Raw genomic sequence first — 121,538 nt, 5'->3', positions numbered from 1 at the left:
GGGGTTTGGGTCAATGAAATATTGGCAATGAGTTGATGTTTGGGGCAATAGGCTGGGGGCAATGAACTGTTGGCAATGAGTTTGGGTTTGGTGCAATGAGCTATTGGTGATGAATTGATGTTTGGGGCAATTACTTGGTGCAGGTGTCAATGGACTAATGGCACTAAGCTGGTTCTAGGGACCATAAGTTGGTGTCAATAACCGAGGGAAATAAGATGTTTCTGGTGACAATCAGCATCAACTGGTGGTAGAGAGCTGGTGCTGGTGGTACTATGCTGATTCTGATGGCAATGAGCTGATGCTTCTAACAAAATGATCATTTACAAAGATGATTGTTATGCCATTAGTAAAAAACATTTTTATGCATCCTCCTTAGATAGTCAATATTTTTGGGGTTTGTAAACCTTACAGTAGTGTTCAAAATAAGGTATAAAATATAATATTCCTGCACAAAAAGGTGGCATTAAAGTGTTAAACCCTTGTTCAAACACGAGTACAGCATGTAACACCCATGTTCAAAAATGCAAATAGGATACCATGTTTATAAATAGGAACATAGAATACCAAATAAGGATGTGACAGTAAAGTATTGCAGTATTGTGTCCAGTTCTGAATTTTTCATTTATTTTTCTGTGGGATGTGGTCATCATTGGCAATATCAGCTATTTTTGTCTATTCCTCAATTCAATTGAACTAAATGGCTTACTAGACCATTCCAGAGGTTAGTTTTATGTCAATCACATTGCTGTGGATCAGGAGTCTATTGTGGTCAGATCAGCAGATATTCTTCTCTAAGGGCATTATTAACCCGGATTTTCACTTTAACACAATAACTTTGTGATTTACATACTGAAGTGAGCTTTCATAGAACGTAGAACAATACAGCGCAGAACAGGCCCTTCAGCCCTTGATGTTGCGCCGACCTGTGAACTATTCTCAGCTCGTCCCCCTACACTATCCCAAAATCATCCATGTGCTTATCTAAGGATTGTTTAAATCTCCCTAATGAGTTGACTACATTAGCAAGTGGGGCATTCCATGCCCTTACCACTCTCTGCGTAAAGAACCTGTCTCTAACGTCTGTCTTAAATCTATCACCCCTCAATTTGTGGTTATGCCCCCTCGTACACGCTGACATCATCATCCTGGGAAAAAGAATTTAATTGTCTACCCTATCTAATCCTCTGATCATCTTGTATGTCTCTATCAAATCCCCTTTTAGCCTTCTTCTTGCCAATGAGAACAGGTTCAAGTCTCTCAGCCTTTCTTCATAAGACCTTCCCTCCAGACCAGACAACATCCAGGTAAATCTCCTCTGCACCTTTTCCAATGCTTCCACATCCTTCCTGAAATATAGGGACCAGAACTGTACACAATATTCCAAGTGCAGCCGCACCAGCGTTTTGTATAGTTGCAGCATGATATTGCAGCTCCGGAACTCAATTCCTCTACGAGTGAAGCCAAACACACCTTAACAGCACTATTTACTTGGGTGACAACTTTCAGGGATGTATGTACATGGACTCCAAGATCCCTCTGCACATCCACACTACCAAGAATCTTTCCATTGACCCAGTACTCTGCCTTCCTGTTATTCTTCCCAAAGTGCATCACCTCACATTTAGCTGCATTGAACTCCATTTGCCACCTCTCAGCCCAATTCTGCAGTTTATCCAAGTCCCCCGCGACCTGTAACAGTCTTCCACACCGTCCACTACTCCACCGATTTTAGTGTTGTCTGCAAATTTACTAATCCGTCCACCTATGCCTGTGTCTAAGTCATTTATAAAAATGACAAACAGCAGTGGTTCCAAAACAGATCCTTGTGGCTCACCACCAGTACCTGGACTCCAGGCTGAATATTTTCCATCAACCACCACTCGCTGCCTTCTTTCAGAAAGCCAATTTCTAATCCAAACCGCTAAATCATCCTCAATTCCATGCCTCTGTATTTTCTCCAACCATGTGGAACCTTATCAAAGGCTTTACTGAAGTCCATGTACACCAATCAACTGCCCTACCCTCATCCACATGCTTGGTCACCTTCCCAAAAAACTCAATGAGGTTTGTGAGACACAACCTGCCCTTGACAAAACCATTTTGACTATCTGAAATCAAATTGTTGCTTGATAGATGATTATAAATCTTATCTCTTACAATCCTTTCCAAAACCTTTCCTACAACAGAAGTAAGGCTCACTGGTCTATAATTACCTGGGCCATCTTTACTGCCCTTCTTGAACAAGGGCACAACATTTGCAATCCTCTAGTCCTCTGGTACCAAACCTGTAGACAATGGCAACTCAAATATCAAAGCGAAAGGCTCAGCTATCTGCTCCCTAGTTTCCCAGAGAATCCTCGGATAAATCCCATCTGGCCCAGGGGACATGTCTACTTTCACTCCTTCTAGAATTGATAACACCTGTTCGTAACTAACCTCTATCCTTTCTAGTCTAATATCTCGTACCTCACTCTTCTCTTCCACAACATTCTCCTTTTCCTGAGTGAAAACCGATGAGAAATGTCCGTTTGGCAACTCTCCAATCTCCACAGGGTCCACACTCAACTTCCCACTTCTGTCTTTGACTGGACCTATTCCTACCCGAGTCATCCCTTTATTCTTCACATACCTATAGAAAGTTATAGGGTTCTCCTTTATTCTATTTGCTAACGACTGCTTGCGTCCTCTCTTTGCTCTTCTTAACACTCTCTTTAAATCCTTCCTAGCCGATCTGTAACTATCCATTGCCTCATCTGTACCATCTTGCCTCATCAACACATAAGCCTCCTTCTTCTTCGCAACAAGAGATGTAATTTCTGTAGTAAACCACGGTTCCCTTACCTTATCACTTCCTCCCTGTCAGACAGGGACATACCTGTTAAGGACACACAATATCTGTTCCTTAAACCAACTCCACATTTCCATTGTCTGCATTCCCCCGTCTGCATCAATTGCAGAGATTTTATTCATTGAATTTAAGTTTCACGAGTTGCCCTGGTGGGATTTGAACTCTTGCTATGCAGGATTACTAGTCCAATGATAATACCATTACTACATCACCATGTACCATCCATGAATGGTATGAAAACAATATATCTTAAATAACATCGTCTAGTGAATAAAACATTAGGGAGGGAGCATTAGAATCACTTGGAACAGGAGGAAGCCCTTCAATCCTTCAGCCACAAAGATCTTAAGAAATAGGAGCAGGGGAAGGTAAGTTAGCCTCTCAAGCTTGCCCCGCCATTCTATAAGATCATGGGTGATCTACCCCAGGCAGAGGTAGAGAATTCAAGTGTTCACTACTCTCTAAGAGAAGGCATTCTTTTGCATATTATTTTAAAGTAGTCTCCCTTTATTCTGTAACTACATTCCCTAGTTCGAGATTTCTCCACAAGTGGAAACATCTTCTCAACATCTTCCCTGTCAGGCCCCCTCAGAATCTTGTACAGTATGTTTCAAAAGATCATCCTTCATTCTTTTAAATTCTAATGAATAAAAGCCTAACTTATTTAGCCATCCTTGATAAGTCAACCCCCTCAACCCTGGAATCAATTCAGTGAATTTTGTTTGAAATGCATCCAATACCATTATGCTTTTTCTTAAATACAGGGACCAAAACTGTACAGAGTTACCTAGGTGAGGCATCAACACCTTGTGCAATTATAACAAGACTTCTCTACTTTTAAACTCCAACAACCTACCAGTAAAGATCAGAATTCAATTTGCTTGCTTAATTACTTGCTGCATCTGCATGCCAACAGTTTGTAATTCATGAAGTAGAGCACACAGATCTCTCAATGCCGTACTTACTTTCATGTGGAGGTGCCGGTATTAGACTGGGGTAGACAAGGTCAGAAGTCACATGACAGCAAGTTATAATCAAACAGGTTTATTTCAAATCATAAGCTTTCGGAGTGCTGCTCCTTTGTCAGGTGAAGTGGTCGGAAGAACACCAGCACAGAATTTGGAAGCACAAATATCAAAAGATCATGCAAATGGTGTGCGTGGAGTGTCGCTGACAGGTTTTTGCAGGTGATCAAAAGTTTCAGTCGGTGCAAGTAAAGTATAAACAGCTGAATCACAAATAAAGGGTTGACCTATGGTCCGATTAATTGAAGCAGAGAGATAATTATGAAAAATAAAAAATAACATGGTGCTGGAGACAAACCAAATGGCTGGAATAACATGATAGGTATAAGAGTTGCATGAGAGAATCTAACCAAAATAACAAGTAATCCAAAAATCTCATCTACACTTGAAATGTTAGGTTGCTTTCTCTGCGTGGCTGCTGCCTGACCAGCTGCGATCTCCAGCATTTTTGATTATTGTGTGAGCACTCAGTTAAGGGATTTGCACTGAAGTGAAGCATTCATTGCTGAATAAAAATGAATAAGCTCTTACACATTGTGATAATGCTGCTCCTTTTACACGGTGGTGTTGTCCTTGGTTTTTTTTCAAAAGTGCTTTACAACACAGGTTCCAAAATGTCCAAATTTAAGTTTAAAAAAAAACACATGTGCAATGAAAGGGGAGTGGCCAGTTTTCCAGCTCAGTGTTTCTCTGGTTTGGATTTTAGCAGTCTGGCTGTTCACAGCAAGCGGTCAGTCAGCTTGAAGCTGCTGGTCAAAGAAACAGCTATGTGGAAGAAGGTGTTCCATGCTGAATCGCTCTGCCATCTCTCCTGTAAGACCCTGTGTTTGATTTTAATTTTTTTTGCCAAGGGGTGTTTATGGGGATTGTTGCAGTAATTTGGAACAGCATCATTAATTTGGGATAGACTGTTGGGTTTTCAGAGATGTTAAGTTATTCTATATTCTGTTCTCTTTTGTTTGTGTTTCATTTGGTAATCTTGCAAATAAATTATGTTTTGTTTAAAATTAAGTGGTTGGGCCAACTGCATCACTCCTGGAATATCCACCTTACATCTGCTTAAAACAACTCGCAAAGTTAAGCTCTGGGCAAATTTTTGAAATGCTTTGAGGGAGTCTGCCCTGGTCTCATAACAGCATCCAATCACTAACATCCCAGCTATGCTCTGTCGCCCATTAAACATTTAAAAGGAAGGCACCTGGGGGCAAGGGGACAATTATTCCACATCTCCGCATGGGAGATTCAAAGGCCCATTGTGGGAAAATCTCTGCTAATCCATGATAGGCCCACAAAAGCAAAATTGGCCAAACTGTACCAAAATCACCCAGAATTCCCAAGCAGGCTCACAAGCAAAATCAGACAGCCCACCCAGACAAGAGGATACAAGAGGTGTTGTGTTGCAGGAAGCAATGAAGATCATTGAGAGTCAAATTGTGTTAATTGTCACTTGTGTGGAAAGATCAAATAACTTTCAATCTGACACCATTGGGAGGATATTGGAGGATGCCCCTCAGCATGTCGAGGTGACTGTAGGCCAGGTTTTCACTCAAAATATGATAAGGGCCAGAGTAGATTGACCATATCAATGTTGAAAATGGAAGACCTGCATCTCATTCCTGATATCTCTTCATAGGTCAGTGCTCCCAACTCTGATATTTGCCCAAACAACCCAAGCTGCTGTATTATATTGATTACAGTTAAATGGGAAGAAAGAATGAACAATGTCAACAGAACCCCAGAGACAGGAGGCCCACAGGGGAAGGGGTCAGCTCTGGTCAAGCAAGAAGTGCATGAAGAGGTGAACCAGAGTCATCAGGTATTATACTAAGAGAGGACATTCTGAAAGCTCCCTGAAGATGAATGAAAGGTATGTTGGTGGTGTCTTTGCATAATTAGGTTGACCCCCAGCTACATCTGTCACCTCCTGCAGGCAGATCTGCAGCCACATTGACTTGGGACAAAACACTACCTGCTATGTTGCCAAAAATCACAGCAGCATTGAACTTCCTCCCCATGACTCCTTCCAAACCTTAACTGTGGCATCTCATTCATAAGTGCCCCAATATCCTTACAGGAAAGCAACAGATTTTGTCCAGTTCACCAAAGGACCAAGAGAGCCAAGGTGGCCGAGCTGTCACATTAGCATCATTGCTGAGTTCTCTTAGCTACAAGGGGACATCAGCTGCATGCACGTGGTGCTCAGGGCTCCAAGGCACCATCCAACCAGATTCCTGAACCAGAAGAGATTTCATTCCCTCAATGTCCACCTCATTTGTATCTGCAGAGAACAATTCCTTCAAGTCTCCACTTGCTTCCCAGAGAGCTGTCACAACACCTATATTCTGCGCAACTCCTGTGTTTCTGCAAATGAACCTCCTGCTTGCCCTCAAATTGTGTGTTTTATCCACACCTGAATATGCAATGACTGAGAACAATGCAATTGAGCAAGAAAACCCACTCAGCCCTTGAGTGGAAATACCACCCACTTTTCCGTCCAGTCTCAAAGAAATGAGACTTCGCCCAACATTTTTAACCAAACATGACTCATACTCAGTTCTGAAGAAGAGTCATACTTAAGTCAATATGCTAACTTTGTTTTTCTCTGCATCAAGGCCTGTTGCATTTCTCCAGTACTTTCTGTTTTTCTTTCAAAATTGCAGCAACTGTAGTACTTTGCTTTTGTTTTCGTTTAACTCAAGATTTTAATTTGGCTAACTCACTATTGTTCACCGCCTGTTGATATTTTTAAGATATATAATTAGTAACCAATGAACCAACTTCAATCTATTCTGAATTTTTTTACAGAAGAACATTTTCCTTTTTACATGTTGTGTCTCAAAATGACACAGGCTTCATTATCATTGTTTTTCTCTCTCGGACTTCCCTTCAGGAATTAGAAAGGCTGGGTTGGAGCCTCAGTCTAATAGTACGGTGTTGTTGTGTGAAATCAGTCAGCAAAATTACATTTTTTATTTTGGGCAGCATGGTGGCACAGTGGTTAGCACTGCTGCCTCACAGAACCAGAGACCCACGTTCAATTCCTGCCTTGGGCAACTGTATGTGTGGAGTTTGCACATTCTTCTCGTGTCTACATGGGTTTCCCCCAAGTGCTCTGGTTTCCTCCCACAGTCCAAAAATATGCAGGTTAGTTGAAATGGTCATACTAAATTGCCCATAGTGTTGGTGAAGGGGTAAATGTAGAGGAATGGGTCTGGGTGGGTTGCTCTTCGAAGGGTTGGTGTGGACTTGTTGGGCCGAAGAGCCTGTTTCCACACTGTAAGTAATATAATCTAATCTCCTTAATTCACAATCACTTTGCTTTTTCCTGTAAGTAATTAAATCTTAAATTTCAAAATCAGTGACAGCAACATTAGCTGACAAAATCTTAAAAAGTTTTCATATTGGTTTAACATTTAATGTGCATTCAGCTGTTAATATTGGCAACAATGAAATCTCCAATCACTAGTTCTTAATTTGTCTCATGTTTGGGTGGAATTAATATGGATGAAGGCTGTGGCTTGAGAACTTTGAGCTTACTGAAGTTGGTGAAGTGCTGGAAGTAAATAAGCTAGGAAGAGCAACATGAAACGAGTACCCAATATACCAAAATGGTGAATATTCTTGCCTGAGTGAGGATTTTAGCCTCCTCCCATAATATTAACACAGTGGCTTTTCCAGACTTCAGCTGAACCAGAATGGCAACATCTTAACTACAGTAGTCAAGGGACAATTGCAATATTCCTCTGCTATTTCTAAACCTCTGAGTGATTCCAGGTGAAGAAGGAAGTATGTTTAAAGTACAAATTTCTGAGACATGCAAATGATCCTGATTTCCTGAACTGACAGGTATTGGCTGACCATACTCCTCAAAGTGATCCCAAAGGTCATTACCTCTTTATGTCCATAAAACTGGGGGTATTAGACTAACCTATCACTCTCCCAGGCTATACAAAATCAGACTGTGTCAAGCTGTCCTCATGCTAGCCTTTCCAAAATGTGGATTCCTTAAGGTAGTGATTCTAGCTGAACAGGTCCCTGGGGTGTTCTGTCTGACCTCCAATGGCCCTGTGGACATGTCATGGCCCACCCAACCAACACAGTGATTGAAATATCTCCACAGAGGCCAGTTTTCCATCACCAAGTGCAGAGTCCTTGACACTGATCCAGCTCCCTCAGCCAGCTCTCACAGTGAACAGAACCCCTGACACATTTGTTCTTATCCATCAGCCAAGGTTCCTTATTTGAGCCAGGTAAACAGCCCTAATCTGTGAAGTCGTATTCCATGGCTGACCTCATTATTATCATTACATTGACACTCCACATTCTCATGCCAATTGGAAAGAGAAAACATTCCATTGTCCAATGCCATAATTGTTTAATGCCATAATCAATCAAACAGCTACTGTCTCCTATTTTTCACACTTCTATAACTAATAAGCAGAAATGTTCAAAGAAAATGAAAAGAAGTTCATGATGTTTTAGAAGTCAACAAAGTGCTGTTTAGTGGCTCAATGTTTTTTCTACTGGATTTCTTGCTGAAGGGTCCTGGAAATTGGTCTTCAGTTCTTGGAGACTGTCAGTCAGTTCTGGAGGCTTGATGTTCCACAGTGTTCCACTTTTCAAAGTTTATGTCCAAGCCACCAGTTATTGAGCCACAAGCAAGCTTAATTTCCTATTGGAAATTACCTTATCTAGAATACTTTTTCTGCAATGCAAAGTTATACTTATTGCACTAAGGTAACTGCTGCCACTAGAAATAAATAAAAATAGATTGGCTCGATGTTACAAAACGTGATAGAACTATCTGACAAAAAGCATACATCATAGACAGCACTATAACATTATGAGGTCTGACAGGGGACTTTCCAATCAAGATACACTCAGTATCACTTCAATGAGGTCTGAAATGGCTCATTAATATAGTGTCATGTACTATCAGTTCATATTTGACATTTGGTCTGTGACTGAAACTAATGACAGAACACTTCATCATCATGCATGAAGTCTGGAAAAATGATACATTCTCCAACCAGTGACTGAAGGGCTGAAGACATATGATGGGAAATGCAGACAATTATGTTTGACATTGTGGATTTTCCTTCCAATGATACTACGTTTTGTCCTCCCAACACATTGATGTGAAGGGATAATAAATATAAATTACCTGTCTGTCTGTATGTTCCAAGATATATCATAAACTGTCTAATATACGCTTTCTTATGATATTTATAAAATTGGGTTTTCAAGGATGACTCTGACTTTGAATTGGTTAATCATTATCAGTCACGTTGTGTACATAATAGTAAAAAGCTAATTACCTTTTATCACAATGTTTTGCAAAGTGATTTTTGTTTGATTTGTTAGATTAATGTTGAAATATTTCCACATTGGCTGTTCCTGGGAAGTTCTGACTTATTATTTTCTGTGCATTTGTTCAGGTGACATTAACTGATTTTATTACATAACATGTAATAATGCACCACTCTGTTTCATCCAAAGGCCAGAAAAGTCACTCAAGGAAGAACGTGAAATCCTCATTCAGACAAGAATATTCACCATTTCAGTGCAGTGAGTATTCATTTCACATTGTTGCTGCTAGCTTACTTACTTCTAGCATTTGGTGCTGCTGTAGAATACACTAAGTATTGACATACCGTGCTTGATCCTCAACTTCTCCCCGAAACGTGCACAAAGTAAATAACTCTTCACCATCTCACTGGCTGAAGAAGCCTGGTCCAAGTTGGCGCAGAGATCACGGGGAGGTTATCCTATGGAAGGATCTTGTGTCTATTTAAGGCTCAGATAGACTGATTCCTGATCAGTGGGGGAGTCAAAGATTACGGGGAAAGGGCAGGAAAGTGACTGTGGGGAGTTTTGGATCATACTGAATATCGAGGGGCCAAACAGCCTACTTCTGTTCCTATTTCTCGTTTTCTTCTGGACTATGTTTGGCTTGGCAGGGGTGACAGAGTTCTTCTGACGAATCAAAGAAGTGTTCTCTTTTTTTTGTTTGAGCAATCTTCGCAGTCCCTTGAAGGACAGCTGTGTGAGAGAGGTTGTAAACAAGTATACAAATGGGTTGAGTGCATACAGCTGGGTTACAACTGTCGTAGAACTCTGAATTGCGAATTTAAGTGGCATCCCAACAGAAACATTTATCGCAGTATTAATCATTAGCATTAACCCATGACCTAAGTTGAGTTCAAACTTGGATGAAGCCCATTTGTAATCATGAATGGAGGGACAAGTTAGACCGAAGGGTCTGTTTCCGTGCTGTCTGACTCAATGACTCTGTGATACAGGGAGCATGTAAACGCAGCAGGGTCCCTGGGCCATGTGAGACTAGCACCAATTAAAGCTAACCTGCACTTCTTAAAGGCAGCCTATACAAAGAAAGGACCACTATTCTATATTAGAGGCTCAAAAATAGATTGAGGGAAAAGACAAGCAGGAGCAATACAGACTTATATCAGAGAGAGTGCTCCCAGATTCTCTGTTCCATTTCTGGAAGCCTCAGTAAAACGTGGAAAGCAAGAGATACATCAAAAATGACTAGAAGATGTATCAAGTATAAACAGGAGAGAATTGCAGTAGATAGGTCCTGAGGTCAATCTCATGGACTCAACTTTAATGCTAAACCAAGTTCAATTATCTTGCATGGATGGTCAAAGCCAGTGAATGTATCTTCAAATAACATCATTTATCACTTGTATTTATGCTGTGTGAATATTTCCATGTGAGCCAGTGTCCGATGAGATGCTCATGAACAATCCATCTAGAACAATAGTGTTCTGGATGCTTCCTACTCCCCCCTACTTTCTCTTTTCCCCTCCTCCAGGCTTGAAGCAAGAGCTGCAAGCTAATGATGCTGAGTTATGAGAACATAGCAGACATGTTCCAGCAAATATTGTAGCTTGCTAGGTATTGGAATCTTTATTCCAACAAGACATAGATCTACACCAATCAAATTGTGGGTAATGTTATAGAAATTCTATCCTTGAATAGTTCTGTGGGGAAGAGCCATTAGCTCCTAGTAGAATTGGTAGCTCTTGTGGCTTCACAGTCACTCATTGATTTGATTGTGTTGTCTTAGAAATGGGAAGAATGGCTAATGCTGCAAAATAAATGCATTAAGATTGGGATAATAGGCATTCATCAATATGATAAGTTTATGCATTGTTATATGTCAACTAGATAGTCAAGGAATCAAATGGTCTTTGTTCCATTAGACCTGCCTGTTGAGATCTGGCACATATAGAGTCATATATGTACAAGTGATGGCTCCCTATACAATTAGAAATCACTGTATTTTGGAGGAGTCACATATGGTATGTGAGTGAAAATTGTTTAACAACGGAGGAAGAGAGAAAAAAAAAGAACTACAAATCTGTCAGTTCGGGATTTGAAGTAAGGGACGTATTAATGCTCCATTTAATATGCTAGTGTAGACTGAGAATTGTTTAATTGATAGAAAACAGAGATAGGAATAAATGGTTTGTTCTCAGGGTGGCAGGCTGCTAACAGTGGGGTACTGCAAAGATCACTGCTCACAAGCTATATAAAAGATTTGAATGTGTGGACCAAATGCAATATTGCTAGATCTGCTGATAACACAAATCTTGGTAGGAATATAAGTCGTGGTGAAAATATCAAGAAGTTTTGAGGAGATTTAGATAGGCTAAGGCAGGTGAAATGTAATGTAAATAATTTAAATTTATCACATAGGGTGAAAAAAAGGCATTTCTCAAATTGGAAAATGTTAATGCCCACAGGGTCTGTTTACGAATCACTGAAAGCTGGAAGTAGGTGCAGCAAGCACTTAGGAAGGCAAGTAGTGGCAATGAGATTTGAGTACAGGAGTAAATATGTATTATAAAGCAAAGATAAAATAAAGAACTGCAGATGCTGACGATCTGAAACAAAAAATATTCTGGAGAATCCAACAGGTCTGGCAGCATCTGTGAAGAGAAAGCAAAGCTCACATTTTGAGTCCAGTAACCTTTCTTCAGAACTAAAGATGTATTGACACATTTGTAAACAGCCTTTCTGAGAGTGCATCTGGAATATTGTGTGCAGTTTCAGTGTTCTTAACTCAGAAAGGATTTACTTGCATTGTGAGAACACAACAAGGTTCATTCGGTTAATCCCTAGAATGGCAGGCTGTTTAATGAAGAGAGATTGAAGCATCTAAGGCAATTGTTATGAATCATTCAATGAATCATTCAATTAATTTTATAAAATGGATTATTCATTTGCAACACATAATTCTCGACACATTGTTAAGAATTACTTTCATAAGTAAGCATTAGCCATTTTTTTGTCTGCAGTATATCCAGATGGGCCTCATGGGAGTATTTTTGTTCTGGTAGACTTTATTGTTTGACAAAGTATTTAATTTCCTTGGTTTATTAGTTTGTCTGAAAATAACATACATCAAAATCAGCACTGTGGTTTGCTAAAGTGTGTATCAGCCCAAGCTGATAACAAAAAATGCTAGAGATCACAGTGTGCCAGGCAGCATCCATGGAGAAAAAACAAACTAACGTTTTGAGTCTAGAACACTCTTCATTAGAGCGGAAGTGAAGTGTGGAGGGGGGGGGGGGGGGGGCAGCCTTTATGCAATGATGTTGAAGTGCTGGGGGAGAAATGATGTTGATAGTTCGGGTTAAGTGATCGAAATATGCCAAATTTCACTGTTGGTGTTCAACAAGGTGTTCGCCAAAAGTTTCATGGATAATGCCTGACCTGTTGTGATCTCCAGCACTTTTTGTTTTTCAATTCAGATTCCAGCATCTGCAGTAATTTGCTCCTACATTTTGCATCAGCCCAGACTTGCAAAAGAAATTTTAATTTTAACATCCTGAATGAATAAAACTTTTGACAGTAATTTCTTTACAAATCACAATTTAGAATGTAAAACTTAAACACACTGTGTAGAGTTTAAGAGCAACTGAAAACCTTCAGAGAAAAAGAAATATGAGTGATAACAAAGAAGTGTGATCAGATGTATACTGATTATTAATTATTATTTATCCATGAAACCTAAAGCAACAAAATCAATCATTTTAGAAATGAATTATCTTATTAAAGTGATCTTGAAAATCATAATCGAAAGAAATAATAATACTTTGAAGCAGAAATGATTAAATGGATGCTGGCATGAATTTGATAGGTGACTGGGCTCCTCCTATGTTAATGTATAATTTTAATCCTAACGTTGTCAGTTATCATGATAATTTGTCATTTTTTTTTGTAGATTGTGAACCGTTCATATGACAAATGAATGTACATCACTCTTAAACAAAAACAAATTGCTGAGAAACTCAACAGGTCTGGCAGCAACTATGGAGGCAGAAGCAGAGTTAACGTTTTGAGTCCAGAACCCAAAATTAGGGCTACTGATGTCACGTTAAAACAATTCTCAATGAACAGGTTGAGTGCAGTTAAGAGGCTCTGAAGATGGTCCACAGGACTTGAAAGTTAATTGTTTTGTCTCTCCTCAGATGCTAACAGACCTACTGAGTTTCCCTAGCAGTTTTTAATTTGCTTGTTTCAGATATTCAGCATTTGCAGTTCTTTCTTTTATTTCAGTGCACCTCTCTCTCCATGGTATGTCACACCATCTTACATGAGCATTTGACTTGGCATCGACTCTGCAAGACATCTATTACGTCAATCTAATTTGAAGCAATCAATAGCCAACATGCTTAGTTTGTCATCGTGACGCCAGGCTTAATTTTTCATATGACTCGATGCATTGTTCTTATTTCTCGTCTTGACGCATCTCGACTCTGATTCAGTCATAAATTTGTCTCAATGTTCACCTCCCTCACTTTGACTTACTGGTGAGCTCACAACGCATTTGTGACTGACAGTTTATTTGCCACATGAGCTGGCGTTCTCCAGTTCCTCGCAGTGAGCTATCCGGGGGTGCTGATTTAGGCTCGTCTTACGTTGCATCCCATGTCAACAGCTCAAACTCATTTAGCTCAGCAATATTTCTTTTTGATGCCTTGCTCATATTTCTTGCGCGAAATGCATTCAGTTTCAGACAGAGATGAAACGGCATCCTTACATTCCTCAAAGTGACTCATACCATCACGATCTCGTTTTTCAAAACTGCTCGACTGAGAACTGGCAAAGCACATTGAACAACACGAAAGCTATACTGGAAAATGAAATTCGCGAAGAGAAATTCTTAGTGCTTTATCGGCACACTGTGAATTTAAAACCAAGATTATACAAATTATACCAAGCAAACTTGATTTTCGTGTGCATTTTGCATCGAAACAATGAAGCTTTCATCTTAAAAATGATTTCATTAGATACATATGGGTGTATCCCATAGAGTCAGAGAGGTCTATGACATGGAAACAGGCCTTTCGACCCAACTTGTTCAAGCCAACCAATTTTCACAATTAATCTAGTCCCATTTGCTTGTGTTTGGTCCCTATCCCCCCACACCTATCCCATCTATATAACTTTCTAAATGTTTCTTAAATTTCAAAATTGTACTTGCTGATATTTCTACCTCTGGCAGCCTGTTCCAGACACTCCCCATAAGACCATAAGATCAAAAGACATAGGAGTGGAAGTAAGGCCATTCGGCCCATCGAGTCCACTCCACCATTCAATCATGGCTGATGGGCATTTCAACTCCACTTGCCAGCATTCTCCCCGTAGCCCTTAATTCCTCGTGACATCAAGAATTTATCAATCTCTGCCTTGAAGACATTTAGCGTCCCGGCCTCCACTGCACTCTGTGGCAATGAATTCCACAGGCCCACCACTCTCTGACTGAAGAAATGTCTCCGCATTTCTGTTCTGAATTTACCCCCTCTAATTCTAAGGCTGTGTCCACGGGTCCTAGTCTCCTCACCTAACGGAAACAATTTCCTAGCGTCCACCCTTTCCAAGCCATGTATTATTTTGTAAGTTTCTATTAAGTCTCCCCTTAATCTTCTAAACTCCAATGAATACAATCCCAGGATCCTCAGCTGTTCCTCATATGTTAGACCAACCATTCCAAGGATCATCCATGTGAATCTCCACTGGACACATTCCCAGTATGTCCTTCCTGAGGTGTGGGGACCAAAACTGGACACAGTACTCCAAATGGGGCCTAACCAGAGCTTTATAAAGTTTCAGTAGCACAACAGTGCGTTTATATTCCAACCCTCTTGTACTGTGTGGGAAAAAAAAATGCCCCTCTTGTATTTCTCCTCTCTCAACTTAAATCTATGCCTTCTCATTTTACAATCCCCTATTATGGGGAAAAACTTTTGGCTATCCACCTTATCTATGCCACTTATAATTTTATAGAACACTATAAGGTCAGTGGTCAGTCTCCTACATTCCAGGGAAAAAAGTGTCAACCAATCTAACCACTCCTTATAGCTCAAACCTTCCAATTCAGGTGGAATCCGAGTAAATCTTTGCTGCACTCTTTCTAATTTAATAATATCCTTTCTCTAGCAGGGAAACCAGAGCCAAATACAGTACTCCCAATTTGGGCTCACCAAAATTTCTATGATAGCTGATTAAATTGCAAACATAAGTTCTTGACAACCCTACGAGAGAGATAGGGGGTGGGAATGGCAGCTTAAATGAACGTTTGGAGGTGGGAATGGGTGCTCCAGTGGGGATTGGGAATGGTAAATCTGTTTCAGTGGGGGTTGGGTTGACCTTGTGGGAAATGGGTGCTCTCCTGGGATATTGGGGTTGACCTTGTGAGGAATGGATGCTCCACTGGGAGATTGACATTGGCCTTGTTGGGAGTGTGTGCTCCGCTGGGAGATTGGGGTTGACCTTGTGGGGAATGGGTGTTCCAGTGGGAGATTGGGGTTGACCTTGTGGGGAAATGGGTGTTCCAGTGGGAGATTGGGGTTGACCTTGTTGGGAATGGGTGCTCCAGTGGGAAATTGGGTTGACCTTGTGGGGAATGGGTGCTCCATGGGAAGATTGGGGTTAACCTGATGTGGAATGGGTGCTCCATGGGGAGGTTGGTGTTGACCTTGTGGGGATCGGGTGCTCTGGCGGGGAGATTGGAGATGCTCCAGGTGGAGAGATTGGGTTTGGCCTTGTCGGGAATTGGTGCTCCACTAGGAAATTAGGATTGACCTTCTGGGGAATGGGTACTCCAGTGGTAGGATTGGCATTGATCTTGTGGGGAATAGGTGCTCCTTGGGGACATTGGGGTTGACTTTGTGGGGAATGTGCACTCCACTGGGAGATTGGGTTGGGGGAATGAGTTGATTGACAGCTCGACAGACCAATGGGCAGCGTGCCGCGCTCTGCACCAATGAGGAGAGTGGCTGTGTCCCGGAGTGGGCGGGCTTTGTGCCGGCCCCGGGTAGTGGGGGGATGGGAGGTTCCCGCCCGCCGCCCGTTAAACCGTCACTCCGTGTCCCCGACAGAAAACAACAAACACCGGGTGAGCGAAACTTTTCCCTCTACCGTCTTCCTCCGTCCCATTCCCAATCGGAGCGGTTTGATTAATGCTGTATTGCCGTGCCTCCCGGCGGGTGCCGGGCCTCGCGGGGAGCTGTCCAAGGTGAAGAGAAGATGCTGGAAGCTTCTCTGGCGGCGCCATCCCCTGGTTCCCGCCCTGTCAAGGAGCATCCTGGAGCCTGTCTCCACTCACTCACGATGTGGAGATGCCGGTGATGGACTGCGGTGTACAACGTTAAAAATCACACAACCAGCTAATGTGCTTCCAATATAACCTGGTGTTGTGTGATTTTTAACTTCACTCACTCACTTACTCACTCTCCTCATGGTGACCTACTGTATTGTCTTACTGTGTTTGTTGTTTTATTTTGTTGCTGTTTACTGTGTTTGTTGTTGAATTTGTTTTATTCGTTATTGTTTGCTTATTTTGTTGTTAATATTTATTTTGTTTTGTTGTTGAATTTGCTGTTTTTGTTGCTGTTTACTGTGTTTTGTTGTTGAATTTGTTTTATTCGTTATTGTTTGCTTATTTTGTTGTTAATATTTATTTTGTTTTGTTGTTGAATTTGCTGTTTTTGTTGCTGTTTACTGTGTTTTGTTGTTGAATTTGTTTTATTCGTTATTGTTTGCTTATTTTGTTGTTAATATTTATTTTGTTTTGTTGTTGAATTTGCTGTTTTTGTTGCTGTTTACTGTGTTTTGTTGTTGAATTTATTGTATTCATTATTGTTTATTTATTTTGTTGAATTTATTGTATTCATTATTGTTCAATTTTGTATTTATTTACATTATTTTTGTTGAATTTGTTTTTGTTGCTGTTTATTGTGTTTTGTTGTATTTGTTTATTCATTATTGTTTATTGTATTTTGTTGAATTTGTTGTTTTGTTGTTGTTTACTATTTTGTTGTTTTTGTTATTGTTGCTTTTATTGTGTTTTGTTTTTGAATTTATTGTTTTCGTTGCTGTTTATTGTGTTTTGTTGTTGTTCTTGTTAAACCATTAGGAATAGGGGTAGGCCATTTGGCCCATCAACCCTGCTCCTCCATTCTGTATGATTATGGCTCATCCAATATTCTTCATGTCCACTTTCCTACCCTTTCCCTGTAACCCTTGATTCTCCTAATGGAATAGGAATCCATCTATCTCAGCCTTAAACATACACAAGGACTCTGCCCCCGCAGCTCTCTCTCTTTCTGGGGCAAGAAGATGCACAACCCTCTGAGAAAAGAAATTCCTCAGTCTTAAATTGGTGCCCTTTTATTCTGAGACTGCACCCTCTGGTCCTAGATGCTCCCACAGGGGAAACATCCTCTCAGCATTTGTCAAGCCCCTCAAGAATCCTATATGTTTCAACGAGATCACATCTCATTCTTAAATTCCAACAAAAAGTTCCAATCTGTTCACCCTTTGCTCATAAGATAATCCCTCTGAAATAACTGTACAAATGCCAGTATCTTATCAACAAGTCACCCTTCATTTCCTAGTATACAATACATTAACTGTGGGCAGCCAGCTCAGTCTGAATCCTCAACTGAGGAGGTTCCTGGCTTTTTTTATTTTTGTTTTAAACCCCCACATCACTACCTAACAGCAGGAGTGCTTATTTATTCCCCAGCATCTATGTTGTGTATATGTGAAAGTGTCAGACACAGTGAAAAACCAATGAGCGGGTCCTGCTTAAATTGGTCAGCCAAGGCTGTCCTGACCTGGGCCAATCAAGAACCTCGTAGTCAACAAGGTTCCAATCACTAGTCTCCATACTAGGGATCATCTTGGTGAACCTTCTCTGAACTACCTCCAATTAAATTATATTTAACATAAAAGAAATTGCTCAGAAGTACACCAGATGTGGTTTCGTAAACATGGCGTACAGTTGCAGTTGTTGTTGTTAACTTTTGGTGTTTATTTTTATTCATTTTTTTTCTACCTCTTGTCTCAGTCACTTCACTTGCCATCCCGAGCCCCACCTGGCACGTGCAGATTGGTCATGGGGTTGTGGGGTTAGAGGGGCTGCTCTGACTCTGAGCATAGGTGAGAATGGGTGAAGATTACTTTTGCTTGCCATGATACTTTGACTATAGGGCAAATTGGTCATGATGTGGTAGTATTCCTACCCATGTAGCAAGAGGCCTGGGTTCTAAATGCCTGAGATGTGACGTAATACATCTGAATAGAAATCTACCTCACCTGACATGCAAATTACTATGTGTTGGTGCCATCTCCTCCAAAGGTTGACTACCACAGACCTCCATTTGTGTCTGTCCTGATGTTTTACAATATTCAACTTGATTCATCATTCACTTTCTGCTTTGCTTCCATGTTTTCCATTAATCTTCCCCTGCAATAGCTGTTTCTTTCCATGTTAACTCTAATGATGTGTTTGAAGTGCTTTATCTTGCTCTCCTTAATGTTGTGTATTAATTTCCTGTTCAGCCATTTCAATTCCTTCCTCATTTGTCTTTCTATCTATGTAGAATATCTTTCTATCCATTCAGTTTATCAATAGACTCTTTGCTTGCTGTTCATGTCTCTAAGACATTTCATGCAGATGACAAATTATATAATCTCAATACTATTTCCAAAAGATTCAAGTTCTCTTTCTTTGATGTTAATACTGCCTTCATTCTGACAAATTTGTTTAAAAAGAGCATGTAACAAAAAGATAAATGTTCAGAATCTGCTACCTTCAACATCTAGGATTTCTTTTGTTTAAATTGTGCAATGAACAGCTGCTCCAAAGGCTGGTGCTAAGCAGCTTTTCCTGTAGTTCAGTGGTTTGCGCTCTTGCCTCTGAATTGTAAAATTTGGAGTATAAGTCACACTTCACCACTGAAAGTACTCTTCCAATGTGGAAATATAATCTGAGGCCCTTTCGGTGTTTATAAATAACACAGTCCTAGAAAGGTAGCTATTCCTAATGCCCCAGCTAATATTTACCCCTCAATCAACATTACAGTAAAGCAGTTTACCTTCTCATTATCTTATGGATGTTCGTGGGAGTTCCTGGACATAAATTAGCTGCTGTGTTTCCTTCATTTTAATAGCTATTTAAAACTATTTAATTAACTGAAGTATTTTGAGATGTCTGGGAGCTAAGAAAATGCTATGTAAATGCAAGGTTTTTCTAGTCTATATCAAAAATATTTGCATAACCTTTCAGTCTATAATCAACAGTTTATTCTGACCTAGTGAAGGACGCTTTAAAGCATTGTGAAGTAATGAATGAGTTAGAGTATAATCTAGTAACGGTTGGGTTAACTCATGAGCTAGTTAAGTTTGAATTCTCGTGTGATCCAGTAAAGGATGAGTTACATTTAGTAAAGGACAGGATGAGTCATGGTTCAGTAGAAAATGAGTTAGTGTGTCAGTATGATTTTTTGTTATCAAATATATAATTAGATTGATGTGAGTGATAGTTCTAATTCTGCAGTCATTTTAGTCTTTATTTCAATAACAAATTTACTTAATACATTTCTTGCTATTATAATCTACAATAATCTGATTAGACAGCAATATATTCAATGTTTTGCTGTCTAGCAAGTAAATAAGTCAGGAATCAATTTTGGCACAATAACATCCCTGCCTTTTTCGGAATATTTTTACACTGCCTTTCTTATTTTAAAAAAAAAGTATTTTCATTGATTGGGTACAACATCCACCACTGTTTAACTTCAAAATAGAATTTGCCTCAAATTATATGTGCCTAAAATTGAACTCATCCTACATGTTCAGTTTTTCATCAAGTTTTGTAACATTCATGCAATTTAGTTCTAGTCCTGTGTCATCAATTTAAATACAGAGAACTTTCATTTATTTGATTTAACAGTCATTTTTGACTTTTTCCATGCACAGTACTTTCAGGTCATCACTGAGTCAAAATGGTGGAGAGTTTGACCAGTATTTGCTGCTACACAACGCTTCCTTCCGCTATATTTTTCTACGTGGTGTCACCAATTCATTGGAAGGAAGATGTAAGGCAAACATTCCTTTGTAAGATTTAAGACTTAGACCGAATTATTGGAGCACTATACTGGCATGGCGTATTCATTTGACTCTGCAAGAAGGGAGATGACTGATGCTATACACACCAGCAATCATGTTGGTGGTGCAAACACTGCAACAAAGTACCTGCTGAAGAAACAACACAAGCAGATGAATGGACACACTCGAGAAACCCGATCTACCTCACCAATGGGCAGGGTGATCCTTATTACTGGTACTTCTCCAGTTGAAGGTAAGTGATCATAATGAAATCACAATAATTGAAAATTATCCAGTTTACAATTACTTTTAATTTGGATCAGGTTGCAGAGATGATAAGCAGGTTGACTGCTGTCAAAGCTTTCAACAATAGTGCAATAAATTAGAGTTGTCCTTTATCTCTAGATTCTGAAAATTATACTCTTGAAAATATGTTCCCTTTCCCAAATAAACTACTATCGATGCTGACAATCTGAAATAAACACAAAACATTTTAGGAATAACCAATAGACCTGGCTGTTCTGTGTAGTTGAAATAGCAGCCTACATTTTACATAGAACAACATAGCACAGCACAGCACAGGTGCTTCAGCCCTCTATGTTGTGCCGACCTTTTATTCTACTCCAAGATCAAACTAACCACACATACATTTTAGTATCATCCATGTGCCTATCCAAGAGTCTCTTTAATGTCCCTAATGTATCTGACTCTACTACCACCGCTGGCAGTGCATTCCATGCACCCACCACTCTCTGTGTAAAGAACCTACCTGACATCTCCCCAAAACCTTCCTCCGGTCACCATAAAATTATGCCCCTCATGATAGCCATTTCCACTCTGGGAAAAATTCTCTGGCTATGCACTCTATCTATGTCTCTCATCATCTTGTACACCTCTAACAAGTCATCTCTCATCCTTCTTCACTCCAGTGAGAAAAGCCCTAGCTCCCTCAATCTTTCTTCATAAGACATACCCTTTTATCAGAAATCTGCTAAATGTAAAATTTGATAAGTTTCATGAAAGGTATCTCTTTCTGAGTCTTAATGATCTTTGTCACACTATTCTCCACAACTCACCTCCATGCACCTCAAGGGTGGGAGAAAGTGAGTTCTGCAGATGCTGGAGATCAGAGTTGAGAGTGCGGTGCTGGAAAAGCACAGCAGGTCAGGCAGCATCCGAGGAGCCGGAGAATCGACATTTCGGGCATAAGCCCTTCATCAGGAATTCACTTCCTGATGCCTGCTTGTTTAATCACTCCTCCTTCAGAGGTGGAAGCACTCGCCATTACCAGGGTCCCCAAAATTCCAGATGCTGGCACCATTTTTAAAACCAGCCAATGTTGCCCATCACCCTGAATGTAATGATAGGAAACTACAAGGTGATGCTTCTCAGGGCACTTGATTGGACGCTTGACACTTTATGTCCAATATAAGGACACAGTTAAGAATCAAACCGGACGGGCTACCCATCCTTAACATCATCCTATCACAGAAGTCTGTCTAAAGGAGTGCTACTGTTTTCCTAATACTCAGTGTAACTGAACGTCTTCTCATTGTTTACTTTTATATTCATATACTGGAAAGCCTTGAGCTTTTTATACACTTTCACTTTTATTCAGCAACTGCAAAAGTACAGAAAAAATAAGTAAGCAAAACTGCACATTTTGTTCTGGGAGCAGACAGAGACTGCTTGTGTTTTGAGCTACACCAAATTGATAATGATAGCCACATCCAGCTAACTGGATTCATTGGAACTGGGTGTCAATTAAATCTTGCCTGGCTTTTTGCATGTAACCCTGAAGCACCCTATCATGCTGAAGATTATGTTTCTCATACTCAATGTCCTTAAGTTACTCCTCAGAAGACTGCAGCTTTGTATCTACACTTCCCCTCAGTCAGGATGTTGCTTAAGAGTCATCAGCTCTGGTTTCAGAAAGTAGCCCTTGTCTTCCAGTAACTATCCTTATAAGGCTTATGGCTCTTGACAACTTAGTATATTTCTTCATACAATGGGACATGGAGAAGAGGGTCAAGGAATGCCTCTAAATGGACCTCTGATATAAGGATTTTGTCCAGATGAATTCAGCACAAGCCATGCCACACCAAATACAGTGAAGATTGTAGGTGCTGTAGGTACCCCATCCATCCCCAGTGGCTCCCAAGAAAGGCTGCATTACTTGTAAGATCATGTAGGTAAATAACAATAGTTCAAAGTGAGAGATCAGTTCTGTGTCCTTATGCAGTTTGAGATCCTGGACTGTTTTTGTGAATAGTGGCCCCCAAGTGCCACTTTTAAGATTGCTTGTCATTACATATGTTTCACAGCATTGATTATCTTCAATCTGCAAAGACCAGTAACATGGTCGAGATTGTTCGTGGCGAGGAGTGTTCGACGACGCTCTCCACCCATCTCCTCCATTTCCCGCACCTCCGCCCGTGAACCCTGCCCCTCCAATCGCCACCAGGACAGAACCCCACTGGTCCTCACCTTCCACCCCACTAACCTCCGGATCCATCGTGTCATCCTCTGTCACTCCTGGCACCTTCCCCAGCATCCGCAAGAAGTGCAAAACTTATGCCCACACCTTCCCTCTCACCTCCCTCCAAGGCCCCAATGGACCCAACCGCACCGTGGCTGAACACTTTAGCTCTTCCTCCCACTCCGCCAATGACATGCAGGTCCTTGGACTCCTCCATCGTCAGACCCTGGCCACATGACGCCTGGAGGAAGAATGCCTCATCTTCTGCCTAGGAACCCTCCAACCACACAGGGTGAATGTAGATTTCTCCAGCTTCCTCATTTCCCCTCCCGCCAACCTTATCTCAGTCCCAACCCTCGGATTCAGCACCGCCCTCTTAACCTGCAATCTTCTTCCCGACCTCTCCGCCCCCACCCCCTCTCCAGCCTATCACCCTCACCCTCACTTCCTTCCACCTATCGTATTCCCAGCGCCCCTCCCCCAAATTCCCTCCCCTACCTTTTATCTCAGCCCGCTTGGCACATCAACCTCATATCTGAAGAAGGGCTTATGCCCGAAACGTCAATTCTCCTGCTCCTCGGATGCTGCCTGGCTATTAAGGTGAGATTTGAACCCATGACCCCAGAGTAATAGCTTTTGGATTCTAGATCACAAGTGTAGTGACATTACTACTACACCAATTTAAAGTTATAGAGTAATAGAGATGTACAAAATGGAAAGAAACACTTCAATCCAACTTGTCCATGCCAACCAGATATCTGAAATTAATCCAGTCCCATTTGGCCCATATCCCTCTGAACTCTTTCCATTCATATATCCATCCAGACACCTTTTAAATGTTGTAATTGTACCAGTCTCCATCACTTCCTCTGGCAGTTCATTCCACACACCCACCACCCTTTGTGTGAAAACGTTGCCTCTTATGTCCCTTTTAAATCTTTCTCCTACACCTTAAACCTATGTCTATTAGTTCTAAACTCCCCTACCCTGGAGAGTAGGTGCTCTTGTAGGTACCTTGTCTATTCAACCCATCCATGCCCCTCATGATGTAATACCACCCCTCAGCCTCCAACACTCAACAAAAAATAGCCCCAGCCTATGCAGCCTTTAGCTGAAACCCTTCAACCTTTGCAACATCATTGTACAGTATATCTTTTCTGAACTCTTTCAATTTTCCCAGGAACGAAAGGCCTAACATATGAGGACTGTTTGAGGATTCTGGGACTATCCTCGATGGAGTTTAGAAGTATGAGAGGGGATCTGATTGAAACTTCAAGAATACTGAATGGCCTAGACAGAGTGGAAGTTGGGAAGATGTTTCCATTGGTAGGAGAAATGAGGACCTAAGGGGACATCCTTAGAGTAAGGGAAGACTATTTAAAATAGATTTGATTTCCTACAGTGTGGAAACAGGCCCTTCAGCCCAAATGAACCTCCAAAGAGTAGACCCATTTCCCTCTGACTAAAGCACCTAACACTATGGGCAATTTACCGTGGTCAATTCACCTGGCCTGCGGGAGGAAACTCACGCAGACATGGGGAGAATGTGTAAACTCAACACAGACAGTTGCCTGAGGCTGGAATCGAACCTGGGATCCTGTTGCTGTGAGGCAGCAGTGCTAACCACTGAGCCACCATGCCACCCTAATAGAGATAAGGAGAAACTTCTTCAGCCAGAGGATGGCTGAATTGCCACTGAACGCTGTGGAGGCCAGGTCATTGAATATATTTAAAACAGATAGATATGTTCTTGATTGCCAAGGAGATCAAAGGTTATGGGAAAGAGCGGGTCAAACCTATCAACCATGACTGAATAGTGGAGCAGACTCAATGGGCTGAAGGGCCTCATTTCTGCTGTTATGTCTTATGTTTTAACATCTTTCCTACAGTAGGGAGACCAGAATTGAAGGGTAAAAAATGAGGTCCGCAGATGCTGGAGATCACAGTTGAACATGTGTTGCTGGTTAAAGCACAGCAAGTCAGGCAGCATCCAAGGAATAGGATGCCCGAAACGTCGAATTTCCTATTCCTTGGATGCTGCCTGACCAAACCAGAATTGAATGCAATATTTCAAAAGTGGCCTAATCAGTCCTGTACAGCCACAACAGGACCTCACAACTCCTTTACTCAGTGCACTGACCAGTAAAGGCAAATGTGCCACTAAAGAAGCATTACACTTGATACGCTGACTTCCCCACCTCCTGATGCTGCCTGACTTGCTGTGTTCTTCCAGCCCCCTGCTTGCCTACCTTGGATTCCAGCATCTGCAGGTTTTTTTTCTCTTCTTCACTACCCTGTCAACCTGCGACTCCACTTTCAAGGAACTATCCAACGTCTCTTTGTTCAGCAACACTTCCCCAGGACATTGCCATTAAGTGTCTAGGTCTTGCCTTGATCTGCCCTACCAAAATGTAACACCTCATTTATCTAGATTGGACTCCATCTGCCACTCCTCAGCCCATTGACACTTCTGATCAATGACCCATTGTATGCTGAGACAACCTTCTTGGCTGTCCACTGCACCACCAATTTTGGTGTCATCTGCAAACCTACTCACACTTTCCCCTTATTCACATCCAAATCATTCATATAAATGACAAAATGCAGTAGATCCAGCACTGATCTTTGTAGCATGCCACTGGTCACAGGCCTCTGGTCTCCCCTTAAACTGTCACAGATTGGTGGAGTGGGGAGGGTTGTGGTTCCTTGATTAAGAAAGAAGGAAGACTTATTTGAAGTGTCATTGTGGAAGCTTACATGCCAGAACAAATATGGCAGAAAAACCAATGTGGAAGAATGGAGTACTTACATGACACAGGATATGAGAAAATGGAGTCAACGTAACTGTCGAAGTTGGTGGGCTCATTTGAATGTTAGTAGACGATTTTAATTCACTACCCTGCCATTATGCTTACAGATGGCAAATCTCCTGTGCTAGATCGAAGGTTGCCATGCAAAAGGAACAGGATCATAGTGAGGTATAAGAAATTTGACGGTCCATTGTGTCTGCGTGGTCATCAAGTATTCATCTATTCTCATCCCATTGTCCAGCACTTGGCCTGGAGCCTTGTGGTGTTTCAGATGCACATCTAAATAGTTCTTAAATGTCTGTGACACCTTGCTCTACTTCTCAGGTACTCACAAGGGGAAACAGTTTTAAAGTAAGGAGCAGGAAGGTAGAGAAGGTTCCTGTCTCTACCTTCCTGCTCCTTACTTTAAAACTGTTTCCCCTCGTGAGTAGGTTAGGCAGCATCCAAGGAACAGGAAATTCGACGTTTCGGGCCAGAGCCCTTCATCAGGAATCCTGATGAAGGGCTCTGGCCCGAAACGTCGAATTTCCTGTTCCTTGGATGCTGCCTAACCTGCTGTGCTTTAACCAGCAACACGTTTTCAGCTCTGATCTCCAGCATCTGCAGACCTCACTTTTTACTCCCCTTGTGAGTACCTGAGAAGTAGAGCAAGGTGTCACAGAGGGAATAAGTCCCCTCATAATACTGAAAGGGGGGGGGGAGAAAGCAAGATAGGTTTAGTGATGGCATCGTGCTGGAGGTTGTGGGAATGATTTGTCGAATATAGAGACCAGTGGAGTGGAACACAAAACAAGGGGAACCCTATCATGGTTTTCAGAGGGACAGTAAGGCATAAGAGCAGAAGTGTGGAAAATGTGGCAGACACAGTTCATTCCCTCAGTCAGCCTAAAGTTTATGCTCAGATGCCAGGAAATTGTTTCTGTTAGGTGAGGAGACTAGGACCTGTGGACACAGCCTTAGAATTAGAGGGGCTAAATTCAGAACAGAAATGCGGAGACATTTCTTCAGCCAGAGGGTGGTGGGCCTGTGGAATTCATTGCCACAGAGTGCAGTGGAGGCCGGAACGCTAAATGTCTTCAAGGCAGAGATTGATAAATTCTTGATGTCACAAGGAATTAAGGGTTACAGGGAGAATGTTGGTAAGTGGAGTTGAAATGTCCATCAGCCATGATTGAATGGCAGAGTGGACTCGATGGGCCGAATGGCCTTACTTCCACTCTTATGTCTTATGGTCTTATGGTCTTGGGATGTGGCTGGAACTCACAATCTTCTGACACAGTTGTGATACGATTCAAAAAAATAAGCTGAGCTGGCACTTTGGTAATTAAATTAATATTCAAGTTTGGAGCATCTCTCATGCTGATTTGAAGGACATTATACCATGATTTCAGAATTTCAATCTAATCATTATCCGTGCACTCGTTCACAGCAGGAATGTAAAGTAGTTTTCCCTACTTTTAAGTTAATGTAAGAACTGTAAGAGAGGTTAATTCGTTTACAGCTTTTTCTCATTTGATTTCTTTTCACTCACTTCAGAGAGGTACCTGACCTTCAGCTGTTATCTTGAGATTCAAATAGAGATCAAATTAATGCAATTAAACATATTGAGTTCTGCTAACATTTCCCCAGCTGGTACTGAAGAATACAATTCAGCTGAGGCGATCCACACCATCACAGTGGGGAAAAGTCTTGATGGGAAGTTGGGATTCAGTGTCCGTGGGGGTTCTGAACATGGTCTTGGAATATTTGTGAGCAGAATAGAAGAAGGAAGTGCAGCTGGTAAGTCATGACTTTAACATATTTAAACAAGAATTCCAAACTTATTTTCCATTAATTTAAAAGTATTTTTGGCTTGAAACTGAAGGACAAAAGTTGTACATTGTACATCTTGTCCTTTAAAAGTATTACCATTCCTTTATCTCATCCTTCTTTCCAAGATCTGCTTGTATCTGAAAGAGAGAAATTGATGTTGTAAGCAAATATTATAATACAATTACGAGCAGTGAAACTTTTACAACTTATCAATTATTTTATTTTTGCTTTGTTTATCTGCTTAGAGCAAAGTGGGCTCTGCGTAGGTGATAAAATTATGGAAGTTAATGGAATTAGTTTAGAGAATATCACCATGGGAAGTGCTGTCACTGTGCTCACTGGAAGCCATCACCTACATTTGGTAGTAAGACGCTTGGGGAAAGTTCCAGGGATCAAGTTTTCTCGAGAACTAACCACATGGTAAGTAAGTAGTGTGAGTGAACAACAGGAAGTTAAACACTTTTTTTTATTGGTGCTCTGAGCTTGAACATTTGTGACTGACACTTTTGGAGTACTTAGAGAAAATTCTAGCACAACTGGAAATTTTAATATGTTAAAGGTGGGAGAGGCAGATATCATATGATGTATACTTGATGCTGTCACTTGAATTCTAAAAGGTCCTATGGTCAAATTTCTCTTGCTGTAATGGTCTAAGCTGATATTACTACTGGACTAGTCAGATCCCAGACTGATTGATATGGCTTGATAGATTATCGTTTGTTTCCTTTTAGTTAACATGGTGATCTTTCATTGAAACACAAGTGCATAATATTGAGATTTGGTTTTAGCAACAAAATAGAAGTTTATTAATCCAAAGAAATGAGGATGGAATAGAACAAACCAAGCTGTTTGCATATAACACCATTTGTAAGATTTCAACACACATAACAAATTAAAATTCAATCAATCAGAATGCCATCACTTTAAAGTATTTAAGCACCAAAAAGAATTCCCTTCTCTAATGTATCTATAAGTTTGACTTGAATGTTTCTTCCAATTCTCAGTTTTAAGAATTTAATAGCCTTTTCCTTGATTATTCACACAACTGAGCTTAATCTTTCTTACCTTCAAATAACCCCTTCAGGTTTCTAACCAAACAACTCCGGTCTTGAATTTTCAAACTAAATCCTTACACTGTGGTAATCTATTTCCTAATTGTACTGAACTTACTCCTTTCTCCAGGGAAAAATGTTGTTGCATCAAACTTCAGACTTTTCAGGAATGTCACAAAAATAAAACGCATAATTTTTTAATTCTCCTAAACCAAAGGCAAGCATCAGCAGAAACAGAAATTGCTGGTAGAGAAACTTGGCAGATCTGGTAGTATCTGTGGAGAGAAAGCAGAGTTAACATTTTGGATCCAGTGATCCTTCTTTAGAACAAAGATTGTGTGAGCATTAGCCCTCATACTGGCTACAATGACACATAGGGCTGACCATGACTTACTTCTCAGATACAGAGGCAAAGATTGGCCTGGACTGAGAGCACCCTGACCGTGGCCAAGCCGCTGGATTGATCTCAGAGGCTGCCCTTGACTTACTGTGTTGGCATCTCCTGAGTGTGGAATTGTTGGGTCGAAGGGCCTATTTCCACACTGGAGGAATTCTATGGATAAAAAGGAACTCTATACATCCTGTGAACAAACTTTAAAAAAGTTGCTCCAGATATCTCTTTCTGTGGTGTAACTTTGCATAAAATTGGTGTCACATCCAAATATTTCAATGTATTTACTGCTTATGAAATTATGTTAATGCATCACTGCCCATGTATATCTAAAAAGTCTGCTTTCTTTTATTAGGGTTGACACTGTAACAAGAAGGATAATAGCAGAAAAAAATCAGATATCTGCAGACAGTGTATCTGAGGATGGAGCCAGGAGAATCATCCATCTTTACACGAGTTCAGATGATGTGTGTCTAGGTTTTAATATCAGAGGTGGAAAGGAATTTGGTTTGGGAATATATGTGTCCAGGTAAGGTCCAAGTTTCTAATGACAGCATAGATACAAAATTAATCAGCATGGTAATCTTGCTGGGTATTGAAGTGTGACGAGTGAAGTCTCATGGTCTTTATTCTATATTTTGAAAAAAACGAACACCTAGCTGATAAATTGCGAAGGGTCATGATATTGAGATATATCGTGATCTATGCCTTTTTTTTGTTGCATACAAAATCCATTGATTTTAAATTTTTTGATGCCTGTTTTAAAAAAATGCAAGAAATAATTTACACAACCACATATAACTTTCAACAGAATAATGTATTGTTGGAAGTATACCCTTATGTGCTTTCAAGAGGTTAATTGTGCAAAAAATCAACAGAGCGATAGATAAGCAAATAGTAAACTAATTTCAAAAAGGCTTTTCAGTGAGGCCAACAAAAATATTTGCAGGTTCTAATTAATCATGTTGAAAATATGTACATAGACTTCTTGTGAAGAGGGAAATGCTGTAAATCTGGTCATGCAAATGACTGCACAAAATTAGAACAACATGAGACTGTTTGCAATGAAATTTGCTTGTCACAAAGAGAGTACTTTTATGCTTCACACAATTTCATATTTTTTCAGAGGATGAGCATAATTTTGCTTTGATATTTGAATGTAAATAAATAATAGTGCTTTTTTTCTTCAATGTTACACAGAGATTAAATTGATTGACAGCCTAAGTCTACAATAGAGTCAAGATTAGAGTGGTGCTGGAAAAACATAGCAGGTCAGGCAGCGTCTGAGGAACAGGAAAATCGACACTTCGGGCAAAAGCCATTCATCTGTAGTGAGGCTGGGAGCCTTGGGGGTGGAGAGATAAATGGGAGGTAGGAGGGGCTGGGGGGAAGGTAGCTGAGAATGCAATAGGTGGATGGAGGTGGGGGTGAGGGTGATAGGTCGGAGAGGAGGGTGGAGCAAATAGATGGGAAGGAAAATGGACACATGTTCTACAAACCCATCGACTCCCATAGCTACCTGGATTACACCTCCTCCCATACTGCCTGCTGCAAAAATGCTATCCCTTATTCCCAATTCCTCTGTCTCTATGCTCAGATTATCTCCTCCTTCAAAGACCGCAATTTTCCCTCCCAAGTGGTTGATGATGTCCTCCAGCGCATCTCATCCAAATGCCGTCCCTCTGCCCTCTAACCCCACCCCTCCTGCAACAATACCTTCTACCTCTGCATACATTGCATCGTTCTCCACTATTTCTGCCACCTACAAATGGACTCCACCACCAGAAATATATTTCCCTCACCACTTCTATCCACCTTCCGTAAAGACTGTTCACTCTGTGACTACCTGGTCAGGTCCATGCCCCAATAACCCACCCGCCCGAGCACCTTCCCCTGCTACCACAGGAATTGCAAAACCTGCGCCCACACCTCCACCACCACCACCCCCCCCACCTCCATCCAAGGCCCTAAAGGAGCCTTCCAAATCCATCAAAGTTTCACCTGCACTTGCACACATCATTTACATATCCGTTGCTCCCGATGCAGTTTCCAATACACTAGGGAGACTGGACGCCTACTTGCAGAGCACTTCAGAGAACATCTCCGGGACACATGCACCAACCAACCCCACTGCCCCATGGCTGAACATCTCAACTCCACCGCTCACTCTGCCGAGGACGTGCAGGTCCTGGGCCTCCTCCATCGCCACTCCCTTATCACCCGATGCCTGGAGGAAGAATGTCTCATCTTCCATCTCGGGACCCTCCAACCCCATGGCATCAATGTGGACTTCACCAGTCTTCTCATTTCCCCTCCCCCCCCCCCCCCCCCCCCCCCTTACCCCAGTTCCAACCTTTGTTGTGGGGAAAATACAGAGAACCACCAGGAGAGGCAGAGAGTTCTTCAAGAAGTAGGTCTTTTATTTGCAAAAAAAAACCATGACACTGAGAAAGCAGATTCTCGAATGCCCATGAACCTCAGGGTCTGTGGAGTTTTATATTTTTTTTATCATGTTTCTGTTAGCTTATCAACATGTCCAACTATATTAATCAAAGTACTTCACTCTAGCTACACAATAAACCAGTGATGTTAATTCCCATTATCTCTTTAGTTGTACATTCTACTTAATGTTATTCTAATGTCACAGTTAGATATTTTTTGCTAGCTGTGCTACAGTGGCTTTTCCATTCCAGACTAACCTGTCATGATAGATATTTAGCTATTCCATCTGTTACAATAGTCTCCTGACTCAAGCTGACTCTACTAACTATTAATTAGATATTTTAATGTCATGTTCCAAATATTTATTGTCCCAATCCTGTCATAAAACACAACAGAGAAACTTGCTTTATTATTTGTGTTGTCTCATCTCGCCATAGTGACCTTTCAGCCTTAACTTTGCTAATTGGTGTAAGAATGTTCCACTATGGTTATCTCATTCTGCCTTCCACAGAACACAGGTTGCCAGTGGTCTTCATGCTTTGACCCTTCCCATGCTTTCATGTTTTTCATTTTCCATACCTTCCAGCTCAGCACCATCCTCATGACCTGTACCATCTGTCAATTTTCCTTCCCACCTATCCGCTCCACCCTCCTCTCTGACCTATCACCTTCACCCCCACTTCCATTCACCTATTGCACTTTCAGCTCCCTCCTCACCCCCCCGCCCCCAACCATCCCCCTGCCAGCCCTACCCCCCCTCCCATTTATCTCTCCACCCCAAAGCTCCCAGCCACATTCCTGATGAAGGGCTTTTGCCTGAAACGACAATTTTACCTCTTCTCGGATGCTGCCTGACCTGCTGTGCTTTTCCTACACCACTCTACTCTAGACTCTGATCTCCAGCATCTGCAGTCCTCACTTTCGCCTAAGTCTACAGCAGGCTGATAGTGAATCGGCGGTCCATTTTACATTGACTTCAACCTAAAAATAAGTCTTATGCAATGAAAAATAAATTAGATATGGTTTGCCACCAGCCTGCTTTGCGCTATGTGTTTTAACCAGTTTCAATTGCCCCCTCCATCTACCGCCCTTGTCTCTCAAAGCTGCATGGTGCGCAACTGAGCAACATTCTTAAAAGGACTGCTTGTGAATCAAATGGGCTGCGAATGAGAAATTTCAAAGGGGACATTGTCATCACGACTCTTTTTTTTTCTGCTTGAAAAATTATGTGGAGCACCTTTAAGTCTGGGGCCAGTTAACTACGTGAATGCTTCAAAAATATTTTTATTTCCTACAAACCTTTAACCTCCCTTTACCTCCTCTTGAAACTTATAACTTCTTTCCAGGCTGTCGTCCCGTTGGTACAGGAACTTTTTATTTGTCTTTATCTGTGAACTGAGATGGTGGGTGTCACAGGCCGTTCAAATGTAAGGTACAATACTCCTGATTTCAATTCCCACCCAATTTTATCATTGATGATAGCAAGAAATATACATTAATGTGTATTTCCAGCAGCAATTGCTGGATAACTATCAGAATTTTGTCTGTTTTTTCCTTCATGATCTAAAGGTATCACAGGCACTTGTAGTTATTCACTATTGCCAGACCAACAATCATAAATTGAGTACATCCAGACTTTGTGTAGTAAATTATCAGCTAAACATCGCAAATGCTCCAATTGCTTGAGTCTCTTTGTTTCCTGTTTTATTGAATGCCTTTGTATTAAGGATAATTATTTATTGGTAGATGTTGTGGTTCTGTTCGCCGAGCTGGGAGTTTTTGTTGCAAATGTTTCGTCCCCTTTCTAGGTGACATCTTAAGTGCTTGGGAGCCTCCTGTGAAGCGCTTCTGTGCTGATTCCTCCGGCATTTATACAGCAGCGCTTCACAGGAGGCTCCCAAGCACTGAAGATGTCACCTAGAAAGGGGACGAAACATTTGCAACAAAAACTCCCAGCTCGGCGAACAGAACCACAACAATGAGCACCCGAGCTACAAATCTTCTCACAAACTTTGAATTTATTGGTAGAGTTGATCCTGGGGGACTAGCAGAACAGAATGGCATTAAAGTTGGTGACCAGATACTGGCAGCCAATGGAATAAGCTTTGAGAAAATTACCCACAGTAAGGCCGTAGAAATCCTGAAGAGTTACACACATGTGATGCTGACAGTTAAGGTAATCATAAATATATCACTGTATCTGCAATGCATAGCAATATTGTCATGCAGAATTGAATTTTAATTTCCAGAACATCATCTTAAACATTTCTAAAGTGTAAATAGATTTCTGTAGAAAATATTTTCTTTTCATGTTATCATTGGGATTTGGCAAGTTGCATTAGCTTCACTAAATTCTCGTGTTCATCAGATAATGAGGTATTAAACAGATCTGTTTGTATACAATAGACTAACATCTGGAAAAGAAAGAAGTGTGACAGTAATTTACTGATTAAGAGTACTCTTTGTATATAGTTTACGTTTAAATAATTGTTAGAATTTATACTGTGTAGTGAATACTCTAACAATATAGTGCAAATCACAAAATGAGTACACTATTTCATAAATCATGTAGCTGTATCATTTTACTGTTAAAGAGTTACAGAAGGTAATTATACCCTTGAGAGCACAACAATTGACAGTACTTTCATCTGATAATGTATCAGTGAAAATAACAGATGGTAAAATGCAGAAGACTTCACAAATCTGGAAGCTTTGATTCGCTGTGCTGAATGTCTTCCAAATCTACTTAATAATCTGATATACAACAATGAAACCAAAATATGAACTGTCTGGGAAACAGAAAGGAACATGAAACATAAAGGATTGGAGCAGGAATATTCAGTCAGATCATTGAACCTGCTGTGCCATTCAGTGGCTGTATTCCCAGTCCTTACCCTTTTCAATGGTGGTGGTTGTGTGTTTGGAGGGTGCTGTCAAAGGAGGATTAGTGAATTTCAGTGTATCTTGTAGATAGTAAATACTGCTGCTCCTAAGCAATCGCTGGTGGAGGGAGTGGGTGCTTGTGCATGGTTTGCCAGTCATGCAGGCTGCTTTGTTCTGGATGATGACAAGTTGAGTGTTCCAGAGTGTTGTTGGAGCTGCCCTCACTCAGGCAAGTGAGGAGTATTCCATCACACTCCTGATATGTGCCTTGTAAATGGTGGACAGGCTTTGGGGAGTCAGAAGGTGAGTTACTCACTGTAGAATTCCTAGCATCTGATCTGCTCTTGTAGCCACTGTATTTATATGGTGCGTCCAGTTGAGTTTCTGGTCAATGGTGACCCCAGAATGTTGATAATGGGAGATTTAATAATGGCAATGGAATTTAGTATCAAGGGGCAATAGTCAGATTATGGCTGATATGTGGTAAACATCTGCAAACTTACCAACCATGCTTCCTCTATTTTTATTCAAATTGTTTATAAAATTGACAAACAACGATGAACCCAAATCCAGTCCCTGTGGAACATCACTGGTCACAGGCCTCCAGTCTGAACAACAACCCTCCATTCTGAACAACAACCCTTCACTACTACTGTCTGTCTCCTACTGTCAAACCAATTTTGTATTCAATTAGTCAGCTTTCCCTAGATCCCTTGTGATCTAACTTTGCTAACCAGTGAGGTTAACACTATTGAATGTCAAGGGATGGTAGTTAGATTGTCTCCTATTGGAGATAGTAATTGCCTGGCATTTATGCAGCATAAATGTTACTTGCCACTTGTCAGCCCAAGGCTGGATATTGTCCAGATCTTGTTGCATTTAAACATGGACTGCTTTAGTATCAGAGGAGTCAGAAATTATGTTGAACATTGTGCAACCATCAGCAAACTTCTCTACTTCTGTTTATTGCTACCAAAGCTCACATTTATGCACAATTTACTTTATCTGTCATGCATTTGCCTATTCACTCAACCTGTCCAAATCACACTGGAGTACCTCTGCATCCTCCTAACAGTTGACCCTCCCGTCCAACTTTGTGTTACCTACAAACTTGGAGATGTTACATTTAGTTCCATCATCTAAATCATTAATAGATATCGTGAATAACTAGAGTCCATGCACTGATCCTTGCAGTACCCCACTAGTCACTGATTAATACAGAGAACCAGTGGATGTGGTTTACTTAGTTACAGATTGAACAATTCCAGTAGATTTATCAAGCATGATCTCCCTTTTATAAAACCATGCCATCTCTGTCCAATCCTCCCACTGTTTTCCAAGTACTCTGCTAACACATATTTTACAATGGATTCTAGCATTTTACCCACTGCTGATGTTAGGCTTAATAGTCTGTAATTATTTATTTTCTCTCTACCTCCTTTTATTTTGTAATGGGGTTATATTAGCTTCCCTCCAACCCATGAAACTATTCCAGAGTCAAAAGAATCTTGAAAGATGACCACCAACGCACCAATTATTTCTAGAGCCACCTCCTTAATTACTCTGGTTGTAGAAGATTGGATCTTGGAGACTTATTAGCCTTTAATCCCATCAATTTCCCAACACATTTCCCTACTGAAACTGATTTCCTGCACTTCCTCTCTCTCAGTAGACCCTGTGAGCTCAAACACTTTTAGATGTTACCTGTGCCTGCCTTTGTAAAGAAGGAACTGAAATATGTAGTTCATTGGTCTGACATCTTTTTGCTCCTCATTATAACTTCCCCTATTTCTGATTAGAACAAAGAAGAGTTTGTTTGGGAAATCTGGAAGCATTGGCTTCCCAGATAGCCTGGGAAAATTAACAATGGTACACCTTCTGAATTTCTTCATGAGATCTTTTGCCTAGCAACCCATCTAATTGGAAGGCTCGGGATTGCCTAACATTAAGTAGGAAAGCTGACCAACGAATAGAGAGGAAGGAGGTGTAAAAGGAGAGATGGTACTACATGAAGAGTTCATGGTTGGGACAGAAAGTCAGGGAAGAGGGGTAGAGCGGAAGAGATTATGTTTGGGGAAAGTATTCACTGTTGTGAAGTAGTGGTTGTGATTAACTGTGTTTATAATCAGGCGGAAGAGATCATAGTCTGTGGAGAAGGTGAGGGTGATAACGATGATCGACAAAGATCATGGGGTTAGATTTTTGAGGCTTAAAGATTGCTGGAGGGGATGTTCTGGGTGGCAGGGAGATATGTGTTGTTGGAGACCGTGGGTTGTGAAACAGGTAAATCTATTGGGCTTGCAGGAAATACAGCAGCCCACTCTAGCCCACATCATTCTGTCCATTTTCATGTCCTTTACCATATCAAGTTTACTAAGGCCTCAAAAACCTGGTTGAAACTTGTAGAAAATAAAGTCCTGTGAAACTGCATCATGCAGCCTCAAAAGACTTTTCAGACTGATCCTCCTTCTGGATTTGTCTGCCTAAAATGAGTTCACAGAGCTGAAACATTAATTGTTTCTAACTTCACAAACCTGGCATTTCCACTATTCAATCAGAAATATATGTGTGGTTCCAAAACAAAATGAAGGTTAAATATTGCTGAATTCAAACTAGCTTGAAGAGCTAAGGATATCTATGCAATATAAGTACAGAGAGGATTACACTGTCTACAAGAATGATTCTGAATATTCTGGATGTTAAAAAATTTCCAGATGATTTGTATTTGCAGCAGTACGGTGCACTGTTGCCACATAATGTGCCCTATATACCTTCTCAGCTGTGAAGTGTGCTTCAGCGAATTTATTATTTAGCAGGTTCTAGGGTCAAATTCTCTTCCAAATACACTTACGTGAAATCACTGATATGCGTGATGTCTTTGCTCAGGAAATTGGTAAATATCCTGCATACAAGGAAATGGTGGCCGAATACAGCTGGTTGACTAAATGTAAGTACAGAATAGAACTCTGAATAAGTATTAGCAAAGTATTGTGGATGCTGGAAATCTGAATCAAATGCAGAATATGCTGCAGAAACTCAGCAGATCTGGCAGCAAATGTGGAAAGAAACAGAATTAATGTTTTAGGTCTGATATGACGCTTCTTCAGTATCCTGCTGTCCTGAAGAAGTCCAATCAGACACAAAATATTTGTTTCTCTGTCCAGAGACACTGCCAAACTTGCAAATTTTCTCCAGAATTTTCTGTGTTTCGCTCAATAAATATTACCATCCAGTACCTTGTATGAGTTTTCTGGTATGAAAAACAAAACTTTCAATCATATTTTATTGTGTCACATTCCTCAAATCAAAAACTATAAGATTTAAGGTATATTTTCTCTTTGTAAATTTGACAAGTATGTATTTTATTAAATTATCATTGTAAATCATTTACAATTTTAAAAAAAATTCCTTCAACCAAAATCCCTGAGACTGGATTTTATGTGCCCATGCAAACCTGCTTTTGGTGGGGAGGGCGCATAAACAAGGGTGATGCCCAGCCCACCATCTTTGCATTTGCCTGCAAGCTCACTTTCTGAACACACTAAGTAGATCAGCAGCAAAACCTGCAGTCTGCTGTCATATTTAAATAAATAATTAACTGTCACTTGAACTTGTTGCTAAGCCATTCGGCTGCCCACATCAAAATGCAGCTGATGTGAGCATGAGTTGGCAACACTTTTTCTTAATTTTTTTTAAATTGTGGGAAGGAAGTGGGGATGCTATCTTGGCAGGGTTGGGGGAATACCCTTTCTACAACATGGCACATAGAAAGATAGCCCTCTTCTCTCCTACCTGCTGGTCCCCGAAACCAAACTCCCCACACCTCTACCATATCTCCCTGCTTGACTAAAGCCTCCCTGCCTAATGGCTTGACTTAATCACTCCAGGATCCATTGGTCTGTCTTAAAGCTTCCTCCTGTGATTCCATTGCCATTTGCCACTAGGTCAGAAGTATCTTTATTATAGTCATTAATATAGATTTTAAATAGCTGAAGCTTGAACACTGATTCTTGTGGCATGTTTATCCCTATGCTCTTATTCTCGTCTTTTAACTAATCCAATTCCCATACTTATATATTACCCCCAAGTCCACAAGGCCTTAAAATCCACAGCTGAAAATGTGTTGCTGGTTAAAGCACAGCAGGTTAGGCAGCATCCTAGGAACAGGAAATTCGACGTTTCGGGCCAGAGCCCTTCATCAGGAATGAGGAGAGTGTGCCAGGTAGGCTAAGATAAAAGGTAGGGAGGAGGGACTTGGGGGAGGGGCGATGGAGATGTGATAGGTGGAAGGAGGTCAAGGTGAGGGTGATAGGCAGGAGTGGGGTGGGGGGGGCGGAGAGGTCAGGAAGAAGATTGCAGGTTAGGAAGGCGGTGTTGAGTTCGAGGGATTTGACTGAGACAAGGTGGGGGGAGGGGAAATGAGGAAACTGGAGAAATCTGAGTTCATTCCTTGTGGTTGGAGGGTTCCCAGGCGGAAGATGAGGTGCTCTTCCTCCAACCATCGTGTTGTTATGTTCTGCCGATGGAGGAGTCCAAGGATCTGCATGTCCTCGGTGGAGTGGGAGGGAGAGTTAAAGTGTTGAGCCACGGGGTGGTTGGGTTGGTTGGTCCGAGCGTCCCAGAGGTGTTCCCTGAAGCGTTCCGCAAGTAGGCGGCCCGTCTCCCCAATATAGAGGAGGCCACATCGGGTGCAGTGGATGCAATAGATGATGTGTGTGGAGGTGCAGGTGAATTTGTGGCGGATATGGAAGGATCACTTAGGGCCTTGGAGAGAAGTAAGGGAGGAGGTGTGGGTGCAAGTTTTACATTTCCTGCGGTTGCAGGGGAAGGTGCCGGGAGTGGAGGTTGGGTTGGTGGGGGGTGTGGACCTGACGAGGGAGTCACGAAAGGAGTGGTCTTTGCGGAACGCTGATAGGGGAGGGGAGGGAAATATATCCCTGGTGGTGGGGTCCGTTTGGAGGTGGTGGAAATGATGGCGGAAGATACGCTGTATACGGAGGTTGGTGGGGTGGTAGGTGAGAACCAGTGGGGTTCTGTCTTGGTGGCGGTTGGAGGAGCAGGGCTCAAGGGCAGAGGAGCGGGAAGTGGAGGAGATGCGGTGGAGGGCATCGTCGATCACGTCTGGGAGGGAATCTGCGGTCCTTGAAGAAGGAGGCCATCTGGGCTGTACGGTATTGGAACTGGTCCTCCTGGGAGCAGATGCGGCGGAGACGAAGGAATTGGGAATATGGGATGGCGTTTTTACAGGGGGCAGGGTGGGAGGAGGTGTAGTCCAGATAGCTGTGGGAGTCAGTCAGTTTACAGTAGATGTCTGTGTTGAGTCGGTCGCCCGAGATAGAAATGGAAAGGTCTAGGAAGGGGAGGGAGGAGTCTGAGACAGTCCAGGTGAATTTGAGGTCGGGATGGAAGGTGTTGGTAAAGTTGATGAACTGTTCAACTTCCTCGTGGGAGCACGAGGCAGCGCCGATACAGTCATCGATGTAGCGGAGGAAAAGGTGGGGGGTGGTGCCAGTGTAGTTACGGAAGATGGACTGTTCCACATATGTTGTGGTTCTGCTCGCCGAGCTGGAAGTTTCTGCTGCAAACGTTTCGTTCCCTGGCTAGGGAACATCATCAGTGCTGTTGGAGCCTCGTGTGAAGCGCTGCTTTGATGTTTCTTCCGGTATTTATATTGGTTTGTTCTTGCCGCTTCCGGGTATCAGTTTCAGCTGCAGTGATTTGTATGTGGGGTCCAGGTCGATGTGTCTGTTGATGGATGTTCTTGTCGCTTCCGGGTGTCAGTTTCAGCTGTAGTGGTTTGTATATGGTGTCCAGGTCAATGTGTCTGTTGATGGAGTTTGGGGATGAATGCCATGCTTCTAGGAATTCTCTGGCTGTTCTCTGTCTGGCTTGTCCTATGATAGTGGTGTTTTCCCAGTCAAATTCATGTTGCTGGTTATCTGAGTGTATGGCTACTAGAGATAGCTGGTCGTGTCGTTTTGTGGCTAGCTGATGTTCATGGATGCGGATTGTTAGCTGTCTTCCTCTTTGTCCTATGTAGTGTTTTGTGCAGTCCTTGCATGGTATTTTGTAAACTACGTTAGTTTGGCTCATGCTGGGTATTGGGTCCTTTGTTCTAGTGAGTTGTTGTCTGAGCGTGGATGTTGGCTTGTGTGCTGTTATGAGTCCTAAGGGTCGCAGTAGTCTGGCTGTCAGTTCTGAGACGCTCCTGACGTATGGTAGAGTGGCTAGTCCTTTTGGTTGTGGCATGTCCTTGTTCCTCGGTCTATCTCTTAGGCATCTGGTGATAAAGTTGCGTGGGTATCCGTTTTTGGCGAATACCTTGTATAGATGTTCCTCTTCCTCTTTTCGCAGTTCTGGTGTACTGCAGTGTGTTGTGGCCCTTTTGAATAGTGTCCTGATGCAGCTTCGTTTGTGTGTGTTGGGGTGGTTACTTTCATAGTTTAAGACTTGGTCTGTGTGTGTTGGTTTCCTGTGTACCCTTGTGGTGAATTCTCCGCATATCCTACGAAGAGACAGGCATAGCTGGGGCCCATGCGGGTGCCCATGGCAACTCCTTTAGTTTGGAGGAAGTGGGAGGATTGGAAAGAGAAGTTATTCAGGGTGAGGACCAGTTCAGTCAGTCGGAGGAGGGTGTCAGTGGAAGGGTACTGGTTGGTGCGGCGGGAAAGGAAGAAGCGGAGGGCTTTGAGTCCTTCGTGATGGGGGATGGAGGTGTACAGGGACTGGATGTCCATCGTGAAGATAAGGCGTTGGGGACCGGGGAAGCGAAAATCATGGCGGAGATGGAGGGCGTGGGTGGTATCCCGAACGTAGGTGAGGAGTTCTTGGACTAAAGGGGACAGAACCGTGTTGAGGTATGCGGAGATGAGTTCGGTGGGGCAGGAGCAGGCTGAGACAATGGGTCGGCCGGGGCAGTCAGGTTTGTGGATTTTGGGCAGGAGGTAGAAATGGGCGGTGCGGGGTTGTGGGACTGTGAGGTTGGAGGCAGTGGATGGGGGATCCCCTGAGGTGATGAGGTCGTGGATGGTTTGGGAGATGATGGTTTGGTGGTGGGAGGTGGGGTCATGGTCAAGGGGGCGATAAGAGGAGGTGTCCACGAGCTGGCGTTTGGCCTCAGCGGTATAAAGGTCGGTGCGCCAAACTACTACCGCGCCTCCCTTGTCTGCCGGTTTGATGGTGAGGTTGGAGTTGGAGTGGAGGGCTGCACGTTCTGAGGGTGAGAGGTTGGAGTGGGTGAGAGGGGTGGACAGGTTGAGTCGGTTAATGTTGCGGCGGCAGTTGGCTATAAATAGATCGAGGGCGGGTAAGAGGCCAGCACAGGGTGTCCAGGTGGTTGGGGTGTGTTGGAGGCGGGAGAAGGGATCGTCAGGGGGTGAGCGGGGGTGGGAGAAGGGGTTGTCAGGGGGTGCCACAGTCATAGTCCCACAACCCCGCACCTCCAACCTCATAGTCCCACAACCCCGCACCGCCCGTTTCTACTTCCTGCCCAAAATCCACAAACCTGACTGCCCCGGCCGACCCATTGTCTCAGCCTGCTCCTCAGCCCACCGAACTCATCTCCGCATACCTCAACACGGTTCTGTCCCCTTTAGTCCAAGAACTCCCCACCTACGTTCGGGACACCACCCACACCCTCCACCTCCTCCATGATTTTCACTTCCCCGGTCCCCAACGCCTTATCTTCACGATGGACATCCAGTCCCTGTACACCTCCATCCCCCATCACGAAGGACTCAAAGCCCTCCGCTTCTTTCTTTCCCGCCGCACCAACCAGTACCCTTCCACTGACACCCTCCTCCGACTGACTGAACTGGTCCTCACCCTGAATAACTTCTCTTTCCAATCCTCCCACTTCCTCCAAACTAAAGGAGTTGCCATGGGCACCCGCATGGGCCCCAGCTATGCCTGTCTCTTCGTAGGATATGTGGAACAGTCCATCTTCCGCAACTACACTGGCACCACCCCCCACCTTTTCCTCCGCTACATTGATGACTGTATCGGCGCTGCCTCGTGCTCCCACGAGGAGGTTGAACAGTTCATCAACTTTACCAACACCTTCCATCCCAACCTCAAATTCACCTGGACTGTCTCAGACTCCTCCCTCCCCTTCCTAGACCTTTCCATTTCTATCTCGGGCGACCGACTCAACACAGCCATCTACTATAAACCGACTGACTCCCACAGCTACCTGGACTACACCTCCTCCCACCCTGCCCCTTGTAAAAACGCCATCCCATATTCCCAATTCTTTCGTCTCCGCCACATCTGATCCCAGGAGGACCAGCTCCAATACCGTACAGCCCAGATGGCCTCCTTCTTCAAAGACCGCAGATTCCCCCCAGACGTGATCGACGATGCCCTCCACCGCATCTCCTCCACTTCCCGCTCCTCTGCCCTTGAGCCCCGCTCCTCCAACCGCCACCAAGACAGAACCCCACTGGTTCTCACCTACCACCCCACCAACCTCCGTATACAGCGTATCTTCCGCCGTCATTTCCGCCACCTCCAAACGGACCCCACCACCAGGGATATATTTCCCTCCCCTCCCCTATCAGCGTTCCGTAAAGACCACTCCCTTCGTGACTCCCTCGTCAGGTCCACACCCCCCACCAACCCAACCTCCACTCCCGGCACCTTCCCCGACAACCGCAGGAAATGCAAAACTTGCGCCCACATCTCCTCCCTTACTTCTCTCCAAGGCCCCAATGGATCCTTCCATATCCGCCACAAATTCACCTGCACCTCCACACACATCATCTGTTGCATCCGCTGCACCCGATGTGGCCTCCTCTATATTGGGGAGACGGGCCGCCTACTTGCGGAACGCTTCAGGGAACACCTCTGTGACGCCCAGACCAACCAACCCAACCACCCCGTGGCTCAACACTTTAACTCTCCCTCCCACTCCACCGAGGACATGCAGGCCCTTGGACTCCTCCACGGCAGAACATAACAACACGACGGCTGGAGGAGGAGCGCCTCATCTTCTGCCTGGGAACCCTCCAACCACAAGGAATGAACTCAGATTTCTCCAGTTTCCTCATTTCCCCTCCCCCCACCTTGTCTCAGTCGGTTCCCTCAACTCAGCACCGCCCTCCTAACCTGCAATCTTCTTCCTGACCTCTCCGCCCCCACCCCACTCCAGCCTACCACCCTCACCTTGACCTCCTTCCACCTATCACCTCTTCATCGCCCCTCCCCCAAGTCCCTCCTCCCTACCTTTTATCTTAGCCTGCCTGGCACACTCTCCTCATTCCTGATGAAGGGCTCTGGCCCGAAACGTCGAATTTCCTATTCCTTGGATGCTGCCTGACCTGCTGTGCTTTAACCAGCAACACATTTTCAGCTCTGATCTCCAGCATCTGCAGACCTCACTTTTTACTTAAAATCCACAAGCCTTTATCTTCTATATTAACCATTTGTGTGGCATCTTATTGAATGTCTTCTGAATTACACTTATACTATTACTTTGCATCAGTGTTCACTAAGGAGAGGAACATGATGAATGTTGAGATTAGAGATAGAAGTTTGATTAGTCTGGATCATGTTGGCATAAGTAAGGAAGATGTGTTGGGTATGCTAGAGGTTATTAAAGTGGACAAATCTATCTCAGGTTGCAGAGGGAGGCAAGAGAGGAAATAGCTGGGGCCCTGACTGATATCTTTGTGGCATCCTTAAATACAGGTGAGGTGTCGGAGGACTAGAGGGTAGCTTATGTTGTACAAGAAGGGTAGAAGGGATATTCCGAGTAACTACAGACCAGTGTGCCTGATGTCGGTGGTGGGGAAGTTGCTGGAGAGGGTATTAAAAGATAGGATCTATTTATATTTAGAAAAGAATGAGCTTTTCAGTGATAGGCAAAATGGTTTTGTGCGGGGGAGATCGTGCCTTACCAATTTAATAGAGTTCTTCAAAGGAGTGACCAAGTTGTTAGATAAAGGAAGGGCTGTTGATATCATATACATGGATTTTAGTAAGGCGTTTGATAAAGTTCCCCATTGTAGACTAATGGAGAAAGTGAAGTCACATGATGTGCAGGGTGTTCTAGCTAGGTGGATAAAGAACTGGTTGAGCAACAGGAGACAGAAAGTAGTAGTTGAAGGGAGTTTCTCGAAATGGAGAAAGGTGACCAGTGGTGTTCCACAGGGGTCAGTGCTGGGGCCACTGTTGTTTGTGATATACATAAATGATTTAGAAGAGGGCATTGTTGGTATGATCAGCAAGTTTGCAGATGACACAGAGATTGGTGGAGTAGCAGAAAGCATAAGGGACTGTCAGAGAATACAGGAGGATATAGATAGACTGGAGAGTTGGGCGGAAAAGTGGCAGATGGCTTTCAATCCAGACAAATGTTGGGTGATGCATTTAGGCAAGACTAATTCTAGAGCGAATTATACAATGAATGGAAGAGCCCTGGGAAAAGTTGATGTGCAGAGAGATCTGGGAGTGCAGGTCCACTGTACCCTGAAGGTTGCTGCACAGGTGGAAAGAGTGGTCAAGAAGGCATATAGTATGCTTGCCTTCATTGGATGGGGTATTGAGTATAAGAACTGGCAAATCATGTTAAAATTGTACAGGACATTGGTTCAGCCGCATTTAGAATATTGTGTACAGTTCTGGTCACCACATTACCAAAAGGATGTGGACCCTTTGGACAATATGCAGAGAAGGTTTACAAGGATGTTGCCTGGTATGGAAGGTGTTAGCTATGAAGAGAGGTTGAGTAGATTAGGTTTATTTTCACTAGAAAAAAAAGGAGATTGAGGGGTGACCTGATTGAGGTTTACAAAATCATGAAGGGTGTAGACAGGGTGGATAGAGACCAGCTTTTTCCTAGGGTGAAGGATTCAATAATCTGAGGTCATGCTTTCAAGGTGAGAGGTGGAAAGTTTAAGGGGGATACACACAGCAAGTACTTCACAAAGAGGGTGGTTGGAACGCATTGTCAGCAGAGGTGGTAGAGGCAAGCATTTAAGATGCGTCTAAACAGATGCATGAGTAGGTGGGGAGCAGAGGGTTACAAATGCTTAGCAATTGACCAACAGATTTAGACAGTATATTTGGATCAGCTCAGGCTTGAAGGGCCGAAGGGCCTTATTCTGGGTTGTAAATTTTCTTTGTTCTTTGTTCTATCCACTAGTTTCCCCATATCAACCCTACTAGTTACATCCCCAAACACTAATATATTTGTCAAGTATGATTTGCCTGTTGAATGACCATATTGACTTTGTCTATGATTTTCTATGTGCACAGTTTAAGATTTTTTAATAAAAGACTTTGTTATGACTGACATCAGACTAACTGGCCTGTTGTTCCCTGTCTTTTGACTTCCTCCTTTCTTGATTAATGGAGTTATGTTTACTAAACTTCCGAACATCAAGAAATGTACCAGAAATATCAGTTTTTAAAAATCATAGCTAGTGGATTGTCTGCTATTCTTTCATACCATTGAAATCAATCCAAAGAAATCAGCTTCTACTTTGGGTGGGCAATTCACTCCTGCAATTATATCCAGTAAGCCAATGTGGAAATTGATAATAAGCATCAAGTAGCAAAATATTTCTAAATCTTTGCCTGATTACAACTTGGTCAAATCATGAGTGTGTGCTATTTAATTAAACTACAAGAAGAGATTTTCCTAGATCTTTTCTGATTCATTCACAGGATGTGTGGCATTGGCAAGGCCAGTATTCATTACACATCCTTAACTGTCATTTTGAGGGGAGTGGTGCACCGTTTTCTTGTGTGTCGTGAATGTACACCTACTGGGCTGTTGAGTGGGAAGTTCCAGAATTTTGACGCAGCCATAATGAAGAAATAATGATACCTCGAAGATGGATGATGTGTGACTTGAAGGAGAAGTTTTAGATGAAAGTGCTTGCCCTTGTAGGTGGTCAAGGCCAAGGGTTTGGAAGGTTTGTTACGAGAAGCTTTGGACGGTTTGCTTATTGTAGATGATGCATATTGCAAGATAGTGTTCTAGTGATGGAGGGAATTAATGTTTAAGGCAGCTAATGGAGTTTTACTCCGGCTAGTTGCTTTGTCCGTGATGGTGTTGAGCAAGTTTAGTTTTGTTAAAGCTACATCATCTGACAATGAAGAATTCTCTGTCATACTTATAGCTTGTGGTTTATAAATGGTGTAAAAGAGTTGTGGAGTTAGGGGATGAATCACTTGCCACGGAATTCCCAATGTCTGGCCATGTCCTGCGGCCACAGTATTCATGTAACTGTATCTATGTTTCTGATAAATGGTAACATCCTAACATATTATTGGTGATAAATTTGAAGATTGGAAAGTGTTAAAGTGTGGCGTCAAGGAGCTCTAACAAATCCAGAGTCAATGGGAGTTGGGAAAGCCCTACCACTGGTAGGAATCATACCTGGTACAAAGAAAGATGGTTATGGTTCAGAAGATCAGCTCTAGGACTCCACTGGAGGAATTCCTCATGATAGTGTATTGGGCTAAATGATCTTCAGCTGTATTTTCTTCCATCTCAAGGCCAGAGATAGGGGTGTTCACTGATGATTGCACAATGTTCAGTGGTGATGGAATACTCCCTGTTTGCCTAGATGAGTATAGCACCATCAGTGCTCAAGAAGCTTGACGTGAGGCAAAGTTGACTGCTTGATTGGCACCACACCCATAAATGTTCACTGTCTCCACCACTGATACTTAGTGGCAGCAGTGCATACCATTCCACAATATGCACTAAGGCTCCTTACACAGCACCTTCCAAACCCATGACCCAAACATCTAGAAGAATGGCCTGCAGACATATGGGAACACCACCACCTTCAACTTTCTCTTCTAGTCACTCACCATCCTGACTTGGAAACAGTGCTGTTTTTCACTGGTTGCTGGATCAAAGCATGAGACATCCCTCCATAACAGCTTTGTGGGTCTAACTACACCAATTTGCGAAGGCTACATGACATCTGTAAAGGGAAATAAATGCTGGCTCAGCCAGCAATACCCACATTCCATGTTGAATTTAAAAAAAAGGTTAGATTTGCTCTGTTAAAGCATAGAAACTGTCAGAAAATCATTTGGGTTGAGTGCATGTCTGTGAATGAACAATGGCATTTAAAGTAATGAAAATCACAGTTCTGTCACCCTCCTGACTTTGAGGTTCACTATGCCTAGGTATTCTATTGATCCTAAACACAGATCCAGGAAAATGTTTTGGTGTGTTTTGATTAAAAAGCATGCAATAATAGTGTGTCCAGGTTAATCAAAAATACATTTATAAATATTTCTCTAACATTTGGAAGAAAAATCATGGAAAGAAGTCATTCAAAATGTTTGCTTTGTAGGTGCTGTTCAATGCAGCCTTTAGTCTTCCAAATAACCCTTCCTAATCCTAAATTGCAGTGCCATTTTGTTTTTTCAGTGACAAATAATCATTCTCAGCGCTTTGGCTCAGACATAAATTCCTCCACTTCATCTCATTCATCTGGGACACCTTTGAGCTCCATGAGTGATTCTTTGCAGGTCTTCCTCCCCACTACCCACAGTTCAACTGACATGGTAGATGTATGTATTTCCACAGAGGACTCCAAATCTCTTCAGTACAATCGTCTAAATACAATAGAGACTGCAATACAAACAGACCTCCAGTTGTCTCCCTCCTCGAATGTTGACATTTCAGGTGAACAAAGGACAGGAAAGCCAGTGACAGAGCGAAGCCGGACACTTGGGCGTACAGTTCTCTTAAAGGAGACAGCCATTAGATCAGAGAGTTTTAAAGAAATGTGCATCAAACAGAGAACTTACTCCACTGGCGATTCTGCTGATGAACTTCTGCTTTCTCCAAAAACTGCAGTGCTGTTGGCCCTAAGTAAACCAAGGAAACCAATCAGTCGATCACAGAGTTACATTACAATTGGAGGTGAGAGTATTTAAATAAACTAAATCATGGATTCGTTGTTTTAGTTCCAAAAGGTTTCTGTGGCAATTTTAAAACGTTTTTAAGTATATTTATCTATCTTTGAAGTATCAGAAATTTAAGTTAATCAAATTGTAAACGATTTCTCATCAAAAAACAAAGAACTGCAAGCGAATGCTGACAATCTGAAATGAGCAGGGTCACCAAACCCGAAACATTGACTGCTTTCTCTCCCAGATGCTGTCAGACCTGAGTGTCTCTACCAATTTCTGTTTTTGTTGCAAACAACTTCTGTTGACTTAAAATTACAAACAGATGAATTATGAACAGGAATAGACCATTCAAATCTGCAAGCCTGCTCTGCCATCTAATAAGATCATGGCTGATCTGTTTATGTTTTAAATTCCACATTGCCAGCTAATCCAAATTTTTTTTATTCTTTTGCCCAACAAGAATCTATGTACTTGTGCCTTAAAAATATTCAATGACCACACCTCCACTGCCTTTTGAAGCGGAGAGTTCCAAAGTCACATGACTCTGAGTAAAAATATTCTCTTCCCCTTTATCTTAATTTTTAAGCAGTGACCTCTCAAGACCAAACAGTACCTCATATAATTCAATCAAGTTGCCTCTCAAGCTTCCAAATGCCAGTGGAAACAAGCCCAGTCTGTCTGAGACAACACTTTCATTCCAGTTATGAATCTAGTAATTCTCCCATGTTCTGCATCGAATGCATTTACATCCTTTCTTAAATAAGGAGCCCAAGAATGCACACAATATTCAAGATAAAGCCTCACCAATAAGTGAAGCATAGCATCCTTACATTTATTCTCAATTCCTCTTGTAATAAAGGATAGTATTCCATTAGCATTTGCAATTACTTGATGTACCTACATACTAATTTTTTGTGACTCATACACCTAGATCCCTCCACAACTTGGAATTCTGTAGAATATAAATTGTAAACAGCTGAGGTCCCAGCAAAGACCCATGCAGGGACCCCCTCATCACATATTGCCAATCAGAAGAAGACCCATTTTGCATATTCTCTGCTTCTTGCAGCCAGCCAAACGTTTATCCATGCTAATATGTTACTTCTAACATCATGATTCTACTTTGTGCAATAAAGTTTTATGTAGCAAATGTCAGGCACCTTCTAGAAATCCAAGTCCAGTATATCTACAGGCTTCCCTCCTTCTACAGTGCATGTTACTGCTTCAAAGAACTACAATAAATTGACTTAATATGATTTGCCTTTGACAGCACCATGCTGACTTTTCCTGATTACTTTGTCCAGCTATAACTTCTTTAATGATTGATTCTAACACATTTCCCATGACTGGTATCAAACTAATTGGCCTATGTTCTGAGGAAGAGTCACTGGACCCAAATTAACTCTGATTTCTCTTCATAGATGCTGCCAGATCTGCTGAGTTTTTCCAGTGATATCTGTTTTTGCAGCCTATAGTTTCCTGTCTTCTGCCTTCCTCTCCTTGAAAAAAGAAGCTTTATGTGTTAAGTTCCAGAATTTAGAAATTTTTTGAAAAATTCATATCAATGCATCTACTACCTCCGTTAGGCACCTTTTAAGACTCTAGAATGGATGGATTTGCTCAGTACTGCTTTCTGACAGTTCACATTGTTGCCCTGACTTAAGTATAAAATAATAGTTTTAGACCTACTCTTCTCACTTTCAAACTGAATGTAAAATTTAATTATATTTTGGTTGTTGCTATTTAAAGAGTCTCTACTCTTAGGTTATTAGTTAATCATATCTTTGCCAATGTTCATAAACAAAGCTAATTTGGTCCTAGACTTTTTAAACAGATTTGATAAATAATAGATGAGAGAATGGGCCTTAATTATTTTGGAAAATTATTAACTGAATAGTAATTACCAACTGCCTAAATCAGTAACTGATGAATCATGAAATATATTTCTAAATTGATTTCAATTAGAATACTGGAATCAAAACAAAATATGCTGAAAACAAATAGTAGGCCAGTTAGCAGCTGTAAAGAGAAATACTAGTTTTTTTTTGAGCATTGACTTTTGTTTGTACAGAGATCAAATGCATATTTCTAGCTTTATTAGCTTTGAGGTCAGCATTTTATAGATTATGTTTCTTGTTAGTTATATGTAGAAAATTGCTGCAAATTGGACATCTGTGATTCTGTAATAAATTCAACTTCAGAAAATTACAGATCAACATTGATTGAATTTTTTTGAAGAAGTAACAAAGAGGATTGGTGAGGGCAGAGCGTAATCTATACAAACTTCAGTAAGACATTCAACAAGGCTCCTCATGGGAGTCTGGTTAGCAAGGTTAGATCTCATGGAATACAGGGAGAACTAGCCATTTGGTTACAAAACTGGCTCAAAGGTAAAAGACACATGGTGATGGTGGAGGGTTGCTTTTCACGCTGGGTCCACTGCTTTTCATCATTTATATAAATGATTTGGATGTGAGCATAAGAGGTATAGTTAGTAAGTTTGCAGATGACACCAAAATTGGAGGTGTAGTGGACAGCAAAGAAGGTTACCTCAGAGTACAACAGGATCTTGATCAGATGGGCCAATGGGCTGAGAAGTAGCAGATGGAGTTTAATTCAGATGAATGCGAATTTTGGAAAAGCAAATCAGAGCAGGACTTATTCACTTGATCGTAAGGTCCTAGGGAGTATTGCTGAACAAAGAGACCTTGGAGTGCAGGTTCATAGCTCCTTGAAAGTAGAGTCGCAGATAGATAGGATAGTGAACAAGACATTTGGTATGTTTTCCTTTATTGGTCAGAACATTGAGTATCGGAGTTGGGAGATCAGCTGTGGCTGTAGAGGACATTGGTGAAGCCACTTTTAGAATATTGTGAGCAATTTTAATCTCTTTCCTATAAGAATTATGTTGAGAAACTTGAAAAGGTTCAGAAAAAAATTACAAGGATATTACTAGGGTTGGAGGGTTTGAGCTGTAGTGAGATGCTGATTATGCTAGGGCTATTTTCCCTGGAGCGTTGGAAGCTGAGGGGAGACCTTGTAGAGGTTTATAAAATCATGAGGGGCATGGATAGGGTAAATAGACCAGGTCTATTTACTGTAGATGACAGGAGAAATCATACAACTAGCCAGGAGGAAAAGGGAAGTGTATGTAAGGTCCAGGCAGCTAGGAGCAGAATGGGCCCTGGAGGAATATCAGAAGAGTAGGACCAGTCTTAAACAAGGAATCAAGCAGGATAAAAGGGTCATGAAATAGCTTTAGCGAGCAGTATTAAGGAGAATCCCGAAGCCTTTTTATTCTTATATAAGAAGCAAGAGGGTAACAAGAGAAACAACTGGTCCACTAAAGAATTGTGAAAGAAGGCTGTGTGTTGAACCTGAGAGATTGGGTGAGATACTGAACGATTACTTTGTATCAGTGTTCACTGAGGAGAGGAACACGATGAATATTGAGATTAAAGCTAGAAGTTTGATTAGTCTGGATCACATTGACATAAGTAGGGAAGATGTGTTGGGCTAGAGGTTAAGGTGGACAAATCCCCAGGACTGGATGGGATCTATCCCAGGTTGCTGAGGGAGGTGAGAGAAGAAATAGCTGGGGCCCTTACAGATATCTCTGTGGCATCCTTAAGCACAAGTGAGGTGCCAGAGGACTGGAAAGTTGCTTATGTTGTCCCCCTGTACAAGAAAGCAACATGGTTTTGTGATAGGCAACATGGTTTTGTGCGGGGGAGATCGTGCCTTACCGACTTAATAGAGTTCTTTGAGGAAGCGACCAAGTTGATAGATGAAGGAAGGGCTGTTGATGTCATATACATAGACTTTAGTAAAGCGTTTGATAAGATTCCCCATAGTAAACAAATAGAGAAAACGAAGTCACATGGTGTGTATGGTGTTCTAGCTAGGTGGATAAAGAACTGGTTGAGCAACAGGAGACAGAGTAGTAGTTGAAGGGAATTTCTCGAAATGGAGAAAGATGACCAGTGGTGTTCCACAGGGATCAGTGCTGGGGCCACTGTTGTTTGTGATATACATAAATGATCTGGAAGAGGGCACTGTTTGTATGATCAAGTTTGCGGATGACATGAAGATTGGTGGAGTAGCAGAAAGCATAAGGGACCGTCAAGGAATAGAGGAGAGATAGACTGGAGAGTTGGGCACAAAAGTGGCAGATGAAGTTCAATCCAGACAAATGTGAGGTGATGCAATTAGGCAAATCTAATTCTAGAGCAAATTATACAGTAAATGAAAGAGCCTTGGGAAAAGTTGACGAGCAGAGAGATCTGGGAGTGCAGGTCCGTTGTACCCTGAAGGTTGCTGCACAGGTGGATAATGTGGTCAAGAAGGCATACGGTATGCTTGCCTTCATCGGATAGGTTATTGCGTATAAGTGCTAGCAGGTCATGTTAAAATTGTACAAGACATTGGTTCAGCCGCATTTAGAATATTGTGTACAGTTCTGGTCGCTATATTACCAAAAGGATTTGGATGCTTTGGAGAGGGTGCAGAGAAGGTTTATGAGGATGTTGCCTGGTATGGAAGGTGCTAGCTATGAAGAGAGGTTGAGTAGGGTAGGATTGTTTTGATCAGAAAAAAGGAGATTGAGGGGGACCTGATTTGAGGTTTACAGAATCATGAAGGGTAGATAGAGACCAGCTTTTTCCCAGGGTGAAGGATTCAATAATGAGCGATCACGCTTTCAAGGTGAGAGGTGGAAAGGTTAAGGGATACAAGTGGCAAGTACTTTACACAGAGGGTGGTAGGTGTCTGGAACACATTGCCAGCAGAGGTGGTAGAAGCAGGCATGGATTCATGTAAGATGCATCTGGACAGATGCATGAGTAGGTGCCTTTCAAATTGCATCATCTGCCATGGTAGGTTTCAAACCTGGGGTCCCAGAACATTACCTGGGTTTCTGGATTAACAATCCAGTGGTAATATTACTAGGCCATCAGCTCCGTCTATTACAAGGTAAAGACAATGGACATGAATAGGAGTATGATGTTTAAGAAAAGAAATGAGTTACTGAAATCATTGAAGATGGCAAGAACAGTTGAGATGGATATTGTGGGAGTTGCTCAACGCAGAGGCTGAGGGAGGAATTGAGGGAAGATTTTTAAGGAAACACTCAGGATACAGCTTGGACTCCGTCCTGAAGGGCCAAGATGTTTATGGAAAGATGAGGGGACAATCTCCTTTGAAATAGTTTCTGTAGAACTTACCTGACTGTCCATGTAGAAAATTGAGAGTATGGTGCTGGAAAAGCACAGCAGGTCAGGCAGCATCCAAGGAACTGGAAAATCGACCCATTGGGCAAAAGCCCGTCATCATCCTGCATCCTCTTCCAGCACCACACCCTCGACTCTAATCTCCAGCATCTGCAGTCCTCACTTTCACCTCGTCCACTGTAGGAAGTTAAATTACAGTGATATCAGAGAACAGTGCAGTGTTATGCCTTCACAACAATTATTTGGGCTTGCATGTAGGCAACCGCTGATTATTACAGCAGGATATTTGTACTTACCCAGCTAATTGCAATTTCATGTGTCTCAGGAGCACATTTTAGAGGATAGCACTGAAAGGTAAGAGATGTGATTAAGGCAAAGATTATATGCAGTGTTGTAGATATTTCTTGTACACCACTTCCTTTAAATGTTCAAGTTAGATTATATATGTAAAAATATCAATGCTAATGACAGTGATATGACTCTGATAATTAATCAATATAAAGCATGGGAAAAGTTGAGCTTTTCCCACATCTAATTCTAATGATACTCCTATCTGCAAGTATGAACGATCTTATCCATGATCATTAATCCAATCTGATTTCCAATTCCTAAAGGCAAGTAGTGGAACACTTGTTTACATAAGAACATAAGAACCAGGAGCAGGAGTAGGCCATCTGGCCCCCCGAGTCTGCTCCACCATTCAATAAGATCATGGCTGATCTTTTCATGGCCTCAGCTCCACTTATCAACCCTCTCACCACGACACTTAATTCCTTTACCGTGCAAAAAATTATCTAGCTAGCTTTAAAAACATTTACTGAGGAAGACTCAACCACTTCACTGGGCAGGGAATTCCATAGATCCACAACCTTCTGGGGTGAAGAAGTTCCTTCTCAGTTCAATTCTAAATCTGGCACCCTCTAATTTTGAGGTCTGCCCTCTTGTCCTAGTTTCACCTGCCAGTGGAAACATCCTCTCTACTTCTATCTTAGCTATTCCTTTCATAATTTTATCTGCTTCTATAAAATCCTCTCTTCTTCTAAATTCCAATGAATATAATCCCAGTCTACTCTGTGTCTCCTCATAAACTAAGCCCCTCAACTCCGGAATCAACCTAGTGAACCTCCTCTGCAGACCTTTTAGTGCCAGTACATCCTTTCTCAAGCAAGGAGAGCAAAGTTGCATACAATACTCCAGGTGTGGCTTCACCAGCACCCCACACAGCTACAACATAACCTCCCTGTTTTTTAAGCTCAATCCCTTTAGCAATGAAGGACAAAATTCCATTTGCCTTCCTATTACTTATTGCATCTGCAAACCAACCTTTTGTGATTCATGCACAAGGATACCCAGGTCCCTCTGCACAGAAGTGTGCTGCAATTTCTTACCACTCAAGTAAACTTGTTTAGTTTCTAATGTCTTGGAAAACAAGTACATAACTGTTTCCAGCTGTAGGATTAAAGGGTTTAATACACAGCTTATCAAATATTACTGAAAAAAACCCATGTGATGCTCTTTTCCAGTTTCTCTATTTAAAAAGTGATAACAGGATTGGACTCCAGAAACAAACTAATAATGAGGCCTGAATCTACATGCTGGGTTTCCAGCATAAACAAAATGACACAAGAACCACATTTCTTCTGATTCCAGAAGACCTGCTGTCAAGCCAAAACCCACTGTTGTCATCAAGAAGGTGACGTAATGGTTAAGGACTATAATTTGTACGTCTTTAATTCAAAAAAACTTCATATGTACAAGAAGTGATCTAATTTTGCTACTCTTCATTTTCATTCTTGTTGCAGTGCCCACCAGGGCAACAATAAGTTGATCCTTGTTATAATTATACAGGCATCTCCAAATCTTGTTTTAATTGGTTGTTTGGGTGAATTGGTGGTGGATTTCCAAATAAACTAGTAAGGGGAGTTGGTCAAGTGGAGGAGAGAACAGACTGAAGTCTGTATTAAATTATAAAATGCAGATAAACAGTTACGGAGACAGACTTACTTGCTTTGGCAAACGGATGAATCATAATATTCTAAAGCTGGGTTTTTGAGGTCAGCTATATTTAGACTTAAATTTCCAGGATCACTCATGCAGAATGGCCACTTAGCTAAATATCAAGGAGTAGCACCGCCTGTGAATTTGTACCATAATTAAAGTCAGGATTTCCAAAAGAAGGTGAAACAAACTTATTTCTGAATCAATTTGTCTGTATGTCCTTGTTTGCCATGACCTGCCTGTACTGCTCACAAGACAAAGCTTTTCATTGTACTTAGGTACACTTGACTACAATAGATCAAATTAAATCAAATATGAAATTTTAAAATAAGATGTGAACACCAAAATTGTGATTCTCACCAAAATTGTGATAGGGTATTCTTTGACAATATCCTTGATTCTACAGCTACTAATTTTAATAATCCAGAGACATCAAGAACTGACCCCATGGCAAATTCTCCAGTGTCTGCTCCCACTATTTGAAACTCTCATTTCATAATTTTAGAGGATTAGTTGCATAATCTGTTCTCAATTTCATTTTTTAACTTTGCTAGAGGACAAGAAGAAAAAGAAAAAGAAGCAAAAGACTTCTCCAGAAGGAACAAAGTTGGAGCGCTCCAAAACATTTATGAACCTGCTTTTCAGAGGCACTCGATCTGGAAGGCAGTCAAGTGAGCAAAATCCAAAAGATAAAATCAGGTCCAAATCCCCATCTCGCTCAGAAACAGATAAAGGTAAGAGAAAAGTAATGAGGTGTCACTGTGGAAGCAAGGTGATATTGTATCTTGACAGCAAAACTAGCTCCACTTTCTGTTTTCTGTCTTTAAACTCCTCCCCTTCTCACTAAAGCCCTTCATCTCTCCATACCCTTCCCCCTTACAATCCTCCTTTAGATTTCACCATTTTGATTCAGTTTTTTGAATTGGTTCTCCACCTTTGACTCAAAAACTGTTTCTCCTTATGCCTGTGAATCACTTTGAAACTTTTCTGCTTTCTTTGCAAATACACTATACAAATGCAAGTTGTTGTATTGAACACAGCAACCCATAAAATTATCAACAAAAGGAATATTTTACTTGAAACTTTTTAGCAATATAGATATAGTATATTTTCCATCAATCTGCTACAGTTTCAGTATGTGTATTAATTTTGTTTTTAAATTGTTCATCACTTTAATGATGAATGTTATGAAATGAAGCAGAACTATGGAACATACATTGCTTGATCAGATATACACTTTATAGCTGTTTTGGCATTTATAAACTTATTTGATGGAATTTTTCAATCTCAGAGGAGGTGAGAAGAATGATAAATGGGTCAATTCAATTGGGTGGAAGTCAAAAAATAAGATTCTCACCAACAGAATAAACTCTTGACAGTACATTCTCCAACCTCAAAAGGCAGTCAATCTTTCTGACTGCAGATGTCAGGAAGCCCATCCGCACCTCATTAAAAGCACAATTTGCTGAAATTAATTGGTCATTCCCAATTAACTTCTACCGAATTGAAAAGTACTAGCTTAAGGATGCATAAGAAGAGTGCATACCAGGTGACCTTCAGTTCTTTTTGTACTTCAAACTAAGTACTTTCTGCTTTCAATTTATTACATTATGGCTGTGAATGAATGTTGTTTAAACTGCTGTATAAGTTTCCCAAGTATGATCTTTGTGGCTTTGGTGAGGAGGGTGGCTGTGATCGCTGGGTAGGCTGGAACGAAAGCAGGGAAAGGGATGAAGTGTCCAGTGGGGCACTGCCTTTCCGGGATGGTGTTTTATCTATCAAGCAGTAGGGCACTATCAGTTTGGGAGTGCAGCTTCTGTTTTGTCCTGGGTCTTTTTGGATGATGGCCAATAAAGGAGAATCTCGGGGACATGGGTTAGGGCATAATGCTTGCTGCAGGAAGCTGATAAAGGCTCACAGACGGGATAAATTCACACTCAAGATGGAGTTGGATCTGGTAGGTGGGTATTCGGAGGCCATTGTCAAGTGTGCAAATGGTTTCATGGTGGGGATGGTCACAGAAAGTTATAAAATAATCAGCCTCAATAATGGGAACACTTCAGCTTCAAGTAACCCATTCAGGGTTTTAACCAAACATTTCAGGCCTGAAACTGTCACCAAATACCTTACACTGAGGAAATCTATTTTTACCAATGCTGAATTATCTTTTCCCTTTTTCAGGAGCAACTATCTTATGCATCCAGCTTCAGCCAAGACTCTGACAGTACTGCCCATACCGAAACTTAAAACAAAACCTCTTTGCCCCAAGTCAAGAAGAGAAAACAAAATCCCTTCCTGACCTTCTGAACAACTTGTTTGCAAATGAAATTATCTCTTATAAATAACAACCATTACTCTCCAGGAAGTCTTCCTCTCACACTGTGTTTTTAAAGAACTGCCCCCCTTGACTACAGAAATACTTCCAAGTTAATCATTAAACCCCATCAGACAAATTGGAAACTCAAATGCCATTAATTCAAATCAAAAAATCAAACTCGAAATTAATTTTATTAAAGTATATATAAATCATAAACTTTACATTACCATACAGTGATTACTACGGGCAATTTAGCATGGCCAACTCACCTGACCTGCACATCTTAGGACTGTGGGAGGAAACCGGAGCACCCGGAGGAAACCCACGCAGACACGGGGAGAATGTGCAAACTCCACACAGTCAGTCACCTGAGTCAGGAATTGAACCGGGTCTCTGGTGCTGTGAGGCAGCAGTGCTAACCACTGTGCAACTGTGCTGCCCGAGTTAGTGGCTAACGATGGGCTGTGTGTAATAGAAAACTATGTGATTACGGTGACCCCTCATATACTGAAGCAGTCCATGCTCAATTGCAAGAAGAGCTGGACAATATCTAGGCTTGGGCTGACAAGTAGCAAGTTATGGTTGCACCGCACAAATGCTAGGCAATGACCATCTCCAATAACAGACATATAATCATGCCCCTTGACATTCAATGGTGTTACCATAATGAATTCACAACTATCAACATCCTGGGGGTTACTATTGACCAGAAACTCAATTAAACTCTCCACCCAGCACAAGACCATCTCAGAGTCTAGGAATACTGTGGCAGGTAACTCACCTCCTCATTCCCCAAAGACTGTCTACCTTGTACAGGTGCAAGTTAGGAGTATGATGGAATACTTTCCACTTTCCTGGATGAATGCTGCTCCAACAACACTCAAGAACCTTGACACCATCTCAGACAAAGCAGCTTGTGGGATTGACAACACATCCACAATTCTGGATTAGTGGTGCTGGAAGAGCACAGCAGTTCAGGCAACATGCAAGGAGCAACAAAATCGGCGTTTCGGGCAAGAGCCCTTCATCGGGAATAAAGACTGTGACCCTGAAGCGTGGAGAGATAAGCTAGAGGAGGGTGGAGGTGGGGAGAAAGTAGCATAGAGTACAATGGGTGAGTGGGGGAGGGGATGAAGGTGATAGGTCAGGGAGGAGAGCGTGAAGTGGATAGGTGGAAAAGGAGATAGGCAGGTAGGACAAGTCATGGGGACAGTGCTGAGCTGGAAGTTTGGAACTAGGGTGAGGTGGGGGAAGGGGAAATGAGGAAACTGTTGAAGTCCACATTGATGCCCTAAGGTTGAAGTGTTCCGAGGCGGAAGATGAGGCGTTCTTCCTCCAGGCGTCTGGTGGTGAGGCAGCGGCAGTGAAGGAGGCCCAGGACCTCATGTCCTCGGCAGAGTGGGAGGGGGAGTTGAAATATGTCCATTTCCTCCACCACTGAGTTTCAGAAGCAGCAGTGTGTAATATCTTCAAGATACACTGCAGAAATTCAGCATTTTCCAAATCCACAACCACATCCATCTAGAAGGACAAGGGCATTAGATACATTGGAACACCACAATCTTCAAGTTCCCCTCCAGGCCAGTTCACCATCCTGCCTTGGAAATATATTGCTGTTCCTTCAGTCAAAATCCTGGAATTCCTTCCCTAAGGGCACTGTGGGTCAATCTACAGCACATGGACTGTAGCAGTTCAAGAAGGCAGCTCACTACAACTTTCTCAAGGACAGCTAGGAACAGACAATAAATTCTGGCCAGCCAGCAATGACTATGTTCCACGAGTAAATTTTAAAAAAACCTTTTGCTGGATTTTTATTACTTTCACCCTTAACAAACTTTATCATGCTTTTTCAACCCATTCACTCCCAATATAGTTTCAACTCACATTTTGATTACAAGTTGACCATATATTTCAGCAAATTTAAGCTTGGAAACCTCTAAGAATTTTAAAAAATATATCAATGTGTTTAGAATACATTGTGAAAAGTCTAAATGTAATTTTTTGTAATATTCATTTTATTCAGTAATCATACTTTACAAATCAAGGTCAACCCAAGTGACAACATTTTAGAGTCATAGACATACAGACCCTTCAGCCCAACGAATCCAAGTTGACCAGGTTTCCTGAACTGAACTATTCCCATTTGCCTGTGTTTGGCTAATATCCCACAAAGCTGAAAATGTGTTGCTGGTTAAAGCACAGCAGGTTAGGCAGCATCCAAGGAACAGGAAATTCGACGTTTCGGGCCAGAGCCCTTCATCAGGAATGAGCCTCATTCCTGATGAAGGGCTCTGGCCCAAAACGTCGAATTTCCTGTTCCTTGGATGCTGCCTAACCTGCTGTGCTTTAACCAGCAACACATTTTCAGCTCTGATCTCCAGCATCTGCAGACCTCACTTTTTACTCTAATATCCCTCAAAACCTTTTCTATCCATGTACCTGTCCAAATGTTTTTTAAATGTTGTCACCTCCACCACCTCCTCTGGCAGCTTGTTCCATACACACCATACTCTAAGTGATAAAGTTACCCCTCAAGTCTCTTTTAAATCTTTCTCCCCTCATTTTAAACCTGTGCCCTCTATTTTTGGACTCCCCTACCCTGAAAAAAGACCTTGGCTATTCACTTTATCTATGCACTTCATGATTTTATAAACCTCTATAATGCTATTCCTCAACCTCGTACACTTGAGGGATAGAAGTCCCAGCCTATCCAGCCTCTCTGTATAATTCAAGCCCTCCAGTCCTCCAGTCTTGGTAACATCTTTATAAATTTTTTTTTGCACCCTTTCAAATCTACAAACAAGAATTTTACATAGTACTCCAAATGTACCTTACCAATGTCTTGTACAGCTATAACATGACATTTCAATTCCTGTACTCGGTTCTCTGACCAATGAAGGCTAGCGTGCCTTTGTCACAACTTTCAAGGAGCCATGTACCTGCAACCCTTTTCTGTCTGTGCCAGAACACCCCCAAAGCCCCTATCATTTATTGTGTAAATCCTGCCCTCATTTAGATTACTTACAGTGTGGAAACAGGCCCTTCGGCCCAACACGTCCACACCAACTCTCCAAAGAGCAACCCACCCAGATCCGTTCTCCTACATTTACCTCTTCACCTAACACTATGGGCAATTTAGCATGGCCAATCCACCTAACCTGGACATTTTTGGACTGTGGGAGGAAACCGGAGCACCCGGAGGAAACCCACGCAGACATGGGGAGAATGCGCAAACTCCACACAGTCAGTCGCCTAAGGCAGGAATTGAACCCTGGTCTCTGGTGCTGTGAGGCAGCAGTGCTAACCACTGTGCCACCATGCCGCCCATTTTGTCTAAACAAAATGCAACATCATACACTTATCTGCTTTGAACACTGCTTGTGATTCTCAGCTCACTGGCCCAATTGATTAATTAAGGGCAGCACGGTGGCACAGTGGTTAGCACTGCTGCCTCACAGTGCCAGGGACCTGGGTTCAATTCCCGCCTCAGGCGACTGACTGTGTGGAGTTTGCACATTCTCCCCGTGTCTGCGTGGGTTTCCTCCGGGTGCTCCGGTTTCCTCCCACAGTCCAAAGATGTGCGGGTCAGGTGAATTGGCCGTGCTAAATTGCCTGTAGTGTTAGGTAAGGGGTATATGTAGGGGTATGGGTGGGTTGCGCTTCGGCGGGTCGGTGTGGACTTGTTGGGCCGAAGGGCCTGTTTCCACACTGTAAATCTAATCTAATCTAATCTAAGTCTAATCTAATCCCGTTGTACTCTCCGATAACCTTTCTCACTGTCCACTGTATTACCAATTTTGGTGTCATCAGAAAACTTACTAATCATGCTCCTATGTTCTCATCCAATGTATTTTTTTAAAAAAATGAACAGAGGATCCAGCCCCAATGCTTGCGGCACATCACCAATCATGGCCTCCACTCTGGACAATAACCCTCTACCATCACCATCTGTCTCCGACCATCAAGCCAATTTTGTATCCAACTGACTAGTTCTGTTACTAACCAAACTATCATGCAGAACCTTGTCAAAGATAACAACTACCACTCTACCTTAATTTAACTTCTTCGTCACCTCTTCAAAAAACTCAATCAAGTGTGTGAGACACAATTTTCCAAGCACAAAACCATGCTGACTATCTCAAATCAGTCTGTGCCTTTCCAAATGCATGTGAATAAATGAATGATTTATTGTCACATGTAGTTTACAGTGAAATACAATAAGATACAGTGAAACGCTTTCATTTGTCACCATAATCCAGTGCCATTTTGATAGTTTAAGAACAAAAGAAAAGGTATAGCTTAAAGACAGTATGTAGATCTCGTCTCTTAGAATCACCTCCAACAATTTATTCACCAATGACATGAAGCTCACCGGTCTATTGTTCCTTGGCTTTTCCTTGCAACTTTTCTTAAATAAAGGTAAAATGTTTTAATGAATCTTATAAAGAGCAAAAAATATAAGAACTCACAATACAACTGTTTCTTCTCTATGAAAATTGTACAGCAACATTAAATATTTCAATACATTTCAGCAAACTTGGGTCTTGTTCAGACAACGAAATGTCCCCTGAAGCTATTACATTCCTTCTTGCTTATTCCAGTTCTGTAAATGGGTATTAAAGTTAAGTGGTATAAATCTTCCACTTTCCAATATACTAAGCATGTCATCATCAGTCTACCTGATTGTCCACATTTTTTCATCAATTCACAAGCTGAAACCTGTGATACCTCCTACAGGCTGATATAGCTTTATTTTAAACTTCTCCATACTTCGGATTGAATTTCATCATTTATATAAATGATTTTGATGTGAGCATAAAAGGTATACTTAGTAAGTTTGCAGATGACACCAAAATCGGAGGTGTAGTGGACAGCAAAGAAGGTTACCTCAGATTACAATGGGATCTTGATCAGATGGGCCAAATGGCTGAGGAGTGGTAGATGAAGTTTATTTCAATAAAATGCGAGGTGCTGCATTTTGGGAAAGTAAATCAGAGTAGGACTTATACTTGATGGTAAGGTCCTAAGGAGTGTTGCTGAACAAAGAGACCTTGGAGTGCATGTTCATAGTTCCTTGAAAGTAGAGTTGCAGGTAGATAGGATAGTGAAGAAGGCGTTTGGTTTGCTTTCCTTTATTGGTCAGTGTATTGTGTACATGAGTTAGGAGGTCATGTTGCAGCTGTACAGGACATTGATTGGGCCACTTTTGGAATATTACGTGCAATTCTGGTCTTCTTCCCATTGGAAGGGTATTGTGAAACTTGAAAGGGTTCAGAAAAGATTTACGAGGATGTTGCCAGGGTTGGAGGACTTGAGCAGTAGGGAGAGGCTGAACAGGCTGGGGCTATTTTCCCTGGCGCGTCAAAGGCTGAGGCATGACCTTATAGAGATTTATAAAATCATGAGGAGCATGGATAGAATAAATAGGCAAAGTCTTTTCCCTGGGGTCGGGGAGTCCAGAACTAGAGGGCATAGATTTAGGGTGAGAGGGGAAAGATATAAAAGAGACCTAAGGGACAATCTTTTCACGCAGAGGGTGGTACGTGTATGGAATGAGCTGCCAGAGGAAGTGGTAGTACAATTGCAACATTTAAAAGGCATCTGGAAGGGTATATGAATAGGAAGGGTTTGGAGGGATATGGGCCGGGTGCTGGCAGGTGGGACTAGATTGGGTCGGGATATCTGGACGGGTTGGACCAAAGGGTCTGTTTCTGTGCTGTGACTCTATGACTCTAAATACGATCATGTATTACTCATCTTGAGTCAATTGTAGCATTTTCATCACTTTGCCAAGAAGGTGTGAGTTGAAGACCCACTGCAGTCATGAAGTAATTGTAACTTAAATTGGTACCCTCAGCGCAGTATTGATGGAATATTCATTTCAAGACATAACAAACTGTGTTAACAAAGTTCTTTCAATGTCGTGAAATGTCTCCAAAACATTTCACAGGAGCATTATCAGATGAATGTTGCTACTGACCTACATAAAAATATATTGGGACAGGTAGATTTAAAAGAACTTGAAGGAAGAGTGAAAGTTGGAAATGTTTAGTGAGATATTTCTGGAGATTAAGGTCTAGTCAAATGAAAGTAGGGGCATTTAAGATAGAGCTATGGAAAGCTGATCTGTCACAATTACTGAGCAACACAGCAATGGAAGTATTTGAAAATCAGGACGCAAGCTTTAAAATGGTACATTACCAAGCTGAGAGTCATTGTATGTCTGCAAGGACGGGGATGATATGTGACTTGGAATATTATACAATTAACATGTGATTCTTTGAAATGAAACATTGAACCAAGGAGGGCATGTAATTATTCAGGTGTCCTATTCAACATTCCTCTCATAGCCAGCACCAAAAAGAACAGAGTAATTAGTCATTTATATCATTATTGTTTGTTAGACCCTGCAACTTCAGGCTGAATGTAATAAAACAAAGAATTGCAGATGCTGGACATCTGAAGCATACAAAAACAAATTTCTGGAGAAACTCAGCAGGTCTGGCAGCATTTATGGAAAGAAAATAGAATTAATTAATCAAGTCCAGTGACCCTTTTTTAGAGTTCTGAATTGTGCACAAATCAGAAATAGTATAACAGTAAGACAATTGGAATCTTTTCTCTCTACTTTCAAAGAGCTTGTTAGTACTTCAGCTATATCTCATTTAAAATTATGACCAACTTTGAAAATTCTAATACATTCACATTTCCACATGGAGTTTCCTATTTTCTGCAGTCTTTTCTTTTTTTGTAATTCTTCTTTACCAATGTCTGATTTGCAAGATATCTGTCAAATGTTGATAAAACAATTTAGAATATGAAAGCCCCAATAGGTTTAGAGAGTCAAAGCAACACATTGTAATCCTTCGGAATACAGACCTGGAAGGGTTCTCATTCCATTCTTAGTTACAGGTTTGTTAATAACTCTCATCCAGAGTGACTTACAAAACTGGCTTCCTAGACTGTGAGCTGTTAAGGCGATAGTACCCAAGAGATTATAGTGAAAATGTGTTGCTGGAAAAGCGCAGCAGGTCAGGCAGCATCCAAAGAGCAGGAGAATCGACGTTTCGGGCATGAGCCCTTCTTCAGGATTCCTGAAGAAGGGCTCATGCCCGAAACGTCAACTCTCCTGCTCCTTGGATGCTGCCTGACCTGCTGCGCTTTTCCAGCAAAGCATTTTCAGCTCTGATCTCCAGCATCTGCAGTCCTCACTTTCTCCATGAGTTTACAGCCTTAACATTAATCAGTGCCTGAGAGAGAGAGAGAGCACTGAAATTCTGGGTGCACACAAAAATTGTTAGTCCTAAACAGCTCAGCTTTTTCCTCAAGTTGCATGTTTTTTCACATGAATTGGCCTTTTACTTATCGGGTTTTAAACTCATTTCACAATTATTCTACTTTTCTTTTCAAATTTACAAAGCTAAACAGGAAAATTACAAGATATCTATCCTCATATGCCCAATGTCTTTTTACCAAAATTGAATAGTATGTGTTCAAAAATTCAGTTACTTTGTTAAATCGTAAATACATTGCATAAAACGTGGGCAGGTGAGTGAATAAGTGTCAATGAGAATCACCAGGTTAACAATGAATAACTTTCCCCAGACAGAGATCACTAGCGATTCTGTCTGTGAGAATCCTTTTAGGAGGTCCCTGAGGATCACACGTGATTCCATGTTAGTTTGATAGGTTCAGAGATAGCTCATAGTCCAATACACAATTTGCATATATAGCCCCTCACAGAGTAGATGGTTCTTGAATGTTTGGGTAGATAAGTTGTTTGGAATTTTATATGCTTCTTCTGATGCCTCAACATTGCCTCTGCACATTCCCAACAAGTCTCTTAATTTGTTTGGTGCCTTTCAGGGTGAGTGTTTTCTATTATTCCTGATGAAGGGCTTATGCCTGAAACATCGACAGTCCTGCACCTTGAATGCTGCCTGACCGGCTGTGCTTTTCCAGCGCCACGCCTTTTGACTCTGATCTCCAGCATCTGCAGTCCTCACTTTCTCCTGTTCTCCACTATAGTCAATCACAAGCCAAGGACTTCCACATCTCGCTTAGGTTGTTTGAGCTCTTTAGGGATGCCTTGAAGACATCCCTAAAGCATTCTAGAAGGCTCCAGCTGTGACTAACTTCCAAATAGAGTATCAAAAGTAATAGCCGTAAGAAAACACTACTTTTCAACTTGTATTATCAAAGAAATTAAGGTCTTTCATTAGAGGTGCTTTTTTCTTGTTCTCAAAATATTTCTTAATGAATTTTAAGCCTACCTATTGAAAAATAATAACACTATAATGTTCCCATTGAGTTAATGTACAGGTTTGAATACGGAGCCACTTTATTTACCTTTGTTTCCATTATAGTGACGGCTGTTCAAAGATTCGTCATCAGAAGTCTTAAGCAGGGTAAATATATCTCATATGCCTGAGAATGCTTAGTAATTAAGGATGGTTTTGATATGAGCCTGCTTTATTTCCATGCAAAACTATAATGATTTTTTGAATGCTTGAACTGCTTGAAATCTATTTTTTAAAAAATATTGTTTGTACTGGAGAAAGTCTTAGTTGCAACATGAAAATTTATTTCTTTGTATTATGATTTAGAAAGTATTGGATGTGGAAGACTTCAGCTCTTACTGCATTTGTTAAAAAATAACTTTTGCACAACAGCCAAGCAAAACAGCATTTGCTTAACTTGACTAGGATCTTTGTGTTTTTAAATATAATACTTATCACTGTGCCTTTTTTCACTTTTTACCAATTACTGTATTGATATAGCATGGCTCTATTCAGGTCATTCTTGAGTGGTTCTGACCTCTATTTGTCATTCAAATTATATTTCCTTCTTTACCAGCAAAGTAGTGAATGTAATTGGATTTTTGTGTCCACTTTTGATTCAAGATAAAGAAAGAGGTCATCACTTTAACATTTTGGGCTCCCAGCGAGATCAGCATGGCCTCTCAACCGCAGACACATATAGCCACGCGCTAGCTGTGATTGAAGACATTGCCAGAAAGCTCCTGAATCAAGATGAAGTCAATGCAGTTTTGCGTCACTGTAAGCAGGTATTTCTTTCACACAGTGCATTAACTTGTGGCAAAAGAAGACCACCATTATTCCTGCTCAGTCATAAGTATAAAATTGATAATGAGAACATTAAAAATAGAAGTAGAATTAGCCCAATCTGCCTTTTCCATATGTTGCACCATTCAAGATGATCATGGCAAATCATCTATTTCAATTGCACCTCCCAGCAGCATTCCCCATATTATTTAATTACTTCAGTACACAAAACTTTATCAGTCTCTGTATGTGACGACAGCACCCACAACCCTCTGAGGTAGAGATTTGTAAAGTAACATTACACTGCTGAGTAAGTTATTGAAAAAAATTGCTACAATGATTTTTCAGGAACAATAAATTTATGTTATGGAATCTATTTGCTACAAAATACATTTTTTTTCATAGTCTCAATGCGTTCTATAAAAAGCATAACCAAATATTTAATGTACCCTTCCCTCCAAAGAACACTTGGAATAAATCATTCTGGGAACAGTGCATAACAAAAATCAGAAACATATTTTATAAAAGGTTTTTCATGCTTAATGCTCATATAAACTGCTTTTCATCTTATTGTTAATGTTGAAATGTAATTTTAAAATCTGTTTTATTAATATTTAATCTTCCACTAGATGGCAGTAAAATATTATTTCACACATCATTATATAGAATTACACAGAAACAAGCCAGTGGGCCATCCAGTCTAAGTTGGTATTTCACCTGAATTTGAACAGCAACCTTAATTCCAGGAGTTTGCCAAATTGCCATAACCATTCATCCTACCTTCCTTAAATTATCTATCTAACATATTTATGATTGTTGACAAGAGACTGAAATTCCACAGCTACTCCATTTGCCATATTTAGAAGAGAAGTGGAAGGCCTGTTTACATACACAAACTCTATTCCAGCCACATTTCTGGTTAAGTTATAATATCAGAGGAGCAGGTCGGGAAAAAAACAAATAAAGTTTCTATTTCATTTGTTCACCCTATCAGTACAAACTTAGAGAGTCCTCTTTGTGAAAAATTATTCTGCTTTCTGTCTAAAATATCATTAAGTTATACCTATGGTGTATCACATTAGAGTCCTTTTATACAGTAGGTGCTTTGTGTTTTAAATTAAACTTTAGTATCGGCTTTGTTTTTAGTTTGTTTCAGGTGGTGGAGTGGAAGACTTGGTGCGGCCCCTACTTTCTATATTAGATAAACCGGAGAAGTTGCTGATATTGAGAGAGATCCGGTAAGAGGAGTACTGTGAATTAGAGTCTTACTCCATTAATAATACAATCATTTTAATGCACTTCCTTTATTTAAGAGAGAACAAAAGTATTAAATAATGGTTATTGATTTGAGGAGAGTAGAACCATTGTATACTGAAAGCATGCAAATGCCTCAATGTTAAATTGTTCAATAATTTATCAATTAAGACAACTAGCTGATTCTATAGAATATAACAGTGTGCCAATGTTGCAGGGTGTTATTTCCAAGGAGTTTTAGGATGAGATTTACACTCCATAATTTCATACATGATGAATTACAAGTCATTATAACTGAAGGATATAATTTTGTTAATATAAAATTACAGTGCTGTAATTCTTATGGTTGGTTTTAATCTACTTCATTTTAAAAGAGGGAAATATGCTGTTTTACTTTCCCTTTGTTTGCCTGCATGACAACGGTCACTGAATTTTAATCGTATGAGAAGCAATTTACAATGTTTCTGAACAAGACATTACAAAAGTACAAGTTTTTCCTTATTCCACCTCAAATTTCGCTCACCAAACATTATACCATGGCGAAGGAAATTCTAGGATTGGCTACTGGGAGTTGCACAACTCAGGTTATTAATAATGGTTTTTGGCCATTTTGTCATATAATGTCTGATTTAACTTTAACTTTTAACTTATTTCTTTATTTTTCTACTTTTAAGCTAAAATGATTATGTGCTGAATTTTTCAATTTACATGTCTATTTCTGTAACTAAGATTTTGTACCTAGATACTTTGTAGCTAAGATGGTGCCGTGAGTGGCTACATGGTACACTTTTCATTGTACTTTTGTACCTCATACTCGAGTATATGTGACAATAAATGAAACCTAAATCTGATGTCTGACCATCTTCTAACAATATAACTCAGACCGTGAGCTCAAAACAGAGTTTTATCATTTTAATGTCTTCATTTTTATTAGAACTGTGGTTAACTCAACCACCTTTAGCATTCTTTTTAAGATAATTGGCTTCAGGGAAAAGTTGCTCATGTTTTAGTATATTCCCTGCTTAAGATGTCATGCTGTGCTATCACATTATACCCTATCGAAAGATTCTTTGTGAATGCTGAAAGCCTTCCTTTGCATGTTAATATTTGTCAACAAAAATAAAATCATGACATTTCCTTTATCACTCTCCATTGACTAAAATAAGGCAATGTGAACAAAATATGTCAACAACTAAAAGTGCATATGAGGATATATTAACACCCAGCAGTTTTCCAGAAGGAAACTACAGGTTGAAGTTAGAATTCTATCCATTTGCAACAGAATCTAAGCAACAGGCAGTATGTAAGCTGCTTGCCAACTTCCTGCCACGAAGCATGAGAATTGGGTGAGAAGTAGCTATTGGACTGTGGTAATTTGTCTGGCCACTGACATTTGGCTAAATGTCTAAATCTATGTTCTTCTCATGGTATGGAATAATGGGGTGGGGGAGGGAACCGGGGTGAAATTTGGGTCAGGAAAGACTTAAACGTATTTTTTTAGTCCCAACAGAGCTCCAGTGTAGCTAGGTTGAGGTTGAAGGCAGTTCATAACCAAACACACCAATGTTGCAGTTACACCACATGTATTAGTAGAAGTAAATTTCATTAGTTACTTGTCTATCTCCTTCTGAAGTTGTATGTTGTGCACAGCATATTTACATTTTCAGCTAAACCCTTTGATTTCAATTGTGAATAGCTTTACCTGTACCAAAGAAGGTATTAGAATAGAATACTGAATGGACTCACAAACTCTTAACACTTGTCTGTACCTGTGTTTTGTTTTTGCCACTGTTTATCTATTATTTACTATCTATGCTACCTGACTCTGTGATCTGCCTATACTGCTGGCAAGACAAAGCTTTTCACTGTGCCTCAGTACACGTGACAATAAATTCAGTTCAATTCAATTACACTTTTAAAGTGTCAAATAATTTGATTGTTAAAATTCAGAGTTTCTGAACATGTTTGAGTTTGTTTATACGTCACAGGTGAGATTGTAATAAATCGTACCCCCTTTCAGTCATTTTTGATGAAAAAAACAATTTTGCAGATTGATGCAAAAGACACTTTAAGGAAGGAAGGAACTTATGTTGACAATGAATTTCTCAAAACTTTAGGAAGTTTCCAAAGTTCTTCACAGCAACAAATTACATGAAGTGTGTTTATTATAGTCATTCAGGGAAATATGATAGCTGATTTGTTTTGATGATTAACAAGCGATAAATATTAGTCTGGAGCTGGGGACACTTCAATTGCTCTTTCTCTAACGTGCTGAAAAGTTTCCAGGAATTCAGATCTACCTTCAGGAACCTGATGTGTCTAACTCAGATACAAATCAAAGTTACCACAAGAAGACATGTGGAATGCTCTCCTTCATTGACATTGCTCTCTTTTAAGGATATAGTGATGAAACTGAATGAGACACTGGTGAGACTATAGCTGGAATATTGTGTGTAGTCCTGAACATCACATGACAGGAAGGATGTAATTGCTCTGGAGAGAGTGCAGAGAAGATTTAATAGAATGTTGCCAGGGCTGGAGAATTGTTGCTACAAGGAGGAATTAGCAAGGTTCAGGTTGTTTTTCTTGGAACAGAGAAGGCTGAGGGGTGACATGGTTGCGGTATACAAAATTGTGAGGGGTAGAGGTACAATAGACAGAAGGAATCAGTTTCTCTTGGCAGAGAATTCAAAAACCAGGGGTCATAGATTCAAGCAAAGTGGCAGAAGGATTAGAGGGGATTGAGGAAAAACCTTTTTACGAAAAGGGTGGTGAGTGTCTGGAATTTGCTGCCTGAGTAGTGGTTGAGACAGAGATCCTAAACTTTTTTTAAAAGTACCTGAATCTGCACCTTAAGTGCAGTAAACTGCAGGGCTCTGGGCTGTGTACAGGAAGCTGGGATTAGAAAAGGGTCACTGGGTGTCTTTGGGTCAGTATGGACAAGATGGGCAAATGCACCTCTTCTGTGTTGTATCATTTCTATTGTCCTATGGATGTTAAAAAAGGTTTTTTTTTATCATTTTGTTTGAGCATTTCTCTTTACCAGATATAAAAATATCACAAAGAGGGGTTTAAGAAAAGGCTGTATATTAACAGTCAATCATTATCTAATGGGGTGAAGCATCATTTTTTCTTTCAAGCAGTGTGACACGTGGAGGGTTCTGCTGAGTTGGTGAAAGTCATATCGCAGATTTGTTACTGATGCAGAAGGAGCCCATTTGTCTGTTTTGTGTCTGCACCAGATCTCTGAATGAGCATTATGACTTATACCACTCTGCTAGTAAAAAGTGAGGTCTGCAGATGCTGGAGATCAGAGCTGAAAATGTGTTGCTGGTTAAAGCGCAGCAGGTCAGGCAGCATCCAAGGAACAGGAAATTTGACGTTTCAGGCATAAGCCCTTCATCATTCCTTATGCCCGAAACGTCGAATTTCCTGTTCCTTGGATGCTGCCTGACCTGCTGCGCTTTAACCAGCAACACATTTTCAGCTATACCACTCTGCTGCCTTTTTTGCCATAACTATGACTGTGCTATATTTAAAACAGCCATCTAATGTCTTTTTGAATGCTTGAGTTGAACCTGCCTCCTCCACACTTCCAGGCAATGCATTCCAGATCGTAACTGTAATTTCTCACATCACATTTGTTTCTTTCGTCCATTATTTTAAATCAGTGCCCTCTCATTCTCAATCCTTTTGCAGCTTCTCCCTGTCACTCTGCCCAGTTCGCTCATGGTTTTGAAAACCAAGTCTCCTGCTAGGTTTCTCCTCTCCAAGAAAAGCAATCCCACCTTTTCCATCTTATCCCATTCCTGGAATAATTCTCATGACTTCTGAACAATTTTAATACTTTTATAACCTTCTTTAAGTGAAGCACCCAAACAGTACTTCATACTCCAGGTGAGGTTCAACTAGCGCTGTATACGAATTCAACGTAATCTTGTTGCTCCTTTACTTTATACCCCAATAATAAAGCCTAGAGTACTTTGTGCTTCATAAACTGCTCACTGTACTGGGCCTGCTATCACCTGACATGCATATATGCACCCTGGTTCCTCTACTCCTGCACACTCTTTATGATATTATAAATTAGCAGGTGCTATCTCTCCATGTTCTTTAATTCAAAATGTACACCTCACACTTCTCCACTTTGAACTTCATCTGCCATTTATCTGCCCACTCCATCAACTCGTAAACATGTTTTTGTAGTTTTACACTGCTGCTCTCTCTCTCTCTCAGCACCATATCCATGTATTCTATTCATTACACTCACCTTTCCTCTCCCAAGTCCATCTTCAGCATAAATACCATCATTTCACAGCTATTTTCAGTTCTGACAAAGACTCGAAACATTAATTCTGTTTTCTCTGTACAGATGCTGTAAGACATTGAATTTCTCCAGCACTCTGTTTTTGTGTCACAATGTACAAGTTTGATTCATCTAAAAATTTGAAAATTGTTTCTTTTCCACCAAAATCTGGATCATTAACATAAATCAGGGAAAACAAGAATCCCAACTCTAGGGAAGTCCTCTACAAATCTTCCTGAAAAGTATCCATTAACTATGGTTGTTTGTTTCCTACCCCTCAGCCAATTTTATATCCATGTTACTATTGTTCCACTTCTTCTGTGTGTTTTATATTTTCTTTAAAATCTGTTTTGTGGCACTTTATTGAATGCCTTTTGGAAGTCCAAGTACAGAAAACAATAGCATTTTTTTAACTCATTCACAGGATGAAGGCATTGCTGACGGCCAGCATTTATTGCCCTTCCCTAATGTCAACCACATTGCTGGGGGTCTGGAGTCACTTTCCTTCCCTCATGGGCATTAGTGAACTAGGTGGGTTTTTCAAACAATCAATTTAATGTCATCATTAAACTTTTAATTCCAGATTTTTTTATTGGATTCAAATTCCACCATGCAGCATTCGAACCCTGGTCCCTGGAGCATTACTTGGGCCCCTGGAATAACAGTCCAGTGATAATGCTACTTGGCCATTGCTTCCCCACACCGTCAGTTTTCTTTGCTAACTCTTCAAAATTACTCCAGTAGGTTTGTTAAACATGATGTTATCTAATGAAATCCGCTGACCCTTCATAATTAACCCACTCTTTTTTATGTGATAATTAATTCTGCACTAATAATTGTTTCAAGAATTTTTCCTCTGCCTGAAGTTAAACTGACTGGTCTGTAATTCCTGGAGGCAACTGATGTGATGAAACCTGTAGGCTTTCATTTAATCATAGTTGGAAACCCTAATAATGCCATGGAATCTTTTATGTGCAGCTGGTAGAGCAGACAGGGCAGTGGCCTCAGTTTAGTAGCATCCAAACTTACGCAGGTTAGAATTTGCTTACAAAGGGTTATGTGCACAGGTTGCTGAAGTGGAGGTTGAACCCACATTTTATGACTGTAATGTGAGAGTGTGACCAATGACCCAAAGCTGACACTGTAATGTTCTTTTTCTAATTTGCTGCTCTATTAAACATATAAACAGTTCACATGTTAACATGACCCACATAATGGTTTATTTTAAATAAATCTTGTATTTGCATAAATATGCAAATTATTACTCTTGGATTTTTTTTGACAGAATAGTTATCAAGAGATAATTAAACATGTATTTTACCAATGAAAAGAAAACACTTTTCTGAAAACACTTTGTTAATTATGATAGTGTACAATTCCCATGAGACTAGCTTTATTGAGTGTCTGAAAGTAGCTTTATGTTAGTTTTAATGCAAACCTAGACTATCTACTTATTAAGTAGAATGTTTTATCTTTGATACTTTATTTGAAATATGTTTAGATACAAGAAAAATCCAGTCATCCTCAAAATTGTCAACTAAACAAGTTTTTACCAGAAACAAAGATAATGTTGAAGAGGCAAATATTGTTTAAGCAAAATCAGAAAATATTTTTCCTCACTTGTAAATTAGTTTTTACCCACTGACCTTGTGTTGCAGTTATAATACCCATTTTTATATAACACTGATTGATGCTTTGCATCTTACAGATCTGTGCCATTCAACCTTTTCAGTCCTGATTCCTGTTGTGATCAGTGGTAGTTTTTTCCTCTGAAGTAGGAAAGTTCTGCAGTGTGAAATTGATCCAGTTTAATACCACCACCAGTTAGGAAAGTATTTAGGTTCATTGAGCTGGATTTTATAGGAAATCGCAATCCTTGCCTCCCTGGCTAAAAAGCTGGAGAGGAACCCACCCGTAATCCCATTGGCCAACCTGCAGCAATTCAAAATTAGGAGCAGCATTGCTTGCTTTAAGACAGGCCTTCTGCTTCTTTCTTTTGAGGCAGTCACACCTTAAAGAACTGCAAACAAATTAAAGCCCGGCAGCTCTGTAGACCAGCGGTGCCAGAGAGGAACTGTGCCCAGTGCTGGGCCTAAAAGCAATTCCATCATGCTAACGACCTCAGGTAAGACAAGGATCAGGGGTCATAGTGAAAGTGTGGGTGGGGGGCAGCGTTTTGAGAGTTCAAGGGACTCCGGGTTTAAAGAGGGAGAGATGTTGAAATGTTTAAAGGGGGTGGGTTCATTTTCAGAGTGATATATCTGATGAGGCTCAAGGGAGGCAAGAAGGTCTCTCTTCACCCCCCCCCCCCCCCCCCCCCCGTTCTCTTGATTTCTTTGTATGACACCATCTTGTGTACCTAAAGCTGCTGGTCTTCCTGTATGAAATGGGTTGCACAATGTGGTCATGCTGTTAAAATACTACTTTAGACTAACTAGAGCCAAGGCTATTGGATCACCCAGTGATTGTGCTGCCTCCTGTAAATTTCAGACTGGTTTAAGGCAGGCAGCTAGCAGGAAAGTCAGCCACTAGATCTCATTTGTCTTCTCTGCCTTCAAATCCACTAAAAAGGGAGCATAAATTCCAATCCACTGGCAATGAAGTGGTGGAGAATGCTGTAGCCCAGTAAACCTGTCTGCAGTCATCCTGTAGGGGCATTATAAACCGAGGGTACTTCATGAACTCTGAAGATATCGAAAATGTTTATCTGTCTTCATGTTTCTGATTGTGTTTGGGTTGAAGAATCCATTAGTTGATAAACTGGAGCACTCATAAGTGGAAAATTTCTTCCTGAGTTTTAGATTATCTCTGAAACATGTTTGCAACTACTGCTTGATTCTGCTGGAATAATACCTATTCATAATTATTCGGAGCTCCTTATCCTGCCTACGTTATCAGAATAGCATCTGCATATCTTAATAGATGTATGAGTATTTACCTGTTTTGGTACATTTTCGTGTTTTATTTTATCCATCTTGTCTCTAAAGGGCCATTATTGGACCAACTGACTTGGGCAGATTTGACAGCATGGTGATGCCTTACGAACTGGAAGCATATGATATTCTAAAGAATAGAGCAGGTAAGACAGTATGTACAACAACAGTGAAAAATAAAGTGAGAAATGGACAGATTTAAACAGTAAATGGATTCAAAGGCTGATTTTAAACTTGGGAAGGTAATCAGGTTTTCTGGGACAAACGTAGGTGAGTAACTGTCCATCTTCTTGGATATTGACACCCAGAGATTTTAATGTGACGGCCTTATTTTGAACCCTTGACTCTGATGTCCATTTGGAACTATTTTACCAGAAGCAGGTGAAAGGCAAAAATGTTGGGATTGAAGGTAATGGTTATGCTGAGAGGAACATTCTTCAAAATGGAAAAGCACTTCCTAGTGATTCGCAAGACACCCCTTGGAGTCAGGGAAATTGCATTCCAGCCTTTTTGAGGATTCCAGAAGAGCATTCAACTCAACCAGGGGCTTTACTGTCAGCTGGTGAGCTGGAATCCATAGGAGCCCAGTGGTAAAATGTTAAGTTATGTGGAATGTAATGTTAATTTAAATAACACTCCTTGTGTCTTGGGGGCCGCTTCCATTCCAAGCCCAGAATTATTTAAGTAAAGATGGTGAGAGGACAGAGGTCACTGATAGAATTACAGTTACCTTTAAGGCTCAAAAAGAACAACTTCAGAGTTGATAGAGAGCATATGATGTTCAGTAGACTTTGTGTAGAAATGTGAAAAATGCCAGGTTGTCTTTTGGCCAGTTCCACAGTGAATGTGAGATGCCTGACTGTAATGATGAAGCATGATTACATTGGTAAGTTTGAGATTATTGATGATCACAGAGATAGGAATATGGATGCCAATCTCACAGGTAACTGAACAGATGTGCTGTCGCTCGCCCCAAATTCGATGGTCAAGGAGCTAGAAAGATTGCAATTGGTCAACTATCTCCCTGTCAACTTGGGACACTCATTCTAATGACCTCTACTGGGATCATGGGCCACGAAGACCCCAAACAAAATCACACAAGAGGAAAGATCCTAGAATTATTTTTATAAAACATCGAACTAGTCTGTAATAGAATATTTCAACCATTTGAGACTGAATGGGTATTAGAAGAAAGGAAATAAGTAAAAGTTTGAATAAAAATGTTTCAAAATTGCTTTGAGTATGAGAGATACAGTTGGCAAAAGGGAAGAGGTTTGGGAAAAGACTTCCAGAGAGCAGAGCAATGATGGTTGAAAGCTATACCATAAAAATGAAGTGAAAAGATAGTTAGTTGCAATCAGAAGTGGAGTGTGGAAGGTTGGAAGTGGACTGTGGAAAATTATTGGAATGACTTTGAAATGTTTTCAAGGTTTGCACAGCTGCACGTTGAAATTGGTAAAATAGTCTGAAATGAACAGTAGTTAGAATAGGATAAAATTAAATAGTGACATTTAATATAAGTCGAAGTTTATGTAGGCAGACCTACTGCATTCTTTACATTTGAGTCTGTTGAAACTTGTATTTTTACGATAATAACCTTCATTCTTGGTGACTAAAATTCTTAATCAGCAACCAGCTCTGGCACATATTTTAATGAGAACTGCAAGGATTTTCTTTAATCCTTAGAGTCATAGAGTCACACAGCACAGAAACAGACCCTTCAGTCCAATTCGTCCATACCAACCAGACTTCCCAATCTGACCTAGTCCTATTTGCTAGCACTTGGCCCATATCCCTCTAAACCCTTCTATTCGTATAACCAACTAGATGCCTTTTAAATGTTGTAATTGTACTAGACTCAACCACTTCCTCTGGCAGCTCATTCCATACAAGAACCACCCTGTGCATGAATAGGTTAACCTTTAGGTCCTTTTTAATTCTTTCCACTCTCACCTTAAACCTATATCTTCAAGCTTTGGACTCCCTTACCTCGCAAAAAGGACCTTAGCTATTCACCCTACTCATGTTCGTCATGATTTTATAAACGCCTTTAAGGTCACCTCTCAGCCTCCGACACACAGGGGTAAAAGCCCCAACCTATTCATCCTCTTCCACTAGCTCAAACCCTCCAGTCCCAGCAAAATCCTTGTGAATCTTTTTTGCACTCTCTCAAGTTTAACAACATCCTTCCTATAGAAGCACAACCAGAATTGTACACAATATTCTAAAAGTGACCTCACCAATGTTCTGTACAGCCGCAACATGATGTCCCAACTCCTATACTCAATGCACTGACCAATGAAGGCAAGTATGCCAAATGCTTTTTTCAACTCCTTGTCTACCAGTGACTTAGCTTTCAAGGAACTGTGCACCTGAACCCCTAGGAGAAAGTGAGAACTGCAGATGCTGGAGATCAGAATCAAAAGAGTCTGGTGCTGGAAAGGCACAGCAGGTCAGGCAGCATCTGAGGAGTAAGAGAATCGATGTTTCAGGCATACGCCCTTCATCACCTTCTCCCCTAGATTTGTTTATTTGGCAACACTCCCCAGGGCCCTAACATCAACTGTATAATTCCTGCCCTGGTTTGTCCTATCACCGATCTATAATTCCCTGGCTTTTCCTTTACAGCCTTTCTTTGGCTAATGCATTGCCATTATTTATCTCCAGCAACCCCACTATATATCTCTATGACTCTATGACTCACCCCTGGTTGTCAATACAAGTATCTCAGTAATCTTTTTCCTAGCTTCCCACAAAGTTCTGGGAAACACCTAATCAGATCCTGAGGAGTTATCTATTTTTGTGTTTTAAGATCTCCAGCACCTCCCCTTTGGTAAAATGAATTCATTTTCAAGACATCACTATTTATTTCCTCAGGTTTCCTAGCTTCCATGTCCTTCTCCATAGCTAATACTGACCCAAAAATATTTACAAATATATTTAATTAGTTCCAAAAAGTAAAACAAAGCAGGTTTATAAATGTTGAAAATTGCTTGTCGAAACTTGTTGACATAAAAGTTGTTATGTGTTGTTTTGTATCTGGATGTTAAAATACATACTAATTTATTGGTGGGGTGGTCTATGTCCATTCTGGTCACACTGCCAAGTTCTGGGTGCTTTTTTTACAAGCTTACAACAGGTTTGAGGTGACTTGAATATGTAAATCAGGAGTTTAACATGTAATAAGGGATCCGTTTTCACAATTTGTCGGCAATATTGGGTCTGAAATATCAGTGCTTCTCTAATACCACACTACCCCATCCTGCAGTTAGCCCACTTCATGCTTCCTTTACAAAACATACCCAAAAACAGTTGCTGACTTTGATATAAAAACAGATATTGCTGAGATCATTCAGCAGGTGTGGCAGCATCTGTGGAGAGAAAGCAGAGTTAATGTTTTGGTTCGAATGACCCTTCCTCAGATATATTTGTTTGTGCCTTAAGAGAAAGCTGAACCAGTCAGTGTTGATAGTTCACTCCCAAGAACTTTGATAAATCCTAATGGAATTCCATTGATCCTTGGACCTCTCAATTCAAGTGGGCTTCAGCTCCTTTTTAGATCATTTAGTTTCTATGAACATGACTATAAAAAGATAATAAATAGTTGTGACTAAATCCACATCCATGTTTCCACATAAAAATCTTCATTCAATCTTTATAAATGAAGTTTGCTTTCATGCTGTAATAATTTTGAAATTATGTGTTAATGTAGTATCTTACTTGCAGAAACAGTGTTAATTTTATATCTATTTCAAGAATAATACTTTAGATTCAATTGTTGATTAAACAGGCAAAAATAAATTAATATGTTAATGGCTTAGGCAGTGTAATAAAAATGTGAAAAATTAAAGGTAATTGAAACAAAGCATTCAAATCAATTTTCCCTTTTAGAATTGCACCACTTTTTAATGTGTTGCTTGGACAACATCAGACAAACGCTGATCTAAATGTTGAGAAATACGCTATGCCAAAGGAGATGTAGAATAAGGAAATATATGGTTGGAGTTTCATCCCAAAATGTGTCGCTCAATTTGGGAAGTTTCCTCAATTGGTGGATTTGTCTTCTTTTAGCATAGGCCCCCACCCATATTTGTTTTCCAGAATTGCTGGATCAAGTTGGACCATCTCACACTAGAGCCAAATTGGCATAATTGAGGTCTTGGCCCAAGACTCAGGTGGTAGTATTGGGTGATGAAGATGCAAATGAAAGTGCTGGTTAGGAATGTGTGAAAGCGGATCATTCGGGAGGCAGAGGTGGTCATAGATCAGAGCTTTAGGGAAGTAGTTACTCCGAAAGTTATAGAGAGATGGGTGACAGTGAGGGGGAGTGGGAGGAAGCAGCCAGTGCAGGGACCCCCTGCGGTCATTCCCCTCAAGAACAAGTATACCATTTTGGATACTTGTGGGGGGGATGACTTACCAGGGGTAAGCAACGAGGTTCAGGCCTCTGGCACGGAGCCTGTTCCCATTGCTCAGAAGGGAAGGGTGGAGAAAGGTAGAGCGATAGTTATTGGGGACTCACTAGTGAGGGGCACAGATAGGCGGTTTTGCAGGGGCGACAGAGACTCACGATTGGTATGTTGCCTCCCAGGTGCAAGGATACGTGATGTCTCTGATCGTGTTTTTCGGGTCCTTAAGGGGGAGGGGGAGCAACCCCAGATCGTGGTCCATGTTGGAACCAACGACATAGGTAGGAAGAGGGGTGAGGATGTTAGGCAGGCTTTCAAGGAGCTAGGTTGGAAGCTCAGAGCTAGAACGAACAGAGTTATTGTCTCTGATTTGTTACCCGTGCCACGTGATAGAGATTCGAGGAATAGGGAGAGAGAACAGTTAAATGTGTGGCTACAGGGATGGTGCAGGAGGGAGGGATTCCGGTTTCTGGACAACTGGGGTACCCCATGGTAGGCTAATGCAAAAACTACGGAGGTATGGCATTGAGGGTGCATTAGAGGTTTGGATTAGGAATTGGCAGGCTGGAAGGAGACAGAGGGTAGTAGTTGATGGTATAGGTTCATCTTGGAGTGCAGTTACTAGTGGTGTTCCACAAGGATCTGTTTTGGGACCATTGCTGTTTGTCATTTTTATAAATGACCTAGAGGAGGGGCTTGAAAGCTGGGTGAGCAAGTTTGCGGATGACACGAAAGTCGGTGGAGTTGTGGACAGCGAAGAAGGATGTGGCAGGTTACAGTGGGATATAGATAAGCTGCAGAGCTGGGCAGAAAGGTGGCAAATGGAGTTCAATGTAGCTAAGTGTGAAGTCATTCACTTTGGTAGGAGTAACAAGAAGATGGATTACTGGGCTAATGGTAGGCTACTTGGTAGTGTGGATGAGCAGAGGGATCTTGGTGTCCATGTACACAGATCTCTGAAAGTTGCCACCCAGATAAATAGTGCTGTGAAGAAGGCATATGGTGTATTGGGCTTTATTGGTAGAGGAATTGAGTTCCGGAGTCCTGAGGTCATGTTGCAGTTGTATAAGACTCTGGTGCGGCCTCATCTGGAGTATTTTGTGCAGTTTTGGTCACCATACTATAGGAAGGACGTGGACGCATTGGAACGAGTGCAGAGGAGGTTTACCAGGATGTTGCCTGGCATGGTAGGAAGATCGTATGAGGAAAGGCTGAGGCACTTGGGGCTGTTCTCATTGGAGAAAAGAAGGTTTAGGGGAGATTTGATAGAGGTGTACAAGATGATTAGGGGTTTAGATAGGGTTGACAGTGGGAACCTTTTTCCGCTAATGGAGTCAGCTGTTACTAGGGGGCACAGCTTTAAATTAAGGGGTGGTAGGTATAGGACAGATGTTAGGGGTAGATTCTTTACTCAGCGAGCTGTGAGTTCATGGAATGCCCTGCCAGTAGCAGTGGTGGACTCTCCCTCTTTATGGTCATTTAAGCGGGCACTGGAGAAGCATATGGAGGTTATTGGGCTAGTGTAGGTTAGGTAGGCTTTGGTCGGCGCAACATTGAGGGCCGAAGGGCCTGTACTGCGCTGTATTTTTCTATGTTCTATGTTCTATGTAAAGCTCAGAACTCATGGGGTTAAAGGGACTGCGAGGGAAAATGGAACACGTTTGGGGGTCTCCTATATTATCTGATTGAACCTGGAACTCTCTGCAAAATGCAACCTGTATTGCCTATTTTGTTTAAGGCCCTCCAACATGTGATAATCCCTCTTCTAACAAAGGCAAGATGTTATGATGTGCTGGGTGTTGCGGAAATTGTTGGGCTTCCATAGACAAGGTTAGATAACCTGTGTAGCTTGATTCTTGGAGCTGCAGTTATAATGACAGTTAATCAGACAGGTGGTTATGTAAAGTCATTTATTTATGAATGTATACTTCTTTTTCCAATGAAGAGCCACCTATGTACCCACAGAAATTGTTCTTTTTCATTTCGCTACCACTATGTATCCTGTGCAAGGTACTCATGGCTGACAGTAATTGACTTGGTGCACAGCTGGGCTTTAAATTTGGCAACAGAAATCACACAAGATCTTGGCAACAGCGAGAAATTCCATTGTTGGTGACAGCATGATAGCACAAGAATGACAGCATTGAAACATGGTACATAGATAATGAGGTGAACACTGGAGAACTCCATGAGTTAACTGCTTAGAGGTCACAGAGAGAAGCCCTCCATTAAAGGCCTCCCTGAAGTTGTCACTTAGCCTATTTTTGATAAAATTCAGTCAGTGAGCCGTATAATAACAATGTTGAAATGTACTTAAAAACACCCATTGCAAAACATTTCAGGTCTATAAAGAGTTACTAATGATAGTATGAAGTTATATTTTTGTTCAAAATGAAGATGTAGCTGTCATAGATTGAGGCTCCTTATTTTGTACCATGATTAATTCATTCTCAATAAAAACCTTCCACCAGGGAGATCTCCAGTACTGAGGGCTGCTGACAGTGGACTGACCCCAAAGAGACATTTGATTACACCAATTCCAGGTTAGTCCCTTGAGACACACAAAATCCATGTTAGTAGCGAGATTTGAAAGTGGCTTACAATGTAAGAAGAACCATGCTACAAACATTGATACTTCTTTACAGCTAGCGCTGCAACTTTGGTTTGAGAGTCACCCAAGTGCTCAGTAAATCCTCGCTCTTCATCAAAAATAAGGAAAAATGACCTACCTTTTTGGTCGTGCCAGATTGCTTGGCAATATCCTCATGTGCAAAATCTTAGGAGAGAAAACCCAATAGTTGCTCCATAAAGACAGCCCACTTTCTCAAATGGAGCTTTGCTTTAGCAAATTCAAAGTGCATATTTGTCCTTTAGATAGCTGACCAATACCAATCCAGTGGCCAATGCTCTAAGCAGGTTTAGATGCCTTCTCTCTGTGCCTGGCTGCTGGCAGACTACCTTGGAGAAAGGCTCGAACCGTCAGTTTTCTGCCTTCTGGAAAATAACAATAAGTGTTTGTTGCATACACTGTGTGAGACATTTAATGCACATTTCCAGGGAAGTTGAGACTTGAGTCCAGACTTTCTTTCTGTCTCAGAAATAGGGAACTGCCACTGCACAACATGAGAATGTGAGTTTCTATAGCTAGAAAACAGATCACTTTCACCTCCTCCTCACCCTATTTTCTGCCAATAAAAATTTGCATTGATAATTAATTTTTCCCTATTATTCTTCAAATTTTACTGAGCCCGTTTCCTGATCTTTGTTGGATATACGAAACTTGTAGTTTTATGAGTGAATATATCAAATATGTAGACTTTTTACCCCTTTATAGATTACAGAGGTGGGTTTCATCTGAAACCATCTCAGGATTATGAAAAGGAAAGAATGATGATGGAACAAATCGAAAAGCTGAGGATATCGAGCTCCCCGCGGAAAGGAAATAACATGAAATCATTCACAGCTTTAGAAGATGTGCCAGTAGATTCATACAACATAGACAGTACTTCCTTTAAAACAGCTTCAAGCAGACCAGTGAGATCAAACTGGTTATTAACAGAGACCTTTCGAACTCCAGAACTACCATCTGCTGCAAAGCAGAATATCAATACCACCCAATCTGAGCTGGCTGGCAATGGAAAATCAAGCCATCAAGAAACTATAAAAGAGAAAACTGAGAAAATTAAAGACTTGCCATTGTATTCAGTTGTGAATAAATCCAAAAAAGCACAACCCTTATTAGATCATGTGTTTAAAGAAACTTCGTCAGTGTCATTCCATAGCAAAGAAACAGAAAACACAAATGCACACAACCAAAATTGCTTTGAGGAAGAACCAATATATGCAGAGATTGACGAATTTTTGGAAAATGCACATGCAGAAAGGAATAACACCAGTGAAGAAATAAAAACAGAATTGGTAAAAAGTACAGAAAAGAAAATACAGGAATCTGAGTTGGTGATGGTCAACATTTCCAAGATGAAGCAATCGTTAGGTATGGCTTTCATTTTAAGTTATCCAGAAATGATAAAATGACGCCTTAATTATTTTCCTTCCACATTCTGTACCTTTCTCCTTTTCTGTCTCATTGGGATTGCTCTGTGTAAGATTCACGTTACAAGCACCAGTGTGTGATACTATTTAGTTTTTGCGTATGAACCTGGACAAATATTTGACTGTACTTAGGGTAGAATTCAAACCTGTCCACAGATGCAAATACCAAATGAGACCACTGGATTCTTTTGTTTTATTCCTACTGATCTTGGGATTGTGAGGTGATGAGGATTGATGCTGGGGCCAACTGCTGGCCCAGGGAAAACCAGCACAACTTGGTACCAGAGTTAATCTATTTCTGTATGTAGCTTAGCTTTATAGCAGATGAATGCCCATTGTTGGAGCAATTAAGCTTTTATTTCAGTTACTTTAAAGCTGCTTGGCCAACAGAAGTAAACAGTACAATTTGAGCAGCTGTTTACTTCTGCCCTCTGGATACTATTATTTCCCTTTACTGAGGGTTTGCACATGACCTTGTTCCTGCTGCAACAAGTACCAGACTATCTGACAATGAAAATTGTTAGTAGATAATTGCAGTGTAAAGACAAGAGCAGATCTGTTTGTTCATGGTAATTTAGTGAGCTAAATTATACATAGTTAAGCCAGTCAAATTTTGTAACTGCAAAACATTGGCCTTACAGGGATAGAAATTCATTTTGAACGCACGGTGCCTCCAAACAGGTTGCATCAAATTGGTCACCTGTTGTGTAGAGGTCTGATATGTAACTCTATTGACTGCTGTACAAAACTGAATATCAATTTAATATGAGCGAACTGAATGAATGCTCATAGTACCATAAGAAATAGGAGTGGAAGTAAGGCCATTTGGTCCAGCGTGTCCACTCTGCCATTCAATCATGGCTGATGGGCATTTTAACCCCACTTACCCGCACTCTCCCCGTATCCCTTAATTCCTTGCGAGATTAAGAATTTATCAATCTCTGCCAAGAAGACATTTAACGTCCCAGCCACCACTGCACTCCATGGCAATGAATTCCACAGGTCCACCACTCTCTGGTTGAAGAAATGGCTCCTCATTTCCATTCTAAATTGACCCCCTCTTGTTCTAAGGCTGTGCTAACAAATCCTAGTATCCCCACCTGATGGAAACAATTTCCCAGCGTCCATCCTTTCTAAGCTATGCATTATCTTGTAAGTTTCCATTAGATCTCCCCTCAACCTTCTAAACTCTAATGAATACAATCCCAGGATCCTCAGCCGTTCATCATATGCTTGGCCTACCACTCCAGGGATCATTCGTGTGAATCTCCACTGGACACGCTCCAGTGCCAGTATGTCTTTGCTGAGGTGTGGGGCTCAAAATTGGACACAGTATTCTAAATGGGGCCTAACCAGAGCTTTATAAAGTCTCAATGGCACCTCACGGCTTTTATATTCCAACCCTCTTGAAATAAATGACAACCAACATTTGCTTTCTTAATCATGGACTCAACCTGCAAGTCAACCTTTAGAGAATCCTGTACTAGCACTCCCAGATCCCTTTGTACTTTCACTTTATGAATTTTCTCACTGTTTATAAAATAGTCCATGCCTGTATTCTTTTTTCCAAAGTGCAAGACCTCGCATTTGCTCACATTGAGTTTTATCAGCCATTTCTTGGACCATTCTCCTTAACTGTCTAATTCTTTCTGCTTTATTCCTGATGAAGGACTTTTGCCCGAAACATCGATTTTTGCTGCTCCTTGGATGCTGCCTGAACTGCTGTGCTCTTCCAACACCACTAATCCAGAATCTGGTTTCCAGCATCTGCAGTCATTGTTTTTACCTAATTCTTTCTGTAGCCTTTCCACCTCCTCAGAACTACCTGCTTATCCACATAACTTTGTTTCATTGGCGAACTTCCAGAATGCCCCCAGTCTCTTCGTCCAGATCATTTATGCATAAAGTGAACAGCTGCGGCCCCAAAACTGAACCCTGCAGGACACCACTTGTTACCAGCTACCATTCCAAAAAAGAACCTTTTATCCCAACTCTCTGCCTTCTGTCAGACAGCCAATCCTCAATCCATGCCAGTAGCTCACCTTACCTAGCAGCCTCCCGTGAGGCACCTTATCAAAGGCCTTTTGGAAGTCTAGGTAGATATCATCCACTGGGTTTCCCTGGTCTAGCCTACTTTTTACCTCTTCAAAGAATTCTAACAGGTTTTTCAGGCACGACCTCCTCTTACTAAATCCATGCTGACTTGGTCTAATTCGACCCAAGAATTTAGAAATCTCATCCTGAACGATGGATTCTACCTACAACCGAGGTTAGGCCAATCGGCCTTTAATTTGCATATTTTGTCTTGAACCTTTCTTGAACAAGGCGGGTTTACAAAAGTGATTTTCCAATCATCTGAGACTTTCCCTGGCTCCAGTGATTTTTGAAAGATTATAACTAATGCCTCCGCTATTTCTTCAGCCACCTCCCTCAGAACTCCAGGACGTAGCCCATCCGGGCCAGGAGATTTATTAAGTTTTAGACCTTTTAGCTTACCAAGTACTTTCTCCTTTGTAATGGTCACCATACTCAATTCTCCCCTTGACTCTCCTTAATTGTTGGGATATTAATGCTCAATTTTCTTCTACAAAGTCCTTCCTTCTGTACAGAGTCCATCAGGCTAGTTTCTGGGCAGTGATCCTATTTTAAGAGAAAAGATACATGCCAGCACCCGGCCCTTATCCCTCCAAACCCTTCCTATTCATATATCCATCCAGATGCCTTTTAAATGTTGCAATTGGACTAGCCTCCACCACTTCCTCTGGCAGCTCATTCCATACACATACCTCTGTGTGAAAAAGTTGCCTCTTAGATCTCTTTTATATCTTTCTCCTCTTATCCTTAATCTATGCCCTCTAGTTCTGGACTCTCTGACCCCAGGCAAAAGACTTTGTCTATTTATCCTCTCCATGCCCCTCAAAATTTTGTAAACCTCTATAAGGTCACCCCCTCAACCTCCGACGCTCCAGGGGAAACTGCCCCAGCCTGTTCAGCCTCTCCTTATAGCTCAAATCCTCCAACCCTGGCAACATCCTTGTAAATATTTTCTGAACCCTTTCAAGTTTCACAACATCTTTTCAGTAGGAAGGAATCCAGAATTACATGCAATATTCAAACAGGTGGGATTAGATTGGGTTGGGATATCTGGTCAGCATGGACGAGTTGGACTGAGGGGTCTGTTTCCATGCTGTACATCTCTATGACTCTATGAGGTTGGGCACCAAAATACAAAATTCCCACCACCCACCTAAATTTTACCAGCTTTCTGAGGACAGATGGGAGACAAAGGGATGGTGAAGGAAAGTAAGGTATGGGTTAGCATTGTATTCCCACTATCATACCATTCTTGTTAGCGAGTTGGAAGGTAGCAGATAGCACACAATGCTCACGGTCAATTGAAACAATTAAGTGACCAATTAAGGATCACTTTGCATCCTCACAAGCATTTTACCAATTGGATTAGGAGTAAAGGTATTGTTCTCTTATCGGAGCATGTTATAACCCACGGAAGGAATCCTGGTTGGAATTACTGCCCCCACAGCAATGATGCCACCTATCTTCACCAATTCTTCACAATCCCTTAGCCCTTTCTGACTGGCCCTGGACCCTATAAAGTTTGGTTGTGAGGACATTGTCCATCTGTAGCTTCCTCTTCCAATTGAAGCACCAGCAGTGGCCAACACTTCCAGTAGCACTGTAGAACTGTTAGTCCCTCATTACTAGCAGTACCTGGGTCTGGGCCACCATCCTTTAACAAGGATGGCTGGCTAACTGCGCATATAAAATACGGTCCTGGGTCCCACAGACTGCCGGAGTGGAATTGTTTCTCTCTCCACCACACTGTCACCACATTTAGGCTATCAGTGGGATTCCCATCCCAATATCAATATCCAAATCATTATCTCTGTATTAGCTCTGTTTCTTCCACCATCAATGCAGCAGAGCTACAAGAGGATTTCCAGTGGTTTCTGATTTAATTTACTATTGTAAAATCAAGTATCACCAGGGTGAGCAACCGTACTTAATTTTCTGGGACCATTACATAATTTGGCCTTGCATGCCATGACCTAGGTCAGGCGTTCCTGAAACATAATTGTCCCAGATTTCTCCTGGTTCTACAGATTTTTTTTCTGCACGCATTGGGTATGGTAGTTTGGTGATATGTGTTCAGGTTTCAACAGCAACTCCTTGCAGAGGGATGGAGCCTAAGCTGGCAGAATCAGAATCAGGGCTGGTGACAAAGTTACAAATCAAACCTAACCTACCGTCAGCACCCTCAGCAAATGATGAGGCCTCCCTCCTTCACCTAGGTCTTGAAAGCACCCCAAAAGGCAAAGTGTATCTTATTTTGTTTTGCCCAGAGTTGGTCACCTTGAATCCTCTATATTAGGGAGACAGGCCGTCTACTTGCGGAGCGTTTCAGAGAACACCTCTGGGACACCCGGAACAACCAACCCAACCACCCCGTGGCTCAACACTTTAACTCCCCCTCCCACTCCACCAAGGACATGCAGGTCCTTGGACTCCTCCATCGCCAGACCATAACAACACGACGGTTGGAGGAAGAGCGCCTCATCTTCCGCCTAGGAACCCTCCAACCACAAGGGATGAACTCAGATTTCTCCAGTTTCCTCATTTCCCCTCCCCCCACCTTGTCTCAGTCAAATCCCTCGAACTCAACACCGCCTTCCTAACCTGCAATCTTCTTCCTGACTTCTCCGCCCCACCCCACTCCGGCCTATCACCCTCACCTTGACCTCCTTCCACCTATCGCATCTCCATCACCCCTCCCCCAAGTCCCTCCTCCCTACCTTTTATCTCAGCCTGCTTGGCACACCCTCCTCATTCCTGAAGAAGGGCTTATGCCTGAAACGTCGAATCTCCTGCTCCTTGGATGCTGCCTGACCTGCTGCGCTTTTCCAGCAACACATGTTCAGCTCTGATCTCCAGCATCTGCAGACCTCACTTTCTCCTCCACCTTGAATGTTACCTCAGGAACCAATGAATCATAATAGAATCCCTGCAGGGTGGAAACAGGCCATATGGCCCATTGAGTCCACACCAACCCTCCAAAGAGCATCTTACCCAAACCCAGCCCCCTACACTTTCCCCATAATCCTGCATTTCCCATGGCTAATCCAACTGGCTTGCATATTTTTGGACTGTGACAGAAGACTGGAGTACCCAGAGGAAACCCACACAGACACAAACAGTTGTCTGAGGCTGGAATCAAATCCGGATCCCTGGATCTGTGAGACATCAGTGTTAAACGCTAAGCCAGGCAAAAGTGAGGACTGCAGATGCTGGAGATCAGAGTCTAGATTAGAGTGGTGCTGGAAAATCACAGCAGGTCAGGCAGCATTGAGGAGCAGGAAAATCGATGTTTTGGGTCATTCCTGATGAAGAGTACCTGCTCCTCGGATGCTGTCTGATCTGCTGTGCTTTCCCAGCACCACTCAAATCTAACCACTGAACCATTGTGCAGTGAAACTGTCTTTAAAAATCTTAATAACTGTGAGATGTGACAAGGAGAAAGAGACCATAGGTGGGATTTCCTCCCTCCCCTTAGAGGTGGCAGGGCACATGGCAGTAAGGGCAAATACTTGGTCAGGCTACTGCTGGGATTCCTATCCCCTACTGATATCTCAGTAATTTGGTTATGGACAGGAAGGTCCATAGGGAACCTACCAAATAAGGCTCCCATGAATTACACCACTTCAGGCCTCAAACCTCCACTGGCCCTATTTCCTGTCTTCCCTACAGGAGAGAAAAGTGTCCTGCCTGCCAGATTGAGGGACCTTTATTTTTCCCAAACTGAAGATACATCCACGGGCATAAATAATGGGCAAGTGTGTAGCTGCTGAAGAGTGCCCTTCTGCCATTGTCTCTGGCCCTACTGACCTCCCTCTCCCCACGATCCTCTTAAAAGATTTCATTTCTCACCATTACAACCTTCAGTGCTGTGGAGCCTAGGGCTCCAACATTATCAACAGCTTTCAGAAGCTGTCGGCTTCTGATTGACCAGCAGACTTCGTTGGGTTGTGGCTTCAGTGTTAAGGCTGGTGATGCTTTGGGAATCTTCATCCCATAGACTCTCTCCCTAGTAGAGTTAGTTGTCTTTAAAACATTTACTTTGTGGAAAATACACCATATCTCAGCTCATGAAATTGTTGAATTGCCATGAGATACAAAAATTTTAACTGGCTCAGCAAGGGGAACCTGCTACCCTGCCTGATTTGTTCTACATATGGCTATGCTCCCATGCTATGCATTCGACCCCAATGCCAATAAATACAGGCAATTGATATATACTCTTTAATAAAAAAAATTGAGCATTTTATTCTACTATTTTTAAAAAAGATAGTATATTTGAAAAAAAGGGAAAGTTTTTCATTCATGGGATGAGGGCATGAACTCAGATTTCTCCAGTTTCCTCATTTCCCCTCCCCCCACCTTGTCTTAGTCGGTTCCCTCAACTCAGCACCGCCCTCCTAACCTGCAATCTTCTTCCTGACCTCTCCGCCCCCACCCCACTCCGGCCTATCACCCTCACCTTGACCTCCTTCCACCCATCACATCTCCATCGCCCCTCCCCCAAGTCCCTCCTCCCTACCTTTTATCTTAGCCTGCTTGGCACACTCTCCTCATTCCTGGTGAAGGGCTTATGCCCGAAACGTCGAATTTCCTATTCCTTGGATGCTGCCTAACCTGCTGTGCTTTAACCAGCAACACATTTCAACTGTGATCTCCAGCATCTGCAGACATCATTTTTTACCCATTGCTTCTATGTCAGCATTTATTGGCCATCCCTAGTTAGTCTTGAAAAGTTGGTGTGAACTGCCTTCTTGAACCACTGCAATTGATGTCTTTGAAGTATTTTCGGGAGGGATTTCCAAGATATTGACCCAGTAATACTGAAGGAATGGTGATAAATTTCTAAGTCAGGATGGAGAGTGGTTGGATGGGAATTTGCAAGTAGTATCCTTATCATTCAAGCTATGAATTTGGAAAGATCTGTTTAAGGACCCTTGGTGAATTTTTATCATGCATATTTTGAGCGATGCTCATTGCTGCTACTACTGAGCATAGGTGATGGAGGAAGTGAATGTTTGCAGATATGGTGCCAATCAAACAGGCTGCTTTGTATTGGATAATGTTAAGGTTCTTGAATGTTGTTGGAATTGCACATATCCAGGCAAGTGATTTTTGCCTCGTAGATGGTGTGTGAAAGCTTTAGGGAATCAGAAGGTGAGTTACTCGCTGCAGGATGTAGAGTTTTCCCTTTAACTCCAGTTAAAGAATAGAAATCAAAAGAGAGCTGCAATTGCTGAAAGACAAAGAAAGAATAAAAGATGAAAGTACGCAACAATGCCATCAATATCTAACTTTTCAAATTGAAAGTTGAATACTAAAGATAGAAACATTTCAATGGAATATAAAAAATAAGAGAAAAGAAAGAAAAATCAGGTTATTCTACAGTCAGAGGATAAACGAAGAGAGCAGGAAGTTGTTGGTAAAAATGATTCCTGTGTGAGTATGAAGTTTTTTCCTTTATTAGGTTGTATACTATTATTGCTGTTTACAGCTTCTGTTTCTTTTTAACATCTTCTGTTACTTCACTGAAATATCTCTTAATGGTGTCTAACTATCTGCTTTCTTCCTTTTAGCTCACCAAAGTCCTGTGATGAGATTTTCTGCTCTTTTGATTATTTCCTCATTTTTTTTCCCTGATTCCTCTGAACTTGTTTTCTATTGCAACATTCAGAAAGAAATTGGCTAGAATATCAAAGACTGCAGGTGACTCGACTGGGTGGCTCGTATTTAAAAGCAATGGTGGTCTAAATATTCTTTTCTACTCCAGCATTCCCCCCACGTACAATAAAATTTAATATTGAGTTTAGTCACTTTATCAAGAGTTGCTCTGAAAGCTTAAACAATTTTACTTTGTTGCCCTTTAACTCCAGGGATCAGTATTTCTGGTGGGATTGAATCTAAAGTGCAACCTGTTGTAAAAATCGAGAAGATTTTCCCAGGAGGTGCTGCGTCAGTAAATGAAATTCTTAAGGTAATACAATCGCTGAACAGTTCTGCTTCCCTGCTCAGAGATAAACTAAACCTGTAAGTCTATTGGACTGTTCTTTGAAAGATTGATGATACTTTTCTACAATTGCAGTTAAGATAGATCACTAAAAGGCTTACAGAATGTATAGTCACATAGTGAATTTGCATGATGCATCTGTTCAGCCATTCACCGGTGCTTTAAATAACTCAATTTCAGATATTAATGATGAGCCCCACTAAGTTTGACTTGAAAAGACTTATCTAATCCTTCTGTTTTAAGTCTTGCACAGAAAACTGCAGGGGTGTGGACTACTTGGCCACTGTCCTTCTTCCCAGCCAACCAACAAACTCCAGACAAACCTTTCCCGCAGCCGTAATACACTCTGGGTGGCCAAACTTAATAAATAGGAGGGCTTGCACCCCTCAGTGAAAGCAAGTCCAATTTTCTGCTGCTAGCCAATCAGATTGTCCGGCACTGTCAGCCACCCCAGAAACATCAGAATTCCAGAGTGTTCCAGGATAAAGATTCTAATGAATCCCTGGACCCTGGTAAAGGGAGCTTAGGAAGAGAGCATTGGCAACTTTTGGGAGGAGGGAGTGTGTTGGAGCAGTGGTTTTAAAATTCATGTCAGAAGAAAGAGGAGTACTACCATTGAGGGTGTGCTCCTGATGTGCAAAGGACATCCTTTGTAGATCATATGCACCTCCTTCCCACACTTGTTAAAATCTTTAAAGAAAGGGCCTGCTCAATCCAGCCTGCTGGCCCGTGTCAATTATGTTACAGCATGGGCAGGATAATATTTGGGCTAATTGCACTTTCAATAAGCTCAATTGATCCTTAATTATTCATTTACGTATAGTTGGTGGGCTGCTGATCTTGGCATCTGCTCATTCTCCATGTTATGGAAAGGAGCTCAGGAATTGTTGCAAAGATGCCTGAGCATCCTCCCTAATTAATGTACATCCTGCACCCCTCACTCGTTTACCCTAGCCCCCACAATCCCCGCTGAAAACATACCCAGTGGAAGCATGTACGATCTAACCTTTTATCCGGTAGGATTGTTTTATGTTTTATGTTTTTTGTAATCCATCTCACACCAATGGCATCACAATGCAAATTGGTAGAATTGTGTAGAAATAAAGTGAATTGAGAATTTACTGTCACCCATTTTATACTCATAAGCAAAGTCTGAGTGTTGTTAAACACAATATAACTTTCTTGCTTGAACTTATTTAAATCTTTACCCTTGATGCTGTCATATGCATGTGGATTTTGACCAATTTTTAATTGGTAATGTGAATGGGAATAACTGAGTAAGATGATTTCCCTATCCTTAATCCTAGTTAAAAATCACACAACACCAGGTTATAGTCCAACAGGTTTAATTGGAAGCACACTAGCTTTCAGAGCGACACGGAAGGAGCGTCGCTCCGAAAGCTAGTGTGCTTCCAATTAAACCTGTTGGACTATAACCTGGTGTTGTGCGATTTTTAACTTTGTACACCCCAGTCCAACACCGGCATCTCCAAATCATGACTTAATCCTAGTGTTAGTGAGTTAACAGTGAGGAGCAGGTAAGATAAAGAATGACAGAGCAGTCAAATTATTAACTTGTGTCTATATTCATAGATATCAGACATTTCCGTTTTTATAGTGCCAAGAAGGCCTAGAGGCAGATTTAACATGATAAAATTTTATCAGGTACTTGGAGCAAGAACATTCTAATTCTTCTTAGTAATCTTGCCACTTTCTCCTGTTACCTAACTCTCTGAGAATAAAATAAGCATAATTAGTTGTTTCTAATAGTTTTATCCTGAGACAACAATATCTTTTCAGATCATGCCAGTTGTTTTGTGTTCAGAATCCTAACACCCAACTGTAACCTTGAGCTTGTTTTGAAAGGCTGGTTTTAACAGCTAGTATTGTTCAGGCAATAAATATATCTAAATGTTCTTTTTTTGTTCCTTGGGATTCTGGTAAAAGGTCAGTTTGTTTTTATTGACTAAATCACATATTTCAGTTGCCTGTCTTATACTTGCATTGCCGTAAGGAACTGAAAGCCATTGAATTTACTTTTCCACAGAATTTGAATTACTACTGACATCAGTGAAAAATAAGTATCTACTAATGCTACATAACCCAACACTGTAAATGTTTGAAAACATGAAACAGAGTAACAAGGGAAAATTGAGACCAAGCAGTAATTTATTCAAGAATCTATTTCAGTTATCCATCATAACATGAGAGGGCTCATGTTAAAAATAATGCGAATTAGAAGATCATAGATACATAGAAAACCTACATTGTGAAACCAGGCCTTTCAGCCCATTGGGTCCACACTGAACCTCTGAAAAACATCCCACTCAGACCCACTCCCTTGCTTCATCCCCATAACCCCACATATCCCACAGCTAATCCACCTAGCGTGCACATCCCCAGACACTACCAGCAATTTAGCATGGCCAATCTGGCTTACCTGCACATCTTTGGACTGTGGGAGGACACTGGAGCACCCAGAGGAAACCCACGCAGACACGGGGAGAATGTACAAACTCCACACAGTCACCTGAGGGTGGAATCGAACCTGAGTCTCTGGTCCTGTGACTCCTGTGTTAACCACTGAGCCACCATGCCATCACCAAGAGCCTCCAAATTTTATTTCAGATTGCTGAAATTTTGAATGTTGTTCTTCTCATCACCAGTCTTCCTCATTCAACTCCATGAGTGTTGCTCATGTCAGGGATATTGACTTGTGGTCCAATATTTGATCCATCAGCTGATCCCCTGCTTAACTGATCAACCATCCAGCTGTCCATGTACCTCCAGCTGCCAGACAGCCGACAGAGCCAAGAATCCACGTGATCACCAATTCTGTTAGCAATTTGTAATGCAGAGCTGTGGAAAGGAAGTATTTCTGGACAACTGTCTCAGTATCATGGCATGTCTGGTGTCTGTGACTACAGGAGGTTCACAAGCGTACTGTCCACTTCCATAACTTGTAACTTATCAGCTGTTGCAGTATCAAATGAGTCTACTGGCAGAAAGACCATTATCACAAAGCATGCAATCTAATTATTTTGAGAGACAATATTCTTGGCAGTTTGAATTTTTTTGTTCATTCAAGGGATGTCATCTTGTTGCTCATTCCTGATTGCTGTTGAGAAGGTGGCGGTGAGCTTTTGTTGCTTTGGCATTTGAATGCTCACTCATAAGCCTATAGGTAATGTTTTGAGAAGAACAGATCAATTAAACACCATATTTGTGATAGCACAGAAGTTTTAACAAAATACTGGCAGTGCACCAAGACTTGAAACAAATTACTAACTATATGCTATTAACATTATGAATATAAAATAGGCAAAAACATCTTTGGAAGTAGCGCAACACAAATTTGCCTTGCTCTCATGGGAGCAGGCAGTACCATGGGCTGCTATCTGCTTTGCACTGATGCAGGTACATGCAGATTACACTGTTTGCTTATGCCCAAATACACAGAAATTGTGATCTGCTGAGATCACACAGCCCAACCAGCTGATGTGACGCCAAGTTCCCAGATGCAGGCAGCTCAAGTTCTGGCGATGCCTGTGAATGGTTAAGTACAATCTCTACTCTGCCTTTTACTAACAGACAAAGGAACACCTGATTTGACTTGATCAGCCAATCATTGGGGCACAATATGTTGCATTAGCATTGAAATTCATACGAGGCATTGCTCAGGTGTGGGTAGGCTTCCTGTTAAAGGAAAGTACCATTCAGTCAGGGTTTGAGATATATTGAGAGGCTGAATAGGCTGGGGCTGTTTTCCCTGGAATGTTGGAGAGTGAGGGGGTGACCTTTATACAGGTTAATAACATCATGAGGGACATGGATAGGGTAGGTAGACAAGGTCTTTTCCCTGGGTTGGGGAATCCAGAAGTAGAAGCCAAAGGTTTAGGGTGAGAGGGCAAAGGTTTAAAAGGGACCGATGGGGCAACATTTTCACGCAGAGAGTGGTGCATGTATGGAATGAGCTGCCAGAGGAAGTGGTGGAGGCTGGTATAATTACAACTTTTAAAAGACATCTGGATGGGCATATGAATAGGAAGGGAGAAAGTGAGCACTGCAGATGCTGGAGATCAGAGTCGAAGAATGGTACTGGAAGAGCATAGCCGGTCAGGCAACATCCGAGAAGCAGGAGAATCGACATTTCGAGCATAAGCTGTACATTAGGAATGAAGGTGGATACTGGCCTGAATCAGAAGGGTTTAGATGGATATGGGTCAAGTACTGGCAGATGGGACTAGATTAATTTAGGATATCTGGTTGGCATGGACCAAAGGGTCTGTTTCCATGCTGTACATCTCTATGACTCTATGACAAATCAGTGGAAGAAAATACTTAAACTTCAAAATGGTGGGAAAAGTCTTAGAAAGACAGGGATTAATCAATTACAGTCAGCAGAGATTTCTTAAGGGAAGGTAATGTCTGAATAACTGAATTGAATTTTCTCAGAAGACAAGAAAAATGTTGCTGAGATTTGTATATTTGATGTGGTTCAACAATTAACCTCGGTACATTAGACAACACATTAAGGGGTATGGGCCTCGTGTGGGTAGTAGTATATTTTTGGCAGTACATGCTTGATGAGCTGAGTGGCCTTTTCTGTACTCTATAATTCTATAATAACGCTTTCTAAACTCTTGATCACACCACTGAGAAGGACAAAGGCAGCAGGTTTATCGGAACACCAAGTTCCCATCCAAGCCACTCGTCACTCTGACTTGGAAATATATCACTATTCTTTCACTGTCACTGGATGAAAATAGTGGATTCCCCCCCCCCCACACACACACACACACAATTAAACCTTATGGATTGCAGATTCAAGAAGGAAGCTAACACTGCCTTTCCCAGAACAATTAAGAATGAGCAATAACATTGTCTAGCCAATGACACTGTCATTTTATGAATTAATTATTTTTAAAAAATGGTCAGTGAGTGTTTTTGTGATTGGAAGGTTGATTCCATTGGGGTAGTTTATAGGAGATGATGGCCTGGTGGTATTATCACTAAACTATCAATTCAGAGACCCAGGTAATGTTCTGGGGACCCAGATTCAAAGACAAAATAAGCAAAAATCTGCTATGGTAGACGATGGAATTTAAATGTGATTTAAAAAATCTGTCATTAAGAGTCTAATGATGACTATAAATCCATTGTTGATTGTTGGGGGAAAAAGACATCTGGTTCACTAATGTCTTTTAGGGATGGAAATCTTCCATCCTTACCTCGTCTGGCCTACATGTGACTCCAGACTCATAGTGATGTGTTGACTCTTAACTGTCCTCTAGGCAGTTAGGGATGGGCAATAAATGCTGGCCCAGTCAATGACACCCTTATCCTGTGAATGATTTTTAAAAAACTACGGAGTTCAGTACTAGACCCCTTGAATTTTGTGGGATATATCAATGATTTGGACTTGATTATGGGGGTGGAATGTTTAAGAAATTTGTAGGTTATACAAAAGTTGGCCCAGTAGTTGATACTAAAGAAGAAAGCTTTGAAATGTCAGAATACATCAATGTACTTGTCAAGTTGAACACTGGCAAATGGAGTTCAATCTGGACAAGAATAAGGCTGTGCATTTGGGAAAAACTAACCAGGAAAGGGAACACAGTAATTGGTAGGATGCTACAACATCTAAAGGCATTTGGATGGGTACATGAATAGGAACAATTTGGAGGGATTTGGGCCAGGTGCTGGCAGGTGGGACTAGATTGGGTTGGGATATCTGGTCGGCATGGACGAGTTGGACCGAAGGGTCTGTTTCTGTGCTGTACATCTCTATGACTCTATGACTATGCATGAAGGATATGATGGGCAGTGCCCTTCTAACCATCAGACAAGCTTTTTGGAAAATTCTGGTGGTGTAGCATTTTGCCAAATGACTTTGGCAGTCTATTCTGGGAACCTCCTGGCAGGATTCACCCTCTCCTTTCCCACAGGATCTTAAGCTCATTTCTGATGGGCATGTGGTCAAAGATGTTTTTCTTTGTAAATTTTTCCACAAGGGATAGATGGTATAGAACAGTTCAAGTACTTGGAGCATACAATGGCCACAAGGATTTGACAAGGGACAGGTAGAACTTCAGTATGTAGTGGCACTCGTATTTGTGTGACTGAAGGTCTACAAACAACTTAATACAGCCACAGACACAAAGGTGACCATCAGGATGAGCGCAGAATTGGGTACAACCTTCTCCTTATCCAGAGGAGAAAGTGAGGAGTCTAGAAAGCGAGGACATTCCTGATAAAGAGCTTATGCTTGAAATGTTGATTCTCCTGCTCCTCGGTTGCTACCTGACCAGCTGAGTAGATATAACTTGGTTATTGGAATCAAATACTTCTTGTAAGCTGCAACTTCTTTTCAAAAACCAGAAATTCAGTGCGAACAATAGTTGTTTTGTAAAGAGTTCTTTGTTTGAATTTTGTAGAACATAATTAGCCTTTAATTGACTATCCCGATGCAGTGAATGTGCACTTAATTAAAAATGCAGTAGAGGTAATTCACAGTCATATTAAATGTAAAATGCGAATTAGCAGAGAGGATGGATTGAATATCAGAGTACATACAATTTTAATAAGAAGTCTCCAATTTAAAATACTACTTTCCACTAATTGAACTATATATCTCTACTTCAGTAATCTTCATAACATGTTGACACTTATAAGAAATTTATAATTAATGATTATGTTCTCGCATCAGCAAAAATGTTTGAATCGAGTTGGTAACACAGTGATAGTTTGGCTAAAATGTAAGCTGCATGATGACATTTAAAGTCTGAGATATGATTTCAAACGTTTTTCAAACATTTTGTTCTCCTCAAGAAATTACTGGCAAACAAAAGGGTCAAAAATAACTTAAGAAAATAGAAGGTCATAAAGGAAACACTGACGCAATTCCTTAGAAAGATGATAAAAAGCTGGTGTATGAGCAAACATTTCTCAGTTTCATATGCATCCCTGTTGCCATAGTATCCACTTTGATTCACAAATACACAATTCATTAAATGCAGCAACATCAATTAATTAAGTTGTAAAACAAAAGAATGTCAAGGTCTTGGACTTATTTCTAAAGGGATTGAATTAAAAATTAGAGAATTCACGCTAAATTTGTACAGAACCTTGGTTATAAAACATTTGGAATAATGCTTTAAATTCTGATTGTCATACAGAGAAACTGTGGAGGGTGCAGCAAAATATACAAGAATTATACCAGAATCATTAGGCTATATCTATCAAGAAAGGATGAACAGATTGCGGATTTCTTTTCTCTTCAAAACTCTGAACAATGACCTATTACAGGTCTTTAAAATTAGAACAGGTTTTGAAAACATAAAAACACCGAAAACAGGAGTGAGAATAGGCTATTTGATCCATTCGAGCCTGCTCTGCCATTCAATATGATCTTGGCTGATCCTGTATCTGAATGCCATAATTCCACTCTGTCCCCAAGCTCTTTGCAACTTTAGTACCTAAAAGTCTATTTACTTCTTACCTAAATATATTTAATGACTTGGGCTCCACTATCTTGTGTGTTGGAGAATTCCTCAGGTTAACCACCCTCTGATTGAAGATCAGGTAGGGTGTTTCAGTGGTCAGCATTGCTGCCTCGCAGTGCCAGGGACGTGGATTTGATTCCAGCCTCCGGTGACTGGCTGGAATCTGCACATTCTCCATGTGTCTGCATGGGTTTCCTCCAGGTCCACAGGTTTCCTCCCACAATCCAAAAGTGTGCAGGATAGGTGGTTTGGCCATGGGAAATGTAGGGTTACAGAAATGAGGTGGGTCTGGTTGGGATGCTCTTCAGAGGGTTGGTGTGACTCGATGGGCTGAATAGCCTCCTTTCATACTGGAGGGATTCCATGATGAAGATGCTTCTCCTCGTCATAGTTCTAATTGGTCTACCCTATATTCAGGGAGCATGATCCTTGTTCTAGATGTCCCAACAGACAGAAGACCTTCTCCTGTATTCAGTCTACCCAGTTCTCATTCTTCTAAACTCCAGTGAATGCAGGCCCAGTCTCTCTTCATATGATAAACTTGCCAATCTGTGGAATAATCTGGTGAACTTTCACTATATCACGCTGTGACAAGTTTATCTTTTCTTTGGTAAGGAGACCAAAACTGCACACACTATTTTAGTTTCGTCTCACCAAGGCTCTGTACAGCTAAAGCAAGATAACCTTGCTTCTCCCTATACTTATCTTGCTCCTATTCTCAAATCCTCTTGTAATAAGGGCCAACATATTATTTGTCCTCCTAACTGTTTGCTGTATCTGTATATTTGCTTTGAGTCACTGTCGTACATGAACACCTTTGTACATCAGCATTTCTGAATCTATCACCATTCAAATAATAATGTCTTTTTTTTTGTCAATTGAATTGAATGGCTACCTTCTTATCCACATTTTACTGCACCTGCCATGTATTTGCTCACTCATTTGGCTTATCGAATTCACTTTGAAGCCACTTTATTTCCTAATCATTCAAAGTCAGATTTGACAGAGTAGACAGAGACAGATGGCTGAATTTTCTGCATAGAGGTGGGTTTCTGACACAAAAACAAACACCTGCTCCCCACCTCCATGTGCTGATATTGAAACTTATTCTCTGTCTACTCTACCAATAAAGGGAACACATTTGATAAAGTTGTGACTTTAGTCAGTTTCCCATTGAAAGAGGAGCTGGGTCAGAAACTCTCTTCACAAGGTGAGTCCTTTGTTAGTATGGAGACAATTTTCCTGTCCTCCTAAAGCTGATGTGGACAAGAATGGAGATGGGTCAGATGAAATGTGGAATTAATTTAGAAACTCCACTGCAGCTATTACTGAAGCTGTTATTGTCCTGACAGAGAAATTGTGCTAGAGCCATCCACTTTACCAGGACAAAGAGAATTGTTATAGGATTCAGACGTCTGGTACCCAGAATTTCAACAATATTGACTGGATCCAGTGCTGGAGGCTTGGAAAGAGAGGAGAAAAGACCTCTTCTGGGAAGGTGACAACAGAGGCCACTTTATCATGCAGAAGCAGCACAGGTTGATTCAGCGTCTTCATTTCCTCCCCTTGTTTCCAGCTCCAGATCATTTGCCAGTAAGCTAATGCAATCAGGCATCACCTCCCTCAAGATCCACACCTCTCTGAAGGGTAATGTTATGGAGAGTGCAGCAGACAACAACAATAACTGAAATACTTATAGGAGGTTATTGGAGGTCACCACATAACCATAAAACCATCAGACGTAGAAGCAGAATTAGGCTATTTGGCCCATCAAGTCTGCTCCACCATTCAATCATGACAGATATGTTTCTCAATCCCATTCTCCTGCCTTCTCCCTATAACCATTGATCCCCTTACTAATCAAGAACCTACCTATCTCTATCTTAAAAATGGTAAATGTCACAGACTTCTGTGACAATAAGCTCCACAGATTCTACCTCTGCTTGAAGAACATCCTCCTCATCTCAGTTCTAAAGGGGCTTCCCTTCACTCTGAGATTGTCCCCTTGGGTCCTAGTCTCTCTTACTATTGAAAACATCTTCTCCACGACCACTCTATCCAGGCCTATCAATATTATGTAAATTTCAATGAGATTCTCCCTCATCCTTCTAAATTTGATCGAGTGCAGATTGAGTACTCTCAATTACTCCTCACATGACAAGCCCTTCATCCCTGGGATCATTCAAGTAAACCTCCTGTAGATTCCCTCCTAGACCAGTACATCCTTCCTTAGATATGGGACCCAAAACTGCTCACAATATTCCAAATGTGGTCTGACCAGACCACTCATGAATCGCATCTTCTGGAGCCTGGTGGTCTGCTGAATGGTTGTCCAGCTGAGCAAATGTTGTAGGTTATATGCAACTTCTGTGTCTCTGTCTGAGGAATCATAGAGGAGTGAATACCCATCTTTTCAAGGGATTTCACTTTTCTGTTTGAATCCACTTAAACTCCCTGCAGGTTAGAGTGAAGATCTCCAGCAGCCTGGTCTGGTGGAGGATGAAATAGTTAATTTGGCTTGGCACTTTGAAATTGACCTGCTGCTGAAATTTCTTCTCCCCACTGCCCCAAAACCCCACCACCTTCCCATCTTCAGGAGATCCTTATAACCTAGCCCTCTTGAATGTTTATACGTGTGTGGAAGAGTAAAATTAGAGACTATCAATATTACTGTAGTCATCAAGAAATCAAACAGGAACTTTGGAAAAAACCACTTTGTCTAGAGAATGTTGAGAATATGGAATGCACTATGACAGGATGTGACTGAGGCAAATAGTATAAATGCAATTGAAGGGAACCTACATAAACAAATGAGAAAGTAGGAAGAAGAGGTTTATGTTGATAGAATTAGAGGAGGGAAACTCAGTAGATTGTAAATGCCAGAATGTATTGATTGGGCCAAGAGGCTAGTCCTTTTTTGTGTATTCTATGTAATTCTTTCAAAACATTATGTCTAGCAAGGTCTGACAGGTTTCAACATTGAAATTTAATTTTCATGAATAGTGAGCCTCTTTGCAAACTTTCTGAAATTAGCAGAACTAATAGTAGAACTTACTACAATGAGTTACACTTTCATTTTGAAAATCAAATCAGTATAAATGAGCAAAACATAATGAGTCCAGGGTCTGTTGAGTTGTGTTTTCTGCTTACATTGTACAATCTATCTGTTTCCATCTGTGGAACAGTTGCTTTGAACAAGAATGTACTGACAATTTGTATATTCAGTAAAGCTGGTTTAAAAATAAAATCTATCAAAAAATGAAAAAAGGATTTATTTTAGTCTTTCTCGTAGCCTGAGTGAAATTCTCCCAATATTTTTCTTTTTAATTTTTGAGTGATGTTTATCCAGTCTGGCAATAGCCCTGCATGTCAAATATCTGACCCAATTGTTTTAATGCGATTTCACATATATTAAGATCAAAGTCAAATTTGTTACTTTTAATTTATTTTCATCTCAAGTAAACTGTTTTAAGATGAGCTGTCATTTGCCAAAATAGAACTGATCTCATGAGGGCTGTATTTTAATATACTGTGTGCTTAAATACACTATTTGGCAAAAGGAGTGGGAAAGGAAGAAAGGAAAATGTCAACTAAGAGTCCAGCAATCTTGAGTAAAGTAACTGGTCAGAAATGCTGTATTACATGAAGTGCTTACAGCACCATGTTATACTGCCAAACATTAACTCCTCATGCCAGAGAAAAAGGAAATAGAATTTGAGTCATATGTTAAAACAATCAAAGCCAAGAAGACAAAACCTTCCCATTGTTTAAATGGGATGGACTACTAACATCATATTTTTAAAGTGCAAAGTAAGTGTAACTTTTCAAAAACATGTATTGCAAAGTTAAAACAAGTATTGATTTGAACTGGTATTCAAGCCATTTTTTTGTGACTATGTACTTAATTTCTGATATTATTTGTAAACTTTAATCCCCGTGGGTAAAGTGGAATCCTTTCATTCATTCAGGGGATTTGAATGTCACCTGCAAGGCTAGCATTTATTCTCAAACCCTAATTACCCTTGCTAAGGTGGCAGTGATTTGGCTTCTTAAACCATGGCAATCTCCCCGGTGTTGCCCCATCAAAAGCGCTGTTAGAATTTTGATAGTGAAAGAATATTTTATAGGTCTAGTTCAGAATATTGTGTGATGGGAAGGGGAAAATTCAGGTGGTGATATTCCCATGTGTCTGTTACCAATGGTTTTCTATATGCAGAGGTTGTAGAATTGGAATGTGCAGTGTAGCCTTGGGTGAGTTACTGTAGTGCATCTTACAGATTGTACACAGTACTATTACTGTGCCCCTTTGCAAAGAGAATGAATGTTGAAAGTGTTGGATGTGGTGTTGATCAAGTGGCTGCTTTGACAAACATCTTGTGTGTTTTTGGAACTGCACTTCTCCAAGCAAATGAAGACTATTCCATCACACTCCTGGCTTGTGCCTGTGGATGATGGCAAGCTTTGGAGAGTCAGGTGGTTAGTAATTCACTACAGAATTTCCAGCCTCTGGCCTGCTGATGGATCCACTGTATTTGTACGGCAGGTCCCAGATCAATCAGTCATAGAGTCATACAGTACTGAAACAGACCCCTCGGTCCAACCTGTCAATGCCAAACATAATCCCAAACTAAACTAGTCCCACCTGCTTGTTCCTGGCCCTTATCCCTCCAAACTGTTCCTATTAGTGTATCGATCCAAATGTCTTTTAAACATTGTAACTGTACCCACATCCAGCACTTTCTCAGGAAGTTCATTCCACACATGAACCACCCTCTGGCTTTTATGTCCTTTTTAAGTAAAGTGTTAAAAATGCAATAAATATTTAATCTAAAAGAATGCCATGCTTGGAATAGTATTGTCTTAAGCTTTCAACAATTTGATATCACAGGGCATTTAAATTATTGCCATTCTTGGCAATAGACCCTAATCATGATCTTCAAAGTTTGATGCAATCTTTCCAATAAACCTTGAGATTGTTAGTGATAGGGAGTAGATACAAACTGTTTTATGCACTAACTTATCATCATTTCTTTCAATATTTACAGTATAAAATTTGTGTCTTGAACGGATTGTAATTTGTTTAGAAAATCCATATGTTATAAAGAAATTTAAATAACTTTTCCATTACCACTTGGAATAATTTTCCCCAAAGGCACTGCTTCATTAAATCTTGTGGAAATGTCCATAGTCATTAAAAGATATTAGCTCCCAAACCTGGTTTTCACTAGAGAGCAACACAATCTATTAAGACCTTGCTAAGCAGTTCTTCAAAAGTTGGTATTGGAATTAAAGGTACAGGTTTTCTTGAGATTTGGGGTTTCTCCACCACCTGACACATATGGCATGTATGACAAAATTTGACTTCATCTTTACACAATCCTGGCCAACAAAAGTATCTTAACTTTTAGCCTCTGTTTACATAATACCAAAATGACCTGCAGTTGAAATTTCATGGCCTGTCTTATGGCCATGTCATGTTCTCCAATTTCTTTATCTCTCTGGAGTTCAAGTTGTTTTAATTCCATCTCCCTCTGTCTTTTCCCCTCCCTTTCTATTACCTTCTACCTTTCCTTTTCTTTAATTTCAAGACTTTTATTTTTATCTTTCTCCAATTCCATTCTTTTTTTCCCTATCTGAATCAGAGCTGATCCCAGTTGTGACATCCCACTTGTGGTTTCAGGTTTCTGTTATCCAATGTTGGATAATCTTCTGAAGAATGTCATTATTGTGACATCCCGCTTTTACTTGTACATTCACTTTATCTGCAGACTCTCTTAGTTTGGCTTTAGTCAAAGATTTCAAATAATCCACTGCTGTTTTCTTTCACTTCAAGAAAAATCATAGCAACACATAAAGCTGTCTTCAAATTACCCTGCAATAAACATCACCACAATTTATGTCCAGAACCATCACATACTCATTAGTTTAAAAAGAAAGACACAGAGCTCACATAAATCCAGCTAATTTGAACATCCCAGATGGGTCCCCAAACGTTATATTCCCATATAATGTTATCACTAGAAATACCAAATTGAAATATGGCTCAATATATTATATTGTTTTTAGTTTTAACAAGGTGGTGTCTCACTTAAACATGAGCACATAATGCTTCAGGTTTGGGTTTAGCAATAAAACATAGGTTTATTAGTCAAAAAATGAAGATTAGGTAAAACAAAACAAATTTATTTATATATTTAAAGGTTTTGAAACGTGGTAAAAATACAATTCCATTAATCCCAACAGCACCCCCATTGGATACTTACACGAGATAGAATGCTCTTCTCTGTCCCACAAATGGTTTGACTTAGCTGTGACTTTAGTTCCCACTGAGAATCTGATAGCATGTCGTTGATACCTCATATAATTCAGCTTAGACTGTCTGAGCTTCAAATAAAGCTCTTGTGTTTTAACCAAACACTTATGGTCTGGAAAGTTAAACTAAACACCTTACTCTATTGGAACGTAGTTTTAAAAATTTTAAACTATCTTCTTTCTTTCTCAGAACAAACTGCTTTACATATCCAGTTTAGCCACAACTGTTGGAGAACTACCCAAATTAAAACAAAAAGAATCACATTTTTGCAAGCTTTAGGTGTTCCCTCAAGTCCCTCGAAAGATCTAGGACCCTTTATCTGAAAGCTTAATCCACTTTACTATTTACTTTGTTCTCTCGTAAACCCTCTCAATGTAAACAAATATCTAATAACCTCCAAAACTACTCCTCTCACACTTCTTACTTAAAAATACATAACCATGGCTACAGAAATATTGACAAGTTACTCATTAAATCCCTTAAGACACACCCAAAATCTATGTGCCAATAGTTCAAAATCAAAAATCTAAACCCATAAGTAAATGATGTTAAAAAAAAATATAAGTCACACTTGTATCTCAACATTACTGATGCTGTTAAATTGACTAAATGGCCACCTTCTGCACTGTAGCAATTCCGTGAACAGGCAGTGGAAGAATTGTTTAAGCACCCCAATGATCTGCTTGATAACAGTCTCTGTGGCAGAATAACTGTTATTAAATCTATGTTTCCCACACGTGCATGGTTTGCACTCTTCTCAAGGGTCTTCAGTTCACATCTATATATGGTCCAAGTTTCGCAGTCAGAAAGATAACTGTCTCATACACAAGTATCTTGGTATGGATATCACATTTGAAGACTCGTTTGGCTGTTTGTGTGACTTGAGCCCTGTTTGCAGTGGCATACCATATTTATTTGTGCTATTCATAAATGATGTGGATGAGAATGTAAGAGGGATGATTAGTAAGTTTGCAGATGACATAGAATGGCCAAGTAGCTGACAGCAAGGAAGAAAGTATTAGGTTACAGGAAGATATAAGGGATTTGAGGAAAACATTTCTCATCAAGAGGGTGGTGGGGTTCTGGAATGCATTGCCTGAGGGAGTAGTTGAGACAGGAAGCTTCACAACCTTTAAAAAGTATTTGAAAGAGCACATAAAGTGTTGCAACATTCAAGACTATGAATCCAGTGCAGGACAGTAGGACTGGATGTAGTAAGTCATATATTTTTAATGGTACAGATTTGGTAGGTTGCAGGACCTCTTCTGTGCTTATGATTATGTGTGGAGGAGATTTTCCACATTTGGGAGGACTTCTCTGTTGATCTTAATGGTGGGATGGACCAGAACTTGACCATCGATGGGTTTGTAAAGGATTTGAGTCTTCTTGAAGTTGAGGGTTAGACTACTTCTTCAGTGTGCTTCTGCAAAAAATATTAAGTGATGCTTGAGAATTCTCCTCCAACAGAGCATAGATGACTTTGCCATCCTACCAAGTCTTCTTTGTGGCTCTAAGACTTAGATTATGTGTAGACAACACCTCAAGACCATTGAGAAGGATCATAAACACTGTCTGAGATGGATTCTCCACACCTGCCAGGAGGACAGACGTACTAACATCAGCATGTTTGAACCAGATAATAACACCAGCATTGAGCCCGTGATCATCTAAAACAGTTCCACTGGGCTGGCCATGTGCTGAGGATGGCCGAGTTCCAACTGCCAAAGCAAGTCTTCTTCGCCCAGCTCAAGGAAGACACTCAAACGAGAGGAGGCTAAAGGAAGTGTTTCAAAGACCCACTGAAGGCTTCCCTCAAAAAATACACCATATATGCCAGACCCTTGATCAGAAGAAACTGACTTGGAGGAAGCCCCTGTCTGTAGGGATACAATTCTTTGAGAATACCCATTGGCAAGAGGAGGTAGAGAAAAGGAATCCGAGAAATGAATGTCAGTAATTTCGACCAAAGGCCACTTCCACCTCCTGGAAGGACTGTCAAATGTGTAGTTGAAGATGCGGCTGTAGGTTTAGGTTTATCAGCTACACAGGGACCCACGGAACCCATGACCAGTGACATGAAATTGTCAAAGTGGAAGTCATACGCATTAGCGATCGACTGCCAACAATGATGGGTTGTAGTCCAGAATTTCTTGTCTTTATTCTTTCATGGGATGTGGGCATCCTTGATAGGTCCAGTATTTGTTTTCCCAATTGCCATTAAACTGGGTGGGTTGCTTTGCCATTTCTGAAGGTGGTTAAGAATCAACCACATTGTGGATCCAGAGTAAGGATGGCAGATTTCCTTCCCCAGAGGGAATTACAGAATCAAATGGATTTTTGCAATAATTGCTGGCATTTTCATGTGCTCATTATTATGGGGATTAGCTTTCAATTCAAGATTTCTTAATAGAATTTAAATTCCACCAGCTAATGTGGTGGTATTTGCACCTGTATCTCCAGAGTATTAACCTGGTCCTCAAGGTTTACTAGTTCAGCAACGTTAGCACTACTGACATCACCCAAAGATGTTCAGCAGATAGCCCTTGTTGCTCAATAGCCACCCTTTGGTTAATTATGTTTGCTTAAAAGCTAATAGCGAAATGAATTAACTCAGAGCATAGACATCTGCCATTGCTGGGATTGATCTCCATATGCACTGAGGATAATTACACACCAACTGAACTTGGAAGGCGTGTGGCTGATTTAGATGCAGTACCCAAAAATTGTGTCTAGTTTGTGGCCCCTTGAATCACGGGAGTTTTGATGCTTTTCTCTGGAAAGAGAGAAGACAATGTATTCCTCTCTGCACCTTTGTGCCAGTCACCTCCCTTAGACAAAGATGGATGTTGGAGATGTTCTCTGAAAAGTTATGAAAAGGTCCATGGTTCCCGTAACCTTCACAGACCATTGGCTGTATTATCCTTGCCTGCTCTGAGGCTGCAGGTCTGCCTGAAGCATGACAGATTTCAGTGACATCTCCTTTTTGAAACAGTGATATTTAACACACTTGTCCTCACTGAAGAGGAGGTAGGAGGATGGCCCCTGAAGATACCAGTGGATCTGAGGTCCTGCTGAGAGCCATTCTGTCACTGTGTCACATCTGTCTATTCATTTTGTTGTTCTGCACGCGAAGAGGGTTGGAAGCTACAGCACTCTTGACAGAGAGCAAATGGTCTGAGCAGAATTCTTGAATTGAAAACCAAGGCCTTCATCATATGTCACACCACTGTAGACTTCACTAGTTTACTAATAACAGCAGCTGGGAGCAATGAATCATCAGCCAACCTGAGATTACAGCTTTAAATAACACTGGTTCATTCTGATCTTGAACACACGTGTGAGGTTTGGAGAGGCTGGAGCATTGAGATTGACAATACCACAGCTTGACTCAAATTATTGACTGAGCAACTGATGATCTGTTCTGTCTACTCTTCATATTTCTGGCATAAAGTTTTGGCACCTGTGTTACCAACCTACCCAAACATTGTCCAGTGGCTCGCACTAAGAACCAAAGGAACAAGCAGGTTACAGTTTATTAACGAAGGAGAATGATTAAATATTTTTCACTTATTAAAGAAGATGATTCTAGTATGTATAATTTTAACAGTTTATTGTGTGTTGAAGATGTATTCCTTAATTACTGAGAGCCATTTGCTTGCAGGTGCAGAATTATCATTCCCAGTAGGGACATAAACTGTGTCAACATTAGACACTGCCAGTCTAAGGTTTCTTGAAGGACATGGATAAGCTCACTTGCATTTAGTGTTAGGTTAAAGAAGCCTAAACAACCATGCAATTAAAACTGACAGCAGCAGTTTCTAACATTTAATGTGTTTAAAATATTTTTTTCCGAGTAGAGAAGTAAGCATGGCAAAAGGCATAGAAGAAAGAATAATATTTATTTTCACTGCCAACTGTAAATGGAATATAAATTCTCAGGGTTCATATCCACAAGCAGTGACTTGATCAAATTCAGAGCTATGCAATGAAACAAAATCATTGCTCACAGTTAAGATTAGATTAAAATGATAATGTCAGTCAATGTTAGCTAATTATAACAGTTGGGAAAAGAAGATAACTGCCCTACAGGATCCCAAGAGGATCAGTGGCTGTCGGGAAACCTGGACTCTCTTTGAAGAATTATTACATCATTAATTGTCCTGAAATAGGAAAGTAGCTTGGATTGTTTGATCTTTCAGACTGTTATTTACCCACTGAAAATCTGATTGTTCTGCAACACTTGCCGCAGCTGTCGTATTTAGATATGCTTAAAGCCAACCACAGACTTATGTTCAGACTAAGTTTCAGATGCAATTTCTATATGCATTAACTTGTCCTTAAAAAGCTATATCCTTATTTTGGTGTTGTGAGCTTAGTAATACCATTACTAATATTCTACTTTTAGATTTAAAATAAGAAAATCTTGTGCCATATTAATGGACAAATCCTTAACATTCTATGATTTTTTTTATTTGCCATTCTAACAGAAGCATGCACTCATTAAATCACACATTGTCAGTTCAAACATGAATGAAAGGCAAATCAAAGCTGGACTTATACGCTTAATGGTCAAGTCCTGGGGAGTGCTGCCGAACAAAGAGATCTTGGAGTGCAGGTTCATAGCTCCTTGAAAGTAGAGTTGCAGGTCAATAGGATAGTGAAGAAACTGTTTGCTATGCTTTCCCTTATTGGTCAGAGCATTGACTACAGGAGTTGGGAGGTCATGTTGTGGACATTGGAATGTTTTGTGCAATTCTGGTCTCCCTTCTATCGGAAGGATGTTGTGAACTTGAAAGGGTTCAGAAAAGATTTACAAGAATGTTGCCAGGGTTGGAGGATTTGAGCTATAGGGAGAGGCTGAATAGTCTGGGCTGTTTTCCTTGGAGCATTGGATGCTGAGGGGTGACCTTTTAGAGGTTTATAAAGTCATAAGGGTAGGATTAATAGGTTTTTTCCCTGGGGTGGAAAGTCCAGAACTAGAGGGCATAGGTTTAGGCTGAGAGAAGAAAGCTTTAAAAGGGACATAAGGGGCAATATTTTTCTCAGAGGGTGGTATGTGTATGGAATAAGCTGCCAGAGGAAGTGGTGGAGGTTAGTACAATCGCAACATTTAAAAGGCATCTGGATGGGTATATGAATAGGAAGGGTTTGGAGGGATATGGGCCAAGTGCAGGTGGGTCTAGATTAGGTTAGGCTATCTGGTCGGCATGGACGAGTTGGACCGAAGGGTCTGTTTCCGTGTTGTACATCTCTATGACTCTATGTCTATTAAAGTTCGTGGGCGGCACGGTGGCACAGTGGTTAGCACTGCTGCCTCACAGCGCCTGTAGACCCGGGTTCAATTCCCGACTCAGGCGACTGACTGTGTGGAGTTTGCACGTTCTCCCCGTGTCTGCGTGGGTTTCCTCCGGGTGCTCCGGTTTCCTCCCACAGTCACAAAGATGTGCGGGTCAGGTGAATTGGCCAAGCTAAATTGCCCGTAGTGTTAGGTAAGGGGTATGGGTGGGTTGCGCTTCGGCGGGTCGGTGTGGACTTGTTGGGCCGAAGGGCCTGTTTCCACACTGTAAGTCTAATCTAATCTAATCTAAAGTTCCTTTTCTCAATTAATACAATAAGTGTTTGGCTGCACTTGCAACTGGCTATTAATACCAAGTTGGAGTCTGATCCCATTTTCCCAGCGGTTTGTGCTTTGATGACAGATGTGATTGTATCATTGTCACATCTGTTACTCTACTTGATGGAATGTAGAGGTTAGGTTGAGAAAACAGAGAGTCTTTGGCAACCATGATATTATGATAATTGTTACAGTGCTTTCATTGGTCTAGACCAAGAGTGATAGGGTTAATATTATCCATTTGTCTGTAATTTTAAGGTGAAGACACATTTATAAAAATGACTTTATGGGGTTATATCATCACCAGCTAGGCTAGCAGAGAGAGCCCATTCTTTATTGGTCAAAGAACAATTAAGAATAACCCTGCAATGCTGAGGATCTGGAGTCATGCATAAGCCAGACCAGGTAAAGGTAAAGGATGTTAGTCAAACAGATGGATTTTGATGACAGTGGCTGCATGGATACCATTATACAAGACTTCTACTGCATTTAAATTTCACTCTCTTCAATGGTAGGTTTTGAACACACATCGCCAGAGCATTAACCTGGAGTTCTGAGTTACTGCATTGACATTACCCCTATGTTGTAATTATACTACTCACAAAACGCTTCAGAGAACATCTCCAGGACACCCACACCAATCAACCCCACTACCCTGTGACTGAATACTTTAACTCCCTCTCTCACTCTGCAGGACATTCAGGTCCTGGGCTGCCTCCATTGCCACTCCCTCACCACCCAATGCCTGGAGGAAGAACGCCTCATCTTCAGCTTCGGGACCCTCCAATCCTCTACCCTCCCCTCCAACCTATCACCTTTACTCCCACCTTCATCCACCTATTGCACTCTCAGCTACCTACTCCCAGCCTCACCCCCTCCCATTTATCTCTCCACCCCGAGGCTCCCGGCCTCATTCCTGAGAAAGGGCATTTGCCTGAAATGTCGATTTTCTTGCTCTTCGGATGCTGTCTAACCTGCTGTGCTTTTCCAGCATCACACATTTGACTCTAATCACCAGCATCCGTAGTACTCATTTTCGCATATTATCCCTATGCTACCACCAACCCCCAAATAGCTGTAGTCAAAGTCCAAACTGAAATAAAAGGAATGAGCAAGCTTGGCAACATATTGAGTTACTGGTGTTAGCTTAGTAAAGCTACAACAGTCTACAGCTTATAGAAAGTTACTCAAGTCATGGCAATTCCAAGACCAAAGCCTGAATTTTGCGGTTTTATTCTCATTGTGTCTCATTTCATTCTCTTAGAGTAGGTGCATAAATTTTAATGTAGATAGGGAGAAGTGCCGGGGCCCTCTCATGAGTTGGTACGTAGACACGGGATAGAATCTTTCAGTCTTCATCCTTGCCAAAACAACTGGACTATTATAAAGTTGGTAACCTGATTTTTTTAAATGGAGGGGCTTAGCTGAGCTTTTTAACTCAATAAATTTAATAGGATTGTCGTCCCACCTCTGCTTTGCCAGACTAATAACTTCTATCCACATTCAAACACATTTCATCTTGCTCAATGGAAAATGCTTTCCCAAGTGACAGTAGAACTGGTTCAGTTTTAACTTTTCAGAGTTGTTTTAAGGTGATTTTCATCTGACATTTATTTTCATCAGGCATTCCTGTATCTCATCAGAGGTGCACCAGTAAGAAATTGAGAACAAAAAAGATCATAGAGTCATCGAGTCATAGAGATGTACAGCATGAAAACAGACTCTTTGGTCCAACACATCCATGTTGACCAGAAATCCCAACCCAATCTAGTCCCACCCGCCAGCACCCGGCCCATATCCCTCCAAACTCCTCCTATTCATATACCCTTCCAAATGCCTTTTAAATGTTGCAATTGTACTAGCCTCCACCACTTCTTCTGGCAGCTTATTCCATACATGTACTACACTCTGCATGAAAACGTTGCCCCTTATATCCTTCTCCTCTCACCCTAAACCTATGCCCTCTAGTTCTGGACTCCCCCACCGCAGGGAAAATACTTTGTCCTATCCATGTCCCTCATGATTTTGTAGACCTCTATAAGGTCACCCCTCAGTCTCCGACGTTGCAGGGAAAACAGCCCCAGTCTGTTCAGCCTCTCCCGATAGCTCAAATCCTCCAACCCTGGCAACATCCTTGTAAATCAGATGCAAGTTTTCTGTTGGTGATTCTGTAAGTCTTACTTTCAGTAATCTCTGTTTTTGGGACATTCCCTTAAGCGCAGATTTCTTTTTTTAAAAATCCTTATTATGAAAAAAATCAATGTACAAAAATGACTAGGAAAAGCATCCCATTGTTTTCAGTATGTTCCTGCATTTAGGTTTTGTTTGAAGTATGGTTGAGTAATTGTTAGTCAATTACCCCATTACTGAACTTCTCAAGTGAAATGATATCATTGAATTGTACACATTTTATTGCTGAATCGGAAACAGTTATGGAAATTGGCATCTTTACCCACCAGCATCTTTGTTCCATGACCAAAATAGCCCATCTGTCAATGTGCTTACTGATACTGTTTTCCATCCCTTCACTTAATAAAGAAACTGAGTCACGAACAAATCAACAATAAATTAATGAAATGAAATATTTTTTACATTGATCATTGCCATATATTAATGGTCTTAGACTAATTGCCAAGTTAAGCTTTTTGATTGATTTAAGGACAATGTGTGAAAATGGAATGTTTTCTGCTAATGTTTACTGACAGTTTGAAAGCAGCATTACGAAAAATTGAGCTTTACCCTGCAGCCTTTTTCTTTTTCATTTCACATTCAATGGATTGCAAGTTGCTGTGCAGAAAATCTAATTTTCTTTGACACAATTCATTCTGCCTTCAAAGATACACTGTTAACAAATACCCAACAACTCAAAAAATAAATATTAGTTCTTGATTCCTTTGCTTAAAAATGCCTAGAGTTTTTTTTTCCTAAATTAAGCAGTATTGCCCATTGTAACAAACAGTACATCATAGTAAATGCCCACAGTAAAAAATGTGCAGTGCAGATTGTAGTAATTTTAGTTAAGATTTTTTCCAGATCTAATGCATTTTTGCCAGAAAAATTGACAACATTTCCCTGGAGGACCATAAAGTGATTTCATTCTGGCCCTGTAACCACTCAATATGTCCATTAAAAGTCCATTCTTCTTGTTTTGCCAACTCTAATTTTCTCCTTTCTTTAACTCTCTAATTTTCTCTCAAATTTTCTTCCTTCTTTTCTGTTCCTCCTGACTTTTCCCTGAGGCTGTAGAAAAGGCCTGACCGGTTTTTTGGGTGGTTTTCCAGAGGTGTTGGTTACCATGATAGTCATAGTAAATGTTCATGTCACCATTAAGTTCCACTGGGCTCAGATGATCGCTGTCTGGTGGCTCATCAGTAAACTTGATTAACATCCTACTATGACTTTATTACCACTTCAAGTCCTTTCCAATCCCCTCAGTAAATGAGGGATTGTTTCCTTTCACCGAGAACTGAACATAAGAATGCCAACCTGATTCTCCTGGCTCACCCTACCCCAGTTATGCTGACACTAATGGATTCCATTAAATTCGGAGATGCCAGTGTTGGACTGAGGTGTACAAAGTTAAAAATCACTCAACACTAGGTTATAGTCCAACATGTTTATTTGGAAACACTAGTTTTGGAGCGCTGCTATAAATTCTGTGTCTTACCATCTTATTCTCCACAACCACCTGATGAAGGTGCAGCATTCCGAAAGCTAGTGCTTCCGAATAAACCTGTTGGACTATAATCTGGTGCTGTGTGATTTTTAACTACATTAAATTCGACCTAATTTGTCTACAATGTTAGAAAAAAGGCTGTTAAGTATATAAGTTCTGTAATTGCTGAACTAAAGGAAGCGATTACTGCGTAATAAAGTTAATAATCTTTAATATCATCAGAAAACTACTTATTTCCTTATTATGATAGAGGTAGAAGTTTGACAACTTTTGGAAGGATGTTTTGCTGTTGCTATTTTTTACTCCTGTAATTCTATTTCACAAATAAGTCTGGCAGTTAAAGACTAAATCATGTTGTGGTGGAGTACAGGGTATTATACAGCTGACTTATTAAGATGAGGAAGGTTACAGGATAGTAGATTAGTTTGGATTAAATTCCCTACAAAATGGAAACAGGCCCTTCGGCCAAACAAGTCCACACCGACCCTCTGAAAAGTAATATACCCAGACCCATTCTCAAACCCTCTATGAGCCTCTGACTAGTGCACCTAACACTATGGGAAATTTAGCATGGCCAATTCACCAGATCTGCATGACTTTGGGCGGTGGGAGGAAACCAAAGCACCCAGAGGAAATGCACGCAGACACGGGGAGAAAGTGCAAACTCCACACACACAGTCGCCCGTGGCTGGAATCAAACCCGGGTCCCTGGTACTGTGAGGCTGCAATGTCAACCATTAGTACAAAGCAGAGCTATTATACGTTTTATAAATCAGTGATTCATTATCCTGAATGCTTTGCAATATGGAGATAACAGAGCATAATGTTTGAAAAGGAAGTAGGATTCACTCTGAAACTCAGCAGCAAAAAACATCTGATGAATGAAAATGAAGGAATACAAACATGTGATCATGTTGACAACTGTAAACAGTAATTTCCCACACTCTTCTCTTTGGAAAACTGCTGCCCTTGGGCCCGTTCAAAGCTTGCCATACATAGAAATTAGATTGAATCCTGGAAACTCTGGCAGGGTCAGATCTGTTGGACTTCAGTAAGTGCAATACTCTCTGAACTCTGTGGTCCTTCCATTTCAGCATTAGCAGTGGACAATTGCCATTAATGCACATTTTAAGAAAACACAACAGAATGACATATAGCACTCATACTTAATTATTCTGAAGTGAGGCTTCAGTGGAGAACTTTTCTTTCCTAAATATCCTGTTGTTTTGGATGCTGAGTTGGATTGACCAGTAATTGTACTGTTTTCTTCCTTTGGAATAGGCTGGTTATGAATTGGTTTCGATTGATGGGATAAGTCTACAAAATGTCACACACCGGCAAGCAGTGGACATAATTCGTCGATCTTACAGTAACAAATCTCTAGATCCAATGGTGTTGGTTGTTAAGGTACCGAAGAGCAGCTGAAGACTAAATCATTTAGGACCATGATGGACTGTTGGCATTTAAATTGGGATGATTGCACAGTACAGATATTATAAAATGAATCATGAGTGTCTCTCAACAGTACTCCATTTGAAATCTGACCCACTTTACTGTTGATTTTAAAATCAATTTACAATAAATTTCAAACAATAGTGTTTTTCTTCATTATTCATAACAAGTAAATTGATCATTACTTTCACTCCATATGTATCTCAAAACAGAATCTGACACAGTTCCTTCATCAGATGATTATTAAATCATTTTATGGAAATGTATTCATTTTCATTTTTCACATCAAACTATAAGAGTATCAGCTGGTGTATAATGTTAAGTACTCACTTCCATTGCAATGCACCATTTGGTCAAAGGGTTTGATTTTACATTCACCGCATGGCTTATCTGCACCATTAGTCTACCATTTTGTTTTGCACAAGGATTCTACACAGCTATGCTCCTGGGAGTTTGCATTTTTTGAATAGTTATTGCACATGACGGTGACATCTCCAAACTTCAACCTGTAAATTTCCATTCACTCAGACTGTAGAAGTTAATGTCATAATTATTTACTAATATTTCTCCTTGAATTATCCAGATGCTGTAGATAAATCCTTGTAACTGTAGTACTAAGAAGCTACTGCTTTCACTGACATAAGTAGAAGACGGAGTCAAGTAACTTGGTGCTTTTCTGTAAAGTTCCAATTCTCTCCCATGCACTTTACCGCTGTAACTCGTGCAGTATCTGCATAAAAAGACTTTATGATCCTGCCAAAATGAAAGGTTTACCTCTGTTAGAAAAAAATTGTGCAAGTCATAACTTAGACTTGTTGGAAATTGCAGAACTTCACATCATAAGATCATTTGATCTGTGTGCCTTTTATATTTAAATGGTTATAGTAAACCTTGTGTTATCTGACTCTGTACTTTCCAGCATTTTCTAATAACTGGAACATCTGACAGCTCTATTCACTCAAAAATACACAGTCATTTCCAGTGTTCAGACAATGCATTCCCTAAAAACAAACTAAAAATGATAATAGTTAATTGTAAATCTGAAGAACTTGCTCTTAGACATTACATTGAATAATTAAATTACTGAGTCAGTTTTGGTTATTGTATCTGAACAAGCATATACCACTTGGAGCAACTATCAGTAAAACTGACAGCTCAGTGCTCATTTAACAGCTGGTCTGAAGGCCTTTAGGTCAGCTGTGTCAACCTGGTCTTCAGTTGTGGAGATCCTACTGTGTTTTCCTGCTGCACTGGAACCCTGGACTGCCCAGCTATGTCCTATCTCTCAACCCCTCTCAACAATAAGAGCGGTAACTTGTCACATATCTGAAGTGATGGGACTCCCTATTAACCAGCACCATGTGTGATTAACTGGCAGATCCATTCCCAAGCATGCTGGAGAGCAAAGATTTTACTGTACTTCTTTTCTATTAATACAGTTTAAGTCACATTTTGTCCATCATAAATTAAAGATTCCACCTATATCCCTGTTTTTGGAGTTCATGGGTATTTTGTTTAAGTGGATGGAGTTTTCTGCATGGCCTGACATTAACTTAAAGGGCTGACTGGTGCATAATCTCTGCAGGAACCTTCAGGTTATAGTGCACTCACACAGCTCGGTGGGAACATCGTCCTTCACCTAATATGCAATCAAGATAAATTAAGTATTCAGGATTATTGTTCAAATCCAAAATTTTAATTAGCTCACCCCAAATTGTGCAATGCTTGTTCACAAATCTTACTGAGAATAAACATTGGACAAACGTTAAGTGAAAGACTAAGAAAACACAGATAAGTGAATCTTGTTTGGTTCAGACTTGCTCAATTCAAACCCCAAACAGCCACGTTGTAGTTGTATATATGCAAAGACATGCATATATTTGGTTGTAAATGAGCTTGTAATTTTTTTTACGAGCACAAATGCACATGTGCAAAAATCTGTGCTTGCAGACTTGTATTTTTAAACTAGAATTGATAAGCCTCAGCAAAAATTCAAATTTTCTCAGTCAAATCGACTGCCCTTTTTCATTTTTTTCAAATGCCCACAGTAAAATTTAGCACAATAATCTCTGAGTGAAAGCACTGGTAATACTGAGTTCCCCACTTACATAGTTCTGTCATTGGTCATTTGTCAGGCTATGTACATGCACATAATTCATATTATTAAGCAAACAGTTCTGAACGCTTGATAGAGCATAGACACTTTATGTTAAGCCAGTGCTATCAACAACACAGTAGTGTTTTGTCTGTCATTAATAGTACTCTTCAGTATTAAGCTGTTGACCTCCAGGTACATAATAGCATCAGAAACTCATTTTTATGGCTTCCATGAGCTGCTGTCATTCCTACTTATCTCTCAACAGTAGGATCTTTTGAGCAGCAGCAACACCATAAACAAAGGGTCGCGGTATACAGTGAAATAGTGTCATCATGGGACTACATATCAAATATAAGTGCCTCATGATACATCCAAAAAGATCTTTGAAGAAAGCTAGTAATAAAACGCTGTGATTGACACATTATCACCAAATTCCAAGTTCATTCTGCCCACTGGCTATTACTGGCCGTGGTTTTAAGGTTACTGTTATAAACATTGTTGCTGAATTAACTGAATCTGAATACAATTCTAACTTTAACCAAGGATATGGGCCGGGTGCTGGCAGGTGGGACTAGATTGGGTTGGGATATCTGGTCGGCATGGACAGGTTGACGGAAGGGTCTGTTTCCATGCTGTACATCTCTATGACTATATGTTTTTATTTACATTGTGGTATATAGCAGCTAGGCAATCAGATCCTGCTGTTAACTGTATGCTGCATGTAGCCCTTAGTAATCTGTAATAAAAAGTACCTGAGTTTTGTGCGTTAGCTTTACTCCACCAAAAGACAAAAAATATTGTGATCGAACTCACCCACTGGCTTGTTATGAAATAAAACATGACATCGATACAGTTGGTTTAGGTATGATTTCAATCATTGATAATGCTTCAGCTCATCTGAGTTTTGAGTAATGCAAGGGAAAGGTTTACATGCAAAATGCCTATTAACTATTAATGTTTTATCTGACTTAACACCTGATTGCAAGTGGAGCAACTTCTACATGTTGAGATGAAATTTGCTTTTATTATAACTAGTTTTATCAACTTCTTTCAGATTTCTATTGTTGATCATTCTAATGAAGGACCATCAATCTGAAACATAAACTCTGGGCTGAACCTCACTATACATTGGCAATGTGCCAATTTGTGAAATTTCTTTGAGAGTTTCTCTTCTTGAGGCTGAGCAATTTTTCTTGGGCTATAGCTCCTAATTCTCTTCATTAACTACCTACCAGGCCTATATGGTACCCCTCCTGTCAGACACTAGGCCGATTCTCTCACTGGCTGTAGTCGGGAGTACAGTACTTGTCAATCATAGACATAGAAATATAGAAGTTAGGAATAGGAATAGGCCATTTGGCTCATTCATTATAGTCATGACTGATCATTGTTCTCAACGCCCTAATCCTGCCCACTCTTCATATTCCTTGATCCCTTTAGCCATAAGAGCTATATCTCCCTCCGTCTTGTTTTGGTCTTAACCACTTTATATGGTAATGAATTCCACAGGCTCCCCACTGTCTGGGTAAATAAATCTCCCCATATCTCATCCCTAAAAGGTTTGCCTCTTATCCTTAAACCATGACCCCTGGTTCTGGAATCCCTCACTATCAGGAACATCATCTTATATCTGACCTGTCTAGTCCTTTTAGAACAAAGAAAATTTACAGCCCAAGAATAGGCCTTTTGGTCCTCCAAGCCTAAGCTGATCCAAATCCATTGCCTAAACCTGTCACCCAATTCCTAAACATACCTCTACTCCCCACCTACTCATGCATCTGTCCAGGTGCACCTTAAATGAATCTACCCTGCCTGCTTCTACTACCTCTGCTGGCAACGCGTTCCAGGCACCTACCACCCTCTGTGTAAAGTACTTGCTACGTGTATCCCCTTAAACCTTTCACTCTCACCTTGAAAACATGACCTCTCATTATTGAATCCTTCACCCTGAGAAAAAGCTTATCTCTATCTACCCTATCTACACCTTTTATGATTTTGTAAACCTCAATTAGGTCCCCCCTCAATGTCCTTTTTCCTAATGAAAACAATCCTAATCTACTCAACCCCTCTTCATAGTTAGCATCTTCCATACCAGGCAACATCCTCGTAAACCTTCTCTGCACCCTCTCCAAAGCATCCACATCCTTTTGGTAATGTGGCAACCAGAACTGTACACAGTATTCTAAATGCAGCTGAACCAACATCTTGTACAACTTTAACATGACCTTCCAGCCCTTATACTCAATAACCCATCCAATGAAGGCAAGCATACTATATGCCTTCTTGACCACATTATCCACTGTGCAGCAACTTTCAGTGTACAAAGGACCTGCACTCCCAGATCTCTCTGCCCAGCAACTTTTCCCAAGGCTCTTCCATTTACTGTATAATTCGCTCTAGAATTAGACTTGCCTAAATGCATCACCTCACATTTGCCTGGATTGAACTCCACCTGCCACTTGTCCACCCAACTCTCCAGTCTATCTACATTCTCCTGGATTCTTTGATTCTACATTTTCTGTTATTCTACCAATCTTTGTGTCATCTGCAAACTTGTTGATCATACCAACAGCGTTCTTTCCCAGATCATTTATGGGCGGCACGGTGGCACAGTGGTTAGCACTGCTGCCTCACAGCGCCTGTAGATCCGGGTTCAATTCCCGACTCAGGCGACTGACTGTGTGGAGTTTGCACGTTCTCCCCGTGTCTGCGTGGGTTTCCTCCGGGTGCTCCGGTTTCCTCCCACAGTCCAAAGATGTGCGGGTCAGGTGAATTGGCCATGCTAAATTGCCCGTAGTGTTAGGGAAGGGGTAAATGTAGGGGTATGGGTGGGTTGCGCTTCGGCGGGTCGGTGTGGACTTGTTGGGCCGAAGGGCCTGTTTCCACACTGTAAGTCTAATCTAATCTATATCACAAACAACAATGGTTCCAGGACTGACCCCTGTGGAACACCACTGGTCACCTTTCTCCATTTCAAGAAACTCCCTTCAATTACTACTCTCTGTCTCCTGGTGCTCAACCAGTTCTTTATCCACCTGCTAGAACACCCTGCACACCATGTGACTTCACTTTCTCCATTAGTTTACCATGGGGAATCTTATCAAATGCCTTACTCAAGTCCATGTATATGACATCTACAGCCCTTCCTTCATCTACTAACTT

General features: G+C 41.0%; 1 protein-coding gene across 1 annotated transcript; it reads left to right on the top strand.

The window, feature by feature from the left end:
- The first annotated feature begins 20,391 nt into the window (after positions 1-20,391).
- On the top strand, positions 20,392-116,325 carry pdzd7a (PDZ domain containing 7a). Its single transcript, XM_060842285.1, has 15 exons — positions 20,392-20,557; positions 27,223-27,372; positions 27,651-27,825; positions 29,204-29,377; positions 33,319-33,466; positions 37,060-37,120; positions 47,570-48,067; positions 55,838-56,017; positions 66,504-66,667; positions 67,812-67,903; positions 75,213-75,304; positions 82,039-82,110; positions 82,902-83,561; positions 91,585-91,685; positions 116,108-116,325. Exons 1-15 carry the CDS (start codon positions 20,392-20,394, stop codon positions 116,249-116,251), a joined length of 2,877 nt encoding a protein of 958 aa, XP_060698268.1. The 3' UTR covers positions 116,252-116,325.
- Positions 116,326-121,538: the final 5,213 nt, after the last annotated feature.

Source organism: Hemiscyllium ocellatum, chromosome 22 (assembly GCF_020745735.1).
Source record: "Hemiscyllium ocellatum isolate sHemOce1 chromosome 22, sHemOce1.pat.X.cur, whole genome shotgun sequence".
NCBI classification, from domain to species: Eukaryota; Metazoa; Chordata; class Chondrichthyes; order Orectolobiformes; family Hemiscylliidae; genus Hemiscyllium; species Hemiscyllium ocellatum.
This window is presented reverse-complemented; position numbering and strand designations above follow the sequence as displayed.

What these genes read in the sequence shown, in the direction of transcription:
- pdzd7a (XM_060842285.1), top strand. Translation starts at nt 20,392, where the DNA reads ATGACTGATGCTATACACACCAGCAATCATGTTGGTGGTGCAAACACT. An exon ending in TATTCTAAAGAATAGAGCAG is followed by an intron (nt 75,305 to 82,038) that starts GTAAGACAGTAT and finishes ACCTTCCACCAG; the next exon opens with GGAGATCTCCAGTACTGAGG. An exon ending in CAAGATGAAGCAATCGTTAG is followed by an intron (nt 83,562 to 91,584) that starts GTATGGCTTTCA and finishes CTTTAACTCCAG; the next exon opens with GGATCAGTATTTCTGGTGGG.